This window comes from Eutrigla gurnardus (assembly GCF_963514095.1).
Source record: "Eutrigla gurnardus genome assembly, chromosome: 14".
NCBI classification, from domain to species: Eukaryota; Metazoa; Chordata; class Actinopteri; order Perciformes; family Triglidae; genus Eutrigla; species Eutrigla gurnardus.
This window is the reverse complement of record NC_139937.1, coordinates 7,455,439-7,569,169: the sequence shown is the minus strand read 5'-3', so window position 1 is coordinate 7,569,169 and position 113,731 is coordinate 7,455,439. Positions and strand designations below refer to the sequence as shown.

The following is a 113,731-nucleotide window of genomic DNA, read 5'->3' as shown; positions in this document are numbered from 1 at the left end:
AATGTTTGTAAAACATTCATTTATACTGTATGGTCTTGGGTTATGTTTGGTTATTTCCTGTTTTATTTAGGTCCCTGCCTCTTATGTCCAGTTTTTTGTTTTGATTTCCTCTCTCATTTTCCCAACTTACAATAAGCCAACAAGACTGCAAATATAAATGTAATAATACAGTTAATAATAGTTGTTATTAAATGGATACTGGTCCAGATGCTCAATGAAGCCCGTAGACAAAAAATATGATTTTTCACAACCTGAGAGCCAAAAGCTTGTTCTTATTAATTAACTTATTACTTAACTTAACGCAGTAGTAAACTATTTATTAACCATTAATAAAAACAATTAGTTTTTATGCATTTAATCAGTTGCCTTATGAGAACCCTTATTTGAAATGTACACACTGGCGTCACAACCATTTTCTGATTAAACTCTTTATCTTTCATCAGGGAACACATTGACAAATAGAGACAAAGTTTCTTGTTTCAACCTAAAGTATCTCTTTCATCTTCTGGCATGAAATGTTTATAATATATTCACCAAAGAAAATCAACTCAAATCACAGTCCCACATAAGATGAATTACCATAAAACACGACTGAAATAATTACATGACACAAATGTGCTTCCAGCAGCAGAACCGTGGCTGAATATACAGATGATTTCTGAGCACTATTTCTTTGATGCCATCTTCCAGCATAAAGTGATCGCTGACTGCGAGAGCACCTTCAGTCACTCGCCTCTCTTCATCCCATGGCAGAGGGGCTCTGAGGAGGATGAGGAGGACGAGGCAGTGTCTCATCAGAGCCTCTCTTCCACAATATCTCCCTGTGGCTCTCACCTTTGATCTGACGTGCAGACAGAATCAGAGAAGGAGGGAAGAATTCAGAACCGGTGAGGGAAGAGAAAAGGAGGGAAGCGTATCATTAGGAGATAGAGTTCCTCGGCCTGACGTCAGAGAGATAAACCTGGGGCTCTGCTCCGGCCTGCCGTCGTATATCAGAGTTAAGTGGGCGCCTCTGCTCAGGGCACAACAGGATGTGGCTGAAGAAGAGGAATGAGAGAGGGAAATGGGCTTTTGACACAGTTGAGACACTAACTCTATATACAGCCAAAGATCTGTCTGGAGATACGGAGGGAGGCTAACTGATGAATGAGTTGGATACTTACTTCCTCGTTGTTACAGGTTTCCTCAGAGGACTTCAGGTGTTGGTGAAGGTTTGCTTTTATAATTTGCTCAAACCTGATATTCCTGCTGAAATCCTGGACACGTTGAACACTTAGGGAAAGTATGCTTTCTTCAGCTCCGTTTCGTTTTCACGCTCACTTCTATTAATAATGATTCTGCTTTACAAAGCGAGGAAAACCGAGGGGGTCCACATGATGGATGAAAAGGGTGTAATGAGGGCAAGACAATTTTAGCTTGGAGGTCAGTTTTTCTAGTCAGCCATTAGTTAAATGTTTGAACTATAGACCAGATCTAAAGCAAGAAGAAAATGAATATTGCAGATGTTACCTTTACGCTTTTGATAACATTAAAGTGTGTGATTTATTTATTTAAGTGTATAATGATCACCATTTAGTACAAAATACATCCAATCTCTTTGTAAAGGAGGACATATATTTAATTTCTTTTCATGCTTAAAAAAAAGAAAAGGGCTACATGAAAAACACAATGAGTTAACAGGGGAAAGGCAAAAAAAAAGAAAAAGATCTTGGGAATTCGTGATCATTGTGATCAATGAAAGAGTCGAAGTTATCAAAGGAGTCCATTATTCAACAATAGTTAAACTGATTAACAGTAGCCTGGCAACATCAACAAACAACTCAACAACTGCCATATCCTGATTGTTCGGACGATCAGTTCCTGTTTGATTCCAGCCAGAGACCTTCATTGCATCTCTCTTTCTCCCTGCAGTTCGTGTCTCTATTTTGACTGTCACTATCAAATAAAATATTTTATGTTGTGCAGAAGTGTGCCCTATCATGCCTTTATGAGTCCATTCAAAACCAGCGAGAAGAACATAAAAACAAAATCTGTTTAGTAAGACCCATCGGTCTTACCGCAAAGCTTATTGGGAAAAAACATTTTGCAGGGTAATTCAACCTAGACATGAATACAAAAGTTATTTCCTCATTAGATGCTGTGAGATCTGGTGAAATGTGTCTGCTCCAGGTCAATATTCTTAAAAATAAATAAATAATGATCCTCTAACAACTTGACATATAAGGAAAATGTGTCACGGTTCGGCCGTGACAGCCTGGTTGTTTTGTTGTGTTGTGTTTTCCCGGTCTGTTTTTCCCCCTCCTTCCTCTCCCTCACCGGCTCCTCCTCGGGGTGTGTCCGGTGGGCGTGTCGGCGGCTGCAGCAACTGACGCACCTGCTCCCCATCAGCTCATCAACTCCTACATAACCCTGGTCTCTCCACCACTTCGGCGCCAGATTATTCCGTCCCTACGGTGATGTTATGCGCTCCGTATCGATTGCCTTCGCAAGGGTTGACTTGCTTCTTGGTACCTTTTGTTTCTTCGATAACTCCTGTCCTTTGGTTCACCCTCCAGGAAACCTCCAGAGCCCCTTTGCTTCGGATTTCCGCCTGCCTTCCTGCCTGCTCGCCAACTAGCCAACCTGCCTGTCTGGCCACGTCATCCGCACCAGCTCTCAGAATTATTACCTGTTCAAATAAACTCTTTTCCCTGCCGTCCAGTCTCTGGTCTCTAAATCCGGGTCCACAAACAAAACCTTAACAAAACAATCTGGCTACATGGACCCGGCCGAGACCGAGCCCTTCTGCAAGGCCCTGTCGGCTCAGGAAGCAATGGTCGGCCATCATGAACTGGCTCTCCACGAGGTAATGGAGGTGCTTCGTGGGCTGACCACCAGTGTAACCCAGCTTGGCACCCGCCTGGACCAAGTTTGCAGCCAGCTGTCGGGCACCGTTGCTGGAGCTAACCCGTCACCGGCCAACCCACCACCGCCACCTGTTGCTCCGGTAAATATTTCCCCCTCCTCACGTGAGCCCTTCATTCCCATCCCGGCAAGATATTCCGGTGAGTTAGGTCACTGTGGACAATTTTTACACCAGTGTTCTCTGGTATTTGACCAGCAGCCCAGTACATTTGCTGCTGACCGAGTTAAGATACCTTTTGTCATGAGCTTGTTAGGGGACAGGGCATCCCAGTTGGCGGTAGCCTCCTCCAAGTTTCAGGCCCCATTCTGCTACTCTTTAAACTTGTTTACGGCCGAGCTAAAATTTTCGACCAACCAGTACAGGGAAGGGAGATCTCTAATCGGTTGTTAGCTCTCCAGCAAGGAGTCGGTTCTGTAGCCGACTTCGCGGCCAATTTTAGGATATTGGCTGCGGAGACTGGGTGGGATGAGGCCGCGCTCCAGGGGGTGTTTTTATGGGGTTTAGCCGACAACATCCAGGATGAGTTGGCCGCCCGAGATGAGACTACTTCCTTAGAGGAATTAATTTCTTAAGCCTTACGACTAGACAATGGGCTCGGAGAGAGACGTAGGGAGAGATCCCTTAGATCCCCTCCTGTTTTCCCTCAGCCCCGAAACCCCTCAGCGGTGCCTTCCTGTCCCGCTGCTACGCATCCCCCCTCAGTCCCGCCTGCGGAGGAACCGATGCAGCTGGGCCGAATGCACCTCTCACCAGCTGAACGTCAGCGCAGACTGAGGGAAGGACTCTGCCTGTACTGTGGGGAGTCCAGTCATGTCCTCTCCCTCTGCCCCCTTCGGCCAAAAGCCGGGGCTTATCACGCGACAGGGGAGCGCTGATTAGCCGAACCGCCACTGCGGCTACCTCCCCCTCTCGCATCCTGCTCCAGGGAACCCTTACCTGGTCTCTACAGCCTCTTTCCCTCCCGGTGCTCGTCGACTCGGGCTCCGACGAAAACTTCATTGACTTGGGCATGGTAGACCAGGCTCACATCCCCACACTCCCTCTCCCAGTACCGAAGAAGGTTTCTGCCCTTGACGGCAGGCTGCTAGCCAGGGTCACTCACCGCACAGCCCCTTTGATGCTTCTCCTGTCCGGCAACCATCGGGAGAAGATTCAGTTCTTTGTAATCCCCTCACCCCAGTCACCTTTCGTTCTCGGTCTCCCTTGGTTAAGATTGCACAATCCCCAGATTGACTGGATGACCTCAAGGATTGGTGGCTGGAGTGTGCACTGTCACTCCAACTGCCTCCACTCAGCTGCCCCCTCTGGAGCCACAGCCAAGCCACCAGCCCATGTCTCAGCTCGATGTCCAATGTCGGCTGCCCAGCCGACACCTGCCAGTGGTCCTCAGTCCTCAGTCACAAGTCCACGCGGAGGACCGTCCGACGCCTGCTCCACACAGCCTTCCGGGGGTCCGCTCGTGCTCGTCACCCGTTCCTGTCCCGACGGGGGACCGTCCGACGCCTGCACCACGCATCCTGCTGGGGGTTCGTTGGTCACCAGTTCCTGTCCCGAGGGGGGACCGTCCAACGCCTGCACCACGCATCCTGCCGGGGTTTCGCTCGTCGCCAGTTCCAGTCTTGGTGGCGCCTCGGCCGTCCCCAGTTCCTGCACCGGCGGAACCTGTTCAGTCTCCTGTCCCTGAGCCGGCAGTGCCTGCCCAACCTCCCGAGCGGCCCCGTCCGCTGGGTTGCCCTCCTGCTCGGCCTCCTTAGCCCCTCCTCCAGGCCCCTCCCACCCACCTCACCTATCCTTGCTCAAGCATGTCACCTCCAGCCCATTGAGCCCTACCGGCCGAGCGCCCACCACCCCCCCGGCTTCTGGATGGCCATCCTGTCTACTCGGTTCATCGTCTGTTGGATGTTCGCTGCCGGGGCAGGGGGTTCCAGTACCTGGTAGACTGGGAGGGTTATGGCTCTTATTGCGGACAACACCCGGCTGACTGACTTTTAGGGTGTGGGGGGGGGGGGGGGGGGGTACTGTCACGGTTCGGCCGTGACAGCCTGGTTGTTTTGTTGTGTGTTGTGTTTTCCCGGTCTGTTTTTCCCCCTCCTTCCTCTCCCTCACCGGCTCCTCCTCGGGTGTGTCTGGTGGGCGTGTCAGCGGGTGCAGCAGAGTGGCGCACCTGCTCCCCATCAGCTCATCAACTCCCAGCCTACATAACCCTGGTCTCTCCACCACTTCGGCGCCAGATAATTCCGTCCCTACGGTGATGTTATGCGCTCTGTATCGATTGCCTTCGCAAGAGTTGACGTGCTTCTTGGTACCTTTTTGTTTCTTTGCTAAAGCCTGATCCTTTGGTTCACCCTCCAGGAAACCTCCAGCGCCCCTTCGCTCGGATTTCCGCCTGCCTGCCTGCTCGTCACCTTGCCTGCCAACTAGCCAACCTGCCTGTCTGGCCACGTCATCCGCACCAGCTCTCAGAATTATTACCTGTTCAAATAAACTCTTTTCCCTGCCGTCCAGTCTCTGGTTTCTAAACCCGGGTCCACAAACAAAACCTAACAAAATGATAGGTATCATATAACAGCAGATGGCACGATGTCCTCAGGGAGCGTCTGAGTGTGCAAAGCCAATTTATTGCTGAAAATCTGTGGAGAAAGAATACTGAAATAAAACATGGAATCAGTTCTGTTAGAGTCTCATCCTCTTTCCAGTTGCCAGCTTTGTCTCAGTCTTCCACTTCTTTATATTACACTAGAATTAACAGTGGGGAAAAAACCTGCTTGGCATCATTCCTTGGTTTAATAGCAAAATCTTTTAATCATTTATTTTTTGGTTGCATTATAGTCGTGCAATTTTGGACAGCCATTGCCTCTCAGGTTGAAGCAGCCCTTGTTGTTTTTCAAACAAATCACTTTTGAAAGCAACCAATCATCCTCTTCCCCGCCCACATCCGCCTCCCCGTTCCCACCATGACCAACAACCCGTGGTAATTATCCCCTCTCTGCGTTTCACAGGACGATTGCATTTCACCAGCAGAGAACCAGATGACAAACGACCAAGCAGAGTGACCAGAGCAGCAATGCATTCAGTTGAAGGCAGATGAAAAGGGGGGGGGGGGGGCATGTCTTCACCTGTCCACGATGACCTTTCGTGGGTGGCTGTGATTCACAATCCACATTTGTTTCAATGAGAAGAAGGCCGCTGGTGCCACAGAGAACCAATCTCTCACCACCGGGGCTCGACCGGTGAGGAGCAGGCTGATGGGGCTCTGCAGGCTGATGGGGCTCTGCAGGCTGCGGCTCTGCAGGCTGATGGGGCTCTGCAGGCTGATGGGGCTCTGCAGGCTGATATGTCTCTGACCATGTGCCTGATACGTGTGGTGTTATTTCCTGGGTCGGTCTCACATCCACAGAAAATCGTGTCCTTCACTTATCTGTTCTCATGGAGGACAAAGTCCCACAGAGAGAAAGATGGTGCAGACAACATGAGGAGGTTTGGATGTGGAACACCATCTGAAATGATCTGCGTCTGGCAGCATCTCTGTCTGTCCTGATCTTTCCTGTTGTTTTCTTGCCGCAACAAATTTCACTCACTGAAGAAGAAAAATCCATATTCTGCAGCCGATCGATGAAACATTTGTTATGTCTTCCCCTTTGACTTCACATCCACTCCATCCGATTTCAGAGCAGCTCCTTGGCAATTAATGTGGCTCATTAGTGTACAGCTCCTCAGATCCCTCTGCTAGATGCTCTCCAGCCGGCTGTAATAGAGGCTCGGGTGACAATCTTATTAAGATACGAATACTTTGAGGTTCAAATGAATTTCCACACATGATCACAAGCATTTGAATTGCACTCACTGAAAGGTTAACAGTGATATAGAAAGACGAACGTGATAGAATAAACTCACTCAAAGCTAAAGAGCATACAGTATACACAGTCGTTTAAAGCGTCTATTTGCTCTTTACTTAAATAAAGTAGAGGACTAAAATTGAGGCTAATTAAGCAGTTCCTTTATATTTTTACTCCACTAAAATGTATTTCCGTAGAATAATCCACACAGTTTCAGAAAAACACATTTTAATTCTACGGGAGTGTTGATGTCTGTATATATTTTATTGCAGGGTTTTAATTTAGTAGTTTACATTGTTGTATTGAATATTTTACTTAAACTGTCACAGTAGTTTAATACAAAAAATAACCCAAAATGCAAAAGGCGGCAGGCGATATAGAACAAAAAGCAAGTTTTAATGACCAAGCTGATCCAAAACTGACAGGGAACTAAAAAAAAACGAGGAAGCAGGTAGAGGTAATAAAAAGTACAGAGGAAAAGAGGCATTACCGTAAAGCTGGGCTCGAAAGACACAGTGTTTTAAAAAGACATCAAGATTGGAGCTGTTGAGGCCAATCAAGACTCCCATTTTCTCCCCAGTATGGGCCAAGATGTAAAAGTGCTGGATCCTACAATCACCTTGATGTAACCCACTGGCATCTTAGACCCTCCATGAAATGTCTACATACTTCTGTTTAAACATCATCAGCCTGATAATCAGAAACCTCATTTCAGTAGAAGAGTAAACTGAACTTGATATGATTGCAGGTGCTGATGAGGCTCTGTTCAAAATGTTTGGTGCACTTATCTTCAAGGCTTGAGTTTAATATCACACCCACTAAACTAAACATAAAAAAGGGGATTTAAAGTGAACAGATTGATGATTTAAATTTAAAATGATCGTGCTGCCTTTACAGTTTATCTCCAACTCTTTGCCAGCTGAGGGTCTCTGACGTCGTTTCTTCAGAAGAGAAATGAGATAGACAGAACCTGAACGCAACATTGTTATGAATATTTGTGCCTGCAATATCCCGGCACTGACATCAAACGTGGCAATAACAACGATGAGGATTTCATTAGTTTTATTATTGTTAGCAACTAAACAGAATAATTTTCTTCAATACCCTACTGCTCCTGTTGCCGTGGTGACGAGCCCTGGCAGTGATTGGTTGTATGACAGGTCTACCGGAGACATGGGGGGATTAACCCGGCTCAGACATGAAAAAAAGCAGAGCTTGAACATTGTGTCTGTGACGATGCACGTACCCGAATCCTCAACTTCTAATTAAGTCAGTTGTCGGTGTGAGCTGGTGGGTCAGACTAATAGTGTCTGATCCAGCACAGAGTCAGCAAGGAGCCACTAACAGGGCCTCCTTTTGGTTTTCTGAATAAAGAGACACACTTTTTTGAGGAGAATTAATCTTTCATACATTCAGCACAAGAGACTTTTTTTTTTTTATCTTAGTCCCATTTGCATTTTTGTCACCAAATGCAATTTACATTTTTATAGCATAAGTAATGAACAAGAAAGTCATTTACATTCTCTCGCTCCGTTTCACCAGTAGATCGTCTAGACCGGAGCATATCTGATGTGGAGGACCCAGCATTTGGAAGTGTGTGGGAGTGTTTGTGAGCACCAGAGAGGTTTGGGAGCGTGTAGAAAGAGAAACCAAACAACCACACGATTGTTTTAGAGCAAACACGTTAAGTGGAGTACACTGTCATAATCAAACGGAGAGGTGGAGGGGGACGCCGGCTTTCAGGTGCAAATTCAAGCCGAGGCGTCTTTCACGTCAGCTGGCCCTCACATCAAAGATGAGACAGGCCTCTGGGGCAAATAACAGCATTTAAACATCACAGAAGGACACTATTCATACAAGTGACATTCATATTTACTAGCCTGCCAAGATGAAAGAAAATAATTCATCACGATTTCGCCTCTGCTCAATGACCTAATTCTGTTAATAGCTTGTTATCTTTCCCGCTGCATTATGTATACATTGTTCTGGTAAAAGGCATAGCTGTTTCCTCATTAAGAGCCAATGAACCTTTAAAAGGCGGTTGCCAGATGCAAGCATGCGTGGACAGTTAAGTGATTGGCATCTATTCAAAGAGGAGGGGATGGTGTCTTCATGAGACGGTGAAACAGAACTGTTCTAGTCTGCTGTTTGTATTGTACCACGTTACGTGGCATACCTCATATCTTGCACAAGCTGGAGTGAAGAAAAGAAAAATGTGCAAACGTTTGTTGTGTAAGGGAAATAGAAATACTGTTGTGCACCTGGATGTATATTTAAGAGCTCGTTCCACAGACCTGTGAGGGTGAGACGGGTCAGTCCTGGCCTCGCACTCATGTTTCTCTCATCAGGTTCAGTCCAGTTCAATGACTGAAACATCGTTTACATTCGTGACCACAGCTTGAAACCCCAACTTGCCAAAACGGACCAGGTGTTCAACCACCAGTCCCGATATTTATACTTTTATTACAACTCCAGATTAAGTGCAGCTGTGTCCCCGGCTGCAAATGTAATCAGATTTGCTGTTTGTGATGAAGTGTTGGATCCGTAACACAAAGAGGGTGTACACGGGACGGGCGGGGTGGCGAGAGAGAGAGAGTGTGTGTGTGTGTGTGTGTTTGTGTCCTCCTGGGCATCAGATGCAGCAGCCAGGTGATACACACTGTGTACAAAACCCCTGCTGCTGCTGCTGCTGCAGCACAGTGGAAGCACATGTTTATTGATGTGTCTGGCTGCCCCTGAGTACACACTATGGCTGAGAGAAACACACACCGACGTACAGAAAGCTGTCGAGCAGAGAACAGATGGGCAAATAGGCAAACGGATCACAGGCGGTTGGGTTTACCTCTCCATAAAAATCATGTATGCTAGACACTTAGGGACAAATAATATGTAACCGGGTTGTTTTTGTTTTCTATTTAGTGTGTGTGTGTGTGTGTGTGTGTGTGTGTGTGTGTGTGTGTGTGTGTGTGTGTGTGTGTGTGCGTGTGTGTGTGTGTGTTTCAACACATTTTGACACCTAACACTTCCAAAAGAATTACATTTCAGGGACAACTGGTGCTCCTTAACAACGCAGGCAGTCGGACATAGTTGGGCTAGCAGGACAAATCTTGTTGAGGTGGAAGATAGCAACTTTAAGCCTTCAAGCCTTTAAACCTCATTGCCACTGCTGAGGTACTCCTGAGCAAGGCAGTTAAGCATGTGCTATAGTCCAGTGGAGCTATGGTGGCCACCACTTAGTGAACATATTCTGGTTACATCCCTGCATGCTGATCTTTTACTGAAAGTCACTGAAATCCCATCATGTTCCTCAGCTTATTGGGACTTTTAAAGCCAAATTACACTAACATTGAATTTTAGAAACCCAAAAGTTAAAGGTGTGCTTTACTTTCAGCATGGCAATACTTCTTTTCTTTTTTTTTACTTTATCTTCATTATTTCCAGGGCTGCAGCACTCGTCGGGATTACTGAGCTCATGTCACTGTCACATGTTGATGGCGGACTAATATACTGACAGAATATCAGCAACAGTTCAGTTGAATATATACATTTTGTAATCTTATCACAAACACAGGTCGGTCTCTGCAGCGCGGACTAACACTTTACGTTTGTCTTCTCACCCAGGGGGGGAGAGAATGAGATCTGGTCTCCAGATCACTCGTCTGATTGAGCCCGTCGTAGTGAGCATGTGTGTGTGAGGATTGCTGATTGGAAGATGATGCGTGTTGAACTTGGCGCTTCTGTCCCTGCGCACTGGAGGCTCTCCCATCACCACCACCAGCACCAGCAGCAGCAGCAGCACCACTCCTCAGAGAAGCTGCGATGAAGGCAGCTCACGGTGCTGGAGCCGTAAAGTCATCGCGGGGGGCCACATCTGGATGAAAAATATCCACAAAGGGAGGGGTGACCCGCGCGTGTGACAGGCGTTGGACGTTTCCATTCAAAGCAGTCGTGCAGGGAATTGAATATCTCCGTTTGGGAGCTGCGATATTATAAAACATTTTTTTTTTTTAAATCACCGTCGACTGGCATTTTCCAACATTGCGCGCCTCGGCCGTCGCCTGCGGATCGCCACAGCATGCGAGCGGGAGAGACGCGCCCTGTGCCATGCTGAACGACTCGCCGACGCTCCTGCTGGCTCTCACCGCGGTGGCCGGACTTCTCCAGCGATGCCAAGGCTGGAGCGACGAAGACCTCCTCCTGCCGCCCATCAACTCCTCCAACAGGTTCATGGCCAACCTGGAGGTGGACGTGCGCTTCTCCAAGAGGTCCGTGGAGGAGAGCGAAGCCTCGCCCGACTCCTCCTCCCCCCTGCAGACCCCGTCCCAGTGCAACGTGAGCGTCCAGAGACTGCTGCCCACGTCGCTGGTGGCCCGCTGGGACAGCAGCTTCGGCTTCCAGTGTGACGTGCTCATCTACACCACCAACAACCACGGAAGGGCTTTCTTCTCCGCGTCTTTCAACCGGGTGATCTCGCCCGTCGTCATCGAGCACCTCGGGGTCACCGGGGGTCAGCAGGAGCTGCGGCTGTGCGTGGGCTGCGGGATGTCCCGCTACCGGAGGTTCGGCCAGGGCAGGTCGAGGGGCCAGCAGACCGGGGATCAGGTCACTTTCTGCTGCGTGGATTTCAGCCTGGACGAGCTGAAGGGGGACAAAAGTTGGAGGCTGAACAGGAAGCCCATCGAGTCGACACTTGTAGCTTGTTTCATGACCCTGGTCATCATCGTGTGGAGCGTTGCTGCTCTCATATGGCCGGTCCCGATCATTGCAGGCTTTCTGCCCAACGGGATGGAGCAGAGGAGACCGAGATAATTGAAATAATCTTTATTCTAATTAGCCCGTGCTGCCTATACTATAACTGTAGCCATTTAACTGTACACCTGAATGAATGATCGGGGAGCTCCGAAGACCTTTTGACCAAATGCTTTAGTTTTGGGTATCCTTTAACCTTTATTAGAGCTCCTCGTCATTAGCACAACCAAGGTAAAGTATGATGGATTATACTAGCCAATAGTGGGACCAACACCAATGTGTTTTGTATATCCTTGTAGGCCTTCCTATAGATTATGTCAGCGTAAACTGTGCACACTTTTCTCTTCAAAACAGTGTTTGTATAGTTTTTAATCTTTCTAGAGAGTTCTCTGCCTTACCCAAATGTGTAGGACGTTTGCACTGGAAACTGAACTTTAAAGTGCGCTGTCAAATATATAATCTATAGTCATGTTCACAGTCATTGTAATAGTTTCCCCCTCAAAACACTTTCTGAAAAATAGATGTTGTTTCTGATTGACATAGAGAGGGATTTCAATAATTCTATTGTTAGATTTCTAATGTCAAGTTCAATATGCGTGCTTCTTTGTATTCATGTTCCGACGGTTTCAATGAAAAATAAAATTGATTATAGGCTATATCTCAGATTCTGTTTGACCTGTTCTCTGTAGCCTGAATCAATTTGCTTCAAGTGAACGCAGCGTGTGATCCAAAGGTGGAAAAAGGCTTCAAAGTATCTGGAAAATATGCCAGTTTATAAAGGACACCAATCCACAACCAATGCAGTTTAATACAACAGTCCTGTGATTAAGAGAAGAGCTAATGTACATGTAAAAGGGTCATAATGTACTGATTTTATAGAAAACGTTTTAGAAAGGTGTGATTAAATGTGGGATGAGCAAAATAATAGAAACATCTGTCAGTAAAACACAATACAATGCAACAGCATCACAGACTAGACAGATTATCACAAAGCTGATCGTATTTAAACACAGATGAGGTACAGAATGAACAAACAGGAGTCTAATGACATGGATTTGATTTTACTATGATAACTTCTACAAATGACAGGCTATATACTTTAAATATACATTTTGCTTGCTGCTTGTTTTACCTGAAGATGTGGAATTATTACCAGAAGACTACCTTAAGTAAAAGTGCCCCTTTCAGAGTGTTAAATTATCGATGCATAATGAGCTGCATTTTAATGTTTCAGCTGATCCAGTTCATGCAGAATACTTTTTGCACTGTGGGGTAGTTTCATTTAAAGCACTTCATAAAAGCTCGCCCTGACTGCAAAATGTGTTAATTAAAAATATTATAATTATTATTATTATCTGTCTCGCCCAGTCAAGGGAGAATTTATCAGCCTGGTTTATCAACAAAACAGTGTGTTTGCTGCTGAGCCGACAGATCAGCTTGAGATGAAGACAAATTCAGAGTTTATCTGTTAAAAAAAAAAAAAACCTTTAATACATAGCCCATTGATCATTTAATTCCGTGCATTATAATTTTTTTTATTATACCTAATTACCAAATAATCTGTCAAGTGGATTGCAGCTCATTCATCTCAATAATTATATTAATTAATTAAACATTACAGTGTATTTATTCTCGTTGAGCCTGTAGTACTATAATAATATTATATGATCCCATTGGGATATGCATAGACTATGACATATAATTAAAATATTTATTGTGACTAACTATTCGTGGAATTCATAATTCATGTATTGTGAATCCCCGCTGTTACTACGCATTCACGAGCGGTGTACCTGCGAAGATGGCGGACCCGACCACGCCTTTTTATTACCTGTCTGCCGCTGACACACTCACACATACAGGAAGTGGAGGAGTTGCGTCTCAGCCGCTGAAGCTGCCCGAACAGAAGTTCCCGTCAACGAGAGGAAAATGTGTCGCAGGAAGGTCGCAGCTCCGGACGAGAAGCGTTGATCCGATCCCACACAGGCAGCATGTCCTCGTCTAGAGTCGTTCTCCACGTTTCACTCCTTACATTCTTCGCCTTCACTGTATCAGGTAAGTTACTCAACTTAGGCTACTAATACGGACGCTGGTTATTCCTCCAGTTGTATTTGAAAGCAGGAAAACACCAACATCTCATCGGATATTATGATAAAAGTTTATTATTATTGTCCGGATCACTTCTAATGTCTGTTTGCTGGGATCTAAATGCAGAATGAGGAGACAAATCAAAGAAAGGTCTCATCCAAAAGGCTGCATGTGTTCAGCTCGGGTCTGCTTTGTCCTCTTCATAAATATAATGCATGTGAGACAATAGTGCGTTGATTCAAGCAGCACATCAGGTGCTGTGTGTGTTTGTTCAGGCCTGGTTAGTCGCCTCATCTCTCAACTTTAGTCACTTCTGTATTTTCAGTGGCATCTAAGTGGGGATTTCATTGTGTTTGTGTTTTTTTATTCTTCCAGGGGTCCAGAAACTGACCGTCACCCCTGACAGAGGCACCACCCTCACCATCAGCGGGGGTCGGGTCAAAGGTTGCGACGTGTGCGCGGGGGCAGGACGCGCACGCCGATGCGGGTCGTCCCTCACGTTGACAGCCAACTCTAAAGTCTCGGTGGAGTTTGATTGCTCCAGACCTCAAGATGTATACAGCGTGGAAATCGTGCGACGTATAGGTAAATCCAGAAATGTGGCAAAAAGGAAGTCTAATCCTCTTTTTACAAAAAGATTTGTAAAATGAATCTGTTGATATCATCTCTCAGAATGTAACGCAAAGTCGTGCGGTGGGCACATCATCCAGGCCGACTCCGGCTCACTTCCGTTGCTGGATTTTAACCGCAAGTTCACCTGGAACCTGGAGACCTCGACGCCGAAAGCCATCAAAATAGACTTCAGCGGCGCAGGTTTACGACAGATCACTCCGTCCGAGAGATGTCCGGACAGACACAGCTACACCCTGCAGGCCCTCCAGACCAGCGGGAACGTGTCGGTGGGGAAATACTGCAGAGCGGGTCCCGTCGTCAGTGCTCAGATACTGAATAAAGGCAGATTTTCTCTGGACGTCCCAGCAGGCCAGAAACTCCTAAATGGCCAGTTTGATGTGTCTGTCGGGGAGGAAATCAAATGTGAGTTTGAATTCTGATTAATCTCTCATGCCTTGTCAGACATCACATTATGTGACTGTTGTTTGTGGCTTTTTCTCCCCTCTCACAGCCCTCGCCAAAATGACTCTGGTGTTACCGAAAGGGGCCTCGTCCTCGGAGTTGCTCTCTCCAAACTACCCGGACAGTTTCCCCGACGACGACGTGATCGAGTGGCACTTCCAGGTGCCGGACAAACACCAGGCGTCCGTTCACTTCCTGAACATCACGCAGCCACGCTGTCTGAAGAAGGACACGGCGGCGGAGTACCACAGCAAAGGGAGGGGGGCGTTGGTGCTGAGTCTCACGGACCGCCAGCCGGCCCAGACCCAGGGGAACTTCTGCCTGACGCTGAGGAACTGCGAGATGGACAGAAGACGTGCAGGTTCTCCTGGACTGTCGCTCGCCATCAAGGTGTCTTCTTCAAGGACACAATCAACAGGTTTGTGCATCGGTGTTAACTAACTAATTATGGATTCAGTCCTCTGAAGATGGTCTGTTTCTTCTCAAATATGTATGAAATAAAGTGGCAGGTAGACCTTGAACTGGTGAAAACTTAAGATGTTATGGGTGATCCGGATCTTGAAGAATGTTTTATGCACTTTATTCTATATTGATTCTAATAAGATTTAAAGGATTTCATTTTTTTTAAATCTGCTATAATAAATATTTGTACAAAGATATTGCCTGCTTTAATGAGAATTATTACCCGACTTCTCACCTCTGGGGAGCGTTCTAGCATCTTTTAACTTACTTTTGGTTTTCCAGCCCACAACATATTGTTCTGATTAACTCTCATTGCTCTCATAGAGGTGGGGTTTCTCAGTCGCAGCAGGCAGCTGTTTTCAGCCAAAAAGCTGTAAAAAAAAAAAAAAAAAAATCCCCCGGTGTACGCTCCCTTCCAAGCAGCAAACAGCAGACAAACGCAGTTAAAGACAAGCTGGAGAACCACGCGGAGCATTTAGCAGCTAAAGAGGCAGATATTTCCATCAGTCGAGCTAAATTAGAGACTATGATTCATCATGTGGCCAGAAAGTCGCCAAATGGAAGCTGCTGCCTGACGTGCTACCTGGATGTATAAACTGTTTGCTAACATATTGGCCAAATGAACCAAATGTTAGAGCCAGATTACTTTATAATAATCTTGGAATCTTTAAAGCTACAAATGGCCAGCAAATGTATGATGTTTCACAATGTGATTTATAAATGAAAGCAGTTTTTGGGGCAACATGGTGAATAGTTTGAGGTTTTGCCGTTGAGAAAATAGTTCAGAGGATGAGTGATGTCTCCTCTACATGTTGCAGCGGGCACACGATTATTACATTTAAACAATCTTTATTTTAAAATCAACAAGGGTGCAGTCTCGTTAGTCAGCGATGTGATATAAAGATTCCTGGTTTTTGAGACAGCTTCTACATAGATGAGTAATGAAGCGGTGACCGGGTGAGTTAGACCTCGTGGCGTTTATCTGCGCCCTCGGGTCTGGAGTTAGGGGAGCTCTCAGATTGCCTAATCGCTGAGTCATGAATGACTGAAATCACTTCCTTCAGTGATCGGAGGAATCCTGCCCAACCCCCTCAGTCAAATCCAAATTCCTGTTCAGAACGGTTGTAACTTGGAAAACGCATTTGCATTTGTGTGCCTTTTGTGCGTATGATAGAAACGGAAACGGGATAAATCCTAATATCTTGTTGTGTTTTATTCTGTAGTGTCGTGTACTGTGGATCTGAGCAAAGCGGAGGGCCTTACGCTTCATATTGAGAGGCTGAGACCGGCTTCAGACTGCAAGATGAAAGTGAACTCTGTGCTGAAGGAGAACATCACAGTCACATCGAGGAGCGACCTGACTTTCCAGGACTGCCTTCCAGGCGACGTACAAGTCACCGCCACGCGGGTCATAGGTGAATCCAGATTTGTTCTTTTGTTTCATAAATTAATTTAAATTCAGTTTCTATGACTAGGTCGTTACGGCAGTCGTTGATTTAAAGTACCTGTACTCTCATATCAGCGTGTAGTCAGCTCAAAGACTGCCCGAAGGCTCCGGCCCGTCTGTCGGTGCCTGTGCTGCCGAGCTGCCTCCCCGCCCCTCTGACCAGCGTGACCTGGACCCTCCGTCCTCCCGAGCACGGCACCGTGGAGCTGACCTCCCCCGCCGGCCCCCTCAGGCAGTCTCTCCCCGGGCAGCAATGCAACGACAGCATCCTCATCAAATTGTCAGAAGAGGACGGCGCTGCCATCGGACACTTCTGCCCTCAGGGAGCCATACAGAAGATGCAGATCCACACCAACGTGTCCGTCACCGTGTCCGGCGTGGACGGCAAAGAGCTGAGGACGCCTTTCAAGGACGTGCTGAGCGCCTTTTTGAAAGAGGAGATATCAGGTAAGGAGCCGCTTCCATCAAGAGATATGAATGAATGAAATGCATGTTTTCAGGGCCGTTTGAGATTTGTTTTGTTTCTACTCATATTCAGAAAGATTCATATTCAGCGTATCTCCAAAGAGAGACACTCCGGTCCTCTTGGCCACTCCTGGCTGGCCAGTAGGGATGAAGTCTTACTCCACCGTCTCCTGGATCGTCTCCCTTCCCCCAAAGATGGACGCTCGCCTGATGTTCGCCAACCTCAGCCAGCCCAAGTGTGGCAACCGCCACACCAACATCAGGGTGCAGAGGGTCGGCTGCCCGGAGGAGGAGTACAGCCGCCGGGAGGACGAGCAGGCGCAGAGAGAGATCACCATCTCCGACAACTTCTACCTCAACATGTCCAACTGCATGCCTGAGAGAGGAGACTTCAGCGTCCTCGCCAAGATCACCCTGCAGAAGAGCAAGAGTAAGAGGACTTTTCTGTAGGGCGGCAGCTTTTGGTTCATCTTCAGGCTTCTGAAGCTTCTTTCAGAATGTCGTTACGACGAGGATTGTTGAACACAGAACGTGTTAATGAGAGATTGTGTCTGCTGCTGTTTTCTCTCATTCAGACCTTCTGCTGGCGACCATCCTGAGTGTGGTGGCTGCTCTGGTGGTCATTGGTGTCATTGTGCTGGTAGTTGTCTGTGTGGTGATCAGGTGAGTGGATCTGCTTTATCTTTTACTCTTCAAATGAGATCAGATTTAGTAAATATAGTAAAAAAATAGTCTTTTAAACTTCATTTCTGTCCCAATCTGCTAGAGAAAACTTCTTACTTAACTCAAATTTTTGCTGGCGTATATGACTCTAACGCTCCCTTTGTCTTGTGTCTTCTGCCAATCAGAAAGAAGAAGAAGAGGCTGAATCAGGAAGTGTCCATCTACAACGGCGCCGTCTTCCTGCCAGGACACAACGGCTTCCCCAGAACCCGCGAGGACAACGAGTCCCACGTGTACGCCTCCATTGAGGACTCGCTGGTGTACACGGACCTGCTGAGAAAGGGGGCAGAGATGGGGGTCTACGGCGGGTATGACCCATACCGGCCCTTTGCGGAGCACGCGGCCTCACAAAAGCCACTGGTCTACAAAGACACGGGTGCAGACGACTTTCCAGTCAGCACATACCAGCAGTTTCAGGGTCCTCCACTTCCCATCAGGCCCGCGAGCCAATCCATGTTGGACAATGTGATTTACCAGACCAGCGACCAAAGTGAAGAGGGAACCTCTCCGAAACTGGGGCCGCGTCTGGAGCCAGAGGGAGGGGACTAGGAGGATTCTGGATTCAGCTTTCTGCTTTCCTCTTGATACTTGAACTCTGAGATATTCATGCGCCGGCATCTTTGTGATTACCCGCCTGGCAAGAAGCCTTTGTTTGGCTCCCGAGCATCGTTTTGCACGGAAGCCAGCCACACGAAATAACCCTGTTGAAACCCGCCTGCTGCTGTTACCTTGTTTTATCTCAGATGAAGGGATCACCCTCTTATACCAGGTTTGCTCCCGTGGGAATATCTTTTGTTACTTCAAGGCAATGAGTTATTTTCATTTGAGATATCTTGTACATATTATGGCTGTTTATACAGGAAACACGTGTTTTTCATTTTCACCATTAAACCAGTGAACAGAGGGGACTCTAGGGCCTGTATTGCAGGAGATTGCAATAGTAGTGTATATGCATGGAGTGGTATCTTTTAATTGTTTACGGCTGCTTTAATACTTGCTATGGAGACTTTTCGATACAGTATCATTACACCATAAATGTGCCTTACAGGGAGACTAATCCGCTGCTAGCTAAATGATCTGTTCCTCTGGTCATACAGGGACGTTTCTCTACTTGTGTATCATGATGAATGATAATCACCAGTCAGAGACCGTGTTTTACTATTTGTTTCGAGGACCACAGATCCCTTCTGACACAAAACCAAAATCCTTATACGCGCTTGATTGCAGTCTGTGAGCAAAAAGTTACGTCTCGCAAAGAAGCATGTTGTGAATTGTGTTATTTATAGCAGGTAGCTTTTAAAAGAGAGACGGTGCGAGGTTTGTCATTTAAAATAAGTGTGATGAGTGCTGTATGTTGTTGTGAAGACAGACTCACTTGCTCGGCGTGGAACAGCAAACATCTCAAAGGTCATGGTACAAACTCATAAGTCACAGTCAGGTTTTTCTGTTTTGTAAAATTCAACAGGTTTGACATTAACTAGAAGAGCAAAGATTACAGATCTAGTCAGACATTCAGCAGACTAAGAAGCTGCCAGAATATTAACTGGTCTCATTTCGGGGAAAATAGGAGTTTTGCAATCAAACTGGTGAAAAGAAACAGTAAATTGTATGTTGTTTGTCTTGTAAAGCCATGTCGCCCCCTGCAGTTCAGACAGTGAACTGCAGAGGGAGTTGTTCAAAGCCATAAATCCATTCTCGCTCAATAAAGTGTTGGCAGTAAAACAACGTAAGACCTCTGAATAGAAGGTTACTTTGGTTAAGAACCGTGTAGAATATGACCTTTTCTGACTGGCTGACTGAGTGTTAAAGGGATGAGGACATGTTCTCTATTAGCACGCTGCGTCTCAGTGGACGTCCATGGAGATGTCTAAACATGTTGATCTGATGTAACCCTCCTTTGGATGAGTCAACTATTCAGAGTGCCATAACAGAAACTAGGTTTTCATGAGGGAAAATGTGTGAGTAGGGGGGAGACGCCATTGAACTCATCACATGGGGGCAGATGTTTTTGGAAGAAGTTTCCTGACATCGTCAGTAAGATATGTAAAGTTGTGACACACACCATTTGTGCCTTTGAGTCTTATTTTGAGAGGAACATTTTGGCTGCTTGTGACCTTTTTAACACACCCGACCCCACCCCCCAAAAAACAGGAAAAAAGACAGCAACCTAAAACCAAGAGTTTGTTATTGGTTGTCAAAATATTGGTTTTAAGCTGTTACATCAGCATTTTTAAAGCATTGTTTGAAGTATTTCCCCTCTGATCAGCAAAACATTCCCATTATTTCTACTGAATTTGTGAGCAAGAAGACAGTGAGAAGGCTTCAACTGAGAATACACGCGTTTATTAACGTTTTATAATGTTACATAAGTAGCATGACTTTACATTAAGAACGAGAAATAAAGAAAGTGCCTCAGAAAAGCCACATGTGATCTCTCTTCAGTGAAAATATTGTTTTCTTACAAGCCATCCAGTGGTGTTTACCTTTATGAATATCTTATAAGCTATAACATGCTGGAGTATTTGACAAGTTTATTGGATGCAATATGTTTAGCTTAAACAATACTGTAGTGCAGAGACCTTCAACCAAGGCTTAAAGTGACACGGTGGAGGGACCCCCAATGACAAATCGTATAAAATTGTGTTGCTTATAAATCCTGGCCAATAAAATTGTTTAGTGCACCTTATGGTGCCATGAATACATGTATGTATACAATTATAAGCCATGGAAATAATAACTGTTGACATTCATATATTTGTAGAACATATATTTTTTACATTTATCACAATTTTAAACCATAACATTTAACAAATAGGAAGATTTGCTTATTTTAGGTTGTATTCATGTAAATGTGTATTTTTGGTCATACTGATAATTTTGGAAGGAAACAAATTTGGGATAAAATAATTTCGGGGACCCCCTGCAGTAACTGTGGACCACCTTGGGGACCCGGACCCCTGTTGAAGATCTCTGCTGTAGTGTGTCAGTGTGTCAGTGTACATCTGAATAGCTCGGTGAAGAAAATGTGATTGCTGTACATGTTTCATACTTCTCTGCAACGCATCAGACGATGTTGAACTCGCACACGGACGACTTTTCGGCTCGGCAGCTCTCATCAAACCACTTCCCGATGGCTGTGGTGGAGAGGACGCCGCAGTTCTGGCCTCGGCCTCCGTCCGGCTGCAGGGTGATCTCCGTCTCCCAGTTCTTGAAGCGCACGCCGGACCCCGACTGGTCCACCCACAGGCCCTCGGTCACCATGTCGTTGACGCCCAGCCAGATCTGCGCCAGTGGGCCGATGCTCTGACGCACGTAGCTGTGGAGCTGGTCGTTCTCGTCCCCGTTCAGAGGGGTGCTCAGGCTGCCCCCCTTGGCGTGACAGTCGTCGCTGGCGGCGTGGAAGGTCTTCTTCACCGGGTCGGCCAGGAAACACTTGCCAAGGATCTTGGTGCCTCGCAGACAGACTTAGAGGGACAGGAGGAGAGGGTCAGTCAGGTTTGTTGTTGTTTCCATCCCTTGGGAATGGTTTGTGACACGTTTACCTGACAGGACAAATACCTGCCATTAAAGCTTGCTGCTCTTTCAGCAACTCCACCTCTTGAGCGATAGCAGTTAGGTTTTTCTTCAGCTCCTCAACTGTAGCACTGTTTGCAGAGTCTGTTGAAGAGGCAAAAAAACAAAAAATCAAGAAGCTATTCATGGATTTAAATAACAACATTTTTTTCATTTGCAGTGTCAAGTTAAAGTTTGAGTATGTCATTTGGAAAAACCAGAGACTTTGAAAGTATCACCGAACCGAAAAAGTCCCGCCCCCTTTGTTCAGACCTTCAAAGTATTAACAGACAGGCAGGACGTCCAATTATTTTCTCTGGCCAACTTCTTTGATTGGACGGGGTTTTAACAGTCCTGCCACAGCCACAGATTACATTTCTAAAAATGTTTTATATCTGAGCATTTCATTTATTCATTGCTATCGGTATGTTACGAGGATTTCAAGTAATATAACAGGAAGTGTTTCTGAATAGAATCACCTACTCAACCTTTAATGTCCTACCTTTCTTGCCATTTCTTTTCTTTGAGGAGGTCTGCTGGATCGTGCAGCGTGTCAGCAGGAGAAGGCAAAGCGTCAACCAAATCCCCCGAGCGTCCATAATAATCCTCGGAGAAACGTTTTCAATCCACCGCAGAGATGCTGTTTCTGTTGCAGCGACACAAACGAGCTCTGAGCAGCTCTGAGCGCTGGCCAGACACAGGCTGTTGTGTTTTACAGCGCGGGGAGGAGGGAGGAAGTCGTAACTGGGAGAGAACAAATATATTACAGATGTTTTACAGACACTTGTGTTGTTTGTGAAGGGGAGATGGATTATGAGTGGGGCTGTGAAGAGTTTAACGGCACTCAGACAAGCGTTGTTCGGGCTCCATATGTTTGTAGGTTACCTATAAATTACAGCAGGGCCTTGTGTGTGTGTGTGTGTGTTGTGTCACAACTATTACATAAAAAAGAAACTTAGTCGTTTGTGTTCTAATCACCTATCTACATCTGTCTGTGCCAACTGTTTAGCCTTTTCATAGATGCTTGCATAACAAACGGTTGTTTTGCTGTTGTGCTTCTCGGGCTCCTGCACCCAATAGAGGTTGGGTGTCAACACTACATCTGGATCTCCTCAGCGAGCTGGACGGGGTGCAGCTGACACGTGGCAGAGACTCATACAATGAAGAAACGGTGCCAGGAATTTCATATTTGTTCATTTTCCTGAAGATTAGTCTTCAGTATAGAGTTTGAGTGACCTCTGTCAGCGCTGGCCAGGGCTCACACACACACACACACACACACACACACACACACACACACACACACACACACACACACACCAAGGCTTTAATTCTTCATTATTATGTGTTTATTGGTCGCATGTCTATTGTGAAATCACTTAAAATACATTTGGACAAAGAGGGTGTGATTTTTCATCAATAGCTTTAAAAAGAAAAGTATTTTACAAAATAAATTAACAATGAAGCAGGTTTCTGCAAGTAGGCTGGTCATTGTGGACATTCATTGAAAATAAGTCATTTATGACGTACAAAAGTTGAGGCGAAGGCAGTTCGTACATACGAGAATACACACGGAGGAAGAGGCCGCGCCGCGCAGCAGGCACGTGGACGCTCCGGTCTCTGATTCAGAGTCACAGTCGGCGTCGTAGAAGAACAGTGCAAACGTCACAATTCAGGTTTCACTCAAATGCATAGTTAGTTCATTTCAGTCCCCGACCATCAACACCTTATCTCCCCCAAAATAATAATAACAATGACGTTTGTAGTCTGCTGCACACGGAAGGCTGCGTTGAGTTATGGAATAGTGTCACATTATTATGGCTATGCACTGGTTTAAGGTAACTAACTGATATATTTGTTGTTATGTTTATGTTTATCCTCTATTATTGCAGCTTCAACAAGCTTTGTGCCTTGTAGCTCAGTGGAGGGAAGCACTACAAATGAATAAAAGCCCTTTGCGATGCAGCTCTGCTCTTAAATATAACCAACAAGCAGAGCTCAGTTCCCAAACTGTGCAGCTTCTACATTGCATATATCTATCTGGGTGTAGTTGTGTATTTTTAAACACCTTAAACCTTTACGAAACTCTGAAAAAATGACAAAATTCAAAATCACAATGCTCGACACAATCTAAATAAATACTACTGAGTGAGGAAAAGAACACAAAAAAGACATCTTGAGGTAAAAACATTCAGGAATAAATTAAGTGAGCATCATCACCGTCTGCAAACAAAATAAAAAATAGAATGAGTCGTCGTGATCTTGTTGCCATGGTAAACTATCTGAAGCCTCTGCAGCGTGTTGGGCACCGTCCCTCTGGTCTACGTCGGGCAAAGCACTGTAAAAACAGTAGAGATGAATATCAGCAGAGCAATAAGGGACGAGGGATTAAGCTGCCACATGAGGGGATCCGTTCAAATTAGTAGGAGACAAAGAAAGGAAAAACAAAAAGGGAAATCTCAATTTTAGCACAACCGCCTAGGTATTGTGAAGTTGGGTGGGTGAAGATAAATACTTGCAGTCTTAGCAGTGCTGGATGACTAACGGTCGTGAAACTGTGTCTTAAATGTTAAGTGCAGGGTTGGAAGAGCTTTAATGTGTGTGGCAGTGGGTCATGACATCATTAAACAGGGATCAACATCAACCATGCTGGAGCCAGTCACCGTGTGGGGGAGGGGGGGAGGGGAGAGTGAAAAAGGACAACATCAGGGTCAGACTGCACTACAGTTCAGTGGTGGAGAGGGGGCGCTCTCCCAATGTGAGCGGTGACAACCACGAGGGAGCACATCACATGTGAAACACACCTCTCCTCCGTCCATCCTCACACCAGAGCTAGTGAGGCAGCGAGACGTTACGTCACGAGAAGTAGAGAAAGAAAACATGGACACATGTCAAAGGAAGGACGAACAAAAGAGCAGATTGGGTTTTTATTAGCAGGAGGAACTGAAGGACGATAAAGTACAAGTTCCACATTAATGCTGTTGTTTTCTCAAGCACTGGCTGATTCCTTCCCTCCAGGCAGCTGTGGACTCCAGCTGATTTCAGTGCAGTGTGAGAGTCAAGTTGAAACTTGCTCATGGACGTGTTTCATCTCTCAGATTTACACAGGAAATGATGCATTTAAACACCGATGAACAACGGGACATTTGAGACCTCAACGTCAGCTGCCAGACTTTATATCATCATTTCAAAACTATGAATATTTTCTTGTTTTTCCAACACAACATGTAAAAGTGGTTCTTATTTGACATGTAGTTGTGTTCTCCCAAACACCAACATGAATTGCTTTTATAGTAGCGCCTGCTGTCAACTGCAATAACGAGCAACAGCAATGTAATCTCTTAAGATCTTACAATGAACCGAACCTCTTGACTGAGACGTGGGAAACAATATCTAACAATAATATGTTATCAAATGGACAAAAGTATTGTATAAAGTATAAATGATTCATAGGAATTGTTGTAACTTCTTTAACTTTACGTCACCAAAAGGGTGCAGACACACCGCCTACTTCTACGATGTGGAATATGGAGGAGACGATATAGAATTTTGGGATTATGGCAACAAGTTGATTGTAGTGAATTTGCATTTTCATAATTGAGAGTGACTTTACTGTGTAGCTCAATATCATGGTAAAATTATAAGTAGGGCCTGATTTTAAAAACAAAGCCATTGACATGTAAGATAGATTTACTTTGTTATATATGCATCATATTTATGTAGGGGTACCGTATGATTTCTGATTACCTAATTTAAGATTGTTTGTCTTTGATTCATTAAAAAGGATTTTCACAATAAAAATATGTGGACAAAGAGGTGGAAATATGTGTAAAGTTTTCAGCATAACTTGATGATTACCAGGATACCAGGACTCATATCATCCCATGCCTAGAGAGGAAACAAAATACAAAAGAAAAGCTCACCTTTGAGAATATAGTCTGTTAGCAGACTGGGCACCTTGTCACTGTCGTCCCTCATAGCTTGTAGGACTGCAAGGCAGCAGAAACAGAGGAATTAATGGATCGATCAAAGCCACTTTGATTCATTACTGCCGGTACGGAGGAAGAAACTCACTCTTCGTCAGGATCTGGAGGTCCTCAAGCGACGGCGGGTGTCCCTTCCTCTCATAAGGGATGACTGTGGTCAAATACTGTAACCAGACAGGGAGGGAGAGAGAGATGAAGGTGGTGTAGTGGACGTTTCTGTAGGATGACATTCCTATCAACTGTTTCACTGCAGAAAGCAGGAGGATAAAGTTCAGAAGCACAAAGTGACCTGTTTTTCACTGCAGCCGCTTCCAAACGTTTGGCGGAAGCTGCTCTGAATGACAGAGGAGATTCCCTCCATGCTGAAGCGCTGAGGAGGAAGGAAGGAAAGCAGAGAAACAGAAGACGGAGAGAGGGGCGACCAAGATGAGAAAAGATTACAGGAAAACGCGTCTTGTTGGAAAAGTAATACAGGGAGGAATACGAGCGGGAGAGAAAAACATGTTTGGGAAAAAGATACGGTGATGTCATTTCAAAGAATAAAACACTCACTGATCCGAGGGTCTTGCCGCCGTGGCCCTGCGACGTCCCGGCTCCACCCTTCAGCTTCTTCTTCTTCCTCAGCAGCTCCCGGTGCTCCTTCTGTCGGTTTTGTACGTCGATGAGCGCCGAGATGAAGCTGTTCTTCACCTCTTTCTCAAAGTCCAGCTCGTCCCTGAGGGCCAGCTGCTGCACCAGAACCTCGGAGAACCTCCTGATGTTCGTCTCCGTCTCCTCCAGACATTCATTCAGCCCTGCGACGCTCAGCGTCCTCACCCCTGGGCCACACACACACACACACACACACACACACACACACACACACACACACACACACACACACACACACACACACACACACACACACACACACACACAATTATAAACGTTGAAATGACCCTGAAAATAACGTAGCTCCTTCAGATTGTAATCTTAACCGTTCTGGGGAGCTCTGACTCAGACTAGTAGTTCTTCTAGGAAAATGCTGAAATATCTTTCCCAGACAGCACAAGATTTTCAAGGACATTTGACTTTTTCCTCTGTTTTTCTGTGACAGAAAATGGTGTTTTCCAGGATGTGTGGGAACCCTGATTAAAGGGTAAGCCTGGCATTACTTTAGAGGAAAAGACCAGAATCAATGATGCGTTAATATCCGTCCCTCGACGGCGGCTATCAGTCCTAAACCCATTAATTCCTACTGAAAACATAAAACGTCAAGAATATTTAATTAATTTGTTTGAAAAGGTTTTCCTAAAATATCTGAGCACTGTAGTTTATTTTTCCCTATTTATGACAGGTGCATGTGAATAGAGTTAAAATAAACTACAGTCCCCAGATTTGGGCATTTTTTTAATGATATATTCCTGCTTATTTGTAGTCTTGGTCAGTGGACACTCACTGGACTCGTAGCTGGGCCTCCTGGTGGACTGCTGGGCGTCCAGGGAGAGCACAGAGAGGTCCGACTGAGAAGGATCATGCCCAGCCTCCATGTCAGGAGAGTCCTGCATCATCTCCTCTATCTCCTCGATAACCTGCACAGAGCACCAACACACATCAGAGAGGCAGCACTCACAATAACCCAGCAAACATCAGTTATTAGAGGGGAGTCCAGCCGCGTTAAGCTGATGCCCCGTGTTGATGTTTATCTGTAACGTACCTGCTCCGCTGTGAAAAGAGGCTCCTCGGCGAGGCAGGAGACGATAATGGAGTGCATGTCCAGCTGCTCCCTCAGCTCCTCGTCGTCCAACAGCTCCGCCGTGACATCAGCCTTTCTCTAGCCGGGGAACGGAGCAGGGGGAGGGAATTTAATCAAAGTGCTAAACCCTGGCACAATGAATATTTGAGATTTGTGAGATGAACGGAGATTTAGGAAGGGAGGGAGGGAGGGAGGGAGGGGGTTCTGGGGTTGATGGGAAAGTGGGACAGGGATGGGACGGGAGGGGTAGAGTCACTCACAGATTTGTCCCCCAGGTTGAAGGTGGGTTTGTGGAGGGAGCACGTTCGAGACCGTTTCCAATCTACTGGCATCACGTGTCCGTAGTTATTAGTCAAAACCTTCCAGATTCTGTGGAGGAACAAACATTTGAGTCCAAAACGGTAAATGATACTGATGTGATTCAACTTTAGCTCACTTGTCATAGAGAGTACCACACAGTTTGAGAGATACAGACATTTCACAGGCAGAGGGAGTCTTTGAATTATTATTATTGAACATGTGGGATCCAGTTTAGTTAGTTAGACTAGTAAGGGCAGTCAGGATATCTTATTTCAGTTAATATACAGACAGGAAAAGTGGGGAAACAGAAAGGACGAGGATGAGACTTCTAAAGTGTGAGCATCCTTCTCTTGCAGCACTTCATCACTGGAGCACCCCAAGTTTATAAAGTTCACATCGCAGCCAGTGTCAGTGACAATGTTTCATGTTTTTAAGGCGTTTCGTTTCACTCTGCACACACTGATTAATTAAACACATGAAATGTCCTTGGAATGGGAGTTTACTAATATGAAGTTATAAATCATTGTATTTTAATGTCAGATTTATTCTGATAAATGACTCAAATAAAAGATTATCACGGCACAGTCCATTTTTAATACAAAATAAGGTAAAATAGGGTATTTTTTTCAATAGAAATTGTCATGGTGATAAAATATAATTTAAAAAAAGTAATAATCGGTCCATGAATATCGGCGAATATCTGTTTTAAAAGTAATTTAGGGACAAATACTGATATCAGAGCATCTGTTTGAAAGTGTGATGAACGTCGCTGTTTGGAGTTTTGCTGGCTTGACAAAAGATGGTGGCAGTCTGTCACTGCAGCCCCATCACACCATGAGCCTTCTAGAGGATCATTACCCTTTCTAAATACAATGTTAATGATCCAGGAAAAGAACCAGCCACTGCAGATAACATGCCTGCGTATGAATTTCCAAACGCAGCCTGCAGCAGTGAGATGAACACATTGTTAGAGACAAGTAGCCTGCGGACAGGCCGGAAACAGAAACCCTCACTCGTCTTTCTGCAGCAGCGACTCCTCGGTTATCTCCGTCACAGGAGCGACGCTGTCCGGTTTGGCGTCAACGTGTCGGAAGCACACGGACAACGACTGGTCAAAATCGTTCACCAGGTCCTCCATGGACCTGAACGCGCCGGTGTCCCCCGGAGAGAAGCTGCTGTCTCGCAGGATATCAGCATCATCCAGGAGGCGCTGCGCCGCTGATGCCGCCGCCGCCGCTGCGGCTTCGCCCGCGGCGGCTACGCGGCCTTTCTGGTCTAAAACCGCGCTCACGTCACCCAACATCGGCCAGCCATCGTCCAAATGTGCGATAGGTGCGGCCATAGCCCGGCTCGGCCTAATAGCCCCGGGTCGACCTAATAACCCGGGTTACAGATGGACGTGCGGTGGAAGTGGCAGCATCCTCTCTGAATGCCCGCTCAGCGAGCGAGGCTGCACCGGACAGGAAGGCTGCACGGCGCCGGGACGACTAGTGGCCGCGAGGAACCAAAACAGAGGACCCCCAAACAACAACACGTCATGGGACCTCGGATATCAATATACTTATGACGAGTTGTTCATTTAATCTGCTGACCCCATAAAAAAATATGTTGTACGCGTTTCTTCTGCCTGTCATGAAGTAATAAAACCGTTAAATAAGACAAGTTTACAGGCAGACGTAGAGAGAAAGACAGAGGGAGACATGGTAACAGCGACCCCCTGTGGAGGAAATAGGAACTACATACATCACCTTTCTACAATAACGTATATGCGTTGCTGATGACAACGGTCGCCAAACAAAGTGAAAAGAACAAAAGAGGCCGATACTCGAGATAGTTTGGGATACTTAGGCTGAGGAGTTTACTTGCCGACCGCGTCTCAGGTAAAATGAGCTCACCTTTGTCGATGCTGAAGAAAACGAGGCGCACTCCACTGCAGAGCCCTCCGAATGAGCCATGGTAGGTTATTCAACCTAACAAGTGCCTATGTTAACTTCGGTGTGCAGGTCTGAAGAAGTTATTTAGGGGAAATTATGTATTATATTATATTATATTATATTATATTATATTATATTATATTATATTATATTATATTATGTTGTATTATATTATATTATATTATATTATATTATATTATATTATATTATGTTATATTATATATTATTTTGTATTATATTATATTATGTTATATTATATTATATTATATTATATTATATTATATTATATTATATTATATTATGTTGTATTATATTATATTATGTTGTATTATATTATATTATATTATATTATATTATATTATATTATATTATATTATATTATATTATTTTGTATTATATTATATTACGTTGTATTATATTATGTTGTATTATATTATATTATGTTGTATTATATTATATTATATTATATTATATTATATTATATTATATTATATATACACACATTTACCTGTCTTTGACCTGCAGGGATGGACAAGTACCATTCAGGAGAAATCTGTTAAAAGGTAGGTGTCTGGTCCAATCTCATACTAAACTTAAACACTGCACACAAGTCACTAACGTAGCACATATCACCATTGGTGGAGGAAGTATTCAGATAATTGACTTGAGTTAAAGCACTAATAGCACAGTACAGTGTATTAGTAATTGTTTTAGCTCTAGTTGTACATACTGTTGGACAGTTTAATCTACAATAAAGCAGCATATATTGATGCTCTCCCAATGTTGTGTACATACAGTCAAATAATCATAGTGAAAGTAGAATATGATGATACTCAAGTAATGTACTGTACCTCAAATTTGTAAATACAGTACTTGAGTTAATATTTTTAGTAACATTCCACTGACTACCTCACTGCCCTGACAAAACAAATATTAGACTTTCGCATATTTTTGTGTTTTGTTTTAAGAATTCAAGGCTGCATTGGCTGCTGCAGATGATGATGATGGTGGTGAGGATGAATGCTCGGTCAATCCTTCCCTGATCCGTCATTCTCCAGCCAAAGATGTCTCCACTTCAAAGTCAAAAGTAAAAAAAGGTAGAAGTAACTGCAGCGTTTTGTTTGTTCCAAAGCCATGAATATCATCTTTTATTTGTATGTATTTTAAGACTAAGGCTGCTTTTACGCTGACCCCGATATTAAGGTGCTCCACCAAGTGACTTCGAGCTGATGTCTGCCATGATGCGGCGGATTAGCCTGCTGGAGGGCAAAGTGAAGAACCAAGCGCAGGAGATCGAGGGCAAGGTGAAAACACATGCCTCTTCCAAATCTATAGCAAAATACAAAACAGACGTCTTTCAAACATGTCACTTGAAATTTCTTCTAAAAGGATAAAAGGATTTCCGTGTTGGAGGGCAAACTGAAGCTTCTGAAAGAATCAGGTAACATCGACAGACACCGAGTGTGATTTCTCCTGACTTTCTGAATAAAACTGTGATTGTGGCTCCGTCTTTGCTGTGTGTGGATTTAGAGAGTACCTATGAGCTGAGTGGCAGAGACGACCTTGAAAGTAGATGCCAAATGCTGCAGAATCAAGTATCTAATATGGAGGTAAGCTGATTTAATAAAATCTAAATATAAAATGTGTAAATCTTGTGATTACACCACAGTGAATTCTGCCGATCCCCATCTTGCAGAGCTTTCTGAATGACTATGGTTTGATCTGGGTGGGAGACGGTGAGAGCAGTGACCCGGCTGAAAGTGAGCAACTAGGTAGTTTGCTCTCATCTCCACAGGCTTCCTAAGCATTTACCTTGCACAGAACTATAATGTCACCTTCGACATGAAATTATTCATCAGGTATCTCTCCTTTGCTAGACGCCTCTGTGGCCACGGGCTTCCACATGAACTTTGACCTTGTCCTGCAGAGGATCAGGGAGCTGAACATCCTGGCGGGGGAGGGAGAGTGTTTTGTCCAATCGACAGCCACGGGGGCACATTTGGCAAAAAAGGATCCAATTCAGCTGAGTCTCTACAACAACGGCATCGTCATGTTTGACGGCCCTTTCCGCTCCTATGAGGAGCACAGCACCCAGGTTAGCTGACTGACTAATGGAATACATAATACATTAATAACCTACTTTAACCTGGATTCTTTGGTGGTTCATATCGTCTTTCTGTGGTCTTTACAGCAGTGCATGCAAGATCTGTTGGACGGGTATTTTCCATACGAGCTTCAAGATAGATTTCCAGATGGTGCGCCTTTTGAGGTTTGTTTCTATTCCTCTGTGAGCAAATGTGCATACGTGCAACTTTGCAACTTAATATATTCTTTTTGTGCAGGTTCATGACAGGCGAGATGAGGATTTCATCTGGCTCCCGTGGAACAGGTTTCCTGGTGAAGGGCAGGCCGTCCACGGGGAGGAAGATGAATCATCGAATGCCGTCAGTTCTCAATCACACGGTCTGTTGTGTTCACATCACAGACAAGTTGGGCCTGAGGTAGAACTCCTGTCTTCATTGTTATGCTCATGTTTTCTTCTGATCACAGGCAAGAGCGTGGATCAGTTCCTGAACAGGTTACCGAAGGCAGTGGTGAAGGCTGGTCGCGTGATTGATATCAGGGACTCACTGAGGGAAGTCCTGCAGGTGAGCAGCAAGCGTTTGTAGGACTTGTGTCTAGCAGATGATCCCCTAGTGCACCATCTCGCCCATCTGTGCTCATTATCTAAACGAGTACTTTCACCAGGGCTCATCTGATGCACGGAGCAGCAACTCTGTGATCGTCATCAACACGCCGGCACTGCAAGTGATGAAAGAGAGGTAGATGATGCTGTATGCCGTTACTTTCCAGTGACTTCATCCTCTTATGGGCAGCGTTAACGGCCTGGAACAGAGTGACTCACTAATTCATGACAAATACCGTTACATCCTTAAAACAACCTCATAAATTTGTTATTTGATTACATTCAAAACTTAATCATTTTCATTTTTACTTCATCACATCCATTATTAGTAATGACACAAGAATCATCAGCACATGATTTAATAAAGAGCTTAGTGAAAGGCATTATGTTGCTAAAACTCCAACGTTTAAGTAGGTCAAAATTCATTTGGGGTAAACTATAATGATGCACAGATGTAGAATATTTCCATGTCATCTGTTTGGGGGAGGGGGGGCATTATCCATCTCTACAGTTATGTAGCAGTTACAAAGAAACATCAGGGTTTATGGGGTTAAAGGAATTACGAGATCCAAGAACACACTACATGATGTAAAGGCTGATTGAAATACTGATTTGGCCAGAGCCACTGATTGTCAAGATTACTGTATGCACTGGTCTGAAAAATAGGGCATGTCACCACAGCCAGCACTCGTTAGCTACGGCAGGAATCTGTGACCTCCTAAAACAGTCTCAGCCAATATAATATCGAGTGGGTTTTGGATTGTATGGCTTGCAGTGCTGCTGGGTCTCACTCCATCTACCGAATATCACATTAATTATTCACGATCACTAGACTGCAGATGTCCGGCCCCGAGCAGCCTTCATCCCCCCGGGATGTCATCACACTCAAGGTGAAATCAGAAGACGGCAGTCATACTTACGTGCTGAAAATGTGCTGCACGGAAACAATGGGCCGCCTGCGGCAGCACCTGGACACGCACAGGTGAGACCACAGACCAAGTGGGTTTCTGTTTGCTTCTTTCTTCACGGAAATATGTAACATGGGTTGCTTGCATTTCTTGCATTACAGAGGAGGTGGTCTCCCTGGTTATGACATCATCAGTGCATACCCACATCGCTGCTACGATGATGACCACCAGACGCTCCAATCGTGTGGCCTCTCAACGAATTCTACTCTGCTACTGCGAAAGAGGCAACAAGCTCATTCCTGTCAGCCTTCTTCACAGTCGTCATTTTGACTCGTCATAATAAGAAAAACACAGGCGTTACTGATGTCATTAACAACGGCTCCGTTCTATTCAACGGAGCCAGGAAGTCATGACAGTGAGCCAGCATGCACATTACCAGGAGCCTGACCCCTGCATGGAATCATTCTTATGTTACGTAACACGACGACAGGCATTGCTGAGCCTCTAATAACTGCGTTTGTAGTCCAACATGGCTGAAAGAATGAACCCATAGTGGAAACACAACATTCAATCGACCATGTCATGGTTGGCGTCACGTCGCTCGTGGATTTCTGCCCAGAAAGGGTGGAAATACTTTATTCAAATCAGATTCAAAACAAATTAAAGCAAAATGTTGAAATCTTTATTTCTAAAATATGTAAATACAAACAAGGACAAAAAGTATGAAAATATAAACATCTTTTTCCCTTTTGCAAAACATTTGAGATGTTAAGGCATGCGGAGCCTGACTTTGCAGAGATAAATCTTGTGCTGCTCAAGTTTTTTAGGTCCCATGAAATGAAAAAAATGGCTTGTCTGTCCCTGGGTCTGGTATTCTGTATAATTATATAAAAAAGTAATTGTTGCATATGTTTATATTAAAATCCCTTTCACTTCCTATAAAGTGTCAAGTTTTTTTAATGGCTTATCCTTAGGGCTAATATAAAACTCCACTCAGTACAATGTGATTGGTGATGTAGGGGTGATCCAGCCAACCCCTCCTATCATTATCACATGGGATTAAAACATGTTCCTCTTCCACCTGAAGAAGGTGAAGGAGCTGCAATGGCTGCTGCCATTCTATAAACTCTCCCATCATCAGTCCCAACATCGTATCTAACATGAAACATGTCAAACCACAGGAGAACTATTTAAAAGCCACTTCATGGAACCTTTACACAAGTATGCTGAAACACATGAGCACGTTATTACATAAACACATTAGGAGGCTTTCACGCTGAGTTGTCAATGCAAACACTAAAAAATAAATAATACTGAAGATTAATACTAGTTCTCAGTCATACGTCTATCAAACAGTTAAGTACTCTGTCAAATGCGAGTCAGCCATTATCAACCTGAAATTAACAGTAAACTGTGACGTTATTCATCTACACAGAGAAGGTTCTACTACCCAGACTGAAAAGTTTCAACTCACTTCATTTATCTACCAGGAACAAAAAAAAAACTGTATCAGGGCCTCGAATATCTCTGCGATGTGGCCCGTAGTTATCTGCTACATTCAGAGTCAGGGAATGTATAGACTATCCCACTGGTTGAAACGCTGAGAGAAAGGTAATACTGGAAGAGTCAAACAGCCCTTTGTGGTTGGTCTAAACTGAATCAGCATTGTGGTTGCAAACGTGACAGAAAGGCACATGTTGGTATTCGTTCAGAACAAGGCCTGCAGCAGAGAGAAACATTCACAAACATTCACAGACTTGCACCACTGCTTCGACCGGAGCTTCTTTGGTAATAAAACTGTTGTAGGCCTGTTGGTGTGAGAAGCTGATTTGGTATTAAACCCTTCAGTATCAAGTCTTATACCTCACAGCAGTGTCTCGTGTTACAGTGCTCACCATTTTAAATAATGGCATGTTAGTAACATTTACTTGTGGATTCAGTTAAAAGCACAGGTTAAAAGGATTTCAGTTGATTGTCAACCACTTCTTGGATAATTCCCCTCGAGAGGGAAATTAAGATTAATAAAATAAATTGATAAATTATAATGTGGGACTCTACACAAATAGTCATCCACTAGAGTGGAACAAAACGTGTAAGACTGTTTGGTTACCGACAGTATTCATGTCATTAATACAAAAAACACACGCACAATGCTTAAGGATCAAGTATTAGAGGTAAGTTATTTTCCATTAGCCCTTGGACTGAAATAGATGAACTCACCGCGGGGATGGGAGGGTGCTGAGCTACAGGCAGGCTTGAGAATCGATGTACAGTCAGTGGAAAGAAGCAGAAGCTAAGCCATTTGGGCTTTCCTCTGTCTTCATTTTAAGAAAATTAAAATCCAGTCCTCTTTCTGAAATTCAGTAACTAGTCATGAAAGACAAGCCCCTTTTAGACGCTTCAGAAGCGAAGTGGGGCATATGCAATTCCCTACATCACCTAGTGACAAGGTTATTGGGTGATGCAGTTTTCTCCCATGTCCTGCGCGTACCGGTCCAGTATTACATTACGTAGTTCCTCGACATCCCGACGGAGCTGTTGAGCTTCAACCAGCTTCTTCTGCAGCACCTCTGGGCTCATCCAGTCCTCGCTCTGCTCTGCCACTGGTGGGGGCGCTAGAGGGACCAACAAATGACCCACTTTAATATTTAACACTGAATATTTCCTGAAACAATGAATTACTTTCATTGCAAAAATTGAAGCAGTGCTTACATGTGAGCCCAAGCAGCAGAGAGAGGTTGGGATCTTGTCCCTGAGCTCTCTGGGTCAGAATGCTGCACAGGGAGCGTAGGTCACTGAGACAGGAGGCGATCTCTAAATGAAGCCTCTGTGTGAGACGAGCCCCAGCCGGCTGCAGGGTAGAGGACGCCTGGTTAGTGCTCCTCTGCTCTGGATCACTCATTTGCTCATGCAAGGTGAGATTCTGCTCCATTAGTTCCTGGTTCTGGGCGGACAGCTGGAACACAGCAGTTGGGATCAACATTATCCAGTGCAAGAGTGAGGCAGTTTCATTTAGGGCTCTGCATGCCTCACTAAGACGTGGGCTCATTTTTTTTTTTGGATGAGTCTATTATCTCACCTCCTTCATGGCTGTGTGGAGCTCCACCACATTCTGCTCTTTGGACAGCACGTCTTCTCTGAGAGCCTGAGAGCTGCTCTCTTCCTGAGATATCTGCTCCTCCAAAGCCTGGAGACACAAAGAATTATAAGATATAAATGTTTCGAGACTATTGACTGCAAGGTAACCACATTTGGAATCAATGTGAAGAGATAAACACCTGGATCTGGGAGCCAAGCTGTTCCATCATTCGGTGCTGCTTCTCAATGACCTGCAAAGAGAAGAACAGAGCCTTCAAACAAAATAATGCAACAACTACAACTTTAATTAACAACACTCTTTCTCATCCCTTTTCTGTAGGACTGGGAGGTAATGACCATAGCTTTGTGGAAATGTCTGTGTTAACATCCAGAATGGTTTACTTTTCAGCACAAAAAGCATAGTAAACATTACAGAGAAGACATCAACAGACCAGCTACGTTCAAAAAACAAAGATAAAGCAGAATGATAAATATTAGTTAAATGGGCAGTTTGTTGTCCTCACTTTGGAAGTTAAACTTTATTACAGTTAAATACTTTAAACACGTAAAAGTACATACATTAACTAAGACCCCTGCCTTTAACCCATCCTCAGCATTAGGCGCAATGGGCTACTGTAAAGCTCATTGGGGTTCAGTGTTTCGCTCAAGGAACTATGAGATGCGGACAGCAGGAGCCAAGGTCAAACCACCAACCTTGTGGTCAAAGGACAACTCACTCCACCCACAGCGCCCCCCTTTAACCAGAAACATAATTCCAGAGAAATAAACACACACAGTTTCTCGGCTCGTGCACCTAGATCAACTTTTTTGAAGCTGAATTAATTTGGGGTCAAATATATGAATACAAAACTACAATTATTTGGCACAAAATGAACAGTTCACGTAGTCTCATTTGGTCAGTTTCAAACCAGTTCACTCGTGGTATGGTTGGTTTTTGGGGTCTGGAAAGGCGATGCAAGAAGGTTCAACATGTGAGGTTCGACTACTATATTAATAATGCATTCAGTGAAACAGTTGGGTTTGGCCCCAATTTATTGCGTTTCCTTGTAAACCCGCTGTACTTCATGAATAATCGCAGCCCAAGGAAAATTCAAAGTATTTAAAGTATTTAAAGCTGTACCCAGGACCCCAAAATAACCCAAAACAGACATGTAACAGACCTTTTTGTGTCTCTGCTGCTCCTCTCTCAAAGTATTGTTCTCTCCTCTGAGCTTCTCCATATCCAGGGAAGGCAGTCTGGCTCCATCCTCGAGGCCCTGCTGTACCCGCTGCTGCATACTGATGAAGACAAAAAAAAAACCCAGAACACACATTATTCAGCGTTATTGCCATATGAATTAACATGCCCACTGAGAAGATGGTCCATTGTAGTAGGTCTGTGTGTGCCTACTCAGTAATGGTGGTCAGCAGGTCCCTCTCCCTGCGTTTCTGATCATCCAGCTGTGCGTCCTTTTCCCGCAGTTGTGAGCGTGTCGTTTCTAGACTGACCTCCAATTCTTGTACCTTCTCTTGCAGCTGAGCCGCCTGCTGTTCAGCTTCGACAAGCTGACAAAAACAAACATGTGTCCAGGTTTAATGACCGATACACCTCAGCCTGGTAAGGATGGATGAAACTGCAGAACTGACGGACCTGCTTGTTCTGGCTCTGGTAGTCCTCCAACGTGGGGAGGTCAGCTAAGTAGCGCTCCAGAGTCTCAATACGCTGCTGGTTCTCTCTCTTCAGCTCCGTCTCCTTCTGACACTTCTTCTTCAGGTTGTTGATGTGCTTGTCTCGACTGCGGATCTGCACAAATAGGCAAATGTGGTGAGAGGGATAATATGCTCAAAGAGTATCAATGTTTAAACCCCTTCATAACTCAAGGGGAGAACATGTGACAAACGGTTCCCACAACAGTCACAAGTTGGCCTCAGTGAAGCCGCTTCAGCCCTTTCTTCTTTAGCATCTTTTTCTGTGAAAATTAGTCAGTGAACTAGTTATGCTTAGAGTTATACAGAACAACTATTCATCTATTTATGGGCTGAGCTTAACAGTGATCTCGATCTCAGATCATGTGGGAAGTTCAAAATTCCCTTAGTGTTTTGTTTTAATGCAGAAATGTAAATGCAGTTCTGAACCAAAAAAAAACACTAAAATAGAGGGACACATATTGTCATCTCAGTGCCATTTATTTGATACTACTTGCTACATGTTACCATTTATTTATTTCATGTTACTTTGTGTCTGTGCTTGATTTCAGTGCTGTATGTCATGAAGATGAGTTAGACAAGCACAAACCCTCTCTTCCTGTTTCTTCATCTCCTCTGCGTGTCTCTCACAGGTCTCCTTCAGGCTGTCGGTTAGTCGTCGTGTCTCGGCCTCAACCGCCCCGAGTCTGCGCTCTGCCTCCGCTTTCTCCAAGACAACACAGTCTGTGCGCTCAGTAAACTGGGCCCTCAGGAACGCGTTCTCCCTCTGAGCCTCCTGTTAAGCCACCGTGCAATAAAGTTTCAATGAAGGTTCTTGAGGGTAAATCGTTTCTAAGGATGATTGCAGTAAAACACGGGTTGTGTTGGATCTAAAGTATGTCTTCACTAACCTGTAGCCTCAGCATACACATATCCCCATATGAAGCTCCTCGACCCAGGAGGGCTCCATGGACTTGAAGCTCGCTTTCCCTTAGACGCTGCTCCAACTGAGTCATATGCTGCTTTTGTCTGTATCACGACCAGGTCCAATAGGTAAAACAATAAAGACAGCAACATTGTGGAAAAATAATATTACAAACCATGAGAATTTCATTATTAGCAAAGAGTCGCAGCGTGCCCCCATATGAGCAGTAAAATCATCCAAAAACACTTGCCTCTCAATGATAAGCTCCTTCTCCTTGAGCAGACTCTCACTGGCTTTGACCAGAGCGTCCCACTTGCCAGACTCAGAGTGAACGGGCGTTGAGTACAGAGATGGGTACTGGCCCACTCCAGCATTCATTAACTGTAATGAAAAGTTAACAACATGTGACAGTTCGCACTGCATCACGCCACAGAAATTGTACAGCGTTGATGAGAGAGTCAAGGATTTCACAATGTAGAATTTTAACATTAAAAATAAATAAATTGTATATACAGTCGACATCTCATCTCAGCCCATACTGTGTATAGTGCATGCAATACAGGTGTCGACACACAAAATATAAAAATATAAATAAAATTTCTCAGGAATTACCGCAAGCCTTATTTAGTGTGATACCTGATCAAATTATTCTCATGCAGTAGCAATCACCTGTCAACAAGTAACAGATACTGTATAAATAACAATACGGTAAAGTCAAAACTATCACAAAAGAGAAACAAAACAAGAACTCAAGCAGTGCCAATGTCTAATTCCACCTCTTTCATTACACACACTGAAAGCACTATCAAATGCCGCTGTATTCTGGTAATCTGGGGCCCTGAAGAACACATTCAGCACTGTGAATGAATGCACCTTTTAAAGCGTTAGCAGCCAATAATTTAGATTATGAAACAATGTTTGAATGATGAGCATGAAAAAAATCTGCAAGAAGTTCCACGATTTCTTCGTATATTAAAAAAACACTATGGGTCCACCAGATTTTGAGTTTTAATATTCTACCCAGTCTCAGTATTTCAAATAAGTAGAAAGTTGTTTTTATAGTGAGTAAAAATGATTATGTGTCAACACACAGTATGAAGAAGTCCCTCCAGACCGACAGTCAATCAGCATCCACGGGGGGAACATTGTAAATGCAGCTGAAGTAGTAAAAAGCAGTTTTGCAACAGCTTTTTACAGACCGCAAAGGGAAGCTGTGACAAGCTGTCAAGTGTTGATCAAGCATATCATTTTCTGAATTAGACATGTAATAAAATGACAAACCCGACAACACACCAAAAAAAAACCTTTGACGTTCTTGTGATTTCGCTTTTGCTTGTTGACAAATCATGCCATAAATGACATGCTGTCTGTATGGCTTTGGGCTTAAAATGGAACATTACTTGTCCGATGTTGACCTACATGTCAGAAACTACATTTATGTCCCAATTTCAATGTCAACAAACAACTGACCCACATATCCAATGGCCTTTACATTATCAAGGCATTTTCATCAGGGAGAAACTAGTATACTACACCCAGCGGCAGTATAGTGAAAATAAAGTCTAATGATCTAAAACGAGGTGTGTGTTTCTGTACCTTTTGTGTAGTATGATTTTCTATCTAGGATAAATACATACCTGCAATTGTTCCACTTGCAGGCGTAAACTCTCGAGTTGCTGCTTATGTTGCTGTTGTTGTTGCCAGCTGGACAGTTCACCACATCTGTCTTGCCGCAATGGCTCATAAACCTTGGCCCCTGCATGCTCCCTCAGCAGAGCCTGTGTTTGCAGGCTGAGAGGGTTTGCATAAACTCCAGTGGATCCGGTCGCACCAGGCTGGCTGCCCCTCTGATTAGAGGTTTCTGCTGTGCCGGGAAGACCAGGCCTGGCTTCAGGCAAAACTTTATAGCTGTGCTCCATGCCTCCTCTGTAGGCCTCAGACACACAGTCTGGGGTGTCTCTAATCCCGGTCGTCTGTAATCGGAGTCTGACATCAGGGCATAACCCCCCCAACAAGGCTGACTGATTTAGCGTAGGCTCTACAGCAGGAGTGTCAAACCTCTGGCCCTCATCCATCCGCGTGTGATCTGAGGGGAAAAGCGAATGGTCTAGTCCATTGACAAGGCTGCGATAACGGCTCAGGCAGTCTGGCTTTGGCCCCACATGATCGCCTCCCACACCATCCTGAGCATCCAGGTTGGGCGAAGATGCTGATTTCGAGAGAGAGGAAGACTTTGAAGTTGAACCACTTGTGGTTCTGGAGCCAGAGGAAGACCTGTGACCCTGAGCGGAGGACAGGGAGTCCTCCTGGACAAATGACTGGGGCTTAGAGGCCGGGGCTCCGGCCGTGGATGGCATGACATGCGCAGTGGGTATGGGGATCTGACTGCGAATGGGCTGGAAAGGGGGGCTGCTGTTGGAACTGCAGAAATCTAAAAAGAATAAAGAGTCATTCAAAATTAAATTGTTATTCTCTCACTTTTCACTACACAGATAGACCTTGTTAAAATCAGTGCAGAATATCTGGAGCACTACCGCAGGCTATTTTCACTATTTTCAATCAGTGATGTAAAGTAGATGCAGGAGGGTTTATGGGTGGCCTACTTAGATGATGAGGTGTCACCACTGAAAGAATTAACTGGCTCCGACTGAGTCAACCCAGGGAATAATCTTATAATAGACTTAAACAAATGAACAGATATAAGCTATGTATTACATGATTAACAAAAACATATGCTGCTGTATTAGCATTGATGAAGCTTTTGTTAGTTGCCAAGCCACTGAGTATACATGTTAAACAATTATAATTCACTGGTGAGTGTTACAATATAACTTTTTATGAAGCATAAACTCTTTTTTTCCCCCTTAAAAAGGGATGGTTCCGGTGTTTTGAAGTGGGGCTGTATGAGGTACTTCTCCATAGGCAGTGTACCTACAGTTTTGGAGAAAAAGAGAGTACCAGCACAGGAGCGAAGCGACGTACTGCTCTGGACAGGAGCAGCAGCAAAACACGTTAGCCACTGAAAGAAAGGCCCGACTTAAAGTTTAATTGTACACCATATTTAGAATATTCTCCAATGAAGAACTGAATTCAAAGTTAAATGTATTTATACTGTCACTAAAATGAAGTCTGGTGGCTTTGATGAGAGCATAGATAAGTTTCACTTTCAGTTCAGTTCCCAGTCAGAAAGGGCTTTCTAACAGCGTGATAAAGGGGTGAAAATATTTTTAAAAAAGCATTTACTTAAAAGCTTCACTTAAGATATTGAATTTTTTAGGTTTGCCTTCCTTTTAGGTGGATTAAATACATTTTGCTGCTACCCCGTCCACAGCAATATATTGCTGTGCTCTGGTGTTGACACTCCTGTCTGTTCCTCAAAGTGAGGTACTGTAGTTAATAGAGGAGTATGGATAAGAACCTTACAATCCCACTTTAAAACACCCAAACTATCCCTTTAACAACACACAAAGAGAAGCACCCTCAGACTTCACACACAATCAACTCCATTAAGCATGCACAAACTGTGGTTTCTCCATTAAGCATGCACAAACCAACAAATAGATATCTCCATAAGCCCCAACACAATTCAAAGTTACATAACTCTGATTTCAACAGCATTCCAAACCTGCGAGACCTGTTGAAGTCTGGAAACCCGGCATTCACTTGAACGCAACAAACATGTTGTTAACTTTTGCATGTTTTCTACAGCTGAACTGAAGTGAGCTCAGCTGCAGAATGCTTGAAATCTAAACAAAAGTCCGTCCTCTGCATTTCTGGAAAGTACCAAATCGACCTATGAGACTGATAGTGGCACAGCAGGCAGATCCTCTGCCCAAAACCGTATTGTCCTCCAACAGCCAAACCAGCCTGTACCAAGCTCTGAGCAAACACACAAACAGGCATACACAGGAAAGGTTAGGGGTATTTATAGCCCACCTCTCGTGTTACAGTGTGATCTGTGGGTGCCGCTTATTTAAGCACCTTGCCTCCTCCCACTGTAACATCACACACATGTTCAGCCAAAGTCAATAACTGAATGGGATACATATTTCCTTCCCAGTTTGAACCACAACTTGATTTAAGTAGAAATGTTTGCAATCACAGTGGAAAATAATAAAAACGTTGTAGTCAAAAGGCAAGAATATTTGGAAAACAACATCATCAAGCTTTCAGGAAGATAAATCTTCACATAGACAGAAGACGCCCAGAGGCTCCACTGATTCATAAAGACTGGCCAGAACAAGTCTAAACCGTCCTGTAAGAACATTTGCTAGATGTTTGCTGAACAGACATTCCTGCCATTGGAAAATTACTTTATGACATTTATCTGCAACTGTAAATTAGAATGTTTTAAAACAAAGTTTCCTTCTTATTCCTCCACCACCACCATCTGTCGAATGTACACCCTGTGTATGCTATACTGTGGTATCTACAACTGGTCATTATTGCAGATAAATTTAAGGCTAATTGTCATATTATTGTTCAAGGAAGGTCAGCAGTTACATTCATTGAAAAGGTTCAAGCGAAGGCGATGGCTCTAAAAGGAAATGGGTCCAAAGAACACAAGGGATAAACATGTACAGATTTGGGGGGGGGGGGGGGGGGATCAATCAAACCTAGTAACTGATGAATATTAAGAATCTAGCAAGGAGCTGGGCCACAATTTGCCTGAATGTAACTTCAACCCTCCTATGAAGGTTATCTTACAACAGAACTGAAGTGTGCGGAGGGCACTGGATCCTTTGAGATTAAATGTATTCAGTTATCTGGAAGTTGTAGAAGATACACATCTACAAACATAACGACGATTCACCACAGTGATCAGAGATGCACAAAAAAATATCAATGTATGCAGTAGTGTGCATAAAATTGACTCACTACAAAAGTGTAGAAAATGGACCCATATTCCTTGGCTGTTACACAACTGTTCAGAGTGATTATGGGTACGGCTGACACCCAGGACAGTTTAACACAGCATTAAGGATCCAGTACAGGGTTTAACAATTGGCAAAATACCTTATATTGTCTTATATTTTTACGACATATATATATATAAATAAATAAATATCCTGAGGACTACATAAGGTAACCAACACATATATATGTAACTTGATGCAAGGAAATAATGACCAGTTTGCATTTATGAATAGTTTCCAAAGGCAGCCCTGCCATAAATAACAGCATTGTTAAACTCTATAGTGTTGATACACTTCTAATGTTTTTTCAGTCTATTATTTTGAAGTGTTGCCTGTTGCACAAGGACCCATCCACCCCAGCTGGCCAACCATTACATGGAACCTTTCCGACACCGTGTTATTTTTTCCACTCAGTGTACAAATGTATAAATATAGAACACACGCACGTACACACCATCTGAAGTGAGATTTACAATTTTCTCCTGAGGGATATTCACATTTAAAGTCATGATTATAAAATAATATATATTAAAAAACACACAAAAACGTGTTGACTGGACTATGACATTTCACACCACAGGCAAGGTCAAGTTTCCATTTAGCTGTCCAGTCCTGTCATCCCAACAGCCCATCCTCCCAATTAACTATAATACCAGAGTATAGCAGCAGAGCCTTGGGGCATTTGTGGCTGGGATGTTAATCTACCTCTGCAAATCTCCCGAGCACCCACGGTGGATCATGAACATTTGTCTCAATCTTTAAATAGCCTAAGAAACACCATCACAAACTTGAAGACACAGTCTCTTCAGCCTCAGCACAAATCATTGTGGTTTGGGATGAGTTGTTCATGAGAAACGACCATGTAATAGAACAGCGATGTCCTCTAAAGGGCCTATATGCAGCTGATCAGAATCAGAACCACCCACATCTGGAGCGCCATCACTGACAGACAGACATACTTCAAAACAACATTATACAATACATGCTACAGGCATGGAAAGAACAAGCTTCACTCATCACCTTCTGTGCTGTCAGATGCTGAGGTGCCAAGACCAGTGTCCCCGCTGTCCGCTGTTCCAGGCCGGCGGCCAAAACGGCTTTGGAACTTCTCCGACACAGCTGGTGTCTGCCACTCCATGTCAGCAAACCGACCTAATGTATATTTGTGAAACAGGACAATGGCGACAGAGGAATACGTCAACACATACTGGACTGACACGCAGTATACATATATTTTTGGGGGGGGGGGGGTCAACTTACCTGCTGGTTTGGATTCAATATATCTGTGTGACGTTGTCATTCCATACGAGATAATGTCACCTGATTGAGATGAAGGGGAAATAATTACATTATAATACAGTCCAGATGCAATGACAAGATACTTTTAAGGTTATTTCATTTGAAAGCACATAACCAACTTGACAAAATGATCAGAGCAAAATCTTGGAAAATCTTAATGTGGGTTAGTTAGATTTACTCCTCAGTTACTTCAACAAATAAGCAAATATCTGAAAAGCTGTTCTTCAGATTTAGTCAACTGGGAGAACAGAGACGGGCTGGTTACTAGGACTTTGTGATGAACCAGAGTGTGTTCAGTTATTTGGAGTTTGTAGAAGGTATGCATGAGATGTCCTCTAAACAAAATAAGCGCCTTTCTTGCATAATGAAATGAACGTCGATAGCCCAGGATTTAACAGTTGTTAACCATTGACTGATTTGCTCTCCTAACAAACTCATCTGCCCCTCAACAACCCCTACAGTGTACAGGGTAGCAACAAAAATAAAAACATGAGCACATGCCTCAGTTACATAAGATGTTACACAAACATGAACGTCCCTACGAGGCTAACGTTACAATCTGTGGCAAGGCAGATACAAGCAGTGGGAGAGGCTGCCTGGTTGTTGCAATCTAATCCTCTTTACTAGCTAATTCATAGAGGAAATGACTGCTAACATTTAATCACCCAGGGCAAGCTATCGGCTAAACATGACTAATTGCTAAATTGAATACATTCAAAATGATGCGATACTAGCTTAATGCGACAAGCATAGCTACCTTAGTGTACACTGCTTCAAAGCGACAACTTCTTTATGATTTCCCCGCCGTAACATGCGATTTAATTGTACTGCAGTGCGCCGTTAACCATTTTAGCTAATCCGTGACAAATCCGTTTCCGTCTAACAAGCTAGCAGCTAACGCAACGTTGCCGTTTGCTTAGCTAATGTTACTTGAATTAACATGAACGTCCGTTACAAATCTCCATAAGCTTCCGTGGTTATATCACCGTAGCTAAGCTAACCGTGGGCAGTGAGGAAGAAGACTACTTTACCTTATGTTTCACATAAAACACAAACTGCGGTAACGCAATCTCGGTTTGATGCTGGCAACCGACGCCGAATCTGTCCCTTCCGCTGCTGCTGTTGTTCCGCGAGCCAACTGAAGTGAACCCCGCGGATGGCAGACGACCCATCAGAGACGTAATGGCCGCTTGTTTAATGCCACGGTGCCGCCCGTTGAACAGCGACGCTTAATGTTGCCTGAGAAACGGTTTGCGGATTTCCTGTCTCGGAGGTGTATGCGTCCGGAGTGGTTATATTCAACAGCCTGTAGGCTCACAGTGTTCGTACGGCTCTTGTTGAAATATTGCCGCCGAGGCAACAAAAGAGATGTCCAGGTCCAGTCTGCCATATGACCCCAAAACGCTAACAAGGATCCAAAACGAACGAACCTAACAAAGATGCGTCTAGTTGGCTAGAATGACCTAAAAAAGAAGTCTCTCGTAACAGTTCAAAGTGTTTAAAACATATTAAACAGTGGTGTCATGTATTTACAAATTAATAATTGACATCGAGGTAAATACTTTGGCTACATTTTTAAAAGGTGTCATTTTTATTGCAGAAGCGCCATATTACACTAACCATATAATAGGCCTACTATGTAGGCCTACTACTAGGCCTACATCAGGAAATACAAATTCTTCCTATTTTCCATTGGCATGATCAACGTGGTAAAGATCTATTCTATGTATCGATTATTTTAACACTTCTGCTTTTCGATTTGAATGAAGTTCACACCCAACCGTTAAGGATGACAGAAGAAGTGAAACTACCCCACATGCTGGCATCAGTTAGTTGTAGGAAGTTGGGACAGCGATGTTCACATTCACACACCCAACTTTTACTATACAGTGACCATATATATACCTGCAACATTAAACTCAGAATAATGGGATGCCATATATTAGAAATGTGATGTCTGTTGCATAATTAAAACAACTAAAGCAAACATTTGTAAGGCCTTGTGATACTGTGAGAACAACTTTTATGTCATCACCAACAGGAGTTTCTGTATGGCTGTCTGCTTAATCTCTGCGTATTACATCTGTACTAATGCAGGAAAAAGTAGCCTATTATGGGAAGTAGTCACAGATGTTTGCCTCACTGATGCTGATAGACACGCCTTAGAACATGTGTCAGTGAAAATAACGGCTGGAAAAAGCTGAAGCAGGCAGTAATGAAGAAATAGGAATTGAGTAGTTTTCAGAATCAGAGAAGGATTTATTGCCAAATATGCACTATGCACTAATCACCAAGTCAGATTGTTTGTATACAAGGATATTAATAAATAAAATATAAAACAGAATTACAAAATAGAAATATGAAAAGTAAACAATAAACAAGAATTTGCTTAATGTAAGTAATTAAAGTCACCAGATGGTCATCCTGACCCGAGAAGAGAACAATAAGGGTGGTATCATACGCAAACATTAGGAGCTTGACGGAATGGTGACTGGAGGTGCTGCTGTTGGTGTACAGGCAGAAGAGCACAGGAAAGAACACAGTCTTGAGGGGTGCTGATGGTCCAAGAGTCTGAGGTGTGTTTCCCCAGCTTCACATGCTGCCTCTTGTAAGACAGAAAGTCAGTAATCCACCTATGGTGGAGTTGGACACATGCAACCTGTAGCAGAACCAGGAGGATGGTATTGAAACAGAGTTGAAATCCACAAACAGGATCCTGGCATAGGTTCCTGTAGAGTCCAGGTGCTGGAGGAAGGCCAGGTTTACTGCTTCGTCTGCGGGGTTCATGGAGTAGGTCGCTGATGGTTTTGAGGTGGGAGAGTAGAAGTCTATGTAGACTATAGATTACTGAAGTCGTTAAGTCCTGTGATCCTTGCTTTGTTGGGGTGTTGATAGAGGTCTTAAAGCAGGCTGGGACATGTCGCCAGATGTTTTTGTGTTCAGTATTCATCATGATGTTTAATCCCCTAAATTTGCTAAAATGCAAATATATCATATTACCCATATCAAGTCTGTCCCCCCCCCACATTCCTCATTATGCTTGGACATACGAGACAGAGGAATTATCATTATGCATCATCATATTAACAGTGCATCTTTTTTTGTAGCTTGATCGCATGTTTATGCTACAGTTGGACATTGTTAATGTATGGCTTAATTTGAAGCGGGTATGCTTTTATTCTGAAACAGACGCGGACCGGAAATTATAGATCTGTTTTCGCCCACGTAACAAAGTTGCGTGATGTGCAGTGGGAGGAGGGTTGTGTTCATGTCAGAGAAGGTATTAGCGAGAATCTTGTCAACAAACTCGCACAGAGTGTGATTTATCAAGTTTGTTAAATGGACACGTCTTGACAGAAGACCTTTTCGTTCGAGGAAAGCGGTGAGATTGCTTTGGCAGTCATGAATCTCAATAAAAGCGTTGCAAATGTTAACGTTGCATGAAGTGGACGTTTTGTTTAGCTAGCAAAGGTAACGCAAATACGCTAACGGTAGCTACTTGGTAAACGTCAGGAGGGCCCGATGCATAGGTGGCAAACGATTCGTCCAGGGAAACGGCGCTTTGACGTTAAGTAATTGTCTGTGTTTCGCGAAACACTCAGCCGAGTGTAATACTTATAGAGCTGCGTAGCTAACATTTGCTAGTTAGCTAACGTTAATGAACTCGCATTGTGTTCGTTGACGGTAGGAAACCCCACTGTGTTTGACACTGAGGTGAGCAAAGTCTGTAGACCACTTTACGTTTTATGTTTAAGCTGGGTTTTTTGTTTTGTTTGTGTATGTAAAATCACTGCCTTATGTATCTTTTCTCATCGTCTTTACAGCATATTCTCCAGTAAAATAGAGTAAATGTTACCTGAGCTCTGACCTCTGGAACATCCAGCCCAGGCCCCTAATTGATGTTTTGTGGTGAGGCCATGGCTACTGCCAACATCACCAGAGATATCCTGCACCGGCAGATCAGGGTGAGTAAACCAACGGCATCCTGTGAGCTCAGTCTACCAACTAACTGGTCCTGGTGCCTGATGGGACTCCTTCACCAAAGGGATTGTTTATATTGTTTGTGTGCAAAAGTCTGATGGAGACTTTTGATTCATGTCTCCAGGACAAGAGAGCATCAGGCTTCCAAAGGTCCTATCATGTGACGGAGCCTTTTATCAAACGACTTGGACTGGAGGCTGAGCTTCAGGTCAGTGACAGCGAGTGTGTGTGTTTGTGTGTGTGGAGACAAACAGTGTCAGTGTCGGGAGAGAGTGGACATATTTCTGTGTATCATCATACAGTATGCTGTCTGTCTCAACAGGGCCATACTGGCTGTGTGAACTGTTTGGAATGGAATGAACGAGGAGAGTAAGTATACATTTCAGCTTATGTACAATTGTAGAGTCTGGCCTGGGATCACTGGCTGCCTTACAACACTATAAAACTATAATCTTATCATTAGGTACATCTTTGCACTGTATGTTGCACGAAAAACCCACCGGCAATGGATTCAACTCATATAATACTTGATGCCTTAGGTAGTCTGTGTATACAGTGAAGCCACTATTGCACATCTTCACATGCTTCACAGTATACAATTTAAAATGGGGTTAGTAGTAAAGCGCCTAAACAAATGTTACTTGACTTGATTCTTTTTGTCTTCAGTTTACTGGCCTCAGGCTCAGATGATCAACATGCCATCATCTGGGATCCATTCAGACACACGAAACTTACAACTATGCACACAGGTCATGCAGCAAATATATTCTCTGTAAAGGTAAGGAGGGCTGATTGTGAGACGGCTGCATAGGATGGTGGGAGGAACAGTGGGCTGAAATCATTTCGTGACTGCATTTACCTACACATAGATCTATCTAGTCATGATACGATCAAAATGTCAATCTCTGGATGTCGTGTGCAAAAATGCTCTGCTGGTAAGATGCATTGCTCTGCCTCACATCACTATACCTTAACTCAGTAACAGATACTCTTTATTATACAGATTCACTTCCTTTACATTAGGTGGCAGTGTTGACCGTTTGACCAGTGGCTTCATGTCTGATTGAAAACACGTTCAGCTATGTTGAAGCTGATCAAGGCTTGTTTTTACTGCTGTTTCCACTCAAGTATCTCCACAGGGACATACTGCTGTAGCTTCACAACAGATAGCTTGGTCAAATACTGGAGGGAAAATGTTACAGTTTAAGATGATGTGGATGTGGCGTTTAGCCATTAATAATATTACGATCCATAGCATAGAAATGGGAATATCATTGAAGTATTGTATGTGTCAGATTGCTGTGTGCACGAAAGAGAAGCCATTATGAAACATTGTGTCAGTACTGTACTCACGCATTGTTTTTTGTGTGCCCACACAGTTCCTCCCTCACTCCGGCGACAGAATTCTGGTTACAGGTGCAGCTGACACAAAGGTCCATGTGCATGACCTGTCAGTGAAGGAAACCACACATATGTTTTCTGATCATACGAACAGAGTGAAACGCATTGCCACAGCACCCATGTGGCCCAACACCTTCTGGAGTGCCGCAGAGGATGGCATCATCCGGTAAGGATTGAAACATCTCATTTTTTAAAAAAAGGTTCAAAAGGTATCCAACGGCTAGATTTGCTGCAGGTTTACTTACTCCTTTCACTACAGGCAGTATGACTTGAGGGAGAGCAGTAAGCGCTCGGAGGTGCTGATTGACCTGACAGAGTTCTGTGGTCAGCTGGTTGAGGCCAAGTGTCTAGCCGTAAACCCACGGGACAACAACTACCTGGCAGTGGGCGCCAACGGGCCTTTTGTTCGCCTTTACGACATCAGGATGATTAACAATTACAGGTTGGTTTCATTACTGATGTCATTCTACAGCAATAATGATTCAACAACCACTCAAATGTGGTACATTAACCATTCCGGGTTTTGACACACGCTGTTTTAATTACGTTTAATGTAATTTTTTTCTGTTTCACAGGAAATCTATGAGTCAGAGCACATCAGCAGCCGTGCACACATTCTGTGAAAGGCAGAAGCCCATCCCAGACGGAGCTGGGCAGTATTATGTTGCAGGTCATATATGTTTTTATTATCTGTTATCAAATTCATTGAATGGCTACATTGATATTCCTATTATATAGTAACGACAAGAGAAAACGTGCAGGTTGAAAGTGACAGTATGTGGTTGAATAACATTACCTTATATCATTGAATGCTCCAGGGCACCTGCCAGTGAAACTCCCAGACTACAATAATCGCCTGAGGGTTCTGGTGGCCACCTATGTCACCTTCAGTCCCGATGGCACTGAGCTACTAGTTAACATGGGCGGTGAACAGGTAGTGTTTTTAGAACAAACAAGTAAATGTGAGAGGAGTTATTTGTTTCTGTTTCAGTGTTTGAATATGTGCTTTGTTTGTCTATTTATGGTTCTTTTAGGTGTATCTGTTTGACTTGACATTTAAACAGAGGCCGTACACATTCTTGCTCCCAAAGAAGTGCCAGTCATCAGCAGGTAAGGTCTGTGCCATATATATTTAAAAAAAAGATCTTGAATGGTACCTCACTACTGTGAGGACCATAATACAGGTGCCATATCACTAGATGTATGGTTTCTGATACTTTGGCTTCCCAGGAGATGTGCAGAACGGAAAGACGACCAATGGTGTCTCCAACGGCCTTGTCTTGCCAAGCAGCCATATTCGATTTACCGGCAAGATGCGTTCTAGGTTTGTCTTTTCACCCTGTCGGTGATTTTTATTTATTCTATTCAGTTTTGAGCATTCACATATTGAGGCGTGTTTCCTCTGCTCTCTTCATTTTAGTTCTACCGAGCTCCCTGCTCACCTGGAGAAGATAAAGCAGCAAGCTAATGACGCATTTGCGCGGCAGCAGTGGACGCAGGCCATCCAGTTGTACAGTTTAGGCATTCATCAGGCCAGCTGCAACGCCATGCTGTATGGGAACCGGGCTGCAGCATACATGAAACGCAAGTGGTAGGCATCACTCTGCATCACTGCAGAGATGGTCATTTTTTCTGAACGCTATGAAATCGGTTATCAAGTGTTTGTTTGCATGTGTGATTCACAGGGATGGAGACCACTATGATGCCCTTAGAGACTGCCTGAAGGCTCTGACTCTGAACCCTGGTCATACGAAGGCTCATTTTCGGCTTGCACGGTGTCTGTTTGAGCTGAAGTACGTCTCCGAAGCTCTAGAGTGTCTGGATGATTTCAAAGGAAAGTTTCCAGAGCAGGCGCATAGCAGTGCCTGTGATTCCTTGGATAAAGATATCAAGGCTGCTCTCTTCACTAAGACAGAAACAGGTAGAAAAGAGTGAACTGGTACTTGGCTGAGTTGCAGTAGCTCTCATTTGTTTACCAAAATATCTACACATTTTGATCTTGAAATTAACATACAAAACCCCACTGCCATTGGCTAATTAATTTACTCACATGTATGTAAATGCAATTGGGAGTGTTGTATGTGTGTATCTGTGTGTATGTATGTTCGTTTTGCATTTCAAAAGTAACAGAAAGCCTTTGTATATTTGGAAATGTATCTGACCGACTCTGTGGCAATACTTGTGTTTATTTTCTCTCTTACCAGCAGAAGATAAGAAAGCCAACAGCTCCATTCGTTTTCATTCATTCAATCGTAAGGAATCCATCCCTGAAGATGAGTTGGTGTTGAGAGAGCGCAGTTTTGACTACAAGCACAGATACTGTGGTCACTGCAACACCACCACAGATATCAAAGAGGCCAACTTCTTTGGAAGGTCAGTAGAGCTCCCTCCCAGTCTGCTAATGTCTCACTAGGGGGCAGTCACAAGCTCTGTAGCTCAAGACAGAGATCAATAAATCTACAGCTTCCATTCATAAAAGCAAGCTCTAGATACTCAAGGGTCCCAGGCAGTAAAACATGTCCTCTAAAGTTTAAAATATCCACCTAAAATCATGAAAACCTTAGATTTTTATTACATTGAACATGCATTGTGTCCTTGAAGACTAGAAGGCCCTGCTGAGTTATATTTCACACCCTGGTTACACACCTGTACGGGGAAGTGAGCAAGCTTTCTGTGAAAGAAATTCAATGTAAAACAGTTGCACAGTTTTGTGATTATAAGACGGGCAAAACATGGCGCAACAACATGGCTCGTCAGGCAGGTCTGAGTGGTTTCCTTTTTTCTGCAGCAAAGGCCAGTACATTGTCAGCGGCTCAGACGACGGCTCCTTCTTTATCTGGGAAAAGGAGACCACTAATCTGGTGAGGATCCTGCAGGGGGATGAATCCATAGTCAACTGCCTGCAGCCCCACCCCAACTACTGCTTCCTGGCTACTAGTGGGATTGACCCTGTGGTTCGATTGTGGAACCCAAGACCAGAGGTAAACAATTAGAAACTTCAGTGTATTTACATATATTCTGTTATAGATGACAAAAGTTGGGGCACAGTGTGTGCTTATGGTTTCATTACACAATTCCAAATTCATACCAATGTTTGAAAAATCTGCTTCCCGATAATACAGACAGAAACTGAGAACGGGCGAGTGGTGGAGGACATGGAAAGCGCTGCTCAGGCAAACCAGCGGCGTATGAACGCCGATCCGTTGGAGGTAATGCTGCTCAACATGGGCTACCGCATCACAGGCCTGCGCGGCGTCGGCCCAGATGGCTCGGATGATGAAGACAGCTCAGAGGGACAAGTACAGTGTCGGCCAAGCTAAACCAACGGTCAGCTGTTCTAGAGAATGGATGTAGGAAGCAAAGCACTCTCCCGGCTCCTGTTTGAATCTTAATTTCCTCCCCCCCACCCAATCTGACAGAAACATTGAGCGAATGTCATGTCACGTCTTTGCACTATGCATCGCCCTCCCCTGTCCAAAGAGAGAACTGGCGGAGAGTACTCTGGGGAGAGGAATTCACGGAGGGTGGAGAAGACACCCATCTCGGCTCCCTTCAAAGTACCAACCTCAACCTCTTCCTCCACCCTGCGGTGGGAAGGGGACACCTTTGAAGAGAGCACCTTCCACTGCACTCCCCAGTTTATCACGAAGAGGAGTTCAGCACTCATCCCTCCTCAGGTTTATGTTGGAGAGACAGACAACATGTCTGGGCTTGGACGACCTATTTTCAGGTCAGTGTGGCCACACAGTCGTAGTGTCCTCCATGGAGGATTGGATCACAGAGCAGAAGACAGTGCTTCTGGCTACAGTTGGAGATAAGAGTATTAGTGCCCGCTCATTTCAGAAAGGCTGCACACCCGAGTCATTAATTCTGAGTTTAACTTGGTCGTATTTTCAGTGTTTATGTTTCAGAGTTTTTGATCACAGGAAGCCTAGAATTAATGATAGCTCCACTGAAATGTATTTATAAGCTTGGTTTAGTTTATAACTGTCAGGAAAAACAAGAGGTTTCTTCTGCCAAAGGTCATTTCAATGGCCAAGGACTAATGTGTGCTTTCTTTGTTTCATTGAAACATAATTTTGCCATCCTGTACTCCTTTTAGTCGAGAGGTTTTACTACAAAAGATTGTTGGCATCATCAACAAGATATATAAAGAGAAACATTTGTAAAAAAAAAATGAAATAAATACTTTCTAATACAGTTTTTTTGGTTATAAATTAAAGTCCCATTAATGCAGGTATTGTTTGGCATGAGATGTCAGTGTGCAACTTCCATTGGGTATGAATGGGACACATATTTTTGGTAGCTTTAATTCATTTAAAATTACCAAAATATTTTCTTTTGGTATAGGGCAACTGGGCGCTAAATTTTTGGTGGTGATAGGGTTCCTGCCTAATAGCTGCGTGACTCTAGCAATAGTCCTCTGCTGCAGTCAGGTGTTCAGTCCTGTTGCATGAGACTTTTCTGATCATAGTTGTGGGCGAAAGACACAGAGCCATACCATGTGTTGCAAGAGAACAGCTCATTGGGTCTTCTTTGCCCCCCAAATAGGGTAAGTATTACGCAATGGGTCCTTAACAACATGCAGCACTGGGCTTCCACATGCTTTTACTTTGTTAATTGATTTGAGATGCTCTGTTTTCTTTGAGGAATCCTATAATAACCTTTGTTGCAAACAAAGTAAAGAGTAAAATGATTGAACACCTTGTCCGTATTCTCTTGCTTTCTTTCTTTACATAATATCGTTGATGATGAATTGTTTGTCCTTTCACTTACACAACGGATACAGCAGTAGGCTACTGACACATGACTAACTAGGCTGGGAAGACACAGTGTCGGCGGGGCTACGGTCTGAACCGTGATACCCTGCTCGTTCATCAGTGTCTGCTCTGCTCCCTGCTTTTGCTGACTGTTGGGCAATAAATATGAGGGCAGTACATTACAAGCATGAGTAGTTGGGAGAGCGTCTCCTGGCCCATATACTGTGCAGTAATGAGGTGACCCAGCTTTGGGAGTAGAGGTGATGAAGATGGCCAAAGGCTGAACAACAGAGACTGAAACAGGAGCTATTCCAACACGTGGAGCACAGTGGACATTATGAAGTAGTAATTTATGTGAAGTAAGACGAGCTGCATCTATTCCTTGTAATGACTGATTTTTCTCTCCTTTGGAGCATTTCAGACGTGTCCTTTTTGAATTATCATACCACAAACTATAAGAAAGGCTTAACATAATATTGCATTGATGACTGCAACCAGGCAATGCTCATTATACCTGATTAAATCACGGTACGCAAACACCGCAGTCGACGTAAAATGAACGGTGATGCGTTCACTGACCGACCGTTTGTTTGGCGGAAGTGGACGCGTCCTGCGCGCTTCGCTTCTCCCTCCCCCTCCCTTTTTCACGCCGGCTCTGCGTCACTGTCCTGTCCTGTCACTCCGATCAGTGATGGCGGAGGTGGACGATACCGACATCATAATGAATTACCACGGAGATGTATTAAAAAGCGACAGAAAAAACAGCCGTTACCCATACTGCGTCGTCTGGACGCCTATTCCCATTTTATCGTAAGAAGCTAGCGCAGCTCGTCTTTCTTGCTAGTTTAGCTTGTGATGTTTACAGCAGGTTGTTATTTCGCTAACGTCAGATGAAACGAGGCGTTTGTGTTAGCCGCTGGTTGTGTTATCTCCTTCTTTATAGTAAATGCCTGTATAACACTGTTGCATGTATCGCGATACTTCCACATGTATGTAAATACTGCTGTGCTGTGCGTCCTGCAGGTGGGTTCTCCCCTTCATTGGTCACATGGGCATATGCACCTCTTCTGGAGTCATACGGGATTTTGCAGGATCATACTTTGTCTCGGTTAGTATTGCTTTCTTAAATCCCACGTGTTTATCAGCTACAATAGGCAGCCCCACCTCACGTGACAGTATAAATGAATAGAAGTGAAGCCTTTAATCTGACATGTCATGCTGACGTGGAGTGAAGCCTCTGAATTGTTAATGAATGGGAGCAGCAAGCAGAGCTGCATCCCATAATAACTTCAAGCGTAAATAAACGTGTGTGATTCATTGAATGAATATGCATTGTTTCAGGAAGACAACATGGGCTTTGGCCGACCAACAAAGTACGTATTACTATATTGTGTTTTAATAGTATTTATACAAGTAGGCCACTCCATTACACAATTAAATGAAGACGTTGAGTGTTCACTCATATTGCAGGTATTGGAAGCTCGACGTGGACAAAGTTTGTGGCAGTGGTGCTGCTACGTGGGACAAAGCAGTGCATGACGCATCTGAAGAATACAAATGTAGACCGGTAAGAATATATATAGGGTTTTTGATACGCTTCCACATTATTATTCATATTCTTCTAACTCATTGTTTGCGTGTGTGTTTTTAAGCACAACCTGTGCTTAGATAACTGTCACTCCCACGTTGCCATGGCCCTCAACCTTATGCGCTACGACAACAGCACGTCTTGGAACATGGTCAACCTGTGTGCGCTGTCTCTTATGCGTGGAAAACATGTGAGGTAAGTATTTTGGCCTCATTTTGCCAATTTTCTTACCACGGAGAACAGTTCACATATAGATCCAGCTACACTTCCAGGTTAGCATCTTGTTCTTTGTGCCACTTTCCTATAGTGTAACCTCCTGGGTCCACATAAACAATCATCAGATTCAGCTCCCATAGCATTATAGTTGTATTATATAATTTGGGGTTGCATGTCTTGAAGAAACTTGTAAATGTGGACAGAGGATGGAACCTCCAACGCTAATGTTTTATCCACTCTGCGATCTCGTTACATCTGGAAACAAGCCTACGTATGACATCCACTCAGTCCAGTCTTGTGAAGGCGACATCTAAGGAGTGCCCGGAGGGAATTCCTTTAATTTTGGCACAAACTGTGCTGATTGAACTGATTAGAAGTGAAACAGAAACATATACCCCTTATCTCCTGATCCCCACTGAAGATAAGTTTTAATGAGAAATGGAAAAAGAAAGCAACACGGGTGGGATTCCCCTTCCGGGACAGACAGACATGCAGTTGGTGTTGTGTATAAACAGAAGAGTTACATGTAAGCAGAGGGGCAATGTGGTTGCTAACAGTACTGGGCCAAACATCATCATCACTAACACGTGCATAGTCTTTTTTTTAAAGTGCTCTGCTGCTGGATGCTAGTGAGCATTAAGAGACATATGGCTCAGAGAAGTCCCCTCATTATTCTCCGCTGACCCACATAGAGACGTCACACTTTGTGCTGCCTCTGCAAATACACACCCACGGCATGGCAGCCTTGTAAACGGGAGGGGAGTCGTGTAATTCATCACTGACAGTGGCGCTTCCCCTCTGTGTCACCGCTGAAGGTCACCTCTCCGGTGGGGCTCCCTGCACCAGCTGGGTGGAAAGGACAGTGGGACGCAGTCTGGGGTGTGTTCAGGGGGGGTGAGAGAGAGGAACTCTGGGCCTCTGGGACTGAAGGGACTGGACCATGTGATGCTCCAGCACACACTTGCATGTCCTTGTCTGTCCAAATCACACAAAGGCAGGTGTTTCACTCCAAACCCAAGTGTTAATGATGCCTCTGACACAGATTACCCTCTCTGTATCCTTCAGCTGGGCTGCGTTCCTGAAGACCTGGCTGCCCTTCTTCATGCTCTGCGGATTCCTCGGCACGTTCATCCTCACATTCAACCTGCACTAGTGGGGCAAGAAGTTCATCGAGACGACTTGACGACTACATTGTTGTTGGCTGTTGACATCGAAGCTGGTGATGGCCGTTTGTTTTTGTGCAAAAAAGAACAATTCAAATGAAAGACTTCGTTGTGTGTTATGTAGTCTGTAGGGGATATTTAAGGACGCATCCTAGCTGTTTGTGTGTAGTTTTAAAAACCGGTATTATGTTTACCATTATGTTTTAAATATTTATGATTTAAGTTGAGTAAGCTACAGTATGTTCAGAATTCACTGTTTTCTCACACAGTGGGTTCTGTTTTTGAGTATTATAAGAGTTATACACCATAGGAGAGCGATATATATATCATTTTTGCTAGAATGGCAGTGATGAATGTGTTTCTGGACATGCTAATCTACATTTCAGTGATGAATCGCTACAAAGTGGATCACGAAATCTTAATGCTCCATCAAGTATCCATCAACCCGTTTGTCTGAGAGATATGAGCTGCTACCAAAGATGATTTAGGACCAACATGTGAAAAATGTATAAAAATTTAAACGATTGAATCCTTTTTTTTCTGGTGTCCCACGATATGTGTTTTCTAAATGTGAGTTTATAATTTGCTTCTCTCCAGACAAATCCTCCTCACGCTGGAATGTTATGAACAAAACTGCATTACGTTGTGTATTTTTTCATTTTGTTGATTTGTTTTTTGTAACCTTAACTTGGAGATGCTATGTACAAAGCCGTTTAAGTCTCCCCTGGCAGACTGTGGTGTAGGTCACAGGCTGTGGACGCCCCAATCCTCCTCTGTACCTTTAAGGGAACCACGCACCTTTTTTCATCCAGCAGATTCTGCGTGATATGAACTACCACCAGGAACCTTTATTCCCAGACACGAGCAGATGAGGAGAGGGTTCGTGCTGGAGCACTCTTTGCCGCCTCTGCAGCATTTGATTAGTTTCTGAGAACAAAAGCTAGAATTTGACTTGTTATTCACATGGAATGACACTTCTTTTCTTTTTCTTGCTGTATTTTGAATTGACTCTAGTTTAGAGATGTGCGTTTTTGCAGTCCAGTTGTTTTTGGGAATCCTTCTCTGCTCGCCGTACCAGTGCTTGGAGTGTCCTTTCGGCTGCGAGTGTTTTGCTGTCACTCGCACAGTGAAATGTGTTTCCAAGGATCTGCTCGCCGTGCCTCAAAGTATTCCAGGATATGCAAAGACTGCCATCATCACAGGAAATAATATACAACAAATTGGACCTCATTCCTTTGCAGAGCTGGAGAATGTCACCAACTTCATTTTAAGCAATAATAGGTGAGAATGTCTATTTTTTTTGTTTTGTTTCATTCATGTATATCAAGCCATGTTTGTATAAAATTTCTTTCTTGACATGTGTCTAATAAATAGCCTCAATCCTGCTTATTTCTCTGAATGTGTTTTTATTTGTTTACTCTGATAGCACAGCAAGTTGTGTCGAAGCATTGAGATTATACTAAGTGTTAGTCATCTTCGCAGGATTACAGAGATTGCGTCCCACAGCTTCTCTGCCCTCATCAACCTGCGTTATCTGGATCTCAGTGAGAACCATCTGGCCCTCATCCACCCAGAAGCCCTCAGCGTACCTGGCAGTCCCCTTCAGGAGCTCAACCTGAGCCGCTCGCTGCACAACTTCACCGCGCTGACAGACCTCGCCACGGCTCTACGCTGGGGCGGCCTCGGTGGGCTCCTCCGCCTCGACCTCTCCGGGAACCACCTGGCCCTGCTGCCCCCGGGGATGTTCTCTCACCTGCCCAGCCTGCAGCAGCTCTTCCTCACCAACAACTCTCTGATGGCCGTCTACAGTGGAACCTTCTCTGGGATGAACCACCTGCAGCTGCTGGACCTGACGCACAACGTCTTCATGACGTTCAGGGCCGATGCGCTGCGTGAGCTGGAGAAGCTTGGGAACATTCGCATCCTTCTTGGTGACAACCCCTACACCTGCTCCTGTGAGATCAGTCATTTTGTGGCGTGGCTGAATGAATCGAGAGCTGTGGTGGCCGATGTGGACGCTGTCAGGTGTGCCTCACCGAGAGGGCTGCGTGACACCCGGCTGCGAGGGCTCAGCGTCCACGCCGTTGGATGTGTTGTTCCGATCCAAGCGGAGGTGGCTGACCTCACCCTGCAGACATCCTATGTCTTCCTGGGGCTGGTGCTGGGGTTTGTGGGCATGGTCTTCCTCTTCGTGCTCTACCTGAACCGCAAAGGCATGAAGAAGTGGATCATTGACATGAGAGACGCATGTCGGGACATTCTGGAGGGATATCACTACCGATTTGAGATCGACTCGGACCCTCGGCGGGGGCACATCTCTGCAGGAAACGGTGCCGGCAGGGCACGGGGGAATTTAGGATCAGCTCTGTCACAGCAGCTGCCAAATGACACCTGCATTATCCAGCTTCCTACAGACACGCAGGTCAAACAGCTGACCACCTCTGCACCTTTGAACCTATGATCTTGAAATGGAGCGAGACTGATTCATGGAAGATGTAGATGTGAATAGTTAAAGCTTCGAGCTTCCTGTACATATAGTTATATAGTCACCTTAGTGCCTTTGTGTTTTTGAGGCACTTGTATCTGTAAATTTACTTTAATATCGTGTCTTTATCTTAAGTTTTATAAAAACATAATGCATGGTTCCTTTGCTTTTTGTTATTATTATCATAACTTTAAATACCTTAACATACTGCAGAAGACTTCCAGAAAGATAAATGACGTAGATGGTAGCTCAATGGCATGACAAACATATGTGGACCTATGAAAATGTAATCCATACACCGAGTACATTTTATTTTATAAGATTAACCCTTTCCTTAAATTAACCATGTGGCTCTATTGTGTTAGAATGTGACCTGTGTTAAAGCAACATCCAAAGGGATAGACTTTTACTCTAATGTATGATATGAAACGTGTATTTACATTAATTATAAATCCAATTAACCTTTGATGCATTTAGTTTTCTTGTGCTACACAGACTCATATATTTTTTTTCTCCAGGTGAGGTGCCCCATATGACTTCAGCTCAGGAGTGGGTGATTAAGTGTTTTCATAGAGAGAGAAATAGGGCAGAATGAAAGATATATTGGAAAACACCTGCTGGCTCTGCAGCTGTGCACCTCTGTGTGCATGTCACACCTACTTCTCTGTGTGTGTGTGTGTGCGTGTGTGTGTGTGTGTGTGTGCGCGCGCGCGCGTGCACGTATGAAAACATTCACTTGTCACGATGAAAAGTGAAGAATTTCACCATCAGTTGTTATGTTGCATCACATGGTACCATATTTATAACCTGACTTTGGAAATAAATAAAACAATAAAATAAAAGGCTTCAGTTCAGATGTGTTTTCTCTTTTTCTTTCTCCCTTTTGTCTTCTATTCCACTGTTTGTTTGTTTGTTTTAGTCTTTTTGCTGTCTTTTCTAATATCTCTCCCTCCTCTCTCCTGCGCTTTATATATCCGCCTCGCGTGACGTCACGACTCACCTGTGGGAGGGTGTAGGATCTGGGATTAGCTGTAGCCGCAGGTAATAGCCAAACATTGGGAGACTCACGGCAAAACAAGAGCAACAGCAGCCTCAGAAAGAAAAGGGGACACGACGCGAATGAGCCGAGTCGCGTTGTTGGGTCGAGGAACCCGACTTCAAGTTTGCAAAGTGTGTTGTTTGTTTCGTGGAGGTGAAGTCACCTGGAAATCTGGGGGCGGTCGAAAATCCGTCTTTCTTTCTCCGTTTGAGGCGCTAGCAGCAGGTTTTTTTCCTCTCTGCTAGACTTCCGCGGTTGGCTCGCTGAACAAGTTATCTGGGATAAAAGACGACCATAAGCGTTTCCTCTTAATGCGGTAAGTGAACGACTGAACCGTGAAATCAAACAACGTTTAAAGTTTGAATGAGTTTTTGAAGTGTTTTTCCTGCGCATGTGTCGCGGGCCAAACAAGCTGTGCGCTCGCGACGATAGGGATCCAAATGATTATCAGGCCAGCAATCAATGCACTCAGGTTTATTTACATTCTAAGAATTTCCGGGGAGGTTGCTTTACTGGCAGCTCGTGTTTACAACATAACTCTTAAATGCAGGCTGTTTAATGTGCCATAGTCCATTTACTGTCCATTTAATCTGTGTATGAAGGCTTAGGGGGGGTTTACACCTAGTTATTATTCCTAAACATGCCTCTCACACAACAGGTCCCAGGTGTTCTGAGCCATGCCTGGCCACAGCACAGGGGCTCCCCAGGTGTCCCGCCACCCCAAACACCACAGCGCCGGCACCAGAGCGGACAAGTACCGACCTAATCGGACTATATCCAGGGACAGCACGGCCAGCCAAGACTCCTACAAGGATCCTCATGGGGAGCATCTACACGAGCACCACGCTGACCACTCCCGGTATTCGGAGAACAAGTATGGCCGCAGTAAAGGCCACCCACGGAATGGCACGGGTCGAGGCTCCGAGACTATAGGATTTATTCCTGGGTCAGCAGACAGCACGCCTACCAGCAGACATGCCTGTGGCTCCTGTGCCTCCATGGGCTGGAGTGGCTGCAAGGCTCTTATCTGCTGTGTACTGACCTGTGGATTTTATGGCAGCCGAGAGCCCTGCCTGCCCGTTAACGAGAGCTCCACAGACCACCCCCCGAAAGCAGGCAATGAGCCTCACCCTCCTAATGGCATGGCTGTGACCAACCCCACATGTGGCATCCCTCTGGAGTCCAGCAAGACTACCAAAGCCTCCAAGTTGCCCACGAGTGACAGCTTCCGCTACCCGGATGTGCGCATCGCGGGCCAGACGGTGAGGTATCCCGTCGCTGCCCCCAAACGAACGCGTGCGCCGGGCAAAGGGGAGAGCCATCGGCCCGTCAGCAACACCAGCCTCTTATCCCGCGAGGACTACGACTTGGACGACCTGAGTGACACGGGCACGGACATTGACTCGCTGATCACCAAGAAGCTGCTGGAGCTCTACGCCTTGCACCAGATCGACCAGCTGGCCAAGTGCACCTCCGACTCCTCATTCTCCCGCAAGACCAACGAGATCAGCGAGCTCATCTACAGCATCGCTCAGGACTACAACCTGGAGGAGCAGGAGGCCGAGTGCAAGCTGGTGCACGGGGTCATCCGCATCAGCACGCGGAAGGACAAGAGGAACAAGAGGAACAAGAGCCATCAGTCGACGGGACAGCGTCCTAACGGGAGGAGCGACGGGACTCTTCCTGACAGCGGCAACGAGACCATGACCAACACGTTCATTAGCAGTGACTGTAAGACTGCCATTTGTTTTTCAAGCAATTTACATGAATAACTACAGCTTTATGAACATTTGTAGCACACCACATGACTTATTATCACCGGCCGGCTGCAACATACCAAAATATACAAATCATCTGATCGGTCTTTTCTTAGTGAGTCATAGCGTCTGTTGGAACTGTTTTCTTAGTTTTTAAGTCCTAATGCAGCGAGCATTTTACAGGCAATGACCTAACAATAATTGGTTAATCTGCAGGCGTGTTGATACAGGTCCACGCTGTCTTGTAAAACATATTGCACAATAGCCGAGATGACCGGATTAAATCCTACGGCGAGACTGCATTACGGGCTGTTGAAGCTCCTTGTCTGCTTGCGCTCATTTTTTGTCTTTGTTGTTTGTTTTTGTCCCTGTGCTGCAGTTCCAGAAGTGAAAGTGTCAGAACAAACGCCATCAGATGAGCTGGCGAGGAAGATGAGACATAACAGCGGGAGAAGTGAGTACATGTCTTCATTTGGGATGTAAAAGCAGGTATGAGGAGTTGGATAAGATTCATAATCAGACCAAACTTTGTTGTAGGAATGACTGCACATTTTATTATTATTAGTATTATTATATCATTGAGGTGTCATTACCTCCCCGGTGAATGAGAGTCTGGGGTTCAGGTCTTTGTAAACCTTTCCACCTGTAGCAGCTGCAGGCGTTTTCTCACCTCCCCTCTACTTTCCAGTAACACACCACTCTTAAACCAGTGAAAGATCCACATTCCTGCCCTTTTCTCTGCATATTACAATCCCTCGGCTGCCCCCTCCCCTCACCCGCCACCTTACACCCACCTATCAATCTGCACCATTCTCCCCTCCAGCTCAGCCGTCATGCTACACCACCTTCCAGAGCGCCAGATCGAGTCGCATTAAATATGTGCCACATGATGTCCCGTGCTTTATCGCGTAGTTTTAGGGAGCGACTTAGGTTACAGGTTGATCGCCGCGCAGCAGCTTTTTTTTGTCGTCGTCGTCGTTGTTCTGCAGCGAGGCGGTTAAAAGGTCGGGGTGTCCTGTTACACGCCTTTGTATGAGGGTACACCACATTGTGTTTCCACAACTTTCACACCGCGGCCTGAGAATGTGTCTCACGTTTGTACTGTATTGGCTTTTTCTATTCCTGCCATGTGTTTTTGTTGTTGTTGTTTTCAGCATATTAAAAAACGCTCCTTCTCCCACAGCGTACTCCTCCAGCACCGCCACAGCGTACTCGGCCTACCATCACGACACCGAAACAGACTCTTCAGGCGCTCCTCTGCTCCTCTGAAGGGTGACACGGACACAAAAGTAGCTGCACTGACAAGTGATGTAGCCAACTAGATGGACACTGTTATCCTTCAGCTATGTTTTTTGTTTTGTTTTTGCTGTTACTGAGTTAAGTACCTTTTACCGTGGGCGGTGGTGCTTTTAGTGGTCTGGCTAATGTTTGCTATTGGAGTGTCATTTAAATATGTGGGAATCTTTTATCTCTCCAGCAAATGACCCACAGAGGAAACAATCTTTTTTTTTTTTTTTACACAGGGAAAGACATTGCAGGTTTCGTATCTATTTGTATGCAGTGTTTAAAGTTGAAACATGACCACACTTCATGCAATCTTAGCAGTGCGGCCAGAGGTTAGAAACTTAATGTAGAATGCGACCGTCCTTCTTGTCTGTGAGTGTTGATGCAAGCTATTGTGCATGTATATATGTATGTATGAGCTTATTGACTCCTTTACATCTGAAAACTGCATTGTTAAGCCATATTTTGATGTAGGTATTTTTATGCAAATGTTACTCTCTGGGTTTTTAAACCATTTGTGGCTTTTGGCCACCGTTTTTTATTCACAGAATCGTCTTGTTTTTAACAAAATAAAAGTCTCCATGCTTGTTTATGCCTTTTCATCACACCAGCCGAAATACTATTCATGCCGTTTGAATATTTATTCATAGGTTATTGGTGTTGCGATCTTTACACATAGACGTCTTAGCTTTATATGTTTTTCTAACACTGTTAGCCTACTTTTCCTCTTTATCATTTTGGGTTATTGTTGTCAAGCTCATCTCCCCGAGGTCACTTTGTTGTGCCAGGCAGGCTTTTTCCGCCCTGAGCAAAAGAAACTCGTTTTGCTGGTTCTGACAAAAAGGAAATAAAATCCTGGGGTTTGTCTTTGTCATTTATTGTAAAGGGAAGAAGCAGTGCACAAAATCAGGAACTTATCCTAAACTTTGGGTCAAATCAATTGCGCTATATTAACCATAATGTATATTTTTAGGTTATGCATTTGTCTTAAGAGTAGTTTAGAGGAGCGTGTCATTACAGCAGCTGTCAAGTAAGAAATAGCATGCATGCAATAAGCACATAAGATGGAAAAACAAATGTGAAGACTTGAGAAATTGTATTGTCAACAGAACAGCACAATAAGGCAGATGGCTGCATCAAGAATTAAAATTGTTCTTGAGACTGACTTGTACTGAAAATATGTGGTAAAATAGTTATTTTTAGAAAATAAAATCTCCAAAAAGCCCAGTAAACCAAGAATAAGCAATTTAAATCTGAATTGTTCTGTGTGAGACGTTGAGCTTTTAGAGTTTGTGGTGTGTTGCAGTTGCCCTGTGTAACCCCGTTTCCTCTGGCTCTCTGCCCCCGCCAGCACATTCCTGTTTAACCTGTATGAGGTGTCATGCAAAAGCTCACTGTTTCACAACTAGCATACCACAGGCTAGGACGAATCAAGAGGGCTTGTTCTGTACCAAATATCTCCACTGCAGATTGTTGACAGTAAATGCTGCTTCATTTTGCAGGGGTCTCAAACTGGCGGCCCGCGGGCCACATTCGGTCCATCCCCCCCTCTCCATCCGGCCCACTTTTTTACATTCAATTATTTTATACTTGTTTCATATCCATTTAAACCACCCCTTGTAATAAAAACCCAATTATATTTGTTTCAAAAAGTGAAATAAAAAGTATTTTGTTTGCGAAATACAATGGCAAAGGGCAGAGGTCGTGGTGCTGCGCATGACCACTCTCAACTGCGCTGTTTTTCTAAAGACTGGACAGGGCTGTCGCTCACTTTGTTTTGCCACAAACAGCAAAGATGTGGCTTTCCAAGCAAGAAAGAAAGGTGGACTTTGAACACAGACTGTTTCTAGAAAGATGGATATTGCAGTATTTTTTGTGGAGTTCAGTGGAAATGCTACGTGCCTGATATGAAAGGAAAAAGTTGCGGTTCTAAAGGAATACAATATCAAACGTAATTATTTGTACAGAGAGCAGTATGAGAAGAATAAGAGAGGAGAGGGAAAAAAGAAGCGACGCAGAATGTTGACATGGCCCTCCTATGAGATATAATACAATACCATCAGCAGCTCGAAACCAAGTTGAGTTTGAGACCCCGGCTTTAAGGAATACTTGATTTAGCGTTCAGATATTTCTTCCACGTTTGTGCATGAAAAATGAAAATGATTTTGTGTGTGTAACAAAAATGACAGGGTTCAGTTTAAGTTCACTTTTGAATGTGTCCATGTGGCTGTAGTTTCTCTGAGTAAACAGGAGGACCTCCACTCTTTACCATGAGAGGGAGACAGAGTACATGCTGTAACATGCGTGGTCATGATAGAAACAGTCTTTGCTTTCTGTCTCCGGGGCTGCAGACATGCTTGGAGAGTAATCAGCAGCCTGGATACAGCTGGGCCCACCACGTCTCATGCATAAACACATCAGCAGCAGTTCCACTTGTTGGCTTTTGGTGTCTTTTCTTTTTTTCTTTTTTTTCACAGCACAACCCCACCCAGCACATTTTCATGCATCCACTCTCTACACTGCTGACTTCAAAGATTTCTCTCATCCATTTGTTTGATTTATTTTGTTAATAAATCTCTTTGTCTGTTGGGTATACCCGTGCATCTCCGCTTTTATGTCACAGTTTTATAGCTTGGTTACTTTCGCTCGAGCTTGGTATAGTGTGCTGCAACTTTTACATGAGAAAAAACTACTCAGCACTGTTATGATATGCAAGACTGACAGTTACGTTTGGTTTCAACACAATCTGGAAAAACAAGCCAGATGCAGCGTGCATGAATCAGCTTCGTTTTACGCCACACTTACTGGGTTGCAACTCAACATTTAACTGATTGAAATAAAAGATCAAAGTAGAATTGAAAAGCCTGTCACTCCATCATTTAAGCTACGCCACATTTTATCAAAAGAACTTTTAAAATCACCCGTTTGTTCAGTGATGACATTTTAAACACATTTCCAGGCAAACCCTGGTGTCTTGACAAGCACTTTCAGTAAAGAGGCTTGAGCAATACTTCGGTTGGAAAACATGTCAGTAATAAGAGAGCTGCCAAATGAACTGTATTGATGAAGATGATCTCTAATCACGTGCTATACCTGCTGCAAAACAAATAATGTGACTTGCTGTGAGTTTTCTAAAGATTGGAATAGGACTCATTCCGTTCATGTATAAAAAAATATATTTATTTGAAATGTTCTGTAATTACAGACGAAACGTATTTACAACATTGAAGCAAACAGAAAAGATCTTCAACGTCATACACAGTATATTAAAAGTAGGTACAGGAACGTTAAATCTTTCCGCTACAGCGGATAAAAGATTTTCAGACTGGGCTAAAGTGACCTGAGCTTCAATGTAAATAGAAGTCATTCATATTCTCATGTTCACACACTCACATTTTTATTGGCTATCGTTAAGTGCTTTGTTTCGAGCAGTCCACTTTCCTTCATGTCGTGAGGAAACGTTGCTTTGGGTTAGTCAATATAAGTTCTGCTTCGCTGTTAGAATCATCAGATTAGACTTTCTTCAGGACAGTTGCACGAAGTCCTGCTGTCCTCTTCTATCTGCAGAACAGCATGTCAACCAGCAGCTCCAGCAGATCCGCTTGGCCTCCTGTCACGGGCCGGAAGAAGAGTTCAGTGATGAGGCCGGGCGTGATGCTCTGCAGCATGGAGGCTGTGAGGAGGATTCGAGCGAAGCGCTCCTGGTCCCCTGGGTGAAGGAGCCGGACCACCTCGCTGAGGGCGTGCTGAGCCTCCTGTTGCAAGCCTTCAACGAACAGAGCTGCCTTTAAGTCTGGGACGTCTGTTGCAAAGACAAGAAATAAGATACTGTTACATAGATGTAGGGTGCAGTGTTCTACACATATCAAATACGTCTCAAAGTGTTTTTTCATTAATAATAGACAACATCAGATGGCTGCATTACCTGGGTTGAATATCGTGGTCCCTTTGAGATATGCGTACTCCTTTGGACTCAAATCCAAACTCCAAAACTTTTTCAGGCAGGACTGGAGTTTGCTGACGCCGGCCATGGTGGGCTGCTCCCTCTCCATCTCGGGGCTCTCCTGGCGGTTGAGGAGGATCTTTTTCAGCATGCTGTCAGCAGGTGTGTCCGTCACCTCAAAGTCCACGTGGTCCTGGGCCAGGCCCAGGATGAAGAGCGGCGCCCAGCAGCTTTTGAGAAGCAAGAACTGGTCGTTTGGGGGCATCTGGTTAAAAGCGGGCAGGTTCTTCATGAAGTGGACCGTCTTAACCAGAACGGCCGACGCTTCTTTGCCCATCTCAGATGGCCTTTTCAAGCACACAGTCCGTCGCAGCTCACAGTTGCATCTGTGGTTGATCGAATTGTAGTTGAAGCAGTTTTGACTTGTTTTGCTGTTATCCATTTGACTCAGGATGTTGTAGAGGATCTGATTCGAAAACCTGTCGTTGCTGGCTTCACACTGACACCGGTTATCCATTTTCTTAAAAGATTGTAGAGATCTATGTAGTTAAATGTAGGAGGCCTCTCATGGGATGGGCTGTGGATGAGCTTGTGAGCACTGCTGCTGCTCCCTCCAGTGTCCCCGTATTTATAAGGCCAACCCACCCTGCTAAGTGGACCTTGACATGTCAATACACTCTCTGTGAAAAACAACCACATGCTCTGCCAGGTGACTGATGGAATAACCCTGGGAAACCGATAAGCTTTTCTCAATGAAAAGGAGCTGTTGGAGTAACGCATGGATATCAAGTGGGTGAGGCCTTATCTTGTAGCTGGTGTCATTAACCCAGGCAGTACCAAGCTACCAAGGACTGCAGAGTTAATCAGCTCGACACTGTCCCTGCACCCTGCCAGCTCACACCTGGAGAGCTGGAAGGATGCCAGAGCAGAACGGGGGCATTGACCTATATGGTATATCCTCGTGAGGTGTAACTATAGCTTTTTTTGTTGTTTTTTTGTATTGCATCTTTAAAGCCTAAATTGTATAAAAATGCTAAACCTCTTTCTTTTTTATTTGTTTGTCTTTGATATTGATTAATCCAATTAAATCATGGCTTCCCTTACAGCTCTACAGATCTGTAGCCAGGATTTGATAAATACTACTGAGATCTTTAATCCCAATGTTAACGGCGTTAAAGGCAATCCATCCAATGGTTGGTGAGATATTTCAGTCTGGAACAAAGTGGTGGAAAAAATGGCGTACAGCATGCAAAATAAAAACAAAGCAAACACCAGAGTTGAAGTGGCAGATGGCCAGACGGATTGATACTACTGAAGGTTGACAGTTTCGTTATAAAAAAAAAGCCCAATGGTTGAAGTCCTCCGTTTATGGCGCATGTAACAGGCAGTGCAATGTTCCAGTTGTGATTTAAATGTGTTTACCCTAATTTGTTATCTTCCCCGTGCCTGGCACCGAGGCTTGAGGCTGATAACCTAATTGGCATACTTTATTGTCACAAATAAACAAACTCCTCGTTTTCAATGACATGCGGATTTGGTTTGGACATTAAGCGTTATGAACTAAATATGTGTTCACCACATTGTATAATTACAAATTACACACTTTTTTTTTTTTTTTTACTTTTGTAGGGAAACCATGGCACAAGCAGGGGGCATCACTGTGGAAGTCCCCGAGGAAGACTTGAACAACGAAGCAGCAGAGTCAAGGACAGCTCATGAAGTGAATGACTGCAATAAAGAGATTACAAGCCAGACACTACTGGCAGCACCAGTCACCGAATGTTTGTTTTACTTCATCGGTCTCAGTTTACTCATCCCTTCTAAGAATAGGAAAAAGGTTTCATAACCTCATTTTCTTTCCTTGTGATACATTAGAGTGATTATTCACGTAAGACGTGACATGTCTAAATCATAATGGACCTTCAAATGCATGATAAATAAAACGCATTACATTATCTTCGAGAATGTGATCCTTTCATCAAAGTGACCTGTAATGCACCCAGAAAGCCCTCGGGCTTCACGGAGCAGGCTGATGGTTGTAAATGCTTGAGATAAGGCTTGTGTTTATTGAGGTTAGGAGCAGGCAGAGACCGACACGGAGGACACGCGCTTATCTCCACCAAGACAGTAAAAATGAAATGGCCTTCATTCTGTAATAACTGCTGTATCTTGAGATCAAGTGAGCGAAGCAGTCCATGTCTGATGAAGCGTGATGTCATGGGCTGGGACCCAAATTAGTTCCAAGCCTTTAACAAATAAACTCTAAAAATGCATAAAAACACTTAACTGTAATAGCATTTTCTGTAATAACAAATAATGTGGTGATCAATGCATCATTTTGAAGAGGATTGTGTCATCAATGGAACGCTGTTTACTTTTGTGGTACGGTTTTCTCCCGAATATTGACGTTTGCTTTTCCTCTGGTTTTAGTTTCCCCAGGTCATTCAACTCGGTGCGTGACAGACACCATGTCTGGTACAGGACACTTGGCCTTGACCTACTGCCAATACAGTTCATTTGCCTGCCTCTGTTTTCACAAGGTCATCAACCCGTAGGTGACATTATGTAGTCTTACACTGTGGGGCGGGGTCATGTCAATCATCGGGAAGTTCACACTTATTGATAGTTTTTTTCAGGTTCACCATAAAAATTATATACGTTATTAATTTACAAGACAACATTATGTATACAGTATTTATAAGACAGATACAATCCAACAATCCAGTTTGAATAATTTTCTGGTCCACAAGAAAATTCATAAATTACTGAAAAATAAATGCATCACATAACACTGAGGAAATCAGAGTAAACATTAATGAAATTGTCCATATTGTCTCCTTTTATAGGCCTTTGAGATCATTTGAGCAAACGTTCACACAAAAGTAACTGTCATCCTCTATTTGTATCGTCTGTAAATTAAGATGTTGGATTTTGAAATTCAATTGCTTTTTCTTTTTCCCCCCCAAAGCTTTACCGTAGGCAACTGGACTTTTTGAAGACGTTTCGCCTCTCATCAAGAGGCTTCTTCAGTTCTAACTGACTGGGAGTTTAGGTAATTAACTTCTTAGGGTCGTTAATACTCTGAGAGTCATGTGACTCCTGGACCCACCCAGCCCTCAAGTGAAACTTGAGTTGTTAGTACTTTGGTGGAGGCAAGTGGATCCTGTGTCATAAAGTGAACTATTCACATGTGTATAAATGGCTGCTGGATGGTTCACCTGAGAGTCGTTGACCTGTCCTGCCACTATGAGAGTCGTTAGGGTCACATGACTCCGAGTGACTGTATGTATGGGGCTGATTGGTGTCCTTAATGGAGCGTCCCTTCTCCTTAAGATGCAGATGCCTCTCGGGTGTATGATCTATGTTTGCGAAAGTTTTGGTATTTCATTATTTTACAGGCACTGACCTGGTAAGATTATAAATTTAAACATTTATACATTTTGAATCTGTTAGTTCCAAAAAAGATATGACACTCATGAGGATAGGCATGGCCTTCCACAAGCCAGGATGATTATGACTAATGCACAATAAGTGTGTAATATAATGCGTAATGTGATATCAGGGTCCAGACATTCCCTTCTAGTTTTACAACCTGTTACTATCAAAACACAATGATAAAAGCAGAGGTGAAGGCCCGAGGGAAACTAAGCTTTGGGTTAATGAACTCTGATTGAATGCATCTCTTGGTTCTCTCTGAAAGAGGTTGTTAAAGATTTAAATATGTTTCTGAAAAGACATACCATTTTGATTGCCAGCTGTGCAGCCCTGTCACCTAAATCATAAATAGACGTGTGAATTTAAAAACAGAGTCTGAATGCTGTGTCTTTCGCTCATAATTTGAGTTTCATTTCTCCTTTAAACAATTTAACTTTGAATCTGATCAAGGCTGCAGATCATTAGTGATGTTTTGCTCCAGGAGTTGGTTGAGAGGGATCTATCGTATAAATGGCTCTAAAAGGATCTCCTATTTTCTGATTCCTCGTCAGAGAAATGTTCAGTCTTACGCCACTGATGTAATCTCAATTATCACTGGAAGGGGAACGACAACTCTGTTTTCATCTCAACATAATTTATTGGATATCTAGGGAATTCAGTAGCAATTAGACAGACAGTTTGATAGTTTTGAGAAACTATGGTAAACTAATAATCCACAAAATATCTTTAAGCATTGAGACATAATCTATCTATCTATCTATCTATCTATCTATCTATCTATCTATCTATCTATCTATCTATCTATCTATCTATCTATCTATCTATCTATCTATCTATCTATCTATCTATCTATATCTTTATATATATATATAAAACGATGTGTGTGTTTGAAATAAAAGTGACTTGGTCATACATACAAATATAATAATGTAATATAGAATATAAAGAATATAGTGCCCCTTTTCCAACTTCTCAGGAAGCGGAAATGACGTCATTGCTGAAAGTCGTTCCGAACTTCCGCTGACGGTTGCTGTACGGGTAAAGAAAGAAAACAATCATGGCGGACTCTGAAGCCGTTGCCCCGGTGTATTTGGCAATTAACAACATTCCCGTTGCTTTTCGCTCCGCGGACCTCAGGAATTATTTCAGTCAGTTTATAGAAAGTGGTGGTTTTCAGTGTTTTCACTACCGACATCGACCCGAAGTTCTCCGGGAGCCCGAGGTGTCCGAAAACACCGTGTGCGGCGCCGGTAAAGAGGGCGAAGGTCCGGAGTCTGACCAAGTAACAGAAAACGGCTCCGGGAAGAAGCAGGCGGCGAAGACGTGCTGTTGTATCGCCTCACTTAACGCCAAAGATGCTGACAGATTCGTGAAGATGTATACAGGGAATCACTGGATCAACTCGAAGGGGAACTGGCTGTCTAGACGTTGTGTTATTAAAAGAGTAAAAGTTTCACATGACCAAGGTTAGTGAACACCGACGTGTGCTTGTGGAATATGACCGTCTGTTTATCTGGAACTGTTTATCGACCTAACGTGGACAGAGACCACGAAGAGACCACTGCTCACCTTTTTACATATTTCTGTGGTTCCACATTAAAGGCGCACTCCGCCGATTTGATATCCACTAAAGGTTATTTTCTTTGAGGAGTGACTAGAAAATGAATTATGAGAGTTACAGTTCTACCATATCTGGAACAATATATTGGTAATTTACTAAATTAACAGTGTATGAAATAACCACACGGTAACTGTTTACATGCACACAAATACAGAGAAAGTTGGAATACCCATATAATTCCTATCAATTCAGGTTTTCCTGTGAGATTTTAATATGAATATGATTTAATTTCATTGCAATGCCATTGATAATGTATCATACATTATCAAATTGAAATATCGCCCAGGCGTAATTAATCGACTAATTTTAAAGATGGCTTCATCTAAATGGAAACCGTTCAATTGGATTAAGAGTGAGTTTATAATGTCATCTGTATCATTGCGTTTTCACGGGTTATTACTGGAAATGTGTTCTCTTTGCTTGTTTAATCACCTATCAAGTTTTATTGCTGTTTGTACATCTTTTTTTCCCCTCATTCTTTCAGATGATGGGTCCTTTCCCTATAAATCCAAGTACGAGCAGCGCTTCCGGGTGTCCTTAACAGAGCGTTTCACAGAGGCTGACCTCAAAGGGTTACCTGAGCTGAATCCACCAGCTCTGATGCAGAATGGAAACGTGGGCACACCTGTGAAAGTGTTCCTACAGCTCATCCAGTCCTGCCGACTGCCTCCGCGCCTCATCCGGAAGTTGGGCCTCACTTTCCCCAAGACCAGTTCCAACCGCCGTTATGGCAATGTACCTTTCCATTATCGGGACACTTGGACACTTCCAGCCACAGAGGAGACCGTATTAACAGCTGCTGGTCATGAAATAACAGGACCAGGCACCTTGGCTGCTCCACCCTCAGGAAAGAAGCAGCCAGCTGATCACAGAGATCACACAACAGAGGCTGATGAGCCACAGAGGGAAGAGGAGGAGGATGTTCAATCAAATGCAGATGATGTGGGTTTCAATCCATTCATATTTTTTTATTGTATGTCAAAGATAAATGCACTGTTATTTATAGCATCTGTAGGCTGTGGTACAGGTATGGCTGAAATGTCGTCGTCAACCCTTCATTGTGGTTTGAAAAATGATTTATCTTGTTGGTTGTAGGATGATGACTGCTGTGAGGAATGGGAGCGCCATGAGGCTTTGCATGATGATGTAACGAGCCAGGAGCGAAGCAAAGAGAGGCTGTTTGAAGAAGAGATTGAGTTGAAGTGGGAAAAGGGCGGCTCGGGCCTGGTGTTTTATACCGACGCCCAGTACTGGCAAGAGGAAGAAGGAGGTATGCAACAGAAACTATCATGCAATTTTCCATACTTACCTTTACCCCCTAACTGCTCAATAAAGTTGATTTACAATTTATATTCAAGTAGTATATAGTATAAATATAAGTATATAGAATTCACATTTGATTCAAAGCACATTTATATGATTTATATTTATCACTATTGCAATTTTAATTAAATGAATTTGTGCGATGAAATATCAATTACATTTATGTCTCTTTTTTTTATAGATTTTGACGAACAAACGACAGATGACTGGGATGTTGACATGAGTGTTTACTATGATAAAGGTATCTCAAGTTTATTTTACATTTGTGTTGACTTTGACTGACGAAACCAAACTGAATTATCTCTTCAGGTTCACTATTTTGTTTATATCAATATATCACTTCTTTTCATAGATGGAGGTGATATGGATGCCCGTGACTATGTCCGAATGCGGTATGAAAAAAGGCTGAGGGAGGGTCTTGAAGATAGATCTGGACACTCTCAGACAATTGGCAGCTTTGAGAGGTTTACAAAAGTAAGTTGGGAGTCTTGAATCCGACTCCATATTTTCTACCATAGACTATATGAGCAATTTTACAATGTTCTTTTCTTTTTAGGGCTTTGGCCGTCGTCTGATGGAAAAGCAGGGCTGGAAAGATGGTGAAGGGTTGGGACACAGTCAAATTGGTATTCACGATGCCCTTGAGAGTGATGGGCAAAACCCCAAATGTAAAAGAGGCTTTGGGTGCGTATGAACACAAAAACAAAATCCACATAATCCAACTGCCTGTTTTGGTATGCTAGTGAGTAGATCCTGTTTTAGTGCTCTCCTGATGCTATTGTATTTCTTCTCTGCAGATATCATGGAGAGAAATTGGCCTTACATAATGTAAAAAAGGCCAGGACAGATTTTCATATAACTACAATGTATGACAAACCCAAGAACATCGATGGAGGAGACACCTTGCTGAGACGTCAACCAAACACTAGTATGAAGTACGGAGGCTGGCAGCCAGGTGGCACCATTGGACCACAGCGACGATGACTTCAATTAAATTATAAAGTTTATTTTTTTACTCACCTATTTATGTAACTGTTATTAAAACATTTTTCAAACATTAAATTCCACGTGTGCTGACTTTGTCTCTTTATATGATTATGTGTATTATGTATCTATGACACAAACACGTCCAGTGTTAATGCGTTACATTTGTTTTGAACTGTGTGGAATGTATTAATGATGAAACGTCAGGATTGAAACAACATTAAATACTATCGCAGTATTCTAGGGCCCCTTATCAAACAAAAATATTGCTTTTATTTTGATATCCCGGTAGCGTAACCCGGATGTACTTTAGAGTAGCTTAGCCAGTTAGCTAGTAACCGTCGTACGCATGCAAACATAACGGCGGCAGACGGTAATTGTTCATCAATACTTATTACATTTACCAATAAACGTTCACAATGTTGTAACAGAAAATGTAGCTTACGTTAGCTAGTCTTCTCTACGGTCCAACAAACTTTTATTTAGCGAACCTGAGAGTATTTATCCTTCATATAGTTATCTACACCTGCCTAAGTATTGATGTTTTGCTTTCAGGCTAACAGTAAACTCTTTACTTCTAACGTGCTAAAACACTGACCGATGTGACCCACCAGCTAACAACCTGCACGCTCATACCTTGCATAGGACATCACACATGTGGCCCCTCTGACATCCTGGTCCCATCTGTACCTCTCCAGCCCCCGTGGCACCGAAACCATGTCCGGACAGACGGGAGTACCACCCTCCCTGCGCTTCGGCCAGGTGGTCATTGGACCCCCAGGCTCAGGGAAAACCACTTACTGTCGGGGAATGCAGGAATTCCTCACTCGCCTCGGACGCAAGGTGGTTGTGGTGAACATGGACCCCGCCAACGAAGGGCTGCCGTACACCTGCGCGGTAGATATCTCGGAGCTGGTCACTCTGGACGATGTGATGGAGAACTTGAAGCTCGGGCCCAACGGTGGGCTCCTCTACTGCATGGAGTATGTTGAAGCAAACCTGGACTGGCTGGAGAACAAGCTGAGAGAGCACAGTGACTGTTACTTCTTATTCGACTGTCCTGGACAAGTGGAGCTCTACACCCACCAGAGTTCAGTCAAGAACATATTCTCAAACCTGGCCAAGTGGAATTTCAGGGTGAGCTTTTAAAACATTTCGGGGAGTGGGGATGTTATGTCCCTCGAGCCATGAGTTGCTTTACATTTGCAGTCATCATTTATGCATAATATTAACAGAATATTAATAATAGATCTTATGAGTCTCCCACACGTTCTCTCACTTCTTTAAGCTGACAGCGGTGCACCTTGTGGACTCTCACTACTGCGCTGACCCAGCCAAGTTCATCTCGGTGCTGTGTACCTCCCTCTCCACCATGCTGCATGTGGAGCTTCCCCACGTCAACATCCTCTCCAAGATGGACTTGATTGAGCAGTATGGTAAACTGGGTATGTACATGGCTGCTGGCTTCACCTTAAACTAAACAACATAGTCTTTTTTATGTGAGTTTGCTTGTTATTTAATCTACCTCCCTGTTTGTATTCTTACACAGCCTTCAACCTCGACTTCTACACAGAGGTCATGGACCTGACCTATCTTCTCGATCACCTGGCTGCAGACCCCTTCTTTAAAAAATTCCACCACCTAAACCAGAAGTTGGCAGAGGTCATACAAGATTACAGCCTCGTCTCGTTTGTGCCCCTCAATGTGCAGGTATCCCTGTTTGTTGGTTTTGAACAATTGTTATACTTTTCAAAGAATGACCCTCAGGCTCAATATATTTTATACAGCTGCTGGTACATGCTAGCCAATGGGAGCTAGTATTGTTGTAATTCCACTGAAATATGCTTGAGTAAATTAAAAGGCTAATCACTGGGAATCTCTAGCTTCAAAAATGAATTAGGTGGCTCAAGCTAATAAAGAGGCCCGTTGTACATAGCTGTCACTAACCTTCTAAATTGAAATTAATTGAACTGATGAAAAGTGAATCATAAAGGTTATATGCTGTACCTAAGTTATGTCAGGCTTTTTGGCTATATTGTAATGGCAGTTTAACACAGAGCAATTGCACTCGGCTACACACAAAGCTGACTTTAAAAAAAAAAAATGTTACTGCACAGTGACTCCCAAATGTCAAGCATGCTTTGTGCTGAGTCCAAACACACAGCTGAACGTAGCCTGAGCAGCTATATCAAACATGGCCTTGAAGGCTCACTTTCTGTGTGTGGCACAGAATATCTGACTGAAACATCATGCTTTTCTTTTACCAGAGAAATTCACTTTTACCTATTAAGACAACAGCAAGGCCACTAAGAGAGGTAGCGTGAACAGTGTAATAATAATAATAATAATAATACTTCATTATATTTTTGCTATATATTTTTGCTTTGTTGTTCTAAACTCTATCATGAAGTCACCTATGCCAAAATGGCTTTTCTAAAAATCACGCATGACACCAAGACAACAAGTAAATCATAAATCATTTTTAGCATTTGAAATTGAGCACTGGCTAAAAAGTTTTTGCAGATCGATTTGGGAAAAGGGATAATGCTGTCTGCACACTGTATTCATTCCCTGGCATTATTTCTTCATGGAGACTGATAGGATCCTGTGTGTGAGCCCAGGGACAGGAGTCTAGACCGCTGTGCCATTACTGCATATGGGACTAGTCATTTATACAAATGGGAGGTTGGCACTCTTCTTTCCATCACAGTGAAAATGCAGCCTTGATGCATCTCTGTGTTTTCTAAAATAAGCGATCACTGGTTACCGTGGTTACCCATGGTATTTTAACACAGCAATATTAAAAGGGGGTGAAAACTCAACACTTTTGACCTTGAGAAGGACAAGATGCTCAACTCTGAGTATCGGAGGAAGTTTGGGATCTTATGGCTCTGTACGCATGTGCAGCTTATCTCCAAATGCTTAAACCTTGATAAACATAATCCAAGGCTGAACAGACAGCACTGCCACATATCCAAGAGGGTTCAGGACATATGAAACGAGTCAAATCTGACACGTGACATGATTATATACTTTATATATTTTATACTAAGTTTTCAGAAACCATAAAATACAGTTGCCTTTAAGCAGCACGTCGTCAAGGTTTCAGTCAGTTTTTCAACAAATGTTTTGCCAATGTTTAGTTTCAGTGAACTCCTCTAGAGAAACCCCCGCAAATGGTTTCCTTCTATGTCTCCAGGACAAAGAGAGCATGATTCAGGTCTTGCGAGTAGTGGACAAAGCCAATGGTTACTGCTTTGGAGACCTGGAGGAGAGGAATCTGCAGGCCATGATGTCAGCTGCTGTGGGGGCAGACTTCCAGTTTGACTCGTATCCTTTCCCAATCACTATGGTGACTCACTGTGACTCATCTAGTTTAAAATCAAGCCTTAATGTTTATGGAAGTTGGTAGGTTGGTGAGAACATACTGTTCGGTGTTAATAATGACTTTGCATGAATTATGCTAAAAGTAACCAGATTCTTACAATTTATATTTTCCAATGTGTTTGTTGTTGATGTGTTTTCCTTAGCAGTAATCCAGTACTCTTGGAGTGCAAGAGCGGTATGTTGAAGCCAGTGGAATGACTGTGGAGGAGGAAACGATGGATCTATAAATTAAAAAAACAAAATAAAAAAGGAAGAAACGGGTTGCCTTTTAGCAACAGTATACCAAGGGGAGTCTTGGCAACATTCGGCTGACTTGGCCTGAATTCTGAGCCTCTCTACAAAAACAGGGGAGAGATAGGGTGCTGTAGATGCTTCAAGGTTGCACCACACTTCATAAAAATCACAGTAAGACTCTTCAGTAATCACCGAGAGCTGTGTTATTTTTCATATTCTTCGCAAGGAAATCTTCAATTAATGGCTGTAACTTTTCTTAAAAATGTATGAAATGTAAATGGCCTATTAAGGTTTTGTTTTTGATGTTTACGTTAACAGTTCCATTTCTGTGTGTGAGCATAATCGTCACATTCATTCTGAAACAAAGAAGTGGCTGCTGTCATTACAAGCACTGTGGCCCCCTATACGCCAACAAATTAACTGAAAATAAAAAGATTAATGTTGAAACTCATTTCGTCTTATTTTAGATCGCCATTGCATAAATGAAGTCAGGAAAGAGAGTTCGCTATTTGGTGTGTTTTAGAATTGGAGAAGTATTGCAAAGATTGTACAGAGGATTTAGACTTTCCTCGTGCGTACTCTCCTGCCACGCATATATTAGTGAGGAGGATATCTGACAGAAAGATACAGAACAGACAGTGTGTTACCCTTGATATGCAGTAGAATATAATGGAACTCGACAATCAGAAGGGCTTCAGCAATCGCAATTTGAGTGTGTGCGTGCAGTGGATAGGTAAATGTTAACATGACAAATACATATTTTATGTTTATAGAACAAATTGTTCTTCTCCATAGGTCAAATACTAGCAGAACCAAACAATTTGATTTCTAAGATGTGAGCACTATATGGGTGTCTGAACAACTGTAATACCAAACACTGCACTGCTTTGTATATTACAGATACTGGTGTTATTTTTTTATTTTTACTGAATGACGCAACATTTGCAGCTCTTTCTGTTCTGTACAAATGGGTAAGATCAAATAAATCTAAAGAAATCATGGGATACTTGGCAACAACATAACTGCATAATGTCCATGAAGCATGTTTTTTTTTTTAAACATAGCTTAGGTTAATGAAAGACGTCGCCAACACACCAGAAGTAGTCATGACTATGTAAGGCAAATCTTTTGTCCAGCAGATGGCGCATGAGCTTGCAAATCTTCCTCCCGGATCCACAAAAGTCTGCCCCAGCTTTTGCCAGCAGCCAAAGCAGAAAAATTAAGTCAGGCGGGGAGAGGAAGCTACATTAAATCTGTTTCTGCACAACTGGCCCTGTGTCTGGTCCCTGGGATGGAAGACCCTCTGTCTTTCTAAAAGCAACTAAAACAATTGTTTTATTAAAATGTTTACATGGAACTACTTTCCCTTGCTGCTCCTGTTGTACTCTGTCTATTACCGTGAATTCCAAGTTCAAAACTCCCCATCCGCATTGTGAACCACATTAAAACCCAACAGTCTAGACAACCCTCATTGCACGCACACGAAACACGAGGCTCTGTGAGAGCGCCCGCACTCATCACGCATCGTTGTAAGCGGTCTAAAATAAAAGTGTGATCCACTTTGCGAGCTCGCGCCGACACATTAACCCTGTGCGGTGTGATGCGTGGAATATGTGCCTGCAAAAGTAGCTCCGTGCATTAGGGGGGTGTGTCACGCAGAATGTTAAATTGTGTTCCAATGTTTGTACATGTGATCAAGTATGCCTTCTCGCTGGTACTTCCTGCTTTTTTTCTCCTTCCCGTACGAGATCACTAGAGGTGGACGTGTGTGCGTGCATGTGCGCGCGCGCGAGAGAGAGAGTGTGCAAAAGAGAGACTGTCTTGTCGAGAGTGAGCAAAGAAATACACCCCAAATCTGAATTTGAGTCGATACCAAATCGAACCATTAAACGCCTCATAACACCTTAACGCGGATTTGCGTTTGTACTCTTCTTAAATACAAACTTCCCCCCTCCGGCCTTACGCGCGCGCACTTTTCATTACTGCTCAATTCTGTGCACACGCCCTGCGCGTTTTGTGGATGCCAAAAAAAATGTCTGCTTCATTTGACTGAATAGAGAAAGGGGGGCAACTGCTCAATTTTTCTAGTTGTTGGGAGACTTTGAAACTGTTCATACATCCTCTGTCTGGTAGATAAGGTCTGGGTTTTTTTCTTCTTCTTCTTCCCTGTACGGCATAGTTCAATGTTAGTAGGGTGAGCGAGAGGGAGGGAGGGGGAGAGAGCGAGAGCTGGAGCCTGTGTGCACCCATCCCCCCACACTCAGCAGAGGAGTGTTTCTGCTGGAGTGAGAGACAGACAGAGGAGAGGAGAGGGGGTGGTAGAGGAGAGCAGAGCGGAGCAGGCAGGGGAGGGAATAAGAGGGAATGTGCATTGGTAGTCTCATTTGCTGCAAGGCTTCCTCCTTCTACTCTGGAAAAACCTGTGTGTGTGCGCGTGCGTGTATGTTGCCCTTGCTTGCCTAAATACCACTCAGAAACACTGGTGGGAAGTGTATGAAGGCGGATTTCTGAGCTGAATATATTTATAGATATGACTATTAGCCCCCCCCCCCCTCCCCAGTACGACTTAGAACTGCGTGCATGTGTGTGTGGCTAAATGAGCTCGTTCCATTTAATACCCATCTTGCAGTGTGTGTGTGTGTGTGTGTGTGTGAATTGTAGCTCTGTACACTTCCAGCTGTTGGTATCCACACCTGTGCAAACACACATGCAATAGAACAATTCTATATTTCATGAATTAATGAGTTACCCATCGGCACTAACCACTTATTAGTACCACTAGTAGTCATGTGAATACATATTGTTTGTTGTTGTTGTGATGTTGCTTGGTTTAGCATACGGTTCTCATGTTGGCAATATAGTGTGTTGTGTCAACACTCGAGCCTTCATGTGGAGAAAATATTCCACCTGTGAGGGATAAAGACAATGTGGTTGTAAGAGGGAGAGGAGAGAGAAGAGAGGGGGAAAAAGTCCCGTCCGCATCGGAGCGGATGCGGTCCGTGTTTTGCAGCAGCCTGTGCGGCTCAGTAAAATGGCTGTATGTAGCGGAGCCTCGTGTTGGTTGGGTTCGCTCCCTGCCTCTACCCGGACTCAGTAACACAACTCCCACAACAATTTCTGTCGCTTTTTTACGCATTGTATGGAGCGTCCACCATATTTCTAACCCATTTACGGAACCGGGATGGCGGCCGGATTCGGTCCGGTGTAAGGGGTGGGAATGAATCGGCACAAGGATGAATGGTTATAAACAATTATTTATATTCAATGCTAGCTTTTGATTGTGACTGACTCGCCGAGAGAGGGAGAGAGAGGTGGTGGGGGGGTATATCATGGCCGCTCAGGTCGCCAGCGCCGCCACTCTTAACACTAGTCCGCCTTCCGAGCTCAAAAAGCCCGATCGAGACCCCAAGGAGGAGTCGATACCGGGGGAGAAGCAGTCAGACAAAAAGCAGCCGGGCTTGGACAGCGGCTCGCCGGGCCGGGGGGATCTGCAGGACGGGGCCGACGGTGGAAATGCAGGGGGAGGAGGGGAACCTGAGATGAAGAACGGGAATGGGAACCCGCCCAGGGCTAACAATAATAACCAGAATGACTCTGTTGGACCGGAGGGAAACAACCATCCCGGGTTGGTGCATCACCACGGCACCGCGTTTCCTCCACCTTCGTACGGATACAGTCAGCACTACGGTCGGGCCCCTTTTCATCAACATGGCGGACAACAAAGCCCTGGCATGGCAGCTGCGGGTCCGGTCGTGCAGTCGAGCAACATGATGGACCCGTATCATCCCAACTCACACGAGCATGGCTTTTCCAACCACCACTTTAACAATTACAACCCGTTCCCGAACAGGACTCCTTATCCCGGCCAAGCGTACGCCATGAACTCCCCTCGCAGTACCCAGGCGCCGACAGCTGGGGGGCAGCCAGCTAACGTTAAGCAGCAGCCACCAGCGGGAGGACCCACGGCGATGGCCGGATCTTACAGTAACCAGAGATATAACATTGGAAACCCTCAGCCTACGTCCACACCGACACTCAACAAGCTGCTAACCTCCCCCAGCTCGACGCGGGCTTATCCAAACTACCCGTCTAACGACTACAGTAGCCAAGAAGGCGCTAGTAAGGGACCAGCAGACATGGGCAGTAGCGGTCTGTACGGAGGGAGCAATCCGGGTTGGCAACAAAGAAGCCATCACCCGTCGCCTATGAGCCCGGGCAGTGCCGGGCAGCCGCTAGTTAGAAACCAGGTAAAGTCACATTATTACAGGAACACTGTGTGAGTGTTTAGCACGTCTCCTTCCCTCCTCCTAGCTAGTTCTCAACGTTGCAGGCCAGCCATTGTCTGCTACTAGTTCGCAAAGACTCTAAAATGGCTGCCTCTCGTGTCTGTTTTTTTCCTCCTTTACACCAGCCCGTTAAATAATTATTGTTATGTATACATCTCGATAGACGTGTGTAGTCGCAAAATACTGCTGCTCGAACGAGATATAAGTTGAAACGATGTAAGGACGTTCGCGGAGCCGAGAAGGCCCGACTTTGAAAACGGGCGAAAAACACTCGCCGAAGAGCAACGGCTCGTTTTTCCGCGATAGCTTCTTTACGCGCTATATTATCCGAATTTAGAATATATCCTGTATTTTATTGTGTTTATACTACACAGGTATGTAAAGGGAAACGTGTTCACATATATTTGTTTGTGGTAGTCGCTCAGTCACGTTTATACCGTTTTCCTGCCCTAGAAGCGGTAATTTTGTGGCTTCGACGTAAGGAATGTTGCACGCGGAACCAGCCGTTAGCTTAAATGGCTATAATGTGGGTTCGTTTGAAATCACTTAAATGTCCTGTGTGACGCATGGGGAGTAAATGAATAATCACATTGCATCATATATAAATGAAATGAGTATTTCCCCCCGTGTGCTGGAAAAGTGTTCGCATGCACGCTGCCCGTGAACAGCCAGTTCAGCCGTGTGAGTGAGTGACTGCAGCCTGCAGATCGCAGTTTGCTCTGGGATTTGAATTGTGGAGGTAAAATCCTGCTGTCAAAGCCAGGAGATAGTTGGTCTTTGGTTGACATGCGAGCTGAGATCTGATTGGCTCCTCATCTGCTGCTCATGGCCATTTCTAATTACATGTGATGCAAAGGCAACAGTTTGCTGATAAGAACACAGGGCATTATTTCATGGCAGGGTTCACCATAGGTGTTGCTGTTTTTCCCCACTCCTCTTCTCTGCTCCACTTCTCACTTTTAGACGAAACACGAATGTGGCTTGTTTGATTTTAATTTTTTATCATTTGGCAAATATTCCCAGAATAACAAATAAAAGTTGATGTAACGTGTATGCACTGCAGTCATACCAACCACATTCCGCATCGTCTTATATGATGGGCAGTGTCTTGTTTATATCAAAACCGACTGCATTACTACAGTCATCAAAGGTTTCCAACTTAAGATGAAGTCTGCTGTTCATATTATCAGCATGTATAGTTGCAGCCTCCTTGTTTTTGATTTACATACCACCTTATTTGTCATCTTTGATGTTCCCTAGATAAACAAATCATAGATTGATAGACATCTTTGTTCCATATAACTTGTTTGATAGTAGCAAAAGTGTGTGTGTGTGTGTGTGTGGCTTCTGCTGCTGCTCTGTCTGGCATGCCACACAAGTTTGACTGTGTGACTGCAAAGAATTCCCCCCAATGCTCCCCAAGCCAATCAGAAGGCAGTCCACCATCTCTCACTGGCCAAGGGAGTTTCCTCTCTGTCTTATGCAGATTAGCCATGTGCTGCTCTTATTTATTTTACTTTATTATCTTGGATCTGCAAAATGTCACGTAAGGCATTTTGCATGCTATTTGTGGGGCAGCTGTTAGGCTGAGGACGCTCTTCTTGGCGAAGTGCACAAATGGGAATTCACCTGACGTAGTGTGAGGGGATGCTTTCAGCTTTCGAGTAGATGTTCTTTTGTTGAAATTATCTTTTTTAAATTTGCAATCATTCAGTGGTGTAGGTGAGGATAATTTGATCCTAAATGTAAGGCACTAGCATGGCGCAGCACTAAGTTGACGACATGGATTTAGTAGTACCTAGATTTTACTCGAGAACCAATGTTTATACTAACTGCTGGCTTATAGACAGAGTACACTCCTGTTCATTTTTCACACTCCTGCTGTTGTGAAAGTACTTCTTTCATGTCTGGTGTCATTCATTCAGAGCCAAACTGCCTTCTCTGGGGGGGAAAAAAAAGCTACTTGGACCAGGCTCAAAACAGGAGCACAGCTGGGATATGTTTAAGATTGGGCAGAGTGCCCTCCATTCGAAAGTAGATATATATAGCTCAGTTGACTTCCGAAACTATGGCAATGTGAGGTGAAAAAAAATCAGGGTAATGACCGTGGGAAATAAGGTGGGGGAAAAACGCATTTCCTTAATCAGTGAAGTTTGTTTTACACTTACTATTGCAAAAGATACACACTGCAGCCAAGTATTTTATGGACACACTGTAATAGCCTAGTTCATGTGTATATAAATGAGCAGGTCTCAAAGTAAGCTGTATCGCTTGATGTTTAGACTTCTCCTTCACCATTTGGTTGTTGACTTCACTTAACTTCTCATGTTCTTACCATGTCCAGCCACCTGGTCCTATGGACCCGATGGGGAAAATGAGAGGCCAACCCTATGGAGGAGGCAGTCCATACAGTCAGCCGTCGCAGCAGGGGCCTCCCACAGGTCCGCAACAGGGGCCAGGTTACCCTGGGCAGGGTTATGGCCCTCCAGGTCCTCAGCGATTCCCAGTGGGAATGCAAGGACGTACCCCTGGAAGCATGGGTAGCATGCCATATGGTCCACAGGTATTTCACATGATTCATCTCATATGGAAATAAGTCCTCAGTGTCTTACCTGAATCCAGATCAGTGATTTTTAGGTTGTGTTTTCAAGTCGTTGTTTTTTGTGTATTCTTTGTAGATGGGGTCTTATGGACAGCAGGGACCAGGAGGCTATGGCTCTCAGGGCCAGGCACCATATTATGGCCAGCCTGGACAGGCTCCCCATCCAAGCCAGCAGCAAACCCCCTACTCCCAGCCCACACCAGGACAACCGGGTGGCCAGACACCTTACCCAGGGCAAACCCACCCTCCGCCAACTTCTGCCCCACACACCCAGGGAGGACAGCCCTATCAGCAGCCCCACATGCCCCCACAGTCCCAGGGGCCACTGCCAGGCTCATCCCAAGGGCCCCCACAGTCACAGCCCCCCTATTCCCAATCCTCAGCCCCGCAATCTGGCCAGTCTCTCTACGCCCAGCAGCAGGGTCCTCCAAGTCAGGCCCCGCCGCAGCCAAGTTCCCAGGAACCCCCTGGATCACAGGGCCAGTCCAACTACCCAGGATCCACACAGGGGCCACAGCAGCCCCCCTCGCAGCAACAGCAACAGCAGCCACAGTCTCAGCCTCCACAGCAGCCAGCAGGACACAGCCAACACCCACAGGGCCAACCTGCAGCTTACCCACAGAACCCTCAACAGCAGCAGCAGCAGCAGCAGCAGCAGCAGCAAGCACAACAGCCACCTTATCAGCGCTTTCCTCCTCCACAACAGCCGGTACTACCCTCAGTCTGGGATCATCATCGTTCTCCTTAATGTGTGTTCGCATAAAAGCTTTCCTTTAACTCTCGCAGTATATTTCATTGTGCATTCTGATGTCTTTTAGGAGGTATCCCATGACTCATTTCAGTCCAGCGCCCCTCCATCCACTCAACCTAAGTCTGGCCCAGAGGACAGTCAAGGCCGCCCCTCCAGCCTTCCGGTCAGTTGCTTGTTTTCAAACTGTTTTTGCTTCCCACCCTCATGTAAGGTAGCTATTTTCTATTTGTGTCTAGTAGTATTTGTGTTTTATTACACAGAAGTCAGGCCATTTTCATTTGAATACTTGCTAATTGCGTTTACAATTCCCCTTTTGAATGTGTGATATTTCTGTTTTAAAAGCTTTAATTTTGCTGCGTGTTTATGTTGTGGCTTTTGTGCTTTGCGTCCTTCGATCCTTCCAGACTTTGTGTGATGCTGGGCGCGAGTGGTTGTTGAGAGACAGCTGTACGGAAAAGGTGCTGTGTAAATGGGTATACTAAGATAAATACAAGAGAGTTTGTTTGTTTGTGTATTGAAATTACATGGCAAGACTGCTGCTACATGCTGAATCAGCTCGCATCCTACTATCCTTCGTATCCATGACAACCCCTGGCACTAATGCACACTCATATTTTTTTTTCTTTGAAAAAGATAAATTAGGACAAAGGCCTCTGGGTCTCTGTGTAGTATTTGTATGTGCACCACTTGTAGTCAAACAGAGATGGAATTGCAACTCGCTAAAACTACAGCCAGTGTACAAAATAAACATTACAGTACATAAAAATGTATGCTTAAGCTGTAAGGCACACAGTGTGTCCTAAATGCACAAGAGCTGAATCTTCTGTGGTCTGAACATTTTATTTATTTCTTTTTGAATATACCATGTTAGTTGACTGCTTCTCTCCTCCTGTACATGTTTTCAGGACCTGTCAGGGTCCATCGATGACCTGCCCACAGGTACAGAGGGAGCCCTGAGTCCTGGCGTGAGCACGTCAGGTGTGTCGAGCAGCCAGGGTGAGCAGAGCAACCAGGCTCAGTCACCCTTCTCTCCTCATACGTCTCCCCACCTGCCAGGCATACGAGGGCCTTCACCTTCTCCAGCTGGCTCCCCTGCTGGTGCCAGCACACCCCGCACAGGACCGCTGTCGCCCGCCAACATGCCAGGTGGGCCGATCTCTCGCATACATACTGAAATGAGATGTATGATCAGTGGCAGAGTTGTAGCATTTCTGCTCTCGACAGGACTGAGCCAAAGGTTCCGGCAGGGTTCAGAAATTACATACAGTTTCTAGATGGTGGGAGGTTGACAAAATACTTGTTTGATAAAAGTTGGATCAGAACACTGACATTTCTCAAATGGTGTCTTGTAAAGAGTTGAAATTGTGATGTGGTTTAATGTTGGACAGAAGTGTTTTTGTCCACGCACAAAATTGATGGTTACTTTTAAAATATATTTCTTTTTAAATACATTTTAGAATACTCTAACTCTAATTCTTGAGCAAAACATATTCTGGTTTCATTTTTGTAAATTGTTTAAGAATGGAAATCAGCCTTTTGTCCCAATCCGAATAAGTGTGTAGGAACATAACCTCAGTGGCATGAAACTCAGCACTTAAATTGTACATTTTTCTGCTCACACTAACTTAACTTGAATATTATTATTTAGTGACCCAGATGCCTCCGAGGCCATCAAGTGTGCAGTCAGATGGGAGTCTGCACCCTGCAATGAGCCAGTCTCCTATGGCCCAGGACAGAGGTAGGCTGCAGTCAAAAAATGCTAAGTTTTGATATCGATTAACACATAAAGAGTGTTTGCCGTAGCATCTGAGTCTTGTCTTGTTGTCTTCCAGGGTTTATGCAGAGAAACCCTCAGATGCCCGCTGCGTACGGCTCCCCCCAGTCAGCCTCTGCACTGTCGCCACGCCAGTCCTCGGGGGGACAGATTCATCCTGCGATGGGCCCATATCAGCAGAACAATTCCATGGGTGGCTATGGACAACAGGGAGGACAATATGGCCCCCAAGGTGTGTGCACATAGTCTCTGTCAGAGTTTTACTTGCAGAGGGAGCTTTATTTAGTTTGGAAATTCTGTTTTGAGGTTGTGAAAGGACTAACAGTGAAATGGGTTCTAGAGGTGGCATTTGTAAGGCTGTTTTTAAGTTTTGGTTTCTTAAGCTGTTTCACTTAACTTCACAAACGGATTGTAAATGATCTCTTGTGCATTTCCCATTAGACAAACCTATGGAATATGTCTTCCCTGCCTCATAGGAATACCATGCTATCATTCGTCCCTCCCTCTCACTCTGTTGCAGCTATTTATAGCTGTGAAGCAGAGAGTCAGCTGACGTAGCAGAGCCTCCTGTCAGTAGAGCTGAGACTATGACGAAGGCTTGTTGCTCAGGGTGCATAGCTCTTTCTGCTAATACACTGTAGGGCAGAAGTCTGCCTTAAACAGCCCCTGAGGAGAAGGCTCTTTCATACCTAAAACAATCTAATGTTAATGTTGAACACAAATACACTTCTGGATCTTGCAGTTAGTTTTATCAGGCCAGTAAACGGTCACAGCAGCCAAGTGATTGTTTTACCCAAGTATTTTTTCTTCTAATGTCATCCATAGGTTATCCCCGGCAACCTGGCTATGGCAACATGCCCAACGCAAACTACTCTGGGCCAGGCATAGGTCCAATGAACTCCATGGCAGGACAGGGTGGGGGGCCGCCATATGCTGGCATTCCCCCAGGAAGGATGCCTCCTAATCAAATGGGGGCACGTCCCTATGGCCCCAATATGGGTCCAAATATGGGCCCCAACATGGGTCCAAACATGCCTCCTAACATGCCTCCTAACATGCCTCCTAACATGCCACCTAACATGCCTCCTAACATGGGCAACATGCCACCCCAGGTAGGCTCAGGAATGTGTCCTCCTCCAGGCATGAACAGGAAGCCCCAGGACCCCACTGCCATGCAGCATCCTGCCACCAACTCAATGCACAACAGGTTGGTTAATTATGCCTCCTCAAAAGCAAAGCCATACACCGGGTTCACACTGGACTCGGAAGTGATTCACTATGACATTCATCATGCGAGCTATTTCTAATAAATACGGCGGATGGATTTTGAAAGTTAATCATGTTGGAGGGGAATCGGGGGAATTGAAACTCCAGGAGAGAGGGAGACATGAAGCGTTGGATGCATATATATATTATCAATGATCAGAACAAGATAATTTATATCAGAAATAATAGTGACTTACCAGATTCACAAACTAGCGCTGAAGATCACGAGCTGGTTGCATATTTACATACGTGCTGAAAGAATGCAGGCATCACGTCGCCGAAGATTGTGGCATTTCTTGGCGCTTCCTCGTCCAGTGTGAACCTGCCGTTATTTACCTCACACAAGACCTCCGTTTGACTTTTCTTAAGCTTAAATAATTGATGCCTGCGCCACAATTACTTGACATACGACTTTGTTATGAATACTAGATGCTCATGTGTTTTCTCCTCCATCCAGGATGCCCGGTTACCCCAACATGTCTCCAGGCATGATGGGCTCCGGCCCACCTTATGGACCGCCCATGAACAACATGCCTGGAATGATGAACGCACAAGGTGGATCACCTTATACGATGGGGCCAAACATGGCCAATAACTCAAGTGGTAAGTTGTACAGAGATTAACACCACTCTTTTTAACATGGCCATTTCACAGCTAATTCCAATCCCCATCGTCGTGTCTAGGTATGGCCCCGAGTCCAGAGGTGATCAATAAGATGAATAACAAAGTAGAGGGGACTGCACCGCCCAAGCCAGAGCCCAAATCTAAGGTAACCCGCAGACTGCTTGTAGTAATAACAGCATATTTGTAAATCTGAACACCCTCAGAAATGTGTTTTTCTCCTCTCGCACAATGCAGAAGTCCAACTCCTCCACCACAACAAATGAAAAGATAACACGTTTGTACGAGTTAGGACCAGAGCCGGAAAGGAAGATGTGGGTGGACCGATATTTGGCCTTCATGGAAGAGAAAGCCATGTCCTTGACCAACCTGCCCGCCGTAGGACGCAAACCCCTCGACCTCTTCCGGCTGTATATGTCAGTCAAAGAGATTGGAAGCATGGCACAGGTTCATATGGCATTTATAAACAACAATAAATCCTGGAGTTCCTTTATTGCTTGGCCCCTATTGTAAACGTTATTCTACATATTTTTTATTTGTGTGTCTCCCAGGTGAGTAAGAATAAGAAATGGCGTGATCTGGCCACATCCTTGAATGTGGGTACATCCAGCAGTGCTGCCAGTTCTCTGAAGAAACAGTACATCCAGTGTCTATACGCCTTTGAGTGCAAAATCGAGCGTGGTGAAGACCCTCCTCCTGAGATTTTTACAGACAACAAAAAGAACCTAGCTGCTAAGGTCCAGCCACCGTCTCCAGGTGAGAGCCATACTCATTTTCAGTAATCCACATCCACGCACTTTGAAATCAACAAACATGCATATCTTTCTGTGTTTTTTGTGTCATTAATATCAAGTACCGTGTCTGTCTGCTCCTCTCATTTCAATCTGAAGCGTCGCTCTGCTCCACAGCTGGGTCAGGCTCTCTGCAGGGTCCTCAGACACCCCAGTCCACCAGCAGCTCCATGGCTGAGGGTGGGGACCTAAAACCTCCCACCCCAGCCTCCACTCCTCATACCCAGATGCCCCCCATGCCACCAGGGTCCAGGTGACTCATTAAATGCCACTGGTTTTGCCATTTGATTCTGGCATCTAAAAGGCGTTTTGATTAGAGAAACTAATTTCTTTCCGCCTTTTCTTCTTTCTCTCCCACTTCTCTCCTGATCCCCCCCCCTCATCCCTGCTTCTTTCTAGGAGCAGTGTTAACCTACAGGACCCCTTCTCTGAAGGAAGTGACCCTGCTTTCCCCAGGAAGAACATGACGCCCAACTCTGCCTATCAATCTGGCATGAACACACCAGACATGCAAGGGCGCATGGGTCCCTATGAACCCAACAAGGACCCCTTTGGTAACATGCGTAAAGGTGGGTGGAATATGTATTCAGTAAGTTGAATGGAATCCTATGTCATCCTAGAAACTGAAATACTTCCTTAATTACCCGTTCAGTTAATCACTTCTTAATGGCCTTAAATTCTGAATGCTTTTCCAGTTGGGGAGCACTTCCTACCTGCTACCCAAGGTCCTAACAGCGGGGTGGCTGAACAACAGCAGCAGCAACCGCCGCCACAGCAGCAGCAGCAGCAGCAGCCCCCACAGCAGCCACAGCAACCTCCATTCAACAGAGGACCGCCTGGGGCCATGGGCACTATGCCAATGGGCCCCAGGCCACAGTACCCCTATGGACCAGGCTATGACAGGAGGTAGGAGTCATTGAATAGAAGATGGCATTTTCAAGGTCATTGAACACTGTTGATTATAACCTATAAGCTATTTTATGGTCACAACTAATGTTCCTATGCAGGTCAGGAAAAGTCTCTCTAAGCCTGAATTTCTCTATTTTTTGATTGACTTTCAAGAAATGCATGGGGACATTGAACTTTTAGGAATTGACATGGTTTTGTTGTGGAAACCAGAACCATATTACAATCTCTGAATTCAGTCAGATTTTTGAAAAGATGAGGCTGCATCCCTGCCTTATCCAGTGAGCTATTCATCATATTTAAATCCTTTTTTTAAATTTAAATTAATTCATTTATTATTCATTTACATTTGTAATGTTTAATGTAATGCTCACTGATATGAGGAAACCGATGTCGTCTTTGTGATAGAAGGTTTGTGCACTGAAGTTGAGCTTACAGAAATGATGAGTTGCAAACTGATTGCCTACTGGTTTTAGCCAACGGATTTTGGCTAGTAGCTGATAATGAATCATTGAAATTAGTTTTTCCTGTTTTTTCTTGTTTTTTTTTTTTTTAGTTATAGCATAATTTGTCTGTCTGTTTGTAAAATATGCAAAAACATGCCTTGTGTATTGTTCTGGTTTTCCCAGATCGGAGCAAGGAATGGGCCCAGAAGGCAACATGGGATCCGGTGCTCCTCAGCCAAACCCTATGATACCTGCCAACGCCGACACAGGGATGTATTCGCCAAATCGCTTCCCACCACAGCAGCCACGGTTAGTTCAAATAGGACTTTATTTGCCAAGCTCCTTGGGTTTGAAGCTACTCTCAATGGAAACGGATCATTCTTCGTTAAAAAAAAAAAGCATAATGCTTTCAGTTCACTTCTTTAGTGTCGTTACAAGACAACCTTTTCCTCCTGGGGTACAATATCGTTATACACAATATAACATTAATTTGATATTCATTACCGTGACAGAATAACATGAATTAATTTAAATTTTATTGCACAGGTAAAATATTTTCTCCATATCTTATTTAAAGTACTTAGATTGCCTGTGCGCCATGTATTTGGCCATTTATATTCAGCATTTACATTTGGCCTTTATATTTAATAATGCTTTTATAGATTGATAAAAAAAAAAAAAAAGAATCTTATTAGTACAATTGTGACAGATACAGCGCGTTAAGCTGTAAACAAAAAGACACCCTGGATGTATTTCGATCAGAAATTGATCAATATAAGCAGCTATAATGTTGACCGTGTATGACCGTATGTGGGCTATGTCTTTATCCAGCGATTTAGAGATGCATAATATTTTCATGATCAAACTGATGAGGCATGTGTTTACAGGCATGATTCCTATGGTAATCAGTATCCTGGACAGGGAACGCCCCCTACAGGCTCCTACCCAAATCAGCAGCCTGGAATGTACCCACAACAACAGGTATATATTGATCCACCTGCGATACACCAACTATCACTATGCTAAATGCACTTTATTAATTTAGTATATCCTTTTCTCTTTTGCTCAGCTTAAGTCATGTATTGGATTTAACTTGGAGCAGGAAGCTTCATTCTTACATTCCTGCTGAAATGGCATGAAATAATACTCTCTCTGTGTACCTTTTTGATGTATAGAGTTACAAGCGTCCTGTGGAAGGGGGTTATCCTCCATCAAAACGTCATGAGGGGGAATACAGTGGGCCCTTCCATGGTGGACAACAACAACCACCACCACCGCCACCGCAGCAGCAACAGCAAGGAGGTGCCCCTGCACCCTCTTCAGGACAGCAGGAGTCGTACAATCAGTACAGCGGCAGTGGGCCCTTCCCCGGATCTGATCGCCGTCCACATGGTCCGGGCAATCAGTTCCCCTTTCCTTTTGGTCGTGAACGTATGCCGGGAGCAACAGGGCCCAACGCTCAGCCCAACATGCCCCCTCAGATGATGCAGACAGGCCCCGAAGGTCCTCAGGCAGCCATGTGGCAAGGACCACGAGACATGAACTATCAGAACTACCCTAGCCGACAGGGCGGCCCTGGGGGCCCACCCCAGGGACCCGGTTACCCTGGCATGAACCGCTCAGAAGAGATGATGTCATCAGAACAGCGCATGAACCATGATGGCCAGTGGGGGAGTCAGATGGGCCCGCGCCAGCCTCCTTATGGTCCAGCAGGGCCTGGACAACCTATGCCTCGTTCAGTACAGTCCAGCTACCAGTCCCTTCAGGGTGTGCAGAACCACATTCCACAGGTGTCCAGCCCGGCCTCCATGCCCCGCCCCATGGACAGCAGGACATCACCTAGTAAATCTCCCTACATGCACGGAGTAATGAAGATGCAGAAGGCTGGCCCTCCGGTGCCTGCATCTCACATAGTGCCCCCTCCGGTGCAGTCGCCTCTAATAAGGCGAGACATGCCTTTTCCCCCCGGCTCCATAGAAGCGTCCCATCCTATTCTGAAACCACGTCGGAGACTCACCGTGAAAGATATTGGTATGACTACATACATATAAATTATTTATTATTTACTGTCTAATGCTGCTCTGTCCAGCCATACTTTTCTAAGTTGTTGCTTAAAGGGGACCATTTTTTTTGTCTTCACTTCTTAGGAACCCCAGAGGCCTGGAGAGTCATGATGTCATTAAAGTCTGGTTTATTGGCTGAGAGTACGTGGGCTTTGGATACCATCAACATTCTCCTGTATGATGACAACAGTATTTCCACCTTTGAGCTCAACACGGTGAGACGTAACACTGTTCCCTTAATACTGGTTTAGAATGATACACTATGCATAGTGATCATATCTAATATTTCCTTTTATCTGTTCTTTCTTTAGTTGCCTGGCTTACTGGAGTTGGTGGTTGAGTATTTCCGACGCTGCCTCATTGAAATCTTTGGCATTCTGCGGGAGTATGAGGTGGGAGACCTTGGCCAGAGGACACTACTTGATCCTGATGCCTTGAAACAAGACTGGGATAGCACGGAAGAGGAGGAGCTGCGGGCTGAGGACATGGAACAAGAGGAAAGAGATGAAGAAGAGGAGGAGGACCAAGAAACGGAGGGGCCAGCTCATGTGAAAGAGGAGGAAGAGCAAGAGCCGTGCTCGCAGTCTCGGGGTCAAGATGAGAAGAAGGAAGATGAGGAGAGGAAGAGCAAGGGTTCTTCATCCGAACAGACGGGCTCATCTCAATCCTTAGCCGCCAATGAGAGACCCAAACAGGCCAGCAAGTTTGACAAGTTTCCCCTAAAGGTGGTACGTAAGAAAGACCCATTTACAACAGGCCAGTCCAACAATCACGGTAAATTGCAAGAGTTTAACAGCGGGTTACTTCATTGGAGTGCCGGAGGGGGAGACTCGACGGATCACATCCAGACTCACTTTGAACCACGCAAAAACTTTATGGAACCACGAGAACGAATTTCTGTGCCCTCAAAACTGCTGAAGCGGCAAGTCCCAGAAGAAGTTTTACTGGAAAATTGTTTTCCACCTGAGGAAGAGAAAAGGAAGAATCAGGATGAAGAAGCAACCTCTTCAGAGAAAGCAGCAGTCTCAGTCAGCAGTGAGGAGGAGAGAAAAACAGATTCTGAGACGGCTGAGAAAGTTGCTCAAAGTCAAGAGGAGAATGATAGACCCATTCCTTCCTTTGACAGTCTTCTAACCCAGCAGGCGAAGCCGACTGGCACCATCCTGGAGGATGAGCCTCACAGTAAAGATGAGGGGCCACTCATCGCCCTGGCTAATTGGCAGGATTCTTTAGCTCGTCGCTGCGTTTGTGTCTCCAATATTGTCCGCAGCCTCTCTTTTGTGCCAGGCAATGACCACGAGATGTCCAAACATCCCGGGCTGCTGCTGCTACTGGGACGCCTGATCCTGCTCCACCACAGGCACCCTGAGCGCAAACAAGCTCCACTCACCTACGAGAAAGATGAGGATTCAGACGAGGGAATGGGCCAAAGGGATGAATGGTGGTGGGACTGCTTGGAGCTCCTGAGGGAGAACACACTGGTTACTTTGGCAAACATCTCAGGCCAACTGGACCTCTCCATCTACCCCGAGAGCATCTGCCTGCCTCTGTTGGATGGTCTTCTCCACTGGGCTGTCTGCCCATCAGCAGAGGCCCAGGACCCCTTCCCCACCCTTGGCCCCCACAGTGCTTTGTCACCTCAGAGACTGGTCCTGGAGACGCTAAGCAAACTAAGCATCCAAGACAACAACGTGGACCTCATCTTGGCCACTCCGCCATTCAGTCGGTTGGAGAAACTATACGGGAACCTGGTGCGGCTAATTGGAGACAGGAAGGTTGCGGTCTGCAGGGAGATGGCTGTGGTCCTATTGGCCAACCTGGCCCAGGGTGATACCGTGGCAGCCAGATCGGTCGCCACTCAGAAAGGAAGCGTGGGTAACTTGCTGGGCTTCCTGGAGGATAGTTTGGCTGCCACACAGCTTCAGCAGAGCCAAAGCTCTCTACTACACCTACAGGGGATGCACTTCGAGCCCACAAGCCCGGACATGATGCGGCGAGCCGCCCGGGCTCTGCACGCCTTAGCCAAGGTGGAGGAGAACCACTCAGAGTTCACACTACATGAGTCCCGACTCCTTGACCTTTCAGTATCTCCCCTAATGAACTCGCTGGTTTCTCATGTTATCTGTGATGTACTCTTTTTGATTGGCCAGTCATGACAGCTGTAGGGAGCCATGGCTCCACTTTTGGGGGGTTTTATCCCCAATCCCCTCTTCCCTGGAAACCTGGTGTGTGTGTAACAGGGCAAGAAAGTTCAAGTGACTGTCTTTAATTTATGAAAATCCTTCAGACTCCATTTTCTGAGCCCTCTCCAGGCCGTCCTTGCTTGAGGAGGGTAATCACAGAGCTGTGGTGGATTACAAACCGGAGAGATGCCCACAAAGTGACACTACTTGCAACATTAATGCCAACTGGACGACAGAGCAGAGCACCACGGTTGGGAGACTGTTCTGCACTTGGGGGGAAAAGTACTTTTTAATAAAGATAAATAAATGAATCAATAAATAAATAGCTGAAAAACAAAAACTGTAACCAAAGTTGCTGTCTCGTTTACAGTGAGTTTGGGAGACACAGCGTGCCCTAGCTCTCCCCTCGAGGGCACAATGAGTCTGTAACTGGTTAAAGTTCAGAGGTGAAGCAGACTGACAAGTGGCCTACTGGTTATAGTTGCTGTAGTTGGATTTTCACCAGTCAGCCCGACAGTAGACTAAGTGCTGTCAATAGAAACCTTCACCGGGGAGGCCTGTGCAGTGTGCAGTAGATTGTAGGACATTTTCTGTACCGTACTGCTCTTGAGTGTAAGCATTCTGTCACACACGTTTCACACAGAAGCAGAAGATGCAGCTCTTCTAGAGTTTTGAGGTCATTTTTAGTTTGGTGTTAAACAGAAAATGGCTTTCTTCCCCAAAGTATCAAGAACCTACAACACCCTTACCTCCTCTTTATCCCTTGATTGTATGAATACCCTTATGAAAAGAAATCACCTCTTAGGACTGGTTTTCAACTTCAAATACAGCTTTGCTGTGGTGTATATATAATGTTGTACATTACACTTCCTTTCTCTGTGTCTGTCTCTGTCTGTGTCACTATTCTCACACTAGTTATCGGTGAGGGATTGAGGCCGACGTGAGTTTGGTCTGCGAGTCCCCACCGATTTGACCCACACCTCTGGTCTCTCCACAGTTCCGTAGTACGGCAGACACGGCTCAAACCTGTTATCTCCTGGTACAACAAAAATAAACTAGATGAAGTACACATTTGACAATTTTTCTTCAGTCATGGATTCTGCATATTTGTATTTCAGACTATGTAGCTAAGACAACATGTAAATTCCTCCCTTTCCGTTTTTTGGCTCAATGAATATCATTTATTCAGTATGAAATCTTTATACTATATGTTCCACGTGGTAAGAATAAATGTACATTAAATCTTCGTAAGCTGTTTGATGGGTTTTATTATTCTGGAATGGACAAATGATTCAAACGTGTGTGTGTGTGTGTGTGTGTGTGTGTGTGTGTGTGTGTGTGTGTGTGTGTGTGTGTGTGTGTGTGTGTGTGTGTGTGTGTGTGTGTGTGTGTGTGTGTGTGTGTGTGTGTGTGTGTGTGCGTGTGTGTGTGTGTGTGTGTGTGTGCGTGTGTGTGTGTGTGCGTGCGTGCGTGCGTGCGAGAATTCACACAAGTGGGTTCAAAAGAATGAAAAACGTGCTTCTACACAACCGCTCAAGAAACTTGGGGAGACTCGGTGGACTCAACCGGAAATGACTGCCTCATTACTATTTCTACGTTTACAGTCTATTTAACATACAAACGACATAGCCTTTCTTTCAGCATAAACATCACATTATCATAACACTGTTATGCTCCCATAAAGCTTCATCCTGGGCCAAACAATCAACAGGTAAGGAACCACTTCATGTTGATTTTAACCTCAGTACTTAAAAGGCTTGTGTAAAAAATATTAACCTAAAATGCAAGCCAATCAAACTTAAAAGAGGCTAAAATGATACGCGTTGAATGGAGGATAACATACGTGCGCCACTTGGAAAAAAACAGTCATAAGCGAGTTTGGAGCGCCGCCTGTTGGAGAGCGAACAAAATCCACCCGTCACGTGACCAAAAGATTTGATTTGCGACAAGACGTTACAACGCGTCGTATAAAATCTGATTTACGGTTGAAAAACGTAAGTCAATGAACGCGAAACTTTCGTTTGATAATGTTTTGCTTTGGTCATCCGTAAAATAAGAAAACAGAACAAACAAAAGAACAATTAAGTGTTCGTGTAGCAGAAACTACACAAGGGATCTCCTCGTTGCCTCACGAGCTTTTATTTTGAAATTATGTCGGTGACACCGGAAGTGAAATGTCCCATTCGAAACGAAGCAGAGTTGCTGCAGGATGATGATGATGATGATGATGATGATGATGTGAGGACAAAGATTGCACCTGAGCGAAAACAAACGCTGAATGACGACGACTAGCTGTCTAAAAAACGATGTTTGCCTCCTAAATTAGTCAAACCGATGAAAACGCGACACTTTACGAATCTCGGCGGCCTAAAAGTTTTTTCCAGCTAGCTATGTTTTATATGAACTATGACGAATCCAGCGTTGACTGTCTCGAAGCGGCGACAGTGCCCAGGCCCGTCATAACCGGCTTGTTCACATTTGATCCTTCACGCCAATGACTATGGACGTCAGAGCAGTTCTGGAGTTCGCCACGGTGACCAGGGGTCTGTCACTGTTTCTGCAGGTAGGCTTTTAGCCCAGTTGGATGTTGTGACATCGGGCAATATGCTAATCGACTTCGTAGCTGTGGTTTGTTTTAACGTTCAATACCCGGATGTTGAAGTCACCATGGCAATTTCACGTTTCTGTGTGGTGGTTTATGCATAGTGTTCAGGGAAATACATACTGGGTCACACAGTTCATTATGTGCTTTGTTTTTCTGTGAAGCAAACCTGTATGATGGCAGGATTAATTATATTAAATATTGTTAAATAATTCTCCTCAGGCTATCTTCAATGCAGTCATCCCTGACCATGATGCTGATGCGTTCAGGCCACCACGGACAGAGGAGCCCCTGTACTTGGACTCTGCAGTGGACTGGTTGTTGAGTGGCCTCTCTCACTGGGATGCAGAGCATTTCCTCTTCATCGCCGAGAGGGGATACCTTTATGAGCACAACTTTGCTTTTTTCCCCCTCTACCCCATCGTCCTCCGAGGACTGGCAGAGACGTTGCTGTGGCCCCTGAGCGGCTGGCTGAGTGTGCGGGGGCGTTTGCTGGTGGCTGTGGCTCTGGGGAACACTGCCCTCTTCCTGTTGAGTGCTGTCGCCTTGTATGCGCTCAGTAGAATAGTTCTTCAGGACAGACGTCTTGCTCTGCTCTCCAGTCTGCTCTACTGCATCACGCCTGCCAATGTTTTCATGACCGCCGGATACTCGGAGAGCCTGTTTGCTGCGTTGACATTTGGTGGGCTGTTCCTCCTGGAGAAAGGATTCATCCTCCGAGCCTGCCTGGCCCTCAGTATAGCCACTGCAGCACGATCTAACGGACTTGTTAACATAGGATTTCTACTGTATCTTCCATCGCTGCACGCTATTTGCCAGATTCGTGTGTATCGAACAACAATAAAAGGCCACTGTAAAGTCTTCCACTATATTTGGGCAATCATCCGTCTCCTGCTCACCTCCCTCTTGGGAACTGCAATAATTGCCCTTCCCTTTTGTGCTTTCCAGTACTACGGGTATCGGACGTTTTGCACACCCTCTGTCTCGTTGGAAAGGATCCCCCCTGCTCTTCTGTCGCTGGCTGAACTAAAGGGCTACCGGGTTCCAGATGAAAATGGTCCTCCACCCCTCTGGTGCATGAGACCTCTCCCCCTGCTCTATTCTCATATCCAGGATGTTTATTGGGATATGGGCTTCCTCCGCTACTTTGAGCTGAAGCAGATACCAAACTTCATTCTGGCTCTACCTATGGCCACTCTTGGCATAATGGCAGCTTATGCATATTTTCAAGCCAATCCAGAACTGTGTCTGAGACTCGGACTTTGGGAGGCAGGTGCAAATAAAGGACTTGAAAAACCCCCGCCGGGATTGTTCAACCCCAGAGTGTTTGTTTATGTTGTTCATTCAACGGTACTTCTGGTGTTTGGGACGTTGTGCATGCACGTGCAGGTAAGTAAATTATAGAACCACCTTCTTGTGGAACATTTTGTCAGTCTGTGTCTGAGGACCAACAGTTGATTTCCACTCATTACCCATTTTCAATTCATATTTCTAGGTTCTAACCAGATTCATGGCCTCGTCGTCTCCGGTGCCCTTCTGGATAAGTGCTCACCTGCTCCTCCTTAATGAACCACTTCTTCATCGAAGGAAAACATCAAATCCCAATGTACAGCTACAAACGCACTCAAGGAACGGATGCAGCCATACACCCCAAAACCCCATTATTGCATTGCTGCCACACATTAAAACCTGTTCTCCTACCACGCAGAGCATCTTGGGATACTTCCTTTCTTACTGGCTGCTGGGCCTGGTGCTGCATTGTAACTTCTTGCCATGGACATGATTTAATGTTACTCTGAGTTTGAAATGCAATATGGCTATGTAGGACTGGGCTGGTGTTTTTTCATGCATCATCAATAGTACATTTTTTAATTCTAGTAATTGTTAAATGGTTCATTGTTATAGCATTACAAAAAACAAGAGCTATACATGAACGCAACATTTTGTCAATGTCACATTAATTTAAAAACATGAAACCACTCATTTCTATTTGAGTACATAAAGCCAATGCAAAGAACAGGAAAATAACTTGTCTTACCCAGTCCCACATAGAACTTATTGACCCAGTTATTTATTTTTCTGCTGATTTTTACATGCAATAGACAGTAAATTAGATGAGAACATCTCAGTTAAATGTGAACTCAACTGTACAATATCCCTGAAACTTGTGGAGTTGTAAATATTGGAAAAGCTATGGTTGTACTTGGGAAAAATAAATATTTTTTTCTTGCTAAGGTCTTGCAGTAGCATACTATTAAATTCAATTTTTATTGTATATTGCGCTGCATGTTGGGAAGTTATTCCAATGTATAGTTTTGGAATTCTTGGATGTGTATGGGGAAAACAGGTTTTATTGTTGTAAAAGGATCCTCAGTTTAGTTTTGTATCCATGTAAAGGTAATCCCTTTCCTTGAGGCATTAAAAACTGCTGTTTGGTGTTTTGCTGTGAAGAGAAATTGGCTGCCAAAGACACACTTGCAAGTTTACCCTTGAATTTTAAGATTAAACTAAATGTGATGAATCCAAACAACATATTTGTATTATGTAAACAGTTTTGTTTGTCTTCCTTCATGATGTATTTTACTGCACAGACATGTCATGTCTTGTTTACCCCTGATGTTTGCAGACATCTCTGTAAAACCAGCAGAGGCTGCTGTTACCATTGAAACAATTTAGTGCACCATCAACTCCACCTAAAACCCAAAATAATAACGGGAAAAGAAACCGGTTGCTCCGTGTATTAACTGTAGATCAAAAACCTGCCCTTTCCCACTCATGAGTTCCAAAAGTGGCTTGAACCCCAGAGGAGCAGAAGAAGGTTGGAAACACGCTGAATAATGTCACAGCTGATATACAGAACACTGGCCTCGGAGTCAGACAGTGAGACTAGCATCAAAGGCCACCTCACCATGGTAACAAGGGCATTGTAGTTAATGCTCTGGAGAATCAGTCCCTGCAGAGACATGTGGTATAAGTTCAGACTGTATATCTCACTTTGCAGAGCTATTAACCAAAGATGACAAGTTGTATGAAAGAGCTGCTTAGATAACAGTGGAATGAGTTTATAGAGGCCTCTGCCTACAAAAATACAACATATGCACACCTGACAAGCAAGTCTGTAAACTAAACTAGAAAACAACAGCAACCATTAATAACCAATCTGATTTAAAAAAAAACTTTAAAAAAAACTGATTAAGTTGAATTTGACATGACACTAAACTATGACAAAACCAACCTTTACATGAGTGCATCTGTGTGTATGTATCACTTCTTCTCTGAAACGACGAGGATGATTGATGAATATAAAAAATGGCCACAGATTAACCGGGAGTCTATACAATACATGGAATAATGTAGAAACAATAGTAACCTTATGGATTGTTTTGCATCCGATGTATTGCTTTCTATATGGACGTCTATTAATCCAGGTGGGGAAACACCGATCCGCAGATCATCACCGTTCACGTGTTGGCGCCAAAGGTGTCTGTTAGCAGCGGCGAGTCCTGCGTGCATACGTCATGATCCTGCTCGTGACGTACATTGACGGCCAAAAAAAGGAAACGTGAACTACCGCTTGGAGCCTGAGCTGAAAGCCGTTTGTTGGTGTGGAGGATTTTTTTTAGTTTTGATAAACGCGATTTAATACAACCGAATGAGTCATCTTATTTATATCTCATTTTAATTTAACTACCAAAGATGGGAGTTAACCTCGAGTCGACTCGGCAACGGATTCAGCTCGTAAAACCCCTACGGAGAAGAATGCCGTTGCTGCTTCGCTAGCTAGCAAGCGTTAGCTTCCCGGATGGGCAGCTGGACGCTAACCGAGCAGGCAGAAACACATCAACGCGGAATGACTGAGTCTTGAGAGTGCAGTCTCCCGACAACGCGGCGAGAGAGGAGGGTTTTTTTTTTCGTGAGTGCCTTTAGCTACCTCCGAACTGTGTCGTTACCGTTTACGTGAACTTTACGCGATGAAGAACTGCGAGTACCAGCAGATAGACCCGCGGGCGCTCTCGGTGTCGCCGGCGTCCACGCAGAACCGCGCCGAGACGAAGGCGCAGCGGTCGCGGAGGAAATGGGAAGTGTTCCCCGGGAAGAACCGGTTTTACTGCGACGGCCGGATCATCCTGGCCAGACAGAGCGGCGTGCTGCCTCTGACCCTTGGCCTTATTGTTGTCACGTGTGGCCTTTTCTTCGCATTCGAGTGAGTAACTAGTTTCCTTGTGTGAGGGATGCCGCATCAAATGTATTTTCTAATTACCACGTGGGAATATATATAACAATACACGTGTATACATCCAGTGTGGTTTTGACTGAATCAAACTCGTCTTTTTCTCTTTTTTACAGTTGCCCGTTCCTGGTGGACCACCTGACCGTCTCCATACCTGTGATTGGTGGGGTGCTTTTTGTGTTTGTGGTCGTCTCCCTGCTGAGAACCAGCTTTACAGACCCAGGCATCCTACCCAGGGCCACCCGGGACGAGGCAGCAGACATAGAGAAGCAGATAGGTGAGGCCCGTCTATGAGTCGCACACTCACAGTGGGACAGATGGGGGTAAAAGAGCTTTGCCATATGCGATGGGATCTCTGAGGGACGTGTTTGTTATTGAACTGCCGAGCAGGACATAATCAGCTTACTCCGTATCATGGCTGAAGAGCACAAATGTCAGACATAGCTTTATTGGTGTTTAATTGCCTTGTGGGGCGAAGCTCATATGTGCATTTCTCAGCGAGTCTCTCCTTGTACTCTATTTTAAGACACCTCCGGGTCCTCTACGTATCGGCCCCCTCCGCGAACAAAGGAGATCCTCATCAACCAGCAGGTGGTCAAGCTCAAATACTGCTTCACTTGTAAAATGTTCCGCCCTCCTCGGACCTCCCACTGCAGCCTGTGTGACAACTGTGTGGGTAAGGATGTGATGCAAACTGCATTAATTAACCACAACAGCTTCATATCATTGTCAAGAGTAGCATACCATACCGCTTGGCTGGCAGTCATTAGTGTGCTTCATGCGACACACCTTCCTTAATTAATCCACTGATCTGTGTTTTTAATGTAACAAACAATCTTACCTTAGACGTAGACTTCAAATGAATTAACTGCCTGCAATAGTGTTAAGAAAAAAAAGGGTAATTGAAAATACATGTTAGATTTTAAGCCTAGTACTAATAGACTTCACAACTACTATAAACGTGCCTCTGTTTCCCCTCAGAGCGATTTGATCACCACTGTCCGTGGGTGGGGAACTGCGTTGGCAAACGCAATTACCGCTTTTTCTACAGCTTCATCATCTCTCTGTCTTTCCTGACATCTTTCATATTTGGCTGCGTGATCACACACATTACCCTGCGTAAGTATTCTCAGGACATATTCAGAAAGAAATTCGCCCAGCGGTTGTACAATGTTCCTGTCATGACGTTAAGGACCACTTTAAGATGACTTTGTCTCCGATTTGTTCTGTTTTCTCACTCCAGGTTCTCAAGAAGTTAAAAGCCTTATTCAAGCCATTCAAGAGAGCCCGGCCAGATATCCTTTCAACATTCCACATGTTCACATAATCAATCTATGTATGGGATTGATGAGATCTTTTTCAAACCTGCAACTCTTTTGTGCCAAGAAATAACACAAGTCACACTGTTGACGAGACATGCTGCTCCTCAGCCTAACCCACACCTAATAGGATCAGAGCGTTAGCACCCAGCAAAGTAGTGCTTTTAGGCGGATAGCTTTCCAGTACAACGTTTGCTGCCTCATGTTCTCGTGAGATGATGTCAGTGGCCAGACAAATATAGAGTGCGTGTGTGAGTGGTTTGATTTGTTATTCACAGACGGGGTGTTGGCTAATTTCCTCATGGTGACACGGGGTGCACATTACGCCATCTTCTTGGAATCTCTGTGTGTGTCTTTCTGAATGAGGAAGCAACGCACAGACTTTTTTTTTTTTAATCAATTATCCCAAAGAGCAGATGATCTGATTAGATTATTTTGCCTGTAGGTCTTCTGTAACCATTATGCTTCAAAGACCTTAATTGCATTTAAATGTACAAATCACATATAATTTGCAACATGCCCACTGTGATTTGAATACATACAGCTGAAGCCCCTCTGCTAGATGTTGTGCTTGGGCTGCAACAGTTAGTTACCGTTACACGTTTGCAGACTACTTAGACATGGATTCAGCCTTGCCATAGATTTGAATCATCAGCTTTAATTGCCATCTGTCTTAAATATGTTTTGGTCATGATGACATTATATTCCTTGACTCTTCCTTGTGCACTGTGGTGGAGTTGGTGATTTGTTTCTTCTCCATCTGGTCTGTTCTGGGCCTCTCAGGCTTCCATACATACTTAGTAGCCTCCAACCTCACAACAAATGAAGATGTAAGAACTCGCTTCCCTTTATAATACAGTTCAGTTCACGATGATTAATATAGACTTCATCTTCTAACGGGCAGCTTTATTAATTGTTTGCAGATAAAGGGCTCCTGGTCAAGTAAAAGGTGTGCAGAGGAGTCTGGGAACCCGTACAGTTACAACAGCATCATGACTAACTGCTGCGTGACATTATGTGGCCCCATGCCGCCGAGGTGAGGAAAGATGTCCTCATCCCATTAGTTGGGACTTTGGACCCCACACACAATTTTTTCAGAATTGATAAAAATGCTTCATGGACACTTCCTTGATGTTTGCATCAGTTACAATACATGCACAGTGTATATGAACGTGCATCCCAACATAACCTTTTGTTCTGTGTTCTAGTCTGATTGACAGAAGAGGTTTCCTGCGTCTCGATGAGGCGATCCCTGCTGCTTCGGCCCCGGAGATCGAGCTGCCTCCCTTCGTGGCCAAGAGTGACGAGAACATGGTAGGATGAACCAGCTTGTGGTCCCTCCCCAAGTCCTCACCTTCCCATAGATCCCACGTTGTTAGTCTGACCCCCCCCCGTGTGCTTTTTCAACTGTGTCCACTCCTTCATCCATCCAGAGTTGCGTACATGCAGTACTTTGTATCTGTGCCCAGTGGTATAGAAGTTGTGCATTACGTACGTATTGTTTATGAAAACAGAAAGCAGCACAACATTATGCAGCTTATGATGGCGTGCAACTGGCACGCATTGTAAAGCCAAATATCCACTTTAGAAATGATTCCGGGAGCATATCACTACTGCCGAAGAGGCGATTTCTCCCCATGCAACATGCTGACGCAACACTGCTGTGTCACCTGTTTTGAGCCTTAGAACAAAATGTCTGGGAAGCCAACTGTAACGCCGCTTGGCATCATTGAGCAGTTAAAAATGCAGAAAGTGTTTCGAGGAGTTTCTACAGCCAGAAATTTAACCATTAGTCAAAGGATATTGTTGAGTTGCTGAGTCACCCTGTCAGACTGCTGCGGATATATCGAGGTCAGTTGGTGCTGTGGGACGGTGAACGGGTTCATTGTTGCACCCTTTCTCAGTATCTCCCTCCGTGTTATTGTACTACAGGTTCGGCTTGTATGTTGTGGTGAAGGTGTATGACCACACAGGACTTAATTATTGCTTATTAGGAGAACATGCAAATGGTTTTAGGACATATTTTGTATTTGATCTATCGGCACTTTATCACAGCTCATTTGTCACATCTTGAACCTTATTAGCATTACTTTCTTCAATACGTTTTTACTTGTGCTACGTGCATATTTTATTTACCTAAAAATGTCTTTTATGTGTTTGAATAAACATTATTTTTGTATTTTGAGATTTTGGTCTCCATTTTCTTTCCCAAGTCTTCGTGCGCCTGCAGATTGTAAGATTTTTTTCTTTTTAGAAAAGTATTTTCTGAGGTTCTTTTTATTTTAGTGGGTTTAAATGATTAAATGATTATGAACGTTTGTTTCATATGCATGTAACTTTTACTGCTAGATGAAAGAACTGACACCCAAGTGTTGTGCTGTATCCGTTCCACCCTGCTAGGAGGAGAACTGTCAGGATTTTGCTTTGTCCTGCACAGCCTGAATCTGCTGCATGTAGACGGTTGATGGTAAGAGTAGGGTTGAACGTTGAATCAATCACATCATCTCTTCACTTGCCACTCACTGTCTTTTTTTCACAACTGTGTTTGTGTTTTTCAGTTTGAAATCGCTCACCAGTTATTTATTTTCTTCGAAATTCCATTAATGCGGTTGGGGCTGATCTTGTGATTGGTGTGCAGTGGTGGTGTGAATGGGCGCACAGCCTCACTTGTCAATGTGCATGCTTCACTGCGTTCGTTCTCGCCTCATTAACGTTTGCTCGATCTCTGGGTGTGGGACGGAGCTCATGTTTGAAGGCTTATGAAGCCAGAGCCAGAAGAAACGGAGCGCAGCTTCTTCACATCCGTTTCAGTCTTTTGCCTGCATTGTCGTGACTAACATCTTCTCCATTTGATTCACTGAGATGCTTTCAAACTAATCGTTTTAATGACACTGCAGAAAGTGTGCTGTTTTTACTGCTGTGTCATTGCGGCTCACCCTTTAACAACACAAGGTGTTGATGTGGCCCTTTTTCCCTCCTTCTTGACTTCTCTTTGTCTTTTCCACACAGTGCACTCAGAGCACCAAGGATGTGCTGGAGAGGATGATGCACTCCTTAGACCTTCATGGCCCGTGCCCCCCTGGAACCCCAAAGACCACCCCTCTGGGCCCGGACGTTTCCGGCATGGCGACGCCTTCCACGGAGTCTTCACCCTCTGCTGGCTGCTCAGGACAGCAGGCCCGCCAGCCTATGGCCGCTCCCTGCCCCCCGTTCAGTAGAAGCAACCAGAGGAGAGACTCGCTGCACTCCAGCAACCCGGCCTTCCGCCTGGCTTCTCCCTCCCCGTCGCTGAGCCGCACTACATTGATTCTGGGCGACACAACTGACATTGGCTTCAGCCCGCTACACTGAGTGCAACCAGTAACCAAAAGTGAACACTAAGCATCGTAGTGCACTCGACGCTGCTTTGTATCACTGGCAATGTTTAGAAACCTTTTCATAGTGGTGAGCACACTGTGTGGTATATTACGGTGTCATTGTGATGAGTATATCCAGCATTACCTGCAGGGCTTTTATGTTCTTTGAGTTTTATCAACAAAGTCATACTATACCCGGCCTTCAGGAGGTAAATCTTAGTAATACGTGGAAGCACAATATAAAGATATTTTTTTAACTCCTTTTTATGAGGACACCCAGAACATGCCTCCACACCTTCCGCAGAACCTCAAGCCATACGTCACAACAGCAGCGTTTTCAGTTCTTGCTAATATATTATGCAAACCTTCAAATCTGGGAATTCTTACCGCGCAAGTATACAGGATAGTGAGCCGTTTCAGGATTATCCATTCAAAAGTTGGCCTTACGTCATGTTCCTTCTTTTCCTGGCATCTATCCACATCATCCCAGTGTCGTTGGGTGGATTGACTCCGACAGTATTCAGATGAATGAGCGATCTGTTTGAATAGGGACGTTTTTATTTCATTTTTAAAGTTTTCGCATTTCAAGGTCTTTGCTGTATTTTGTAATCAGTTTTGTATATATTGTGTATCGGATGCACTAAGGCTTAAAGCTCATTTTGTGAGTGGTATCATTTTAGAAGGCTATAATTGAGAGGAGGACACTTAAAACAGGGAAACTGGTGAACTTTTTCATGTTTGGACGGGATATTATGGAGACGATGGTTCCAACACATGTTGTGATGCTGTTACTTTTATCTAATTTGTCCAAACCAAGCATTTCATTTACCATCATTATCAAATTAGCTGCTGTCCACCAGGGCCTGGCTTGCAGTATTCATATCTAGCACTGTTTCCTGTTAATGTGATCTGCTGGGATGCGTTCAGGGAGCGTCTGTTTTTTCTTTGCTTCAGGGCACATGCCCATGTTCTCTGCGTACATCGGTGCAGTCTCAATGTATAAACGTTTAATGCAGAGTGATAGTTTAGGAGTTATGACGAGGTGTCTTTACATGCTCATTTTCATGGCTGTGACCTTTTCGTCATCTTATCGTATGAAACTTACACCGCTACTTGTGACGGAGTCAATAACAGTAAATAGCAGGAGTTAGTTTGTGCCACTAGAGGGCAGCTTGACACTGCAGATTGCAGCCCAGTTGGTGGGCAGTTTAGTAACATGACCATTAGAATCAAAGCCTTTGGATGTTGCATTTATTTTTTTGACATTGAGCGTTGGAGCTGTTTATAGGTTGTGAGTTTGTGATGAACTACATTGCCAGTCAGAGGGTCGTTCATTTATCAGTCTGCGTCAAGACCCATAGGATGTGTAGACATTTGCAAGCAGTGCTTGTATGAACAAACTTGTTTGTTTGTATTTTCTAGAATGTAACAGTGGAGCTGTAACATTTTTTTTTTGTCAATAAAAATGATCACATTTGTTGATTTGGGCTTTTATTTTAAAAGAAAATATAAAGACGACCATGCAACGACTTCCAAATTGCACAGCTAAAGACCTGGAGGAGAGGTTAGCTATGTATGCCTGAATTTGTCCATGAAAAGAGTTACAATTAGCTGATAAAACTGTCAGTTCATGTACAATATAATATTCACCAAAAGGCAAAAAAATATTAATAGGAGTCTAAAAAAGATCTGCCCTCCCACCAAATAAGATAAGAAGCTGGTTTTCCTGTAACTATTGAAATTGAAAACTGCTGAAAAATAGCCTGAAGGTCAGCGATAACATGGCTGCAGCGCGTAGCAGCTGAGGTTGGAGTTGCCTGCACTTAGCTGTCACTTCTATGTGCAGAAAACAGTGAGAATGTGGCTTTAAGGTCCTCCGGTATCGTGTCTGCATGAGGCAGCTGATGTCTCTTGTATGTTGATGTTATTCACCATTCAAAGAGGATGCTTTGAATGTACAGTTGCATGTGCTGTTGGACTGTCTTCTAAATGCTTTTTAAACGATATAATACTTAAAGTGTTATGACACAATGCTGATTGTTTTTAGAAGGGGTGACAGAGGATAAACATTGTCAATACAGAAAGAAAAAGAGATAAAGATCTGGTTCATACAGAGGAAGTCAAAGTTACAACATATTTGTTGCGAAACATGATATCTTTAATGGATGCCTTAAGCTTTTTATGGATGTATTGCATTATTTGACTTCAAAAGACTCCTTGCTGAGGCAAGTATAGAAACCTCTATATCCTAAGCTAACATAAAACTGATGGTCAGACTTTTGGCTCAGTGTCACGCTGGAGGGGGAAAAAAGCCAAAGCATCACTGCTTCAGCAGCTGTGTTGCATTTTGACCACCGCCTCCCATCGCCCAGAAGGCTCAAAAGTGTTTGCAGAAAAGCAATCTGAAGAGGAGTTTGTGTTAACAACACGTACCGAGGTGGGTCGTCCGTGTGGAGTGGGTTTATTTGTCAGCAGAGTTGACATGTAGATTATTTGAGTCCTCGCTGGCGGCTGGTGATTATTCGCTCACTGGCGTGTGTCGCACTCTTTGACCCCGACGGCAGAGACGGCCACCCACTCAGCCGGGGTGAGTGGCCTGCTCTCCTGCTGGACTCAGAATAAGAGGATCCATTTTGTTTTCTATCAAAAAGGTGGTTTCGTAGATGGGGTTAGATCAGACAGACTCCTTACCAGAACCATGTTTGAGGGCTAAGCTTCTACCCTTTCAGTAGATAAATAATCATTATATAGACTCGGACCTCATTGTCTAATGTGACCCTCTCATTCCTTCTCCTTTCTCTGAACCGAGAACAACACACAGCAACCGAACAGCTGGGAAAGCCAGTCTTTCACTTAAAACTAATAAATTCCAGCTCTTCCAAGAAATAACCCACTGCCAATCTACCCCCCATCTGTCATCGGCTGTGTGACTCATCGCCCCCCCCCCCGTTCCCCTTCAGCGAGCCACGTTCGGCCCCGTTGTCATGTGTGCAGCCATGTGTCACGCTCTCACACGTCTTTCCCTCATCGCAGCAGAAGTGAAGCACCTCTGTGAACACAACAGGTGCCTCACACTCGCGGCCTGCTGTCGGTAGCGCTTGCTGCTGTGATGTGTGAGCTTAAAGTGCCAGAATTAACCCTTTGCTGCAGCCAGCGACCATGCAACAAAACTAGGATGTGTTTGACATCCTAACAAGGTTCAAAGCAGATCCACAGTTTGCAACTTGTGCGTCCGAGCTGACCCTCAATGCAAGATTTCTTCATGAAATATCCACGGTGAGCTGGGTTTGGTCAGTACTTACTTAACTTAGTTTGTTTACAGCTTTTCCAGGGATGTCTCTGGGTGTAACTAACCCTTACACCTAAATATCCCCGTAAGCCTTTTAACACACAAAGAGCACGATGGATCAGTTCAGTGTTGGTTTGTGTTTTAAGTTTGTTGACTGCGTTTGGTGCAGAGGTTGTATTGGGTTGTGACGGTCAGTCAGATAATTTCATGCAACTATTACTGTTTTGTAAACATAAAAGTCTGGCTCTTGATATGTAGGTCTTGATTATGACCTCGTATCTCCCAAATAATCATAAAAACAATTTCCACTTTTCCAAGATACCATACCCGCAACATTTTGTGTTTGAGTTTTTTTTCCAGCATGGCAGATTAGATAAGTGAACAAGTAAAAATACGTGAGATATACCCTTTTTCTGGCAGTGGAAAAACGTAGGCTGTGCGTGAGGTGGAGAGAGCTCCCCATGGAAACCTGAATATGTGCCATGGAGGTGGATTAGCGTACCAGGGTACCACAGGTTGAGACCTTATCACAGCAGCCATTATCATACAGAGCCGTTGATAAGGCCTCAATCAATCTGCTGAAAAACGCTTTGCGTTGCATGAAAGAAATGGGTTGACTTCTGCAGCAGACACAAATGCATCGTGCACATTTCTCTGCAACGTAAACCATGTTAACTTTAACTAGCGAGCATCTCTTTCTCAGACTTCATCACATCATGACAGTTTCTGAGACTTACATGAATTTTTGACCTGAACAACAATACAAATATTCATTTTGATTGCTTCTCTATGGGTCTCAACATGGCGCTACCTGAGCCGGCGGCTCGTCGCTAACAGTGCTAACGACACTAACAGTACAAACTATCGCCAACGCTCTGACAAAACTAACTCTTTACCTGAGGGGGGCCGACAGGGTGGGTGCTGTAATCCTAGACGGCAGCTAGTAGTGAAGCACGCTCACATGCACTCAAAGTACACACGGACGGCCCGGCTATGTCAACAAAGCAGGGAGAAGCTCCGATAACCACACACACAGAGGGAGAGCTACTTTACGTCAACTAGTACATCTACACTTCACTGATAATACATCTGCACCTGATGTTAAATGATTAATTATGAATTCACTATTGATTAATTATTGTTACAATGTAGTATGGCTGCTCCTAAATCAGTACTTTGTGGTGACAGGAACGCCAGACAAACAATGTTTTCTGTTTGCAATAGTTACTTCCACCGCTGGCTTCAGTAGAATTAGGTATCACAGTATGGATCTGTACTCAGCCATACTGTAGAAACACATAGGAGGGTGGTTATGTACACATGGTGGTTGTGCAATAATGTACAGTATAAAGGCCACTGAACTGCTTTATGAAGCAACGGCAGTAAAGTTAGTGGGAGAAGAGGTGTTGGAAGGTGACAGACAAACAGATGCTGAGTCACTGAAGGGACATGACCGGACGTATTCTCAGTATGTTTGCTGTAGAGTATGTTTGCTATATAAAGGCCAACGTGCAGCTTTATGAGGAAAGAACAGGTTAAATGCTCCGTAACTGTTTCTTAAAAAGGAAGTTATGTAAAGGGGAGAAAGGTCAGAAGAGTGTTTGAGACCATGTGGAGTGGCCTGCTGAGCCCCCGTTGCCAAGAGCTCCACCGACAGTATGAGCTGTAGAGCAGCTTTTGGCCATGTGTGCAACATGCCTGCCTGCTTTTAGTTACAACACTACATAAATCTATCGCCTTCACCAGAAAACCTTGCGTGAATCTATCGGAACGAGGGGAAAACAAGCCGTGTTTGTTTTTGCTCAACAGCTTGTTTCTTTATCAACATTGAATTCTGGCTCCTTCTGACCCGCCGCATGATGGGATACACTTTTGACCGATCCCAAAATC

At 44.3% G+C, this 113,731-nt stretch overlaps 16 protein-coding genes across 23 annotated transcripts; 12 read left to right on the top strand and 4 right to left on the bottom strand.

The window, feature by feature from the left end:
- The first annotated feature begins 10,190 nt into the window (after positions 1–10,190).
- tmem158 (transmembrane protein 158) lies at positions 10,191–12,153 on the top strand. The gene has a single exon (XM_084026847.1). The coding sequence runs from the start codon at positions 10,846–10,848 to the stop codon at positions 11,548–11,550; it is 705 nt and encodes a 234-aa protein (XP_083882973.1). The 5' UTR covers positions 10,191–10,845; the 3' UTR covers positions 11,551–12,153.
- Positions 12,154–13,350: 1,197 nt separating this feature from the next.
- LOC311023917 (CUB domain-containing protein 1-like) lies at positions 13,351–18,657 on the top strand. The gene is made up of 9 exons (XM_084026033.1): positions 13,351–13,545; positions 13,954–14,163; positions 14,251–14,613; positions 14,702–15,070; positions 16,338–16,529; positions 16,637–17,008; positions 17,100–17,456; positions 17,602–17,689; positions 17,875–18,657. The coding sequence occupies exons 1-9, from the start codon at positions 13,482–13,484 to the stop codon at positions 18,296–18,298; spliced, it is 2,439 nt and encodes an 812-aa protein (XP_083882159.1). The 5' UTR covers positions 13,351–13,481; the 3' UTR covers positions 18,299–18,657.
- Positions 18,658–18,790: 133 nt separating this feature from the next.
- On the bottom strand, positions 18,791–21,988 carry clec3ba (C-type lectin domain family 3, member Ba). Of its 2 annotated transcripts, none has more exons than XM_084026034.1 (3): positions 21,804–21,988; positions 21,308–21,424; positions 18,791–21,213 (listed from the first exon to the last, which is right to left on the bottom strand). In XM_084026034.1, the coding sequence occupies exons 1-3, from the start codon at positions 21,898–21,900 to the stop codon at positions 20,813–20,815; spliced, it is 615 nt and encodes a 204-aa protein (XP_083882160.1). In that variant the 5' UTR covers positions 21,901–21,988; the 3' UTR covers positions 18,791–20,812. The 2 variants fall into 2 exon arrangements, with proteins under 2 accessions (XP_083882160.1, XP_083882161.1); XM_084026035.1 differs by having other exon boundaries at positions 21,308–21,406; positions 21,804–21,987.
- A 653-nt stretch (positions 21,989–22,641) lies between these two features.
- fez2a (fasciculation and elongation protein zeta 2a) lies at positions 22,642–28,866 on the bottom strand. 3 transcript variants are annotated; one of them, XM_084026771.1, is made up of 10 exons: positions 28,336–28,866; positions 27,283–27,391; positions 26,984–27,100; positions 26,726–26,858; positions 25,840–26,105; positions 25,577–25,657; positions 25,376–25,451; positions 25,225–25,290; positions 24,106–24,133; positions 22,642–23,639 (listed from the first exon to the last, which is right to left on the bottom strand). In XM_084026771.1, the coding sequence occupies exons 1-9, from the start codon at positions 28,662–28,664 to the stop codon at positions 24,123–24,125; spliced, it is 1,188 nt and encodes a 395-aa protein (XP_083882897.1). In that variant the 5' UTR covers positions 28,665–28,866; the 3' UTR covers positions 22,642–23,639; positions 24,106–24,122. The 3 variants fall into 3 exon arrangements, with proteins under 3 accessions (XP_083882897.1, XP_083882896.1, XP_083882898.1); XM_084026770.1 differs by lacking the exon at positions 24,106–24,133 and having other exon boundaries at positions 28,336–28,856; XM_084026772.1 differs by lacking the exons at positions 24,106–24,133; positions 25,577–25,657 and having other exon boundaries at positions 28,336–28,859.
- An 892-nt stretch (positions 28,867–29,758) lies between these two features.
- On the top strand, positions 29,759–33,423 carry ubxn11 (UBX domain protein 11; the record flags this gene model as incomplete). The annotated part of the gene is made up of 13 exons (XM_084027422.1): positions 29,759–29,819; positions 30,225–30,353; positions 30,460–30,560; positions 30,646–30,697; positions 30,787–30,866; positions 30,953–31,028; positions 31,134–31,351; positions 31,448–31,525; positions 31,599–31,719; positions 31,807–31,904; positions 32,005–32,078; positions 32,775–32,924; positions 33,012–33,423. Coding segments are annotated over 13 exons (1,407 nt in total), but the record flags the coding sequence as incomplete, so codon positions are not given.
- Positions 33,424–33,510: 87 nt separating this feature from the next.
- cep85 (centrosomal protein 85) lies at positions 33,511–45,970 on the bottom strand. Of its 2 annotated transcripts, XM_084026762.1 has the most exons (14): positions 45,786–45,970; positions 44,716–44,775; positions 44,476–44,607; positions 40,177–40,970; positions 38,790–38,920; positions 38,526–38,643; positions 38,225–38,410; positions 37,580–37,732; positions 37,340–37,494; positions 37,110–37,227; positions 36,129–36,179; positions 35,930–36,037; positions 35,563–35,806; positions 33,511–35,465 (listed from the first exon to the last, which is right to left on the bottom strand). In XM_084026762.1, the coding sequence occupies exons 2-14, from the start codon at positions 44,753–44,755 to the stop codon at positions 35,302–35,304; spliced, it is 2,394 nt and encodes a 797-aa protein (XP_083882888.1). In that variant the 5' UTR covers positions 44,756–44,775; positions 45,786–45,970; the 3' UTR covers positions 33,511–35,301. The 2 variants fall into 2 exon arrangements, with proteins under 2 accessions (XP_083882888.1, XP_083882889.1); XM_084026763.1 differs by lacking the exons at positions 44,476–44,607; positions 44,716–44,775; positions 45,786–45,970 and adding an exon at positions 42,165–42,359.
- A 2,033-nt stretch (positions 45,971–48,003) lies between these two features.
- wdtc1 (WD and tetratricopeptide repeats 1) lies at positions 48,004–54,838 on the top strand. 2 transcript variants are annotated; one of them, XM_084026765.1, is made up of 16 exons: positions 48,004–48,136; positions 48,579–48,719; positions 48,860–48,943; positions 49,058–49,104; positions 49,402–49,513; positions 50,115–50,302; positions 50,396–50,578; positions 50,712–50,806; positions 50,955–51,070; positions 51,171–51,246; positions 51,367–51,460; positions 51,557–51,727; positions 51,822–52,057; positions 52,344–52,509; positions 52,925–53,117; positions 53,259–54,838. In XM_084026765.1, the coding sequence occupies exons 2-16, from the start codon at positions 48,654–48,656 to the stop codon at positions 53,454–53,456; spliced, it is 2,025 nt and encodes a 674-aa protein (XP_083882891.1). In that variant the 5' UTR covers positions 48,004–48,136; positions 48,579–48,653; the 3' UTR covers positions 53,457–54,838. The 2 variants fall into 2 exon arrangements, with proteins under 2 accessions (XP_083882891.1, XP_083882890.1); XM_084026764.1 differs by having other exon boundaries at positions 52,341–52,509; positions 53,259–54,837.
- Positions 54,839–55,571: 733 nt separating this feature from the next.
- On the top strand, positions 55,572–58,245 carry LOC311024394 (transmembrane protein 222-like). Its single transcript, XM_084026773.1, has 6 exons — positions 55,572–55,706; positions 55,920–56,004; positions 56,238–56,269; positions 56,367–56,463; positions 56,549–56,679; positions 57,766–58,245. Exons 1-6 carry the CDS (start codon positions 55,588–55,590, stop codon positions 57,851–57,853), a joined length of 552 nt encoding a protein of 183 aa, XP_083882899.1. The 5' UTR covers positions 55,572–55,587; the 3' UTR covers positions 57,854–58,245.
- Positions 58,246–58,295: 50 nt separating this feature from the next.
- LOC311024390 (trophoblast glycoprotein-like) lies at positions 58,296–61,154 on the top strand. The gene is made up of 2 exons (XM_084026766.1): positions 58,296–59,144; positions 59,346–61,154. The coding sequence occupies exons 1-2, from the start codon at positions 58,885–58,887 to the stop codon at positions 60,322–60,324; spliced, it is 1,239 nt and encodes a 412-aa protein (XP_083882892.1). The 5' UTR covers positions 58,296–58,884; the 3' UTR covers positions 60,325–61,154.
- A 406-nt stretch (positions 61,155–61,560) lies between these two features.
- On the top strand, positions 61,561–65,023 carry kdf1a (keratinocyte differentiation factor 1a). Its single transcript, XM_084026767.1, has 4 exons — positions 61,561–61,703; positions 62,046–63,118; positions 63,524–63,598; positions 64,328–65,023. The coding sequence occupies exons 2-4, from the start codon at positions 62,065–62,067 to the stop codon at positions 64,411–64,413; spliced, it is 1,215 nt and encodes a 404-aa protein (XP_083882893.1). The 5' UTR covers positions 61,561–61,703; positions 62,046–62,064; the 3' UTR covers positions 64,414–65,023.
- A 2,692-nt stretch (positions 65,024–67,715) lies between these two features.
- Positions 67,716–68,959, bottom strand: nr0b2a (nuclear receptor subfamily 0, group B, member 2a). Its single transcript, XM_084026600.1, has 2 exons — positions 68,354–68,959; positions 67,716–68,230 (listed from the first exon to the last, which is right to left on the bottom strand). Exons 1-2 carry the CDS (start codon positions 68,886–68,888, stop codon positions 67,986–67,988), a joined length of 780 nt encoding a protein of 259 aa, XP_083882726.1. The 5' UTR covers positions 68,889–68,959; the 3' UTR covers positions 67,716–67,985.
- Positions 68,960–72,849: 3,890 nt separating this feature from the next.
- On the top strand, positions 72,850–75,801 carry gpatch3 (G patch domain containing 3). Its single transcript, XM_084026582.1, has 7 exons — positions 72,850–73,272; positions 73,912–74,369; positions 74,523–74,697; positions 74,932–74,991; positions 75,103–75,224; positions 75,307–75,434; positions 75,548–75,801. The coding sequence occupies exons 1-7, from the start codon at positions 72,864–72,866 to the stop codon at positions 75,732–75,734; spliced, it is 1,539 nt and encodes a 512-aa protein (XP_083882708.1). The 5' UTR covers positions 72,850–72,863; the 3' UTR covers positions 75,735–75,801.
- A 232-nt stretch (positions 75,802–76,033) lies between these two features.
- On the top strand, positions 76,034–79,803 carry gpn2 (GPN-loop GTPase 2). 2 transcript variants are annotated; one of them, XM_084026896.1, is made up of 6 exons: positions 76,034–76,107; positions 76,380–76,871; positions 77,023–77,179; positions 77,284–77,444; positions 78,934–79,064; positions 79,276–79,803. In XM_084026896.1, exons 2-6 carry the CDS (start codon positions 76,452–76,454, stop codon positions 79,346–79,348), a joined length of 942 nt encoding a protein of 313 aa, XP_083883022.1. In that variant the 5' UTR covers positions 76,034–76,107; positions 76,380–76,451; the 3' UTR covers positions 79,349–79,803. The 2 variants fall into 2 exon arrangements, with proteins under 2 accessions (XP_083883022.1, XP_083883023.1); XM_084026897.1 differs by having other exon boundaries at positions 76,036–76,107; positions 76,433–76,871.
- A 2,581-nt stretch (positions 79,804–82,384) lies between these two features.
- Positions 82,385–98,290, top strand: arid1aa (AT-rich interaction domain 1Aa). 2 transcript variants are annotated; one of them, XM_084027297.1, is made up of 20 exons: positions 82,385–83,602; positions 85,986–86,204; positions 86,320–86,952; positions 87,062–87,157; positions 87,900–88,140; positions 88,643–88,732; positions 88,827–89,000; positions 89,594–89,975; positions 90,492–90,637; positions 90,718–90,803; positions 90,893–91,102; positions 91,207–91,411; positions 91,546–91,699; positions 91,852–92,015; positions 92,142–92,352; positions 92,982–93,107; positions 93,686–93,779; positions 93,974–94,829; positions 94,946–95,076; positions 95,173–98,290. In XM_084027297.1, the coding sequence occupies exons 1-20, from the start codon at positions 82,685–82,687 to the stop codon at positions 97,015–97,017; spliced, it is 6,981 nt and encodes a 2,326-aa protein (XP_083883423.1). In that variant the 5' UTR covers positions 82,385–82,684; the 3' UTR covers positions 97,018–98,290. The 2 variants fall into 2 exon arrangements, with proteins under 2 accessions (XP_083883423.1, XP_083883422.1); XM_084027296.1 differs by having other exon boundaries at positions 91,846–92,015.
- A 977-nt stretch (positions 98,291–99,267) lies between these two features.
- pigv (phosphatidylinositol glycan anchor biosynthesis, class V) lies at positions 99,268–101,990 on the top strand. Its single transcript, XM_084026512.1, has 3 exons — positions 99,268–99,607; positions 99,869–101,035; positions 101,142–101,990. Exons 1-3 carry the CDS (start codon positions 99,539–99,541, stop codon positions 101,427–101,429), a joined length of 1,524 nt encoding a protein of 507 aa, XP_083882638.1. The 5' UTR covers positions 99,268–99,538; the 3' UTR covers positions 101,430–101,990.
- Positions 101,991–103,208: 1,218 nt separating this feature from the next.
- Positions 103,209–110,032, top strand: zdhhc18a (zDHHC palmitoyltransferase 18a). The gene is made up of 9 exons (XM_084027337.1): positions 103,209–103,850; positions 103,994–104,154; positions 104,404–104,553; positions 104,859–104,996; positions 105,121–105,172; positions 105,924–106,026; positions 106,120–106,232; positions 106,405–106,510; positions 108,206–110,032. The coding sequence occupies exons 1-9, from the start codon at positions 103,618–103,620 to the stop codon at positions 108,545–108,547; spliced, it is 1,398 nt and encodes a 465-aa protein (XP_083883463.1). The 5' UTR covers positions 103,209–103,617; the 3' UTR covers positions 108,548–110,032.
- The last annotated feature ends 3,699 nt before the right edge of the window (positions 110,033–113,731 follow it).

Bases quoted from the DNA above. Each gene is read 5' to 3' on its own strand.
- tmem158 (XM_084026847.1), top strand. From the start codon at position 10,846: ATGCTGAACGACTCGCCGACGCTCCTGCTGGCTCTCACCGCGGTGGCC.
- LOC311023917 (XM_084026033.1), top strand. From the start codon at position 13,482: ATGTCCTCGTCTAGAGTCGTTCTCCACGTTTCACTCCTTACATTCTTC. The intron at 13,546-13,953 runs GTAAGTTACTCA...TTATTCTTCCAG, and splicing joins CTTCGCCTTCACTGTATCAG to GGGTCCAGAAACTGACCGTC. The intron at 14,164-14,250 runs GTAAATCCAGAA...ATCATCTCTCAG, and splicing joins GGAAATCGTGCGACGTATAG to AATGTAACGCAAAGTCGTGC.
- clec3ba (XM_084026034.1), bottom strand. From the start codon at position 21,900: ATGGACGCTCGGGGGATTTGGTTGACGCTTTGCCTTCTCCTGCTGACA. The intron at 21,425-21,803 runs GTAGGACATTAA...TGATTTTTTGTT, and splicing joins GAAAAGAAATGGCAAGAAAG to TTTTTGCCTCTTCAACAGAC. The intron at 21,214-21,307 runs GTATTTGTCCTG...TGTCCCTCTAAG, and splicing joins GCAGCAAGCTTTAATGGCAG to TCTGTCTGCGAGGCACCAAG.
- fez2a (XM_084026770.1), bottom strand. From the start codon at position 28,664: ATGGCCGCACCTATCGCACATTTGGACGATGGCTGGCCGATGTTGGGT. The intron at 26,106-26,725 runs GTGAGTGTCCAC...TGTGTGGCCCAG, and splicing joins GAGGCCCAGCTACGAGTCCA to GGGTGAGGACGCTGAGCGTC. The intron at 25,658-25,839 runs GTGAGTGTTTTA...CTTCCTCCTCAG, and splicing joins GCGGCAAGACCCTCGGATCA to CGCTTCAGCATGGAGGGAAT.
- cep85 (XM_084026762.1), bottom strand. From the start codon at position 44,755: ATGACAACGTCACACAGATATATTGAATCCAAACCAGCAG. The intron at 37,228-37,339 runs GTAGGCACACAC...TGTCTTCATCAG, and splicing joins CTGCTGACCACCATTACTGA to TATGCAGCAGCGGGTACAGC. The intron at 36,180-37,109 runs GTCTGTTACATG...TTCTCTTTGCAG, and splicing joins AGCAGCAGAGACACAAAAAG to GTCATTGAGAAGCAGCACCG.
- wdtc1 (XM_084026764.1), top strand. From the start codon at position 48,654: ATGTTTTGTGGTGAGGCCATGGCTACTGCCAACATCACCAGAGATATC. The intron at 48,944-49,057 runs GTCAGTGACAGC...CTGTCTCAACAG, and splicing joins GACTGGAGGCTGAGCTTCAG to GGCCATACTGGCTGTGTGAA. The intron at 50,807-50,954 runs GTCATATATGTT...TGAATGCTCCAG, and splicing joins TGGGCAGTATTATGTTGCAG to GGCACCTGCCAGTGAAACTC.
- LOC311024394 (XM_084026773.1), top strand. From the start codon at position 55,588: ATGGCGGAGGTGGACGATACCGACATCATAATGAATTACCACGGAGAT. The intron at 56,005-56,237 runs GTTAGTATTGCT...GCATTGTTTCAG, and splicing joins CAGGATCATACTTTGTCTCG to GAAGACAACATGGGCTTTGG. The intron at 56,464-56,548 runs GTAAGAATATAT...TGTGTTTTTAAG, and splicing joins AAGAATACAAATGTAGACCG to CACAACCTGTGCTTAGATAA.
- LOC311024390 (XM_084026766.1), top strand. From the start codon at position 58,885: ATGTGCGTTTTTGCAGTCCAGTTGTTTTTGGGAATCCTTCTCTGCTCG. The intron at 59,145-59,345 runs GTGAGAATGTCT...TCATCTTCGCAG, and splicing joins TTCATTTTAAGCAATAATAG to GATTACAGAGATTGCGTCCC.
- kdf1a (XM_084026767.1), top strand. From the start codon at position 62,065: ATGCCTGGCCACAGCACAGGGGCTCCCCAGGTGTCCCGCCACCCCAAA. The intron at 63,119-63,523 runs GTAAGACTGCCA...CCTGTGCTGCAG, and splicing joins CACGTTCATTAGCAGTGACT to TTCCAGAAGTGAAAGTGTCA. The intron at 63,599-64,327 runs GTGAGTACATGT...CTTCTCCCACAG, and splicing joins GAGACATAACAGCGGGAGAA to CGTACTCCTCCAGCACCGCC.
- nr0b2a (XM_084026600.1), bottom strand. From the start codon at position 68,888: ATGGATAACCGGTGTCAGTGTGAAGCCAGCAACGACAGGTTTTCGAAT. The intron at 68,231-68,353 runs GTAATGCAGCCA...TCTTTGCAACAG, and splicing joins GACCACGATATTCAACCCAG to ACGTCCCAGACTTAAAGGCA.
- gpatch3 (XM_084026582.1), top strand. From the start codon at position 72,864: ATGGCGGACTCTGAAGCCGTTGCCCCGGTGTATTTGGCAATTAACAAC. The intron at 74,370-74,522 runs GTGGGTTTCAAT...TGTTGGTTGTAG, and splicing joins TTCAATCAAATGCAGATGAT to GATGATGACTGCTGTGAGGA. The intron at 75,435-75,547 runs GTGCGTATGAAC...TCTTCTCTGCAG, and splicing joins AAATGTAAAAGAGGCTTTGG to ATATCATGGAGAGAAATTGG.
- gpn2 (XM_084026896.1), top strand. From the start codon at position 76,452: ATGTCCGGACAGACGGGAGTACCACCCTCCCTGCGCTTCGGCCAGGTG. The intron at 77,180-77,283 runs GTATGTACATGG...ATTCTTACACAG, and splicing joins TGAGCAGTATGGTAAACTGG to CCTTCAACCTCGACTTCTAC. The intron at 77,445-78,933 runs GTATCCCTGTTT...CTATGTCTCCAG, and splicing joins TTGTGCCCCTCAATGTGCAG to GACAAAGAGAGCATGATTCA.
- arid1aa (XM_084027296.1), top strand. From the start codon at position 82,685: ATGGCCGCTCAGGTCGCCAGCGCCGCCACTCTTAACACTAGTCCGCCT. The intron at 88,733-88,826 runs GTAGGCTGCAGT...GTTGTCTTCCAG, and splicing joins TCCTATGGCCCAGGACAGAG to GGTTTATGCAGAGAAACCCT. The intron at 91,103-91,206 runs GTTCATATGGCA...TGTGTCTCCCAG, and splicing joins AGATTGGAAGCATGGCACAG to GTGAGTAAGAATAAGAAATG.
- pigv (XM_084026512.1), top strand. From the start codon at position 99,539: ATGACTATGGACGTCAGAGCAGTTCTGGAGTTCGCCACGGTGACCAGG. The intron at 99,608-99,868 runs GTAGGCTTTTAG...AATTCTCCTCAG, and splicing joins GTCTGTCACTGTTTCTGCAG to GCTATCTTCAATGCAGTCAT. The intron at 101,036-101,141 runs GTAAGTAAATTA...TCATATTTCTAG, and splicing joins CGTTGTGCATGCACGTGCAG to GTTCTAACCAGATTCATGGC.
- zdhhc18a (XM_084027337.1), top strand. From the start codon at position 103,618: ATGAAGAACTGCGAGTACCAGCAGATAGACCCGCGGGCGCTCTCGGTG. The intron at 106,027-106,119 runs GTAAGAACTCGC...AATTGTTTGCAG, and splicing joins ACCTCACAACAAATGAAGAT to ATAAAGGGCTCCTGGTCAAG. The intron at 106,233-106,404 runs GTGAGGAAAGAT...TCTGTGTTCTAG, and splicing joins TGTGGCCCCATGCCGCCGAG to TCTGATTGACAGAAGAGGTT.